At 34.7% G+C, this 121,896-nt stretch overlaps 5 protein-coding genes and 2 long non-coding RNA genes across 14 annotated transcripts; 2 read left to right on the top strand and 5 right to left on the bottom strand.

Annotated features, from left to right (window-relative positions):
- Nucleotides 1–18,606: 18,606 nt before the first annotated feature.
- Nucleotides 18,607–19,642, bottom strand: LOC120145936 (basic leucine zipper 6-like). The gene is made up of 4 exons (XM_039159635.1): nt 19,610–19,642; nt 18,905–19,290; nt 18,723–18,813; nt 18,607–18,633 (listed from the first exon to the last, which is right to left on the bottom strand). The coding sequence occupies exons 1-4, from the start codon at nt 19,640–19,642 to the stop codon at nt 18,607–18,609; spliced, it is 537 nt and encodes a 178-aa protein (XP_039015566.1).
- A 7,959-nt stretch (nt 19,643–27,601) lies between these two features.
- Nucleotides 27,602–32,582, top strand: LOC120146143 (ethylene-overproduction protein 1-like). Its single transcript, XM_039159800.1, has 4 exons — nt 27,602–30,066; nt 30,934–31,225; nt 31,338–31,647; nt 31,977–32,582. Exons 1-4 carry the CDS (start codon nt 28,070–28,072, stop codon nt 32,204–32,206), a joined length of 2,829 nt encoding a protein of 942 aa, XP_039015731.1. The 5' UTR covers nt 27,602–28,069; the 3' UTR covers nt 32,207–32,582.
- Nucleotides 32,583–36,985: 4,403 nt separating this feature from the next.
- Nucleotides 36,986–39,573, top strand: LOC120146028 (kinetochore protein SPC24 homolog). 3 transcript variants are annotated; one of them, XM_039159698.1, is made up of 6 exons: nt 36,986–37,227; nt 37,320–37,461; nt 37,567–37,668; nt 39,119–39,192; nt 39,321–39,464; nt 39,535–39,573. In XM_039159698.1, exons 1-5 carry the CDS (start codon nt 37,050–37,052, stop codon nt 39,428–39,430), a joined length of 606 nt encoding a protein of 201 aa, XP_039015629.1. In that variant the 5' UTR covers nt 36,986–37,049; the 3' UTR covers nt 39,431–39,464; nt 39,535–39,573. The 3 variants fall into 3 exon arrangements, with proteins under 3 accessions (XP_039015629.1, XP_039015630.1, XP_039015628.1); XM_039159699.1 differs by lacking the exon at nt 39,535–39,573 and having other exon boundaries at nt 39,327–39,521; XM_039159697.1 differs by lacking the exon at nt 39,535–39,573 and having other exon boundaries at nt 39,321–39,520.
- On the bottom strand, nt 39,305–54,892 carry LOC120146030. Its single transcript, XR_005518174.1, has 6 exons — nt 54,880–54,892; nt 54,082–54,085; nt 50,842–50,855; nt 49,361–49,372; nt 48,994–48,995; nt 39,305–39,492 (listed from the first exon to the last, which is right to left on the bottom strand). It is a non-coding gene; the product is annotated as an uncharacterized LOC120146030 (long non-coding RNA).
- LOC120146029 lies at nt 41,900–42,673 on the bottom strand. The gene is made up of 2 exons (XR_005518173.1): nt 42,403–42,673; nt 41,900–42,217 (listed from the first exon to the last, which is right to left on the bottom strand). It is a non-coding gene; the product is annotated as an uncharacterized LOC120146029 (long non-coding RNA).
- Nucleotides 54,893–61,791: 6,899 nt separating the features above from the next.
- LOC120146039 (CSC1-like protein RXW8) lies at nt 61,792–65,340 on the bottom strand. Of its 4 annotated transcripts, XR_005518175.1 has the most exons (6): nt 65,283–65,340; nt 64,996–65,163; nt 64,128–64,572; nt 63,820–63,966; nt 63,034–63,243; nt 61,792–62,168 (listed from the first exon to the last, which is right to left on the bottom strand). XR_005518175.1 is itself a non-coding variant. In XM_039159706.1 (5 exons), the coding sequence occupies exons 2-4, from the start codon at nt 64,403–64,405 to the stop codon at nt 63,219–63,221; spliced, it is 450 nt and encodes a 149-aa protein (XP_039015637.1). In that variant the 5' UTR covers nt 64,406–64,572; nt 64,996–65,212; the 3' UTR covers nt 61,792–62,168; nt 63,034–63,218. The 4 variants fall into 4 exon arrangements, 3 of the variants coding, with proteins under 3 accessions (XP_039015637.1, XP_039015638.1, XP_039015639.1); XM_039159706.1 differs by lacking the exon at nt 65,283–65,340 and having other exon boundaries at nt 64,996–65,212; XM_039159707.1 differs by lacking the exon at nt 65,283–65,340 and having other exon boundaries at nt 63,129–63,243; nt 64,996–65,212.
- A 30,219-nt stretch (nt 65,341–95,559) lies between these two features.
- On the bottom strand, nt 95,560–117,845 carry LOC120145844 (squalene monooxygenase SE1-like). 3 transcript variants are annotated; one of them, XM_039159573.1, is made up of 10 exons: nt 117,787–117,845; nt 99,493–99,732; nt 98,167–98,278; nt 97,876–98,050; nt 97,513–97,681; nt 97,181–97,399; nt 96,774–97,049; nt 96,380–96,658; nt 96,125–96,274; nt 95,560–95,750 (listed from the first exon to the last, which is right to left on the bottom strand). In XM_039159573.1, exons 2-9 carry the CDS (start codon nt 99,727–99,729, stop codon nt 96,167–96,169), a joined length of 1,575 nt encoding a protein of 524 aa, XP_039015504.1. In that variant the 5' UTR covers nt 99,730–99,732; nt 117,787–117,845; the 3' UTR covers nt 95,560–95,750; nt 96,125–96,166. The 3 variants fall into 3 exon arrangements, with proteins under 3 accessions (XP_039015504.1, XP_039015503.1, XP_039015502.1); XM_039159572.1 differs by lacking the exon at nt 95,560–95,750 and adding an exon at nt 95,945–96,041; XM_039159571.1 differs by lacking the exon at nt 95,560–95,750 and having other exon boundaries at nt 96,070–96,274; nt 117,787–117,844.
- Between the last annotated feature and the right edge of the window lie 4,051 nt (nt 117,846–121,896).

Below are 121,896 nucleotides of genomic sequence, written 5' to 3'. Positions count from 1 at the left end.
AAATATCATCTTCCAAGAATTGATGATCTATTCGATCAATTGAAAGGTGCAACAATGTTCTTTAAGATAGACCTAAGATTGGGATACCACCAATTAAAGATTAAAGAGGATGATATATCAAAGACAACTTGTCAGACACGGTATGGACATTATGAATTCGTGGTGATGCCATTCGGATTGACTAATGCTCCTGTAACATTTATGGACTTGATGAATCGAGTATTCCAACCTTACTTGGATCAATTTGTGGTGATATTTATAGATGATATTTTGGTGTATTCCAAGTCAAGAGAGGAACATGATGCTCATCTTCAAATGGTTCTTCAGACTCTTCGAGAGAAGAAGTTGTATGTCAAATTATCCAAGTGTGAATTCTGGTTAGCTGAGGTTGCTTTCCTTGGCCATATAGTTTCCGCAGAAGGCATAAGAGTAGATCCCAAAAAGATTCAAGCTATAGTAAATTAACAACCCTAAGGAATGTTTCGAAAGTTCAGAATTTCTTGGGGCTTGCTGGTTATTATAGGCGGTTTGTGAAGAACTTTTAAATGATAGCTTCGCCGTTAACTAATTTGTTATGGAAAGATGTGCCTTTTGTTTGGTCGGTGAAATGCCAAGAAAGTTTTGAAATGCTAAAGAGGATTGTAACAGAAGCATCAATGCTTGTATAGCCTGAGTCGCTACTGTTTGCAATCTGGAAAAAATTGATTTCACGGTACTGTTCATACAGTATTTTTAATAGTATATTATCATATTTTCTTAAAATAAGTACAAATAGTCTGTTATTTGGTAAGAATATTGTTTTAAAAAAGAAATGTGACATCTCGAACTCGTATTCGGGTCGGCTACGGGTTGGGGGTGTTATATTTAATGGCATCAGAGCTAAGGTTTAGTCGATTCTCGGCATAAACCGGAGTCTAGAGTGTTTTATAAGGTATACATGGCAACATAAAGTGAAAAAAAAATTCTGATCTGATAGTGTAAGGAGTGTATTGTTTTGTTGATAGAATTAAATTGTTATGTTAAATGTTTGAATTTGAGAGCTTCCAAAGTGAAGTGGGAGGCGATAAACCTGAAGGTAATAGCAAATCACTTGCCCTGGCCAAGCAGGATGAGGGGCGGACACCTCAGGAAATGCTTCGAAAGATCAAAGGTTGATTTCAGAAAGTTGAAATCATATTAGAATAGTGATAGGAAATTTTCATAGTTTTGAATCAGAAAAGTGATATAGATAAGTTTTGTTATTACGTGAATAAGATAGAATATGGTGAACAAATGTCACTATAAGAACGTTAAAAGATCGAATGATGCAATGAGAATTTGTAGAAGAGTTCAAAAAGAAGTGCATCAGTAACAAGCATATAAGGTATATGGAGCCAGAGCTTATGAGTTTATTGTATTTTGATCATAGTAATATGATATAATGAAGGAAGTGAGGATTCGTATGTTTGTGTAAAGCTAAGGATTTATAAGAAGAGTTTAAGAATGGGAACATCAGTAATCAGTTTATAAGACAAAGGAAGATAGAATGTTGAGTTTGAACAACGTAAATTACTTGATGTAGGAGAATGATTTGATGAAGGTTTATGCTTTAGATTGAAAGAACTGGTGCTGACTAACAGAGTTATATGATAGTAAGTGTATTGAAGTTAAAGGATTAGAAGATGATACCAAGGTAAGCTAATTAAGGATGAAGTGGACTGAGATAAGGTTATGTATTTTGATCATGGAAATGTAAGGTAGTAAAAAAGACAAGAGAATAATATTGTATATGAATAAGAGTGTGGGTTCGATAAGTGAGTAAATTACAATGGTTTGATTTCAATTGAAAGGATGTATATGATTAGTTTGATTAGGGCTTATGACTTAGGTTGAAAAGTTGTTACTGATTAGTGGTAATGGTATGGATAATAGAGTTATAAGATTTGAAGGAAAGATAAAGTTTAGTTAACCAAGTATGATATAGATATGAATATGGTTGTATATTTTAACTTCATGAATGTGATGTGGTAAAAGAGATAAGGATTTTTATGATAAAGGAAGTTAAGGATTGATAGAAAGTTTAAGGTGATGAAAAATAAAGATGTATAAGTAGTATTGACTATTAGCATTATGAAAATATAATACAAAGAGGTATTCAGAAATAAGTATAAGTGATATGAAAAGAATATAAATGTTGTGATTCAGATGTAAAGGATAAGTTTGATATATCAGTAAAGAAAAGTATGCAAAGTGATGTTAAAAGATTGTTTGATTTCATAAAGTATATGTTTAATCACATTGAAGAATATATAAAGTTGTGTTCTTGGTTATATGATGATGGAATAAGAATTTGGTTATTGTTATGAGAAATTAGAGATGGATTTATGATGTTGAGTAATAGAAATGGATGTTACTGTCTAAATGATAAGTGACATTATATGGGGAAAAAAGAAAAAAAAAGTTTCGGTATTTTCTAAGATTGATTTACGTTCTGGTTACCACCAATTGAAGATTTAAGAGAAAGATATTTCGAAGATAGCTTTTTGAACAAGATATGGACATTATGAATTCATCGTAACGCCATTCGGAGTAATGAATGCACCTGTTGCTTTCATGGACCTCATGTATAGGATATTTCAACCCTATTTGGACTAATTTGTTATTATTTTTATTGATGACATACTGGTGTACTCGAAATCCTATGAAGAGCATAGGGCACATCTGATGATCGTCTTGCAAATTCTAAGAGATAAGAAGTTGTATGCCAAATTATCCAAATGCGAGTTTTGGTTAAATGAAGTAATTTTCCTAGGCCATGTGATCCCTGCAGATGGGATTAGGGTTGACTCTCAAATGATTAAAGCTAAATGGACTAGTAAGTTCCAAAGAATGTGTCTGAAGTTCGAAGTTTTCTTGGAATTGCGGGTTATTATCGAAGATTTGTTAAGAATTTTTCAATGATAGTACTACCTTTAACAAAGCTGATGAGAAGGAACGTATTATTTGTCTGGACTTAAGAGTTCCAAGAAAGTTTTGAAGCTTTAAAGAAAATTTTAACAGAAGCCCCTGTATTGGTTCAACCTGAATCTGGCAAGAATTTTGAGGTGTACAGTGACACATCCCATAATGGATTGGGATGTGTATTAATGCAAGAAGGGAAAGTGGTAGCGTACGCATCTAGAAAGTTGAAACCACATAAAAAGAATTATCTAACTCATGATTTAGAAATGACTGTTGTAGTGTTCGCTCTCAAGATTTAACGTCACTATTTATATAGAGAACGTTGTTACTTTTATACGGATCATAAAAGCTTGAAGTATCTGATGAGTCAAAAAGAAATTAAATTGAGACAAAGGAGGTGGGTTGAGTTCTTAAAAGATTATGATGTAATAATTGACTACCATCTCGGAAAGGTTAACGTGGTAACAGATGCTTGAGCAGGAAAACTTTTGCAACTTTACGAGCTATGGACGCAAGATTATCTTTAACTGGAAACGATGGTCTATGTGCAGAATTAAAGCTTAAACCAACGTGGTTGGATCGAATTGGAGAATTACAAAGTAAAGATGAAATGTGTTTAAAAAGAATAGAGCAAGTAAAGAATATAGAGATTAAGGATTTTGAGGTTAAGTCAGATGAAAATTTGTATTATAAAGAATGAATTGTGATACCAGACGATGAGGAATTGAAGAAAATCTACTGACAGAGGCTTATTGCAGTTTATTGACAATGCACCTGGGTGGAACCAAGAGGTATATGGATTTAAAGGATCAATATTAGTGGTCAGGAATGAAAAGAAGTATCATCAAATTTATGTCTACTTGTTTGGTATATCAACAAGTTAAAGTTGAATATCAAGTTCCATCAGGATTATTACAACCATTTTCCATTCCATAATGGAAGTGAGAAAATATGAAGATGGATTTTGTTTCGGGGTTACCCTTGAATCTGAACAAAAGATATTTTGGAAATCCCTACATGGAGTGTTGAAAATTCGCCTAAACTTTCGTACGATCTTTCATCCTCAGATTCACAGACAATTAGGAATGAATATTTAAATCAGGAATAACTATCAGTCCAGTATCAAGATGGCACACTATGAGGCTTTATATGGAAGAAAATATAGTACACCATTAAACTGGTATGAGCTTAAAGACCAAAGTGTTCTTGGTCCTGATTTGATTCAATATGTGGAAGAGAAAGTTCGATAAATTCCACATAATATTAAAGTGGCATTTGATCGGCAAAAATCCTATTCTGACCTTAAAAGAAAGAAAATTGAATTTGAAGTTGGAGAAAAAGTTTTCTTGAAAGTATCTTCCTGGAAGTAAGTATTACGTTTTGGTTGGAAATAAAAGTTAAGTCCTAGATTCATTGGACTATATGAGGTTGTTAAACGGGTAAGATTAGTAACATATCATTTATCTTTGCCACCGGAAATAGAGAAAATTCATAATGTCTTCCATGTGTTCATTTTATGAAAATATAGATATGATCCCTCTCACATCGTTGCACTAGAGCAAATAGAAGTCAAACCTGATTTAACCTATGAAGAAGAACCTGTGAGAATATTGACTTATGTAGTCTTTAGTGATGCATCTCATAAAGGATTGGGATGTGTGCTTATGCAAGAAGGGAAAGTTGTGGCCTATGCCTCAAGACAGCTGAAGACTCATGAGAGAAATTATCCGACACATGACTTGGAATTGGCAGCGGTTGTGTTCGCTTTGAAGATTTGGCGTCATTATTTGTAAGGTGAATAGTGTCATATTTATATATATCACAATAGTCTAAAGTATTTTTTGACTCATAAAGAATTGCACTTGAGGCAGAGAAGATGGATCGAGCTTTTAAAAGATTATAATGTGAACATCAATTATCATCCAGGGAAGGCTATTGTGGTAGCTGATGCACTTAGCCGAAAGACTTTTGTAGCTTTACGAGCTTTGGATGCACATATATCTTTAAAGGAAGATGGGACCTTGATAGCTGAGCTTAAGTTAAATTCGATGTTCTTGGATCGGATAAGAGAGCTGCAAGGACAAGATGAAAAATGTTTGAAAAGAGTTGCACAAATAGAAAAAGATGAGGCCAAAGACTTCAAAATAAGGACTGATGGATATTTATATTATCATGAAAGACTTTGCATTCCAGATAATGAAGAATTGAAGAAATATATTCTTTCTAAGTCACATTATAGTCTTTTGACTATGCATTCAGGTAGGAATAAGATGCATTAGGATATAAAGAGTCGATATTGGTGGGCTGGCATGAAAAGAGTTATATCAAATTTCGTTGCAAGATGCCTGACATGTCAGCAAGTGAAAGTTGAGCATCAAGTGCCTTCCGGATTGCTACATCTGATATTCATTCCGGAATAGAAGTGGGAACGAGTTATAATGGATTTTGTTTTAGGACTACCTTTGAAACCTAGTAAAAAAGACTTGATATGGATAATTGTGGACAAATTGACCAAAACTACTCATTTTCTTCTAGTTCAAGTAGATTACTCGATGGATAAATATACAGAGTTGTATATAAAAGAGATAGTTCGGCTACATGGAGTACCAGTTTTGATAGTATACAACCGAGATCCCAGGTTTACTTCGAGATTCTAGAAGTCTTTGCATGAGGCATTGGGTACTCGATTGAATTTCAGCACAACTTTTCATCCACAAACAAATGGGCAGTCAGAGCAAACTATTCAGTTATTGGAAGATATGCTAAGGGCATGTGTGATTGAGTTCAAAGGATCATGGGATATGTATTTTCCTTTAACAGAATTTGCTTATAATAATAGTTACCAATCGAGTATTAAGATGGCTCCGTATGAAGCCTTGTATGGGAGAAAGTGCAGAACACCCTTAAATTAGTTTGAGGTAAAAGATCGAGACTTAGTTGGCCCGAATTTAATGAAAGAAATGGAGTAGAAGGTGAAAATTATCCAAGATAATCTTAAGATAGCTTTCGATCGACAAAAGTCTTATGCTTATATGGAAAGAAAAGAGATTGAATATCAGGTGGGTGATAAGGTATTTCTGAAAGTATCGCCATGAAAGAAAGTATTACGATTATGTTGCAAAGGAAAACTGAGTCTGAGATTCATTGGACATTATGAGATTTTAAAAATGGTCGGACCAGTAGCTTACCTGTTAGCTTAGCCCCCCGATATGGATAAGATCCACAATGTTTTTCATATGTCGATGCTCAAAAAGTACCGATCAGATCTATCGCATATCATCACACCAGAGGAAATCGAGATCCTGCCATATTTGACTTACGAGGAAGAACCAGTGCAGATCTTGGCTCAAGAAAGAAAAGAACTGTGTAATAAGAAGATTCCTCTAGTTAAAGTGCTTTGGCAAAACCACAAAGTAAAAAAAGCTACTTGGGAAAAAGATGAGGATATGAGGAAATAGTTTCCACACCTCTTCGCATCACGTACTTCCTAAAATTCGAATAAAAATTTTCTTAAAGGGAGAATTATAATACCCCAAACATTGGGTCAGTGACTAAAATGAAACGATTTAAAAATGTGGAGGATTAAATTGAATAAATGGTAAAGTACAAGAAATGACTTAGGAAATTATGTTTGATACTTATTGTTAATAATGGAAGAATGGAGGGGTAATTTGGTCCTTTAGATAGAATGAATTTAATATTCATTTAAATTGGGTTATTAAATAAAGGTGAATATGAGAATTTAAGGGGATAAATTTGAAAGTTATCCCCTCTTCTTCTTCACGTCCCGTGCTCTCCCCCATAACCAAAGGTAAGATTTCTTCAAGTTGGTTTTTCCTTTAGTTTATAGGCTAGTTTTGAAACCTTAAGTGATATAGAGACTTAGGAAAATTCAAGGATGATTAAAACTAAGTGATTAGTGAATTATTTGAGATTTAAGAAAATGGGTTTTTGAGTGATATGATGAAATATGATTTTTTATTGAGGTTTACAAGTAAATTTGACTTGTCAAAGAAGTAAATGAGAGATTAGAAGCCTTGGATGTAATTAAAAATATGTATGAAAAAGTAGTGTGATTCATGGTTTGGAGTGTTCTTTGAAGATTTTAGATGTTATAGGAAGATTTATGAAGGAAAGTTAGTTGGGTTTAGTGATGTTGAGTTTAATGGTATTGTTGGAGGTAAAAGTAAGAGAATCAAACGAAATTTGGGTAAAAATCGAAATAAAAAAGTGACAAATCTGGGTAAGGGTATCAGTACTAGAAGAACATTACCAATACTATAGGTTTAAATTTGAGGAAATATGATGAACAATATCGATACTGATGCAAGTAGTATCGATACTGTTGTGGGTATCAGTACTAAAAGGAAGGTATCGATACTATGGATTCTAGAATGCGAAAATGGTATCGATACTGAAAAGAATATCGATATCATAGTATAAAAGTTTCGATACCATAGAAATGGTACCGGTACTAAGCAACCTGAAATTTTAGGTTATGATGAGCTTAAATAGAATTTGAGAATAATAGTACTTTTGAATATTATTAATTTGTATAAATGTTAGAAAGTATACACACATTATATTGTTTGTGTGATTATGGATGCTTGTGTAGATCGTAATCAAGCTCCAGAGTCAAGCAAACAGAAAGGCAAGGATAAAGTCGCCGATTAGTCGAATTTACATTTTGGGTATAATAGCGAGGCAGACCAGATGAGTGAATTTATTATGTACTTATGTGTTATGAGAGTCATAGATGCACTTTGCTCGATGTATGTATTGCATTTATCGAATGGGCACTATGTGTGCAACTTAAGAAATTCATAATAAGTTTATGAATTTCTGTATTGGCACTGTGTGTACAACTTAAGAAATTCATAATAAGTTTGTGAATTTCCGTATTGGAACTATGTGTGCAACCCCTTGTAATTCATAATGAGTTTGTGAATTACCGTATCGACACTACGTGTGCAAAATCATAAAATTTTTAATGAGTTGTAATAGTCAAGTGGTATTTGAATTGTTATAATATACTCATGTTTAAAATTTATCTCATTATTGTTATGCATCACTAAGTGATTACTTAGTGTGTGTTAATTTTATGCTTAGATATTAGTACGAGCGGAGTAATGAGTGCTACAGACATCGCAAATCAAAGGTCTCCTCATCAGTAACAGTACGACAACTATGTCTACTTTTGATGTTGTTAGCTAGCATGTAATAGAATTATGAAAATGCTCTGAAAAATATTTGACTTATGATTATGTAAAATTTTAATATGCTTGAACTTTAATATTCGTTTATGTACTATAAGTTAATATTTGAAAACTTGGAGTAATATTGAAATATTCGAATATAAAATCTTAAAATTAATTAACACTTTATTTGTTATATCAAAATATCAAAATGTTTTCAACAATCTCTCACTTTTTGATATAACAAAACATTTTAGAAATTTTAAGATTTTCTTTTGAAAAATCATTTTTGAAAGATTACTCCCCACTCCCCCTTACTATATTCTCCCCCTTTTTGTTAAAGCAAAAAGACTTTTATTTTTAAACAAGATAGCCAAATTGATGTACATATATGTATATAGTTGCTAAGATCAAAGTCAAGAGAAATATTAGCCATTAGTCCACATAATCAATATTCATAAGCAATATGTAATTGGGATTAGTCATAATTTTCACTAAGATGTAAAGATGCATGAAATAACATAAAAATTCTATTCATTTCAAAATACCAATAATCATTCATAGACAATCAACCATTCAAAACACAAAACATCCAAGTAAGCAAATATATAAATTCATCAAAATGTTGAGACAATGTTTAGGTTCAAACTAAGATCAACTAAAATAAAACTAGCAAGATTGGTTAGTCATTCGTAGGAGGATCGGGATTAAATCGATGTCCTCTAAGAAAAGCAACATCGCGGGTTAGTGCGTCGAGTCTCTCATCTACATCATTGAATCGAATATCCATTACTTCACGTTGATCTCAAATTTTCCTTTGATTCTCTAACTGTTGAGTTCCCATAGCAGTCAAGTGGGACTCCAAGGATGCGAACCTCAAGTCCAATGTCTCCATGAAAGACCGAAAGTATGGAGGCATTGTACTCTCTTACCTAGCTGGCTCATCTTCAGGTTGATTTACGGGATCGTCGACATCCCGTAAGAGATCTTCAAGCTCTTGAACCAGAGCCGGAGTAGGAGCATCTTATGAAGAGCTAATACCGAGAGTTTTCTTTGTTGAACAAACCCATTGGTCTTTGTCTCCAGTCCATCCTGAGTTTCGTGAAGATGTGAAGTTGATTTTGGTGGTTAGAAGGATGGCTACATCAAGCTCGACCTTAAGACATTCTTTGATGAATATATTACTAAGTAGACAGCCGTAAACTAATGTTTCAACACGTTTAGAAGGAATGTTGTTTACGATTTCTACAAGTTCCCCAAAGATAATTTGAGGAATATTTATTTTCTTATTTTGTTGGATACAATGTATCCACCATAAGTCAAAAGCTCTAAATATAGAGTATTTTCCTCCGGATGGTCTGAACCACTAAGAGATCATAAGATGAAGAAAGCGTTCGTGATAATCTAAAACACTCGCACTGATGAAGAAAGCGTTCGTGATAATCTAAAACACTCGCACTAGACTTGACTTTATAAGGGGTGGGTACTAAATCACGCTCATTATCTAACCCTCGGTTATCTAGTCCAAATGCACTAGCTATAGAGTCTGAGTCTATATTAATGTATTTTCCTAAGAGATAGGAGTGAATACTTTCAGTTGCGGTTTGGGACTCGTTTTGTATGCACACCGCATTGGAGTAGAAAATACGAACTAGTTGGTGATAAACAATTGGTTCAACCTTAAAAGATTATCAAATTTCCACGATTTGAGGGTAGGGAAGTATTTGAATTTCATCTCTTCCATAGCTTGGAGAGATGGGATACGTTCTTCCCTAATATTGTAGGACTCAAAATGATTAACGAATCTAGAGTAGAGACATCTATGGTTAGGTTCATTAAAGCTACAGTTAAGAATGGTCATTTCGGGTTCATTTGGGATAGGATTTTTGAGGTGGAATATGAGGTGAATTTTGTGGTTGGGTTGATCTACTAGAAGATGACCTAGCTCGTTTAGACATGATTTAAAATCGGAATGGTAAACATACAATTAAACAACATATGTATGCAACACAATTAATCCCAAAACTCAATATGAGTCCTCAATATTCAAGGTTTTCTAACTTAGTGTCTAATGGAAATTATTGAAAACTATTTTGAAAACTAAGTTTGGAAAATCATAATATTTATAGTTTTCATGAAATTAATATAATTACATCAAAAACAACAATTAAATCAAAAACATTTATTTAATTTCGAAATTCAATTTTTTTTGAAAAATCTTGTGTTTTTGATAAAATTAGTTGTAGATTCTAGTGTAAACCCATAATCTACTAAATGCCCGATCACTAATTCGAACTAGAACTAACTAAAACTAGTCCTATGTTCAAAAATCAATAAAATAGTGTTTTATAAAAGTTTACCTTGAAAAATCAGATTGAGATGGAATGTGGTGTTGTTTGCACTAATTTAATGATACTAGCATGATTTGGAGTTGAAAAACTATTGAATTCCAACTTGAAATTGAAGGAATGAAGTAATGTGGTGATTTGAGGTTGAAAGAGAGAGGAATAGCGGGCAAGAGTGATATTTGGGGGGTTTTTGGCCAAATGAAGATTTTAGGGATTTTAAAGCCTAAACCCGACAGGGGGTATCGGTACCCATTTAGGGGTATCAATACACATTCAAGGAGTATCGGTACCATTAAGAATAATATCGATACCTAGCAAGAGAGGTATTGGTACCGGGTGACCAGTATCAATACCTAGTGCACACAATTGTCAAAAATCTGTGTTTAAACACTTAGCATGCAAAATTAATAAGCTCTAGTGGTATTGGCAACTCATATTACAAAAATTAATTATGTTCAATCAAACAAATCTATACTTAAGCATAATTCGAACATCTTTTTAATTTTCACTAAAAATCATAAACTCCCCTTAACTATTAGCATAGAAGACATTCAAAAATGTATTTTTATATGGATTTTTCCTTAATTGTTAAAAGTGCTAAAATTATTTTAAACACTAAGTCAAGGTAGGTTGGTTAAATGTAATTCTCTCCTAAGTGTCCAAAATCTTTCTTTGTCTAAAGTTTTGTAAAAATATCCGCTAATTGATGCAAAGTATCTACAAATTCTAGAACTACATCTCCCTTTGTGACATGATCTCTAATGAAATGATGTCTAATTTCAATGTGTTTAGTTCTAGAGTGTTGGATGGGATTTTTAGTGAGACAAATAACACTAGTATTGTCACACTTGATAGGTATGATACCAACTTCAATTCCATAGTCTAAAAGATGTTGTTTCACCCATAAAACTTGTGCGCAACAACTACCGGTTGAAATGTGTTCAGCTTCAGTGGTAGATAATGCAACACTATTTTGCTTCTTTGAAAACCAAGAAATCAACATATTTCCTAGGAATTGACAAGTACTAGAGGTGATCTTCCTATTTATTTTGCATCCTCTATAATCTGCATCCGAGAAGGCATGCAAGCTAAAGCTAGAGTTTCTAGGATACCAAAGTCCTATACTATGAGTGTCCTTAAGGTATATAAAGATTCTCTTAATGGCTTGTAGATGTGATTCCTTAGGGCATGATTGAAATCTAGCACATAAGCAAACACTAAACATAATGTCTGGTCTACTTGCGATTAGATAAAGCAAAGAGCCAATCATAGACCTATAAAGTTTAACATCTACACATTTACCTTCTTTATCTTTGTCAAGCTTTGTAGATGAGCTCATTAGAGTGGCTTGTGGTTTGATATTTTCCAATCTAAACTTCTTGAGCATATCTTTGACGTACTTTGCTTGATTATTGAAGATGTCATCTTTCCTTTGCTTGATTTGGAGCCCCAAGAAATATTAAAGCTCCCCCATCATGCTCATCTCAAATTCACCTTGCATTAGCTTAGAAAATTCTTGGAAAAGAGCATCATTAGTAGAACCAGATATTATATCATCAACATAAATTTGAACTACTAATAAATCTTTACCTTTTCATTTTAAAAACAATGTAGTCTCAACCTTCTTTTTTGAAAAACTTTTTCAATTAAAAAATTTAACAATATTTCATACCAAGCTCTAGGAGCTTGTTTTAAACCATATAGAGCTTTTGTCAATTTAAAAACATGATTTGGATATTTTGAATCTTCAAAACCAGAAGGTTGTTCTACATACACTTATTCTTTTATAAAACCATTTAAAAATGCACTTTTAACATCCATTTGATATAATTTCAATTCATTGAAACATGCAAATGCCAATAACATTCTAATAGCTTCCATCCTAGCTACGGGAGCGTATGTTTCATCAAAATATATTCATTCTTCTTGAGTATATCCTTGAGCAACAAGTCTAGCCTTGTTCCTCACTATGTTACCACTTTCATTAAGTTTATTCCTAAACACCCATTTAGTACTTACAATAGATTTATTACTAGTCCTTTTAACTAATGTCCATACTTTACTTCTCTCAAATTGATTTAACTCTTCTTGCATAGCCAAAATCCAATTTTCATTGGTTAATGCTTTTTTAACATTTTTAGGCTCTATACATGAGATAAATGCAACATAATTACAAATTTTCCTAAGAGAAGATCGAGTAGTTACCCTTTGGATGAAACACCTAAAATCTCACCACCCTTGACATAGTTGTACTCTCTTATGTGATTTCCCTTTCTTCAATGGTTAGATTCTTGAAGGCATCTTGAGTTTCCTCATCCTTCACTTCTTCATTTGATGATGGTTCTCTCACGTAATTTGTATTCATTATACCTACGTCATCATCAACACAAGAATCCTTCCTTAGAAGGGAATTATCATCGAAAACAACATGGATAGACTCTTCTACCACTAAAGTTCTTTTATTAAATACCCGATAAGCTTTAGAATTTAAAGAATAACCCAGAAAAATTCCTTCATCACTTTTAGCATTAAATTTGCCAAGATTGTCTTTACCGTTGTTTAAAACAAAACATTTGCATCCAAAATGATGAAAATAACTAATGATAGGTTTTTAATTTTTAAAAATTTCATATGAAGTTTTCTTTAAAATAGGTCTAATCATTACTCGATTAATTACATAACAAGCGGTATTTATGGCTTCCACCCAAAAATATTTTAGCAAATTTTTTTCACAAGCATGGTTCTAGCCATTTCCTCTAAAGTTTTGTTTTTCCTCTCAACAACTCCAATTTGTTGAGGGGTTCTAGGTGCTGAAAAATTATGGTTAATCCCATTAGAATTACAAAAATCAGTAAATCCAAGATTTTCAAATTCAGTTCCATGATCACTCCTAACACTTGAAATGGAGTAACCTTTTTCATTTTGGATTACTTTTGAAAGAGTGATAAAATTCTCTAAAGCTTCATCTTTAGTACTTAATAATAGAACCCAAGTATATCTGGAATAGTCATCTACCAATACAAAACCATATTGTTTTTCTCCCAAGCTAGTAGTTCTAATTGGCCCAAAAAGATCTACATGGATACTCTACTAGTTGATACATCATTAATGGATTTAAAGGAAACTTTCTTATGTTTTCATTTTACATATGCATCACAAATTTTATCTTTAATAAATTTTAGATTGACAGCCCTCTTACTAAATCGCCTTGAATTAGCCTTTGCAAAACACTCATGCTTGTATGTCCTAGTCTCTTATGTCATAACCAACTATCATGCTCATCCTTGGCAACTAGGCATAAATCAGTCATATTTATAGAATCTAAATGCACCATGTATATGTTTACTATTCTATGACCAATAAGCATAATCCTATTAGATGCAATGTCAACAACTTTACAACCGTTTGTTTCAAACAAGAAATTGTATCCTTTGTCACACAATTGGCTAATACTTAATAGATTATGCTTTAACTCATTCACATATAATACATTTTATATTTGTATGGAAGAGGTATTACCTATAGTACATATACCTTCAATGTAACCTTTTGAGTCATCACCAAAGGTTACAACTCCTCCATTTTTGTCGTTATGCTCAGTAAACTGGCTCTTATCTCCGGTCATGTGTCTCGAGCATCCACTATCAAGGTATCATGAATTTGAGCTTGAATTTCGTGCCTTGAAGCAATGCTCCTTTTCCTACAAACATAGATTAATTTTTTTATTTTTGGTACCCAAATTCTTTTGGGTCTATATTCATTAGTCCCTTTGGGTATCCATTTATTTAGGATATCATTATCTTTAGTAGTATTGAGTCCTTTAGGAACCCATTTACTCCTAATGATTTTACCATTAGAGGTTCTTTGGGGACCTCTATGATTGTAAGATTTAAAATTCTTTCTAATACAGTTAGATTTTGAATTTTCTCATTTTTCAAAACGTTTTGATCCAACTTTATCAAAAGAAGCTTTAAGATCATCAATTTTCTTTTAATGGTCGTCATTAACTCTTGAAAGTAAGTTTTGCAAATCAAAATTTTGTTTTTCAAAATCTTTTATTTTGATTTGCAGCTCTTCAACCTTACTTTCGAGTTCGCTATTGATCTTGGATATGAGATATTTTTTGTTTTTCAAATTTGAAAAATCTTTCTTATATTTTGTAAATAATTTCTCATAATCCAAAGTCAACCCATTATATTCCTCTAATAACTCATCAAAAGAATAATCTTCTAAATCAAATAAGTTAGAGGTTACCTGAGAATCCTCCTTAGTGGCCATCAAGCACAAGTTAACTACTTCTTGTTCCTCTTCATCTAATGTTTCATCATCGCTCCAAGTAGCTACGTGTGCCTTGTGCTTCTTCTTTGAAAGACCATTCTTCTTCAATTGTGGGCAATCATATTTCATATGCCCAGGCTTTTTGCATTCATGGCATATGATTGGGTCCTTCTCTTTTGATTCATTTTTGAAGCCTTCATTTCGTTTGAATTTTTATAACACCCCAACCCGTACCCGACCCATATATTGGTCACTAATCCTCTTTTTGGGATGTTACAATTTTCTTCCTCTATTGGGCTTAATTAATTTTCTGAATCATTTGGCAAATAATGCCATTTCTTCATCATCGTCATCATCAGAGTCACTCTCATCTTTGGTAGATTTGAGAGCAACACCAACGTTCTTCTTTTTCTCCATCTCCTTGTTTGTTCTTTCTTTTCATGATCTACCTCATCTTGAATCATCATTTTGTGAGTGAGGAGTAAACTAATGAGCTCATCAAGAGTTAAAGACTTTAGGTCTTTAGCTTCGATAATCGTAGTCTTCTTTGATTGCCAAGCTTTTGGAAGAGAATAAATTATCTTTCTCACAAGTTTTTCGTTTGGGATTATTTCTCCGAATGCCTTGATACCATTGACAATTACGGAGAATCTATCTGTCATAGCTTTGATGTCTTCATCTGGTTTCATCCTGAAATTTTCATAGCTATAAGTAAGAAGACTAATTTTGGTTTCTTTTACCTCGTCGATTCCTTCATGAATGACTTGAAGTTTGTCCCATATCTCATTGGCGGTTGAACAAGATGAAATTCTCCCGTGTTCATCTGGTCCAAGTTCACAAAATAAAATATGGATTGCCTTTGAGTTAAGCTGGAATAATCTTGTCTCTTCTTTACTCCGCTTTCTGGTTCTGTGGATGGTTCAGAGTATCCTCTCATCATGATTTTCCATTCTCCCATGTCACTAGCTTTAATGAAGAACTTCATCCTATTCTTCCAATAGGCATAGTTAGCTCCATTGAAGAAAGAAGGCTTATTGGCGGGCTGAGAATCAAGAACGAAGTCGAAGTTTGATGTAGAGGCCATTGATGACTTGAATATCGATTAAACTCTTCCCGGATCTTCTCAAGAGGTGGTAAAACCTTCAAATGAGACAAGCTCTGATACCAATTGTTGAGTAATCGATCGGATGAAATAACCAATAGGGGGTGAATTGCCAATTAAAATTTTTGTGGAAGCTTTGACAGAAAATAAAAATATTTGCGTAGCGATTTAGAGTGGTTTGACTTTCTCAACCAAAGTCTACTTCCACCACCTTAGCTATCCACACTAAGGATTTTCCACAAATTTACTAATTTGTCTTTCTTTTGAGGATAAAGATTAACCTTGCAACTCCCTCAAGAATTATACCCCAAATTCTTGAGACACTCTCTTCTCAAAGAGAAAAATACAATCTACTTCCACCACCTTAGCTATCCACACTAAGGATTTTCCACAAATTTACTAATTTGTCTTTCTTTTGAGGATAAAGATTAACCTTGCAACTCCCTCAAGAATTATACCCCAAATTCTTGAGACACTCTCTTCTCAAAGAGAAAAATACAAACTTTGCAAACTTACAGAAAAACCTCACAAGGTAAGATGTTTGCACAATTCTATAACAAAGAAATAATACTCAAAGATAAATACAATTGAACACAAAGTCTGTTCTTGAAAGCAAAATGAATATTGAAATGATTTTGGCTTGAATTGCTCAAACAATAAGTTTAAGGCTTTCTCTCTTTGAATTATTTCTCAAAACTTGTTTCTTGTTTTTCATCAATGGCTTCAAGACTTGTTTAAATACACCTCCAATGAATTCTAAACGTTGGGAATTATATTGGAGTCAATAGAACCGTTGTGGTGTGAAATCCACTTGAAAAAGCTGCTAGGAGCGTATGGGTATCGGTACTTCTTCATAGGAGTATTGATACTACCTATATAAAATTCAAATATTTTGACCATTGCAAAACTGATGGTATCGGTACCTCTCAAGGGGGTATCAATACTACTATGTAAAGAGGTATCGGTACCAGTCATGGTATCGGTACCCATTTTGCATTCTGTTATTTCTCGGAGTCAAAATCAAAGAAGGGGTATCGGTACCCATAATCAGGGTATCGGTACTACTATACAAAGGGGTATCGGTACCCAATAGGGTATCAATACCTCTTTTGCATTCGATGTTTAAGGGGCATCGATACTCGTTAAGAAGGTATCGGTACTACCCTATTTAAAACTTAATTTTGACTCGATTATGGTTCGAAATACTTTGTAAAATTTGTTCCAAAAATATTTTAAGAGTGAAACACAATTTTTCATTCAAGTAAGGAGTAAAAATTGATATTTGAAAACTTGGAGAAATATTTTAAATATTCGAATATAAAATCTTAAAATTAATTAACACTTTATTTGTTATATCGAAAGATCAAAATGTTTTCAACACCTTTGACAACCTTGGAGATGAAGAGGAAAGAAAGAAAGAAATGAAGAAGAAGACAAGTTGAAAGCCCTTCCCAACATGTGACCTCACTAAAATTAAATGGGGATTAGCCTTATTTTCAAACAATGGGCTAATTACTTCCTAGGTTCGTTCTTATTTGCTCCTAATTCAAAAATGTCATTTTTATATCACCATGGACTTAAAATCTAGTCCAATCAAGCCCTGAGCCAAATCTTCAAGAAGGCCCACTATATTCTTTCTATGCTCAAACAGGTTATCTAAAACTATTAGTCTGATATTCAAGGCGTTACCTAAATTAACACTACAAAAGGCAAGGTAGTGTACGAAAAACATTTGAGTGATCCAAAAAGACTATTCAGTGCATGATCATTGATTGCATATATGATCATACACGTGTATTTGCTTTTTTGATTTAATTATTTCCTTATTTATTAATTATGCAACTTAGATTACTCATTTTTTCCTGTAAGATTGTTGGGTCTCAATAATCATATGTTATTCCTAATGACTTAATTCTCTAGCTAATAGTTGGATAAGATTATGCTTAGAGCATCGTGAATTTTAAATTTTCTTTAAGTCTGTTAATGTTGGGCTATGTTCTAGTTTATCAAATCTTATAACAACATATCTATTGACAAACAAGCAAACTGTAATGACTCATTGAGAAATAGAATTGGGGTAAGAGGGTTTGTACAATGCATGCTTGTTTCTCAAATATGTTACCCAAAATGATTCATATATTAATCCATTTGAGATAAAATTAAGTTAAATGAATACACATACATATAGAGCATGAACCTTCATTCATTCATAGATCTGATGATCACTTAAATAGAAATTTTAATGATTCAAGAGCTTGCTTGATTAATTATTATTCGAAAACATTTTGAAATCTCAAGATACTGTGATGAAACTACTCTCTGAAAATAAAGAAGAAACTAGAAATCTCTTAATATTGATCTAACAGGTCAGGGACCTAAGAGATATTTATTTCAACCATTGGATCTTGAAATCCAAATACATAACTTTATTATTCTAAATGCCTTCTTGCATCAGGAAATAAGTTAATGCGAGCACATCTCGCTCATTTTTCAGTGCTTGATATTCAGCTGCAAACCAAAAAGTAGTCTTAGTTACTCAATTGCTAGTTTCTTTTTCTTCAAATCAATTTTTTAAGAAGAATATATATATATATATATATATTATAAAAGGATCCATTGAGCAAGAATACTTCACCATCTTTCGATGTCTTTTCCTTCTCAAGAATTTTCATCCTTTGTTTCATTGCATTGTTTTCTTTTTCCAACATCATGCGTTGTTTTTCATAGAAAGAAACTGCAGGAGCTAGGACCGCCACTTTTGCCTAAAAATCTCAAACCCAAATACAAAAAATTCTTTATATTTAGATTAAATAAGAAGAAAATATAAATAGTAAATAATGATAAAGGGAATTTAACCACCTCTTTCATAGCTATATCTTTTTTAAGATTTTCAATGTATTCTGCCTTCTTCAACCTAGATTTCTGAGCTGAAACTCTATTTGCAAGCAGTCTATAAGATAAAACAATATATTAGAAAAATCATTAAATTATATAAAACATTAAATGTGATATATTTTTTTATAAGAGAAAGGCAAATGCACCGTTTGATCTTCTTGGGGTCCATGTCAGGGCAAAAGTTCGGACCCCACTTTCCATATTGAGTTGGATAGTGAGTCTCAGCTATGGGAGATGAAGCCGATGATGAATCCCCCATTGTTCCATTTCCCTTTCCATCAGCATCACTTCCATTGATTTCCAAGCACCCTTGTACATCAATGTTGGAGCTTGTCCCTGCCCAATGAGACTTTTTCACAAAGGCAATGGAATCACTTGCTGATCTTTTGTGCAATAAGGCTCTATGAGGTTGATTGGACAATAAGGACAACGTCGAGCTTTTCTCAGTATCAGCGTTCAATAATTGGTCATTAGGAGTTGCACAAGTTTCATACTTTGAAGACATAGTTATATTCCTTGAGAAATACACAACCTGCAAGGAAAAAAGTTACATTAAACGTCTTTCATGTATCTAAAAAACGAAATAAAAAACAACAAAATATGAAACTAATAATCAAATTAAAAACCTTGAATTTCTTTTGAGACGACTTCTATAATCCTTGTTCTATAGCCTATAGGTATGAGTTTATATCGTGGTTAAATGCTCTATGATTAGTATAATATTAATAAGAAAAGCCTTTTTAAGTTAACCATTCATATATGGTAATTATGTAAAAATATATGTATATAAATATAAAAAATTGATATAAACTATGTAGTTTGGTATATTGTTAGCATCTTTATGAACTTACCTTTTGTGTAAGGATAATTGTTTTCTTACACATTTTGAATTTTTATGACACGAAAACTTTCTATAAAAATGACATATGATTTTAATTTTGTAAAATATAATTGACAAATAAATTATTACGTACAATGCATGGTACATTATAATGTTTTTTATTCTTTTTAAGAAAAATATTAGAAGAAAGTCAGGTATTCCAAGATATATGTATAAATTTGTTTCGTTTGTAGTATCATTTGTAAATTTTGCATTTATTTTATCTTATAGTTTAACAATTTAATAATATTTTCTATTAACTCTTAATTTTATTGAAGGAAGCTTGTAGGATCATTTATGTTATTTAAAATCTGCATTGTTCATTTAGTGTTTATTTCACTATGTTCACACACGCATGTTGTCCGCATTAAAGGAGAAACTAAGAAGCTAGCTTGCTAAGGCTTGTGTAACATCTAAAACTCGGGTTAGTGGTTTCAGGTAAGTCTCTTGGGTTTAGAGTGCTATGGAAGATCATTGAGAGACATTTGGATTAAGTGTGGGTTGGATTGGACGTGAAATTAAACCCACAATATGTTAAAAAAGAAGTTTTTGAATTTGAATCAAACTTAGAAGGATCAAGGGAATAATTTACCCATAGTTTGAAACAAAAGTTGGCAACCCTTAATTGTGCCTATGTCATGCGTGGGAAGAGAATAGCTCTTCCTTTTCTTCTTTCTCTTCATCATTTCCTTCTTTTCTTTGTTACAAATACATCAAAGGTGAAATCTTTACTGCTCCACATTTCTAGCACAATTTCGTGAAGGTAAGAACGATAATCTCCTTCCCTGGAAATTCAAATCTAAATTAAATAAATTGCAAATATGGATTTTAGTGATTAAATTATAAAAGGATCAAATATCAGAATCTATGAAGCTAGTTTTACCAAGACTTATATTTTTTCATCTTTCCCTCCATTTTCAACTGTAAGTTTCATTCTCCCTTTGCCTTAATTCTTAGCTAGATTCATTCTCATAATCTATTTCTAATTTCTCATTTGTAACTACTTTCTCATTTCTTTTCATTCTCTTCATCCAAATAATAAGAAAAATTCTCTCAATTTCCTCTCCCATGGCCGAATTCTCCCTTCTTCATTTCTATCCAATTGCTTGCTGGTTTTTGCTTATTCTTTCTTGATTTCCTTCATAAATTCTATTTCCTTCATTTCTTTACCATTGCCACCCATCCACTTCTCCATTTGGTGTTTACATTGCTTGTTCTTCTTCTTCATTTCATTTGTCTTCTTCATCTTTCTTTCACCATTTTCCGCAAGGTAACTTCTTAATATTTGTTCCTTTTTGTGCTTCAATGATTAAAGATCCACTTTGATGATGATCTTGAATGATCATTGCTTTTGAAAATGAGTTTTAGAAAATAAAAGTGATTTTTGGAGATAATTAATGAGCTAATTTTATTGAGGTGTTTATGAGGTTTTATTGATATAATTAAGATGTATTTGGGATGATTATAACCATACTAAATCAAATTTTCAATTGATAATGATTTAGATATAGATTTCTTTGAAACGAGCTTGATTTTGGTGGTTTTTGGAAATCCGGGAGTTGTGATGATTTTTGTTGTTTTGTGGGATTTTATTATGTTTAGGTGCTTATTAAGAGTGTTATTGATCATGTGCTGTTGAGTTAGGAGGCTAAGATCACATTAACAGTAAGGTTTTCAATCTCTTGGTTGATTTTCATTATGTTTTAAAAGCAAAATTTTTTGCTCTATTTTAAATGTTTTTATGAAATGTTGAATTGCTTTATAAGGTGCCTATGATTTGTATTATTGAGTAAAAATGGTGCATCGATTGTTGGTAGTCATTTGGTTAGCATTTTGGGTTAAATCATGTGGTTGGGCCATTGAGGTGAGTGGTTGTTCATTCACTTGTGTTGAATGTGTTCAATATTGAATGAAGGTTTAGTTATGTGAGAACTCTGAATCTTAGGTTCTAAAGTAGGTATACCTGTTTTTGGTAATTGATTATATAGATTAATGATGTGTATATAAAAGTATGTGATCAAAGTGAACATATATCTTATGACCTAATTTATGGAACATTGGAAGTGAATTATCATTATGAGCATGTGTATAAAAGTATGTTGATTATGAGTTAAGAATATATTGAAAGAATTTAATTGAGATAATCTTGTGAATAGTGATGTGTTAATTATGATTTGTGATGTATTAGAAGCAAGTGATATTTGCAAGCATGAGTATTAAAGCATGTTGAATATTAGTTAAGATGTAATGAAAGTATGTGATCATTGTTAGTGTATATATATGACATGACATGATGGTTATGAATTATGGTGCATTGGAATAATGTGGTTCATGAAATGTAAGTTGGAAATGTGCAATTAATAGGAATGTAACATGAAATGGAACTTTGACATGTGCATTGAATATGTGTTACAAGTGATGCATAGTAGTTTTGAAAGTTTATATATATGAATGTGTTAAGGATGAGTGGAACAACTTCACTACTCATGGATAGGTGAACAACTTGATGTCCATATAAGGTTGACCATGACAACTATTTTCAATAAATGTTTCAAAATGTGTTTGAATATGTATATGTCATAAGTTATGCATCATTTGATAACCACTCTTGGTGAACTTAGATTAATTGGTTATTTGTTCTTAATAGGACCTTTAGATATGAAAGGCATGCCTAGGAAAACGTACTCTATGTGTTTTATATAAGTGTATGTGATATCGAGATACGGGTTAAGGTTGTTACCCCTATCTTAAAAACTTCAAGACTAGTTTTGTAACAACCCGAAAATTTTAAAATAATATTTAATTAAAATTTGAGGTTTTAATTGTGAAAATTGGTAAATTTTGAGGACTAAATTAGAAGTTTTAAAACTTGTAGCTTATTTTAGAGTTAAAGAAAATTCAGAGACCAAGCCCTGAATTTACCCAAAAAAGTTGGTCATATTGGTTTATATATACGTGGTTTTCTGTTTTGAAAATAGAAAACCACTTCCCAAAGCTCCCTTCCCCAACCTCAACTTCCGACTACGATCCTGACGCCGTCTGAATTCCGATCGTCGTTTTAAAACCACCATCGTGTTCGTTATCGAGTGAGGAACAATTCCCTTAAATTAATTAAGGTGAAACGATGCCAAACGCCGGGAATCTCCAGTCAAAGTCTCGACGTTCGTTTTAGCTCAATCGCCGAGAAAATCTTAAATTCATCGCCGATCGTTGCTCCGTTTACGACACCTCCCGCACCATCGTGTTCCATGTGCCGTTCCGAGTCCGCCGGTGTCATCCTCGGTCTCCGTCGACGGCGGCGCATGGGGAGAAGAAGCGGTCAAAGTTTTCGATTTGATGAAATCGAGCTCTCAGCCGTTCAAAAATTTGAACCGATCTTTGTAAGTATCTCGAAATCGCTCAAAATAATTTTTAGAAATTTTTCTGTGAATTTTACGTCGTCAGAAACGATCCCACGCGCCGCCATTGTGCGTGGGGAAGCCCAAAATGACCGATTTGATCGGTTATATTCAAGGGTTGACCGGTTTGATCGGTTTTGACCCGACCCGTTGACCCAACCCTTTGACCCTACTCGACCGTTGACCGTTGACCGAGTGACATTTTGAGAATTAATTCGAAATAGGTGCTATTTTGGGAATTAATTCGAAATGGTGCTATTTTGGGAATTAATTTGAACTTGGTACTATTTTGGGAATTAATTCGAAAAGGGTGATATTTTGAGAATTTAATTCGAAAAGTGCTATTTTGGGAATTTAATTCAAAAAAGCTGCTATTTTAGGAATTTAATTCGAAAAAGTGCTATTTTGGTAATTATTTTAAAAAGGGTGCTATTTCTGTAAAATGGTTTATTGACCAGAACTTTGACAGGCCATTAAACAACCGTTAATCTTTTTTTAGAATACATATTCTGACATTTTTCGACGCTTCGAATCTGTTTTTGTGGTCGGTTTCACAAAATTCAAACCCGAAAGTCTCCGAATCGTCAGTCAAACCCGTTGACTTTGATTTCGACCAATAATTCAGAATTTTGGAAGGTCATACTTTATGTTTTTCGACGTCTTGAATCTGATTCTGAAGTCCGTTTTGTCAGATTCTGAAGTCCGTTTTGTCAAATTCTGACCCGAAATTCCTGAATCGAGCTTGTAAACCCAAAAGGCTTAATATTTCAATATTTTGATTATTTATTTGAGATTTGGTTAAGGAATTGATTCAATAAAAATATTTTATGAAGGTACTCGTGTTTCACCTGAGCAAGGATCATTTAGGTCTGGTGTTGTCCGTATATTATTTAAATAATATTTAGATTATTTATATTAGGTTTCCAATATGGATTTTTTCAATTCGTAGGATCTAGCGCTGCAGCGGAGCGTGATCGACAAAACCAGTAATAAGCTTCCCTATCTGATTTCTCAGACTGTTACAGGTGTGTTTCCTGACAGTGTTATCTTACAGTTTTAAACTATATATCTGAACTGGTTTATATTATGAGAATATAATATATTTTATGAGGAAATATCCGATATTTTGAATAATGTTTATTAAATGTCTGATTTACCGTATAATTTTTATATGGTTTATAGTTATAGTATTTTTGTACATAATTTCTAAATATGGAACATTTCCATATTTAATGGATTAATTACCGTTTTTACTCCAATGCATACATGTTTATTTTTGTCATTGGGGGTACGATTGAAGGAAGTATTATCAGGTCCCTTTTGCTGTGTGCTAAGGTAAGCCTTACAGTTTCCCAAGTCCCTTTGCTGTGTGCGAAGGTAAGCCTTACAGTTTACCAGGTCCCTTTGCTGTGTGCAAGGGTAAGCCTTACAGTTTCCCAGGTCCATTTGTTGTGTGCAAAGATAAACCTTACAGTTTTCCTAGGCTCCTCTGCTTTGTGCACAAGTTAAGCCTTACTGGTGTATAGGTGGTGTACGGTTCAGGTGAACCTATACATTTTGGTGATTGGATGGGGGTAGTGTGCATATTATTAAAATATATTTGATAAATTGTTTTATCTTATCTGAATTATTTTGTTATGTATGTGTTATACACTGTATGGGGCACACTGGGCTTTTTAGCTCATTCTATAATTTTTACCTTTTTCAGATAACAACAGACCGTAAGCTGGCAGATTTGGCATCAGGGGAGATCAACTACTTATTTTGTACGAACTTATATCTCTATATGTTTTTCAGTTATGTTTGGTGACATATATTTGCTATCGTTTTGGATATATCTGTATTAATATAATTCGTTCTGTATTATATCTAATGTATTGTAAGATATTTTAAAGAAATAAAAAAAATATATCTCTGAATGGGATATGTGACCACTTAGGTTTGGGTCTAAATTACAGACCGGGTCTAGGGGTTACAAGTTTCACTTGTCTAAGAGAATGATTACTCATTATCACTATGTAATAGTTCAAGATACGTTCACTAGTTCTTAAGAAACTAATCTAATTGTTGCTATTCTCAAAAGATTGTTTTTGAGTTTCTGAAGAATTATTTCATATTAGTGGGGGAATGTTAGTAATGTTCATTGAGTATTTAAAGTTTTCATTCTCCACTCCCTTGTTGAGTGATAAAGAATAAAAGGGGCTTCTCGTGCACCGTCGCTGTCGTCCTTCCGTCTCGTCGTGCTTGTGGTCGAGGTCGAGGTCGAGGTAATATGTGTCTTTGACATATCCACGCGGTTACTATCTTTTTAGAGAAAATTCGTAAGGAATCTTTCTTTGAAAGAACAAATGAACAAATGAAAATTCATAAGAATTGAGCTGTTAATTATGTAAATTATGAGAGTTATAGAAGTAACTGTAGCAGTTACAAATATCTGTGAGTTATATAATGTATCTGGACGCTTTGAGAGCCAAATTCATTTACACATAGTTAATTTCGGGAAAAAAGTCAGATTTATTTCTTATTTGTGTTGGATGAATTTTACCACGATACAATTTCTATTGATCAAATATTTATTTTTTCTAATAAATGTTAATGGTGTGATTTTGCAGTCAACTTTACCAACGGAGTTCTAACACAAGCAAGTTAAAAATAGAATGATCCAAAAGTTATTACAAATTCATACTCATGACTGACTTATAAACAATGTCTATATGAATACGCATGTTCTCTACAAGAATCAATATTATGTTCTGAATCGATAGTGCTGAAATTTCTTACCGACGGTATTGTTCCCTTAGAACAAATTACATATTAACCTGAAAATGGTAAACAATCGAATATTGAGTTTTACAAGCCCATTAATACACAACTATTCTATAATGATTCATATAACACAAACATAGATAAATAAGTAACATATATTTATCCAAATGCATGACATAACTAGTCATGTGAGGTGGAATGAGAATTTTTGTTGTCAGTCCATGCTCGATCTCATCATTTCATATCTTATGTTATGTTTTTAATCAATTAATATTTTTTATCATGTACACTAAATTGTCACTGGACAAAAAAATCTCAAATGTCATAAAAGTTTTCTCGAGCATCACTCATGATTGTTAATTTTGGGTGTATGTTTTATTTTCATGAGCACCACTTATGGCCTCTAGATAAATAATATTGCGTGTCTAATTTATTTTCACGAGTATCACACTTGAAAACTTAATAAAATTATCAAATTTATGAATTTAATGTCGTTCTCGTACAAATCATCTTATTTATCAATGACTACTTATAGTTTAAATCTTGTTCAAATATATTATGGATGCATGTCTTAATCATTTGGGTCTTTATTAATTTTTATTAAACATTAGAAACAATTTCTAGTCATTTAAAGATCCTAGGTTCTAAGTAGTCATTTGATCCAATGGGTATCCACACTTCCCTATAGGTATCGAAACTCACTCCTACGATACATTTACTTTATAGGAGTATCGATATAAAAAAATTTTAGTTTAAAGTATAGTCAATATTGATACCCTTCCGTGGGTATCGATATCCAACTCATGACATCAATACCCTTGGGAAGTTTCAATACTAGAAAATGTTTCAAAGTTGCTCAATATCAATGCATCACCTTTGATATCGATATCATACGAATGATATTGATAACACATGAACATGTATTGATATCCTATATCTAAATTTCTTAATTTTTTTCTTGAAATAAAAAGGATATTATTATTGTAATAATAATACTCAAATCATAGTGCAAAAATAATCTCCTAAAATCCGATAATTCACCCTAATATGGTTTTAATCATTTCCTATAGACTTAATACATTTTTAGTTGACTAAACGATATCTCAAATTGATTTTTGGTTTTTAAATAATTTTTTATTAAAAATTGGTATATAATGTTTTTTTCAATACACTTTTAGGTGCTTTCTGTTAAAAAACTATTAAGTGACACGTGTCACATTTATATTTTTTATAAAAGTAAAATATTTTTTAAAATATTTTTTTAAAAATCTGAACGTGACATATATTATTTAACTGTTTTTTTAAAGATATACACCTAAAAGTGTAACGAAGAAAACATTAAATATTTATTTTTTTTTAAATTCTTTAAGCACTAAAAATAATTTGAGGTATAATTTAGACACAAAAATATATTAAGCATTTCCTATAACTCTTGAATCATCTGCTAAGATCACTAGTACTAACTAATCATATGGACTCACAAGTCATTACATTATTGGATTATATGAACTCTACTAAGAATAGAAATGTATATGTATTGCTATTTCCGAGAAATGCGGAGGTTGGAAATAATCGATGGAGGAGCAAATAAAAAATAGGAATTTAAAAATAATGTAATGAAAGTAAGATTAGAAATTGAAGGGCAAAGATGATAATGGGATTTAGAAAGATGGCGTGAAAGACAGGTAGGGCGCAACTTTAGCTCTTCTCCTCGTCAGATTCAGACAGCACACACACAATTAGAAACAATACATTAATCCCTGTTTCGGGCATGGTTTTAACTATGGACAAACACTGAATAAACAACAATTTAGCTCTCATCCTATTTGGAGAAACAGAGAAAACCCTCAAAAAAAGAGAGGAATGGATGATCAAATATAGCCGACTGAAAGACAGAAAAAGAAAAACAGGTGGAGAAAAAGAGAAAAAGAGCGTGGCCGTTTCAACAGCCTCCTCTGCTTCTCAAACAACTTCCGGTTGGCCGCTTTCTGATTATTTCCTCCCTCGATTCTGATTGTTTCTCGAGAAAAAGTAAAAGGAAAAAAAGGAACAGAGAAGAAATCCCAGACCCCCGTTTCTTTGTTAATACCAATTGAGCCTGCTTTACCATTGTGTTGCCAGCTTCTGTATTATATGCTGTGGTGTTCTGCAGGTAAATTTGTTTTATAGATTGTTCTTATTTTTTAAAGCACCCATTCTTGGATCATCAATTTTTGTTTTGGGTGGTCTGAAACCTGGTTGAATTCTTCCCTTTGTTCTTGACAAAGATGCATCGTAAGAAATTTTCCACAATGCGTAGTTTAAAGGTTTTAGAAAAATGTAAAGGCGCGCAAGTTTATGCGCTTAACAACACCGGTGGTGGTGGTGGAGAAGCCGGTGAAAAACTGTTCCACCAGCTTCAGGATCATCTTAGTGTTAATACGGTTCGGGCTAAATCTATCCACAACGGCCAAGCTTCTAACGTGAACCTTGGTTTTGTAAATGAGACCCTGCTTCCTTATGGCCTCCCTGTCTCCGATCTCCTCGAGCCCCCGATCGAACCATGCCTAAAATTCGTTGATTTTATAGAAACTCTAGCTGATGTGTACCGTAGGATTGAGAGGTGTCCTCAAATTGAGAAATCTGGAATGTATCTCGAGCAATGTGCAATTTTTAAGGGGTTATCCGATCCAAAGCTGTTACGGAGGACTCTTCGAGCTGCCAGGCAGCATGGCGTTGATGTGCATTCGAAGATTGTGTTAGCAGCGTGGTTGAGGTATGAGAGGAGGGAGGATGAGCTTGTTGGTACAAATTCAATGAATTGTTGTGGTAGAAACATTGAGTGCCCCAAGGCCACCTTGATAGCTGGTTATAACCCAGAATTTATTTATGATCATTGTAGTTGTTCTAAGACTCCTCGAAGGAAAATTGAGGATGACTTTTCAATTTTGAATGGGGAATGTTCTACTTCTGATGATTATGGGGATATGTCATTTTTCATTGGAGATTATGAGATTAGGTGTATACGGTCCAGTATTGCTTCGTTATCAATACCTTTTAGGACATTGTTGTATGGTGCTTTCAGGGAGTCTAAAAGAGAGAAGATAAATTTTACCCATAACAATATTTCAGTAGAGTGTATGAAAGCTGCTGAATTATATAGCAGGACCAAAAGATTAGATTCTTTTGATCCACGGATTGTTTTGGAGCTTCTTTCTTTCTCAAATAGGTTTTGTTGTGACAATTTGAAGTCTTCTTGTGATTCTTATTTAGCATCTTTGGTAAGTAATATGGAACATGCACTGTCTTTAATTGAGTATGGATTGGAGGAAAATGCGTATCTTCTTGTGGCAGCTTGCTTGCAGGTCTTTTTAAGGGAGCTCCCAAATTCAATGCATAGTCCTAATGTGATGAAGTATTTTTGTGGTCCGGATGCAAAGGAAAGATTGGCTCTAGTTGGGCATGCTTCCTTTTTGTTATATTTCTTCTTGAGCCAAATTGCGATGGAGGAAGATATGAAAGCAAACACGACTGTGATGCTTCTAGAGAGGTTGGCAGAGTGCGCAATGGAAAGTTGGCAGAAACAACTTGCGTATCACCAGTTAGGTGTTGTGATGTTTGAGAGAAAAGAGTACAAAGATGCTAAAAATTGGTTTGAGACAGCTTGTGAGTCTGGTCATATATATTCAAAAGTGGGTGTAGCAAGAGCCAAATTCAAGCGGGGCCACAGGTATTCAGCTTACAAGATTATTAACTCACTCTTCTCAGAATATAAGCAGGTTGGGTGGATGCATCTAGAACGTTCTCTGTATTGTGATGGGAAGGAGAAGATGTTGGATCTAGAGATGGCTACAGAACTGGATCCAACACTTTCTTTTTCATACAAGTATCGAGCTGTTAAATTGTTGGAGAACAACAAGATTGGAGCAGCCATCTCAGAAATTAGTAAAATAATAAGCTTCAAGGTATCCCCTGACTGCCTTGAGTTACGTGCCTGGATTTCGATTGCCATGGAGGACTATGAAAGAGCTCTTAGAGATGTTCGGGCACTTTTGACTCTGGAACCAAATTACATGATGTTTTATGGGAAAATGCATGGTGACCACTTGGTGGAGCTCCTACGTCCTTATGTTCAACAGTGGAGTCAGGCTGATTGCTGGATGCAATTGTATGACCGCTGGTCTTCTGTTGATGATCTTGGTTCCCTAGCTGTTGTACACCATATGTTGGCAAATGACCCTGGAAAAAGCCTTCTATGGTTCAGGCAATCTCTCCTCCTTTTAAGGTAACGTGACAAACTCTTTCACTGGTTGAATAAAATGCCCTTTTGCTGTCTCTGTTGAATGGAAATTTCTTTATAGATTTGTTCTGATAGACTAAAATATGATTTTTAACTCGATGGAAGTACTGTATTATTGCTTTTTAGTGAAGATGAACTACTTTATGCCCTTGTATAAACGACTGTTCATTTTCCTTTTCGAACTGGATCTAAGATCAACACTATGAACTTATGATAAGCCAAGAGATGTTTTCTTCTGTATTATTTTTAGATGTAGGTATCTTGCCATCAAGGTGATACCATACAGTATGTTTTGGAAATTTATTTGGAAACGTAAAGTAAAGCAACCCCCCCCCCCAATTCCATTATTTTCATAACGTCTCTTTGCCTTTCTTAGTTATAACTTATGGGTGATTACTATTAAATAAGTTAAATTATATTTGACATGTTAACTCTACTGTATCAAATGTGTTGTACATGTTAGTTGCAATCATAGTCATAGAACTTGCAATTTCTAACGATGGCACTTGAGGTTGTTTCTCAAAGGCATTGATCTGGATAAATGATGCATGTAACTTCTTTCTACACTACTATAGATTAATTCAAACGTTGACAGAATGCAACATTCTTTTCACCTTTTTTTTATAAGAACATTCTTTTCACCTTAATATTCTATCAGTTCTAACTTCCAAGTGTTTGCTGCTACTGACTTGAGGTTGTTTCTCAATGGCATTGATCTGGATAAATGATGCATATAACTTCTTCCTACACTACTATAGATTAATTCAAACGTTGACAGAATGCAACATTCTTTTCACCTTAATATTCTATCAGTTCTAACTTCCAAGTGTTTGCTGCTACTGGATACTGTAGGTTAAATTGTCAAAAGGCTGCAATGCGTAGTCTACGGTTGGCTAGAAACCATTCTACCTCAGAACATGAAAGGCTTGTCTACGAAGGATGGATATTGTATGACACCGGCCACTGTGAAGAAGCACTAGCTAAAGCAGAGGAGTCAATCTCCATCCAGAGATCATTTGAAGCTTTCTTCCTCAAAGCGTATGCTTTAGCAGATACTAGTCTTGATCAAGAGTCCTCAGCATATGTTATCCAACTTCTTCTGGATGCTCTTAGATGCCCGTCAGATGGACTTCGGAAAGGACAAGTGAGTACACTTTTGAAGCAATTATAACTCCACTTATATAGTTCTGAGAAAACATAGCTCTATAAGTACAATGAATTGGTTTTCGGTTCTGAGTAATTCTGTGTTTCTGCAGGCACTGAATAATTTAGGTAGTGTGTATGTGGACTGTGAAAAGCTAGATCTTGCTGCTGACTGTTACATGAATGCACTGAACATTAAGCATACACGGGCACATCAGGGTCTAGCTCGTGTATTTCATCTAAAAAATCAGCGTAAAGCTGCATATGATGAGATGACTAAGCTGATAGAGAAGGCACGCAACAATGCTTCGGCTTATGAAAAGCGTTCAGAATATTCTGACAGGGACATGGCAAAGAGTGATCTTGCTATGGCTACACAATTAGATCCCTTGAGGACATATCCATACAGATACAGAGCAGCAGGTAAATTCCTTGGCCACGGCTGTGGCTACTTTTTCTCCACAACTTTTGTAAATTGCTGCATTCAACCTTGATTTTGATTAGGCATTGCAGAATTGCAATGCACTGTGACTCTTATGCTTTTATGCTACATTTGGTTACATAAGTATTTAACGCAATGAAAAACTTAATTATTACATGAGTATGATAGTTGCTATATTTAATCCATAAGAAATTCAAGTTTTGAGTATGATAGGTGCTTGTTATCTGTTCTCAATGCTAAATACCGAGGCCATATTTGCATATGGGGCTAGCTTTTTTCAGTCTCTAACACGAAATTTTGGTCTTTCTAGTTCTAATGGATGATCACAAAGAAAATGAAGCAATTGTAGAGCTCACAAAACCACTAGCTTTCAAGCCAGACCTGCAGTTACTACATCTTCGAGCTGCTTTCCATGACTCGATGGGTGATTATATTTCCTCTGTTAGAGACTGTGAAGCAGCCCTATGTCTTGATCCCAACCACGCCGAAACTCTCAACCTATATAATAAAGTTCGTGAGCAGGTTAAAGAGAAAAAGTGAAAAAGTCAGAATCCCCATAGTCATCTCCTCTCTCCTAGACCTCTGGGCAACCTGATTTTCGCCACCCTTTTTCTTTCGAGTATTTTTGTTTGATTACGAGGAAGGGGCACCGTAATTGTTGGATAGGTCCCTGGGAAATTCATAAGCACCGCCATGGAGATATGGAACTTGGGAGGAGAAGAAAAGGATAGTGCTTGGTGTGATAGGAAAGGAGAAAAGAGAACTAATGAACAAGGTAGCTTGTAAATATTTTTCTGTATTAAGGATTGAACCAGTATATATGTAAAACGTCCAGGCATACTGATGCTGCTACAGCGTGCTGCCCTTTGTATTACTCTTGAAGGTGCCTTTGCCAATGCAACATTCAAAAGAACAATGCAACATGCTATTTGTCTGTTTCTTCTGTTTGATACAAACTTGCTATATTAAATAACTGACATAATGAAAAAAATTTGAAAAAATTAACCCTGACGTTTATATAAATAATTATTTTTTCATTTATTCTATTCTTTAGAACATTTTTTAATGTTTTAATTTTTAGTTAAAATAGTACATGTTAAAAAATATTGGTTAATTAGTGATAACTTCTTGTTCAAGGGAGATTTGTATATTACTTAATTGATGATGTGATATATCACATTATTACTTAAGATGATGTGATATATATTATGTAATCATATAGAATAACATAATATATATCTCGTCATGTGTTACACAATATGATATGATATATATTGAATTATTATTTATGGTGATTTAACATATGTCATTGTTATCACTTAGATAACGAGATTGATTGTAAATTGTATATTTATGTGATCACATTATTATTTTAGCGATGTGATATATATTGTCATATCTTCCAAAACAAAAAAGTGGGATATAACATATAATTATTTTAAGTAAGATGAGACATTATATTATCAATTTGGATGACATTATACATGTCATATTATTATTTTAATGATGTGGTACGTCTCTAGTCGGAAATTAAACACAATAAATGACATGTCATCAATATATGTTGATCATTAGTTAATTAACGATTTTCATTTAACAAGAATTATTTTAACGTTAAATTAAAATGTTGAAGATTAAAATACTCGGAAAAATAAAGATTAAAGTGATCATCTATACAAAAGGTTGGGGTTAACTTTGATATTATGCCTAAATAATTTTCATTTTATGAGGAAAAAAAGAATTTTCATTCTTTAATTTTCACCCCTATAAAGAATCCATGAGCAACTAAACTAAAAAACTATCAACATCAAAGGGATCATAAAAGTAAATTTGTCTCTCTTGCCATAGCTACGAACTTGAGTAGTTTAACGTTCTGCCACATGGTTTTCGGACGATTCCAGGCTTCCAACAAAGGTTAACTTGATGCTTCACTTTATGAATTCACCATAGAAGGGCAATGGCCTTTTCTTCATCCAACCTGTGATCCTTATAAAGTTAAAATTATGGGTTTTAATACAGTGCACGAGATCCCCATAGTTTCAGTTGCTTCACAATTATTTCAGACAACCACTTCTCTTCTTTCACAAGATCATATGCATCACCTACTCCAATGAACCCTTCACTTCCAGAAACCATATTTATCTATATGGGGGAAGGAGTCAATGAAGCAATGGAAAGGAAACGCCACAGAAAGCTCAACTTAATCGCACCACTCTTATCCACAAGGCGACCTGCTGCTGCTGGGTACATTAGCGATGAAGTTTCTTGCATCAATTTGTATAACGGGATTCCAAAACCCCCCCACCAGGCAGATGGCATCCAGTACCGAAAGAGGCAACTAATGGGGATTATGGTCACAGTCATGATCACCATGACGAAGGTTGCGATGCCAATGTGGACGACTACGATCAGGGTTTCAAATCGTGGTCACGGTTGTGTTTTCGATGTTTTCGATCATTTCGGGTATACCGCAATTCCGGCCATAGTGGGCATTATTGCGGCCGTTGCGGGCACTATTAGGATGTAGCTGGTAATTCGGACGGCAGCGCTACCGCTATTTTCGTGGGCACTATCACATTTTTAAACCGTAATTTGAAACCCTGACTACGTTAACAACGTCCTATTCTCGGCCGCCGCCGAAGTCTTGTCATTGACGGAAGCAATAGACATCGTTGAGAAAACAGAAAAGTTCGACCATGGATCATCAAAGAGCTTAGAGCCTAGTGAAATGGATGGCATGAACTTAGCTATGAGTTTAAAGCAGAGTGATTGTCCATCTCCGAGTTTCATAATCGAACGCTTTCTTCCGGACGCCATAGCATTGGCTGCATCATCTGCTATAAGCATGTCCAAAACAAAGCTTCCTTACTTCTGCAATTATTCGGATCAGTCACCATGTGTTTCCCAAGCGGTGTTAAAACGATCATCACTGTCTTCTTCCCCAAAGGGTTGTGGGCTAGAAATGCTGTTGCCATGGCGGATGAAGCACAGGCTTTGTATCGTAGAAATCCAATCAAGGAAAGGCCAAACAATATTATCCAACCAAAAGCAGAATAAATTGTTGTCATCAATTGTAGCGGCTTCTGCTGAATGGAGATGTAAATAATAGAGCTTTGTTTTTGCTATGTATATACATATAGTGCGTGAAAACAAATGATTAGATGTACTTCTGGGATCTCATTTATTTTTTATGAGCAAATTTCTTAGTTTTAGAAATTATTTCAATTCAAATCTATTAATAATTTATTATTCTACTCTAAACTTAATTAAATGAATAATAATTTAAATTTTATGAAATTAATTTTCATTTTTTTTTGAAAAAAACGTACTTTATCATTGCCATAAAAGTCACTTACAATGCAGGAAACCAACAAACAAACTCATGTGTACTTATTTCAAAGGCATATTAGGAGAATCAGCCTCCAGTAAAATGAACTACAAATTGAGGAGGCTGCTCAAAGTCAATCCTTATTAGAACCGGACGCTAGTCTCTCTCTTGCAAATGCATCAGCAACAGCATTCCCCGAACGACCCACGTGCTGGAAAACACAAGACCCAAAAGATTGTGCATGAGCCTTGATACTAGATATGATCGACCTGTCATAGGAATAGTCCTCCAACGGAGATCTGACGCAGGAAATGGTGGACCTAGAATCGCCTTCCACTATAATATGCCTATAACCATAAGCCGCAGCCAATTTCAAACCCTCCAAGCAAGCCACAGACTCAACGTGAAAAGCATCCATGGCATGGAAAAGCAGCCGAGTACATGCACCCACAAACTAACCTCCAGAATCTCGGAGCACACACCTAACCCCTCCACGACCCAGTTCGAGGAGAAACGAGCCGTCAAAATTCACCTTTATCTCTCCTTGGGGAGGAGGCTTCCACAATCGAACGACAGGGAATGTCACCACGTCCCGAGGTGTGCACGAAACAAATATCTCCTGTATGACAAAACCCTGAATTTCAACGTCATAAGTCACTGTTCCCTGATGAAAATGATGGTTACGAGCCCCCCACAAAGTCCACAGTAGAACGAACAATCGTGGAATACCAGTCTGGGAAAGTTGAGCAAACATTACTAGGAGCCATTCTCTGAAATCCGGAACTGCCATGTTGAGGAGATGAGACCATTCAAATAACTCCCAAACCGAAGTCAACAGATTACAATCCCGAGATAGTGCAAAACAGTTTACAGTGACCCACCACAGCGGAAGCAAGTCGGAACCAAAGCCACATGCTTCTGATTAAGATTAGCATAGCTAGGGAGAGGTTGCGAAAAGCTCTCCAAACAAAAATCTTTATCTTCTCCGGGAGAGATTGAGAGCACAACAACTGATAAAACACCCGATCTCTGTCATCAAGGCTGGCGCGATGATGATCCAAATGAATGAGGAAGTTATAAGAACTCCGGACAGTAAACGACCATGGTTCTCGAGGCGTCACACTAATCTAGCCCTCCCACCTTCAGCTGGAAGAGGGATAGACAAAATAGGTTGAGCAATAAAATTACTATTCCTTGAATAAATAATTTTTAACGGCCCATTAATCAATCAAAATTTTTCTTTTTGTTCAAAGTTTAATCAAATAATTTATTAATAAGATGATTTAGGCTAGCAAAAGAATCATTCAAACTTATATATGTAGCTTAAGATAATATATAATTAATTTTAATTTTTTCGTCAGTTAGTTGCATCTTCATTAAAAGTCATATGCGAAAATAATTATTACGTAAAATAGTAATCAAATCATTTATCCTTAATACGGTCATGTTCCATTTTCATAAACATGGTGGCATAATTTTTTTTATTCGAGATCAAGAAAGTTAAATCGTAGAGGGGGAAAAAAGAAAGACAACAGAGCTTCTGGTATTATCATTGGACGAAGAAGGTGGTTAAAGCGACGTCAGTAGTGAATGACGATAACGTGAGCTAAGGAACGATTGAAAGAGTTATTAAAGTTGTTTGAGAGGTGAAAATTAAATAAAAATAATAATTAGGGTTAAAAGGAAATTTTAAGAAAATTTAAATTGATATTTTATATACAATTTAAGAATTAAATTAAAAATTAATCACTTTTAATATGCAACATCATATATATATATATAATTAGAGTTAACTACTTAGTGAAGAAATTGTAATTAATGATAAAATAAATTATTACAGTATATAATTAAAAGTTAAAGAGTCAAAACCAGAAGAAATCCAAACAAAATTGACCTCCTCTGTAATTTACCCAAATAATTTGAAAGATCGATGTTGACCCCATTTCAATTTCTTGTTCCAAAGGTCTTTCCTTTTTTTTCTTTTCTAAAACGCTTGCCTTAATTTGTCTCTCTGTTTGGCGCTCGAAGTTGAAGAAAAGGAAACCCTAAAAAAAAATGGGGGAATCCACGAGAATGATTGATGTGGAGAAGCTGATATCTTATAGTGAAGATCTGGTGGCGGTGTTGAAGGACAGAAAGGACATTACCAACGCAACACAGTGTTTACAGCACTTTACCGATCTCCGCTCGCATTGCGACTCTGATTCCAAAGAGGTTTATCGATTGCTTCAAGGTCTCTTTCCTTTTCTACTAATCTTCGTTCCCGCAGAAATTAAGAGGAAAAGAATGAAGATCTTTTTCTTCTTTTTATTTTTTGAAATGCAGAATATGAAGAAAAGATCGAAGCTTGCAAGAAGAAAACAGAGCAGGCAAAGTCTGAGGTCGTCGATTGTGCTGAAATGGATTATCTGCAGAAGGAATTCCAAGAGGAATTTGAAAAAGAACGTCAACTTAAGGAGGAGTTTAGATAAGTAAATGCATTTGTGGTCGTTTTTTCTATAGATGATTTGTAAGGCTTTGGTTTTATGGTGTTTGATTTATTTATCTCTTAAATCTTCTTTTATAAGAACACGTCTATTTGCAATGAGATAATGGAGCTGGAACGCCAGAGGGGTTCGATCGAAGAACAGAAGAAAAAGCTAAGGAATTGTGACCAAGACAAGCTCAAAGACCAGTAAGTTCAGGAACTCCTATTTCTGTACCAATTCATGTTTGGTTGTTCTTATACTGTTAACTGTTCTTTGCATGAATGTGTCTCTTAGAAAAATAAGAGAAAGATCTTGACTTGAATTTCTGAACATTGATTTCCATGTATATGCTTCTTGGTGGGTATAGTTAGGCCCGTAAAGGAATCAAACGTTCGTTCGTTTATCTTTAATCGAACAAATGAATGAACACGACAATAAGCGAGCACAAAATTTATTGTTCGTATTCGTTCGTTAAGGAATGTAGTTTGTTCGTGTTCGTTCTTGTTCGTTCATTTAAATGATAAACGAACACAAATGAACAAACATAAACGAACGGAAGTAAACGAACGAATGTAAACGGACATAAATGAACACAATAAACGAACATAAACGAAGCTGCACAAACATAACAAATGAACATAATCGAACACAATAAATGAACGTAAACGAATGTAAACAACAACAACAATAACCAGATAAAATTCATTACTCATTAATATAACCTATAACTTCAAAGTTAAAATTATTTGGGTTTTAAATGGGCATGGTTTATATTTTCTTTAATTGATTTTAGTTTAAAATTATTTGGGTTTTAAAATATTAATGATTGGATCTTAATATTTTAAATGGGTATGGAGATTGGGCTAAATATAAATAAACGGACAAACGAACATACACAGAGATAAATGAACAAACATACATGGACATAAATGAACGAACGGATTACCGGACGTAAATGAACAAACAAAAACTTGGTTCGTGTTCGTTCATTTAATTAAACGAACATAAAATCTCGTTTATGTTCGTTCATTTAATAAATAAACAAACATAAACGTACTTCTTACCGAACGATTCACGAATGGTTCGCAGAACGTTTTATTCGTTTACGGACTTAGGTACAATGGGTGTTTTTCCTTAAAATGATCCAGCCTGGATTGATGCAAATGGGATTGGTGATGTTTGTTTGAGGAGTGGTTTCTTTTATAGTTTGAATTATTAAAAGGTTATCTCTTTTGAATTTTATTAGATTTTTTTGTTTAATGCAGCTACCTGAACCCTATATCTTAAAGGAGCACAATATTCCCTTTTACCACTGGCTCCACTCAATGTGTTCTCTTTTCTTAATTCTTGATTATGGTTTTATTTTAATTGATTTATTTTCCTTTTAAGAATAGATTTTCTCTTTTATGAAATAGGACTGGTCCTTAATTAAAGGGACATGAAAGGGAAGCAAAGTTTATATAAAAAACCCTACTAAGATCTAAGTCTCTCCTTAACGAGTCATTAAGTTTTAGTCTCCATTTGATGAGCTGAACTATCGATCCTAATATTTTTCTCATCCCAAAAAAGTGTTGTCATGGCTACTATGCTTTCCCAAGTTGTCTTTTGTTGAGTGTCCAGAGTTCAGAAATGAATCATTGTTCTTTGATATTGCAGGAGAAAGCTTTCAATGTATGCCTCTGTAACTAATATTATTCCAGACTTGGACGACCAATCCAAAATCTCAGGCCGTATCCTTCCGATAAAATATTATTTTTTCCCTTCATCTTGTTTCATTTGCCAATTATCAGTTTTTTTCCATATTCAAAGTCGTTTTTATTTGCTTTATGAGATTCTCCTTGATTTAAATTTATCACAGATATAGTAGATAGAGATAAAAAGGTGGTCAAGAAGTTTGAATTTGACCCATCAAAAATGACTGCTTTTGATGCTTGTGATAGCCTGTGGAAGATGATAAATTCCCAATAGCCATTGCTTATACTTTTTCTCGGTTGATATATGTAACAAAATATGTAATGTTTTGTGTTTCTCTGCCTGTGCTCAAAACCTTCATATTTGAATGCTTGATATTACGTGTAATAGATGATTTTGGTTCTTCGAGTCTTGGTTGAAGTATTACATTTGATCGATTAGAGCAAATTTGGTACCAAATTAAAAACTTTTCAAAATTGCAAGCAGGCTAAACATACTAGGACTAAATGATAAACAAGTAATATTAACAAATTTCGAACCATAGTTATTATTTTCACAAACATGTACAAAATTGATAAGGCATACAAATTACAAGGTGTTCTGGAGATTTGGACCCATCAAGTTCCTTCATGCAGATCAGACTATATAGCTCGGAGCTTCAAAATGCTTCTTGAAAGGATCGAGTATGCTAGCAAAGGGAATGATAAGATCGAACCACATAGGGAGAAAGTCTCCTAGGGAAATCAAGAAACTGACAATTAAGTTGGTAAGGCAATAACAGTTTTAAAAACAAGTGTTAAGATGATGTAGAAGGCCGGCACTATATTTAACATACTTACAATAGTTAGAATTATAAACTACTGTAAATGCTGGCATAAATTCAAACAGAAGAAACCAACTTGCTCAAAATCAGAATGAGATTAGTAACATGTAACCCTTCAAAAGGGCATGCAAAGTGCTCTTTAGAATCAAATGACAGCATTGCTAGGGTGGCAAAGATCAGATCTACACTAGATCACAGTAAACTGATGATGTTTATAACACATAAAAATGGTCCAAATATATAAAAGCAAAGCTACGTTGACGACTGAGCAATCACTGAAACAAGTTAACTTTTGTAAACAAACTGTCAAAAAGGAATATAAAAATTATACACAACTACTATAACCCTTTAATCAAAATTTGTTGAAGTGTGTTTTGATATAATAATTTATGACAAAATGTTTTTGGACTTGAATTGAATTTATTCAAAGTTTTCAAAAATAATTCAAAGTCCATTTAACTTGGAATTAAACACAAAATGTTTTTCTAGACAAGAATTACCGATACTGTTCATACAGCATCGATACCTCATGAACAGTATCGATATTGTTCATATGGTACAGATACCAAAGATAAGGGAAGTATCAATACTCACTAGGTGGTATCGATATTACCAGCATTGCTCAAATTTCATAATGCAAAAATGGTACCGATATTCAAAAGGGTACCTATACTCAAAGGGGTACCGATACTACTTTACATAGTAGTATCGGTACCATAGGCTTAGTATCGATACCGTCAAGCCCAACGGCTAGTAACGGCTAGTTGTATTTAAAAATAACAAAGATAGTACCGATACTCCCTATAATTGTACCGATACCCTCTATACTGACAGTTTATTTTGCGGAGAAAACATCCCAATGACTCCAAATCACTCCCAATGGCTAAAAACGGCCACAAACTCATTCCAACATATAATTACAAGTTCAAGACACTTGAAGAAGGGTTATAACACCTATCCAAGCAATCAAACACAAGAGAAGAGTTTGTTCATTCCAATTTTACTTTATCTTATAAATATTTTTATTCTTGTGAGCTTTAATCTTGTAAACACCCTACCTTGTATAGGTTCTCTTGTTTACATTTCTTTTCTTTTGTAAAAAAAGATTGGTTCTAGTTTAGCGATTGAAAAACTAGGAAGTGTAAAGGTTATCTCTTTATCTTGTAAAAAGAAAGAACAAATTAGTGAATTTGTTAGAAAATCCTTAGTAAGGAGCTAAGGTAGTGGAGATAGACTTAATTGAAAAATCAAACCACTATAAATTCTTGTGTCAACAATTTTCTATCCCTTTAAATCTCATTACTCCTTAAAATTCATAAAAGCCAATTCAACCCCTCTTGACAATATTTTCGGTTGTCAAAATTGAGCTTCGAAAATCTCAACAAAATTATTAGATTGTACTTATTTTAGGATTTTCAACCTTATCTGTTTGACTTGGTTGCAACCCATCATTTCTGGCTTTACGCTCAACACTTTCTGCTTCAATTTTTAGCATCTTGAAGGAATGCAAAAGTCCACTACAAAGACAACATGACATAGAACTCTCTTTATTCTGCAGCTCAATGGTTTTTAGCTTTTTTGTAAATTTTCTCTACATCCTTCTGAAAAGACAACAATGTTTGAGAATTTATAAAACTTGTTACAAATTATAAAATGAGCAGAACATTGTGTGGTGCAGTGGAAATAGAATAAGAACAGGAAAGATGAAATACGAGTTTATTTTCAAATAAACAACAATCAACCAAATCAAATGAGAAATTGGAAAATTCAAGTTAAATACAATGTACTAGTGTAGACACACGTTTTCATCCGGTTTCTATTAATATGTTAATAGTTAATGTGCTATGGTTTAGGGTATATAACGTAAATATATTATATTATATATATATGCATATTGTGTTATATACTTTAATTATATTATATACACATATTAACATATTTTTCCATTTATTTACAGGGTCATGTCCTAGGCCCAAATACAAATTAAATTCACCCAAAATGGGTGACCCAATACATCAGAAATCCAAGACCCAAACAGTGGGTAACCCGGGTTCAGGACCCGCGAACCACTGGATCCCCACGACCCGATTTGAAACCCAGTGCAAATTAGGGGTTGTTCTTCTTAACCCTAGTCATTAACGCCGTTCTTGAAGACCCTTCGATCAGCCACACATCCCAATCAAACCCTGAACCATCCGACGATTTCCTCGGCAACAACCCATCACCAATAAACACAACAACTGTGTTAGTATTTCGCACGAAGTTAGATTCCTAAAAATATGACCCCCTTTTTTGCTATAAATTAGACACAAATTCACACGGGGCCAGGAAGATTACGAGCAAAATACACACAAAAGAATACAGAGTTTTTCAAAGAAATATCGAGGAGATTCATTTCGAAACAAGAAGGAGAGAGGGTACTAACCTCTCGGCCGGAGCCTTTTTCCGGCAACCGGGGAATCCATCTCTTGTCTTCTTCAACCTGAAGCATCACTTTCTCGGGAGCCTCCTCGATCCAAAAGGAGTTTTCATTTCCAGCCGAATCATCCGCGATCAAATATATTGAAAGAGGAAAGAGGAAAGAGGTTTGAGGATGATGACAAATGACAAGCCCTATGCGCATGAACCAACCACGTGGGATCTTTAAAGACTGTTTTCTCGACTCGATTGGATAAGGATGGTTTGATGGAGATTTGGAAGTTTTTGTATTCAAGTGTTCTAATGATATAGATGTTGCTTACAAAAACAAAAGATAATGCGTAGACTATGACGTGGCAAGTAGAGTTATGGAGTTCAATTGTGTTGATTGTCTCTTTCTGGAGAAAACTGTGTGTTTAAGGTATATGTCTACATGTTGGTATTTATTTCTTTATTTTATTATCATCTTCTTATCCCATATAATGTGTTAAGTATTAGATCAAGTGGAATTGGTCAAATCATGCTGGTATTATGCTTTTCAATGGACTATAATCTTCTAATAATAGACCATAATTTCATAGTTAAGTTTGAGTATTTTTTTATTTGTTTTATTTGTTTTTATTTGTTTTTATTTCTTATTTTTTATTTTTTCCTTGTGATTTATTATTTTTTTATTATTTATTATTTTCATTTTTTATGTTTTTTTAATTTATTTAATATTTTTTATCTAACACTTTCGACTCTTTTAAAAGAATTCCAACTGATCAAAGGTAAACAATTCAAATCGAATGCTTTTAAATTTAAATTTCAAATTTTCACAAATAAAACAACCGATAAATTAATTGATACCGAGAGGGTGGTTCAAGGGTGCTAATCATTCCTTTACCGTAACCAACTCTCGAACTCGACATTTCTGGTAAAACGCAGATCAGATAAGATGGTGTCCGATCAACCTAAAATTGTTTTTAAATGATCGGTGGCGACTCTAACCCAATTCACTCACGTCGAAGCCCAATTTTGAGCCCAACCGAAAGACGGTCGCGACAACTAGCCTCAGCAATCTAAACCCTATCTTATTTTCTAAAATAAAGTAAAAGTAATTGTACAGAATGTAGTGCCAAGTCATTACTGTATAGTAACACTGAATAAAACTAAGGGTCTCAAACCACTTTATATGCAATATTTTTTTTCAAACATCAATAACCAGAAGGTGTCGGGGAAATACATGATTGAAACCACATAGTGAGAAGCATTTCTATAAACAAATCAAGAAAATGATCATGCAGTTGGGAAAGAAATAACAGTTTACAGAAAACTGATCACATAACGTAGAGGCCACTACTATATCCCATATTCTTATAATAAACAATTACAGTAAATGCTGTCATGCCAGCTATCAGAACAGGAGGAAACTAGTTGCTCAAATTCAATAATGCAGCTTTCTCTTTTGCATCATAATTGTCGAAACGATTTTTTTCTCAAAAAGTGAAAAAAGGTGAGATTTTGAAAACCACATTAATTCTTAATTATCTCTTTTTAATTTAAAAACAAATGCGATTTAAAAGACCTCTCGTTTCAAAAATTTTTGGATTTCCTTTACGATCGAAAAATACGGTTCAAAGAGTCGCCACCAATATTTGATTAGGGTGTGATTGGGCACCCAAAAATGCTTTGTCATTTTAAATAAAAATTAATTTTAATTAAAACAACAAATTGAAGTCTGCGTTACCAAAATCCGAGTTCGGGAGTCGATTACGTGTGGGGAAGGATTATCACCCCACAACGCCCTAAATCGGTATCTAGTCGATTAATTAACGTTTTTGCAATGAACTTTACAAATTCAAACTTAATTTGATTTTTGATCCCATAAAACAAAGATATAAATTTAAAAACATTAAACAACACTCAAACAAATTAAATTAAAATTACCAAGTCGTTTTAGAAAGATAAAGAATGTTCGATTATTTACAAATATCGAGACCAGATCTTAAAGATATAACAACATTTTCTCGATATATTTAAATAAACGAACATTTCTTTTTCTCTCGTTCCCAAATTTTAGGTGACGAATCAATTTTTTAGTTTCACTTTCGGGATACACTTTTATTTTAAAATCATTAAAAGCGGACCTCAAATCAGTTATGACTGCCCACTTACAACAATTTTAAATTAAAAGGGTATTACCCTTAATCTAATTATGTAATATGTCGAGTTATCATGCATATTATGCAAAATAATGTCATGCAAAAATTAATTAAAAAAACATTAAAAATATCATATAACGTAGCATACAAAAAATTATATACGTATATTTTAATTACAAATTATAAACTATGCCTATTAACATACAATGTACAAATATGACTCAAAATATAAAAACAAAAACATAACATGCTAAACTAAAAATTTAAAAAGTATATACATAAATGTAGTGACTAAATTTGAAGAAATGTAAAATTTAGTATACTACACAAATTCAGACCATTTTAACATTAGTAATTAAATTATACATAATATTTACATGTTATCATGAAAATATGAAGAAACAACATAATGACCTAAATGAATAAACACATAACTCTTAAGGCTAAAGTCATAGAATAGACAAAGTTCAAGTCATAGAACACTAATAATTACATTTCATATACTAAAATCAAAATAAAATCACAAATGTATGCAGGACTAAACTGTAATCCTCAAAAGAAGCACGTCAAACAAATAAAATATCAAAGTAAGTGAATTCTAGGATTAAAATGAAACACATGCAACAACATGAGGTTCAAATGTCTAAAACAACAAAAAAAAATTAAATAAACTACTACTTGGGACTTAAATTAAATACGGGAAAAATATAGAGACACAATCAGAAACTCTAAAACCATGATTTAAGGATCAAAACGCAAGACTCTGAAAGTTCGGATGGCCCCTACAATGGATACCTACACGCAAAATGGACACTCCAACTCCACTGAACGCTGCCGTTTCATTAAGCCATTATGCATGTAATTTCAAGTTTTAAAAAAACCTTAAATTCCTTTCCTCTTTCCAGCCGTAACCCCCATATTCTCAAACAACACCTCTCACCCATCTCCTTCATTTACAACAACGTTCCTCCTCCTCTCTCTCTCGATGAACTCTAAACCAAGCCTCAAAAGAGAGAAAACAAGCTCGAAGATTGGCCAAGAACTCCGACGATGCGACCCTGACAACCAAGGTAACACTACCATTCCCTTTACATCATGTTACTTATGGAAACTCTATAAAACGAAAGGGGAAAATGAAAATCTCTTGAAATCTCTTGCTTTGCTATGATTTCTGTCTTAGAAAAGTAACAGTGAGAAAGAATGATTCTGCTCGTCACTTCTTGTTGATTCGACTGTGTGGTCGATTTTAAGAATAGCCACTTTTTTTTACAACGTTGATGGATGATTTCTTTCTTTTACTATTTTTGAAATGATGCAAACACACACAAAGAAGAACTAGAAAACGAAAAGAAAGCAAAATCAGAATACCTTAAAATTCCTTGTATTTTATTGTTTTCTCTGGTTTGGAATTGTGAGGATACACTATTGTCTCTCTTTGTATTCTTCTACAATATGGAATTGTTGATGACTAATGGAGTCTTCGGCTGGTAGTCCCTAATTGTTGTTTTCTTCGCTTCTAGTGTGAAAAATCCCCTCTGACTCTCTCAATTCTAAATTTTTCTCTGTTCGTGTTCCCTCCTTGATGAAATCCTCTCTGTTTTTTTGTTGATTCCTCTTTTTTTTCTTTGCTGTGTGATCCCTGTTTTTGTTCTCTCTCCCCCCTCTCGTGATCGTGATGAACTACTGATATATCTCTCTAGTTCTCCATGTTTTTTTTGTTTTTTTCCGTGTTGTCCCCCTGTTTCTGGTGGTTAATTGCCCATTAAAAACTGACCCTCCACTCTCTATAAACCGTTCCCCCTTTCTGCTCAAAACTGCCTATCTTATTGGCATAATTCAACTGAGCACGAGTTGGGTTAGATATCATGTTGGGCTCGATTCGAATTGTTTAATATTCTATAAGCCCGGACAAAACGAGCATCTACAGTTACCCCTCTTTGCTCATTGTTGTGCAACGATAATAAAGCAAAGATCAATAGATGGTCGAGTTTGTCCAGCCATGAGAACTTCAAAAGGTTAATCCGCTTCTCTGCTACTCCTAGATAAACGAGACTTGAAATATCTTCAAATGATGGGTCCACTCCCTATTCTTTTAGGGAGTATAAGACTCGGACAATCTTCGGCAAACGTGTTTGCTCCCTATTTATTCAGGGAGTATAAGACTCAAACAATCTTCAACAAACGTGTCTGCTCCCTATTCCTTCAGGGAGTATAAGACTCGAACAATCTTCATAAAACGGGTCCGCTCTCTATTCCTTCAGAGAGTATAGGACTCGAACAATCTTCAATAAACAGGTCCGCTCCCTATTCGTTCAGGGAGTATAGAACTCGATCAATCTTCATAAAACGTGTTCGCTCTCTACTCCTTCAGAGAGTATAGAACTCGAACAATCTTCATGAAACAGGTCCGCTCTCTATTCCTTCAGAGAGTATAGAACTCGAACAATCTTCAACGAATTTGTCCTCTCCCTATTCCTTCAGAGAGTATAGGACTCAATCTTCAACAAACGAATTTGCTTCACTACTCTTCCGTGAAGGCTTAAGATGATTTGCTTCACTACTCTTCCGTGAAGGCTTAAGTTTGAATTGCTTCACTGCTCTTTCATGAAGGCTTAAGATTGACCTGTTTTGAAGGTCCAACCTGAAAATCAAACATTATCAATCATTAATGTATGTTTGAAAATATTATATTAAAAAATTTAGAATTTGATAAAATTTTTGAAAATTCATCTCCATCGCGAAAACTTGTCTGGAAATCATTGGATACGTGAATCTGCTTTAGCTCAGTTTTCGTATAAACATCATTCTTTTCAAAATCTCCAAACCAAATATCTTCCTCTCGATGCTTCAATATCTTCAATCTTCAACTATCATTGGGAAACCTGCAAATGCTTAAGTCATCATGCAATTATGAGTGCCATGATCCTATTCATGCCTAAATGTATGCAAATATGCAATTTGATGCACTTTCTTCTTCGAAGGAACTCTATCTCCTTTGATCTCGATGGAACTCGGCTTCATCTTGGGCACAGAACGTTTGACCAGTTCACCCCAGTTGACAATCTCAATTCCATATCTCTCGCCTTAACATGACATTGGATCCTTTCTTTCTTGAAACCCGCCAGTATCCATGACCAACTTCTCGACAAACAACAATCTCTTAGGGTCATCTTTTAATGGCTGAAATTTTCTACGAACTTCAAGATTTCATTTTCCCGTAACCACACAAGCTTACATGTTAAAACCATCATCAGCTTCAAAATACCTACATTTTCCAAAACCTTTTGCACAATAATACAAAATGATCTCATGTACTTCAAGTTAAGCTATATGTTTTAACCTTTCAAAATAAGATGTTTACAAGAGGGAAACGAACAAGGAAATACATCTCTTTATTTATATAAATGTCGAGAATTTTCAGGTAACTACATGGCAAACTTTTAACTGGAAACAATAAAAGAACAAAAGAGATAATACAAAATGATCATGTACTTCAAGTTAAGCTATATGTTTTAACCTTTCAAAATAAGATGTTTACAAGAGGGAAACGAACAAGGAAATACATCTCTTTATTTATAAATGTCGAGAATTTTCAGGTAACTACATGGCAAACTTTTAACTGGAAAATAAAAGAACAAAAGAGTAGGCGTCTTCAAATATCAATAATGCAAATGCTTTTGAACTGGCACGCCGTTAGAATATCTCGAGTGTAGCTTCTGTCAAAACGATCTCCAAAATTGTGATACTTAAGAGTATGAAGCTGCTTATAAACTCCCAGATCTCTATCATTGGATGCCCTAAACCAGTATTGAATCTCATGTGCATTCAATTTCTCTTGGTTATTTCAATTGAGACTCACTAATCTTTAGTCTCATCCCTGATCACCAACTGTCATTGTTACTATCCATATCAGGAGCTCTTTCCACTTCCAAAATTGATTCAGAACCTCCACCATGTGCGAATTCTGAATTTCAAATTCAACTTAAGTCGCCCTTTGCGGGTTTTCAACTTGAGACCTCCTTTGGTTCCAAGACGCCATTTTTGGGTTTTCATCTTGAACCCTCCTTTTATTTCTCTTTTTTTCATTTTTCTCTTTTTCATTTTTCATTTTTTCTTCCCTTTTCCATTTTTTTTCTTCTTTTTTTTTCATTTTTTCAACATTTTCTTTTTCTCTCATTTTCTCATTTTCTCTTTTATTTCTTCTTCAAGCAAAATATCTCTTAACAACGTCAGAATTCACTGGATATGGTAATTCTGATCCGTCCATTTCAGTTAGGACTAGAGCTCCCCCAGAAAAGGCTTTCTTGACAACATAAGGTCATCCCCAATTGGGCATCCATTTTCCTCTGAAATCCTTCTGAATAGGCAAAATCCTTTTAAGCACCAAATTTCCTTCATGGAATTCTCGAAGGTGAACTTTCTTACCATGTGCCCGTATCATACGTTTTTGGTACATCTGACCATGACAAATAGCTTTCAATCTCTTTTCTTCAATCAAATTCAACTGGTCATACCTAGCCTGGACCCATTCTGCCTCATTGAGCTTTCCCTCTGACAAAATCTGAAGTGAAGGAATTTCCACCTCAACAGGTAAGACAACTTCCATCCCATATACCAGAGAAAATGGAGTTGCCCCAGTTGACGTTCGTACAGAAGTTCGATAGGCAAACATAGCAAATGGCAACTTCTCATGCCAATCCTTATAGGTCTCAGTCATCTTCTCTATGAGCCTTTTGATGTTCTTATTGGCCGCCTCTACTGTCCCGTTCATCTTCGGGCGATAAGTGGTGGAATTATGATGCTTTATTTTAAACTATCTACTGCTTCTACCCACTTGGTGAAATAATATATGGCTACCAGAATGAAGCGATGACCATTTGAAGCTTTGGGCGAAATTTGTCCAATAACATCCATGCCCCACATTGAGAATGGCCACGGCGCTGTCATTACATGCAATGGATGAGAAGGAGTATGTATCCTATCTCCATAAATCTGACACTTGTGACATTTTCGGGCATAATTGATACAGTCTGTTTCCATAGTTGACCAATAATACCCAAATCTCATAATCTGCCTAGCCATAGCATGCCCATTAGCATGGGTACCACATATTCCCTCATGCACTTCTTCAAGAATCAATTTGGCTTCTTTCGCGTCCACACATCTTAACAAGACATGATCCAGACTTTTCTTGTATAGAGTCTCACCATCAAGCACATATCCTGATGCCATTCTTCTAATGGTTCTCTTATCATTCTCAGTGGCCTGTTCTGGATAACTCTGATACTTATATATTGCAAGATATCATAATACCAAGGGTTTCCATCTCTTCCTCTTCGATATTAAAACAATGGCTGGATACTCATAAGCCTTCATTTCAATGGGCATCATATTGAATGCTCGTTCATCTTAAACGATGCTGCCAGTGTGGCTAAGGCATCTGCCATTTGATTCTCTTCTTTGGGGAGGTAATTGAAAGTTACTTCTTCAAATTCTTCAACAAGCTCCATAACCAACTTACGGTATTCTACAAGCTTGGGATCTTTTGTCTTCCATTCTCCTCTGAGTTGGTATATTACCAAAGCTGAATCTCCATATACTTTAAGCATTTTTACTTTGCAATCAACGACAGATCTAAGACCCAGAACACAGCTTCATACTCGGCCATTGTTTTACAATCAAAATTAGCCGACTGGTGAAAGGATAATGCTCTCCCTCTGGTGAGACCAAAATTGCCCCGATTCCATGTCCCAAGGCATTTGAAGCACCATCGAAGTTCAACTTCCAATATTTTCTAGTAGATGCAACTGCTTCTTCTACCGAAATAGCCATTAAATCTTCATCTGGGAAATCAAAGCTCAACGACTCATATTCTTCCGAAGCCCTGCTTGCAATGAATTCCGCTATAGCACTTCCTTTAATTGCAGTCTGGTTTACATACTGGATGTCAAATTCGGACAATAGGATCTGCCAACGAGCTAATCTTCCAGATAATGCAGGCACACCCATTAAATATTTCAAGGGATCAAGCTTGGATATAAGCCAAGTAGTATGATACAACATATATTGTCTAAGCCTTCGGGTAGCCCATACTAAGCGCAACACAACTTTTCAATGGGTGAGTATCTTGTCTCACATTCAGTGAACTTCTTACTGAGATAATAGATAACCCTTTCTTTCTTCTCAGTTTGGTCACGTTGCCCCAGCACACACCCCATTGAATTTTCATAAACTAACAAATAAAGAATCAAGGGTTTGCATGAGATGGGTGGCGCTAAGATTGGAGTGCTGGAGTGCTCGACAATATCTTTCACTGCTTCAAAGCTCTTTGACAATCCTCACTCCATTCCCTGAGTTATTCTTGCGAAGAAGGCAGAATATGGATCACACTTTTCCGTCAGCTGTGAACGAGCTATATAATTCAATCTCCCCAAAAATCCTCTGACTTCTTTTTGTGTTTGTGGGGCTGGCAAGTCTGAATAGCCTTTACTTTATCTGGGGTATATTTCATTCCTTTTTGGCTTACTATGAATCCCAACAACTTCCCATATGTCACCCAAAAGTAAATTTATTGGGTTGAGTTTAGCTGGCATCTTTTAGTCTTTTAAAGAGTTTTTTCAAATTCCCGATATGTTCTTCCTCTGTCTTAGCTTTGACAATCATATCGACATAAACTTCTATCTTTATGCATCATGTCATGAAATAAGTCCATGGCCCTTTGATATGTTGCCCCAGCATTCTTCAATCAAAACGGCATACTTATAACAAAACGTTCCCCACATGGTAACGAACGTTGTTTTTCCATATCTTCAGGGTTCATCTTAATTTGATTATAGCCAGAGAGAAACCATCCATAAAAGAGAACAAGAATTTCCAGCAGTATTATCCACTAGCGTGTGTATATGTGGCAAAGGAAAATTATCTTTTGGACTAGCTCGGTTGAGATCCCTGTAGTCGACACACATTCGAACTTTCCCATCCTTCTTCGGTACTGGGAAATATTCGCCACCCATTCAGGATATTAGCCACTTTAAGAAATCCAGCATCAAATTGTTTCTTCACTTCCTCTTTAATCTTGAGCAGCATCTCGGGTCTCTTCATCTCAGTTTTATTGTACCGGTTTACATTCAGGCTTATGGCAGTTTGTGAACAACCAACTCTGTATCAAACCTGGCATATCTTCGTATGACCAAGCAAACACATCCTGTATTCTTGAAGCAATTCTATCAAATCATGTCGACTCCAACTGACAGAGTGGTACCAATCTTTACTTCCCTCTTATCCTCATCTGTCCCCAAATTCAAAATCTTGTAGACTCTTTATGAGGCAGAATCTGCTTATCTTCATTCTCCACCATTTTCAGCAATTCAGAAGGTAGTTCACATCCTCATTATCATCACAATCCTCGATTTCTCCTTGACATATAGGTTCTCGAAATCATCTCCAGGTCAGAGTCATTGGCATTCATATTATGATATCTGAGCTCCTGAAAAAATAATGAAAAAGAAGATATATACATATATACATATGTGAGGATCTTTTCCCATATAATAAATAGAAAGAAATAAATACATACATATACAACAAAGAATGAATGAATGAAATGCATAGGAAAATATTTGCCATTTGGAACTAACAGAATGCATCTTTTATTGAAAGCAAGAAAAAACAAACAGCTTAACCCTTTACATAAAATCACCTATTGCCCCAGGGTATGAACAACAGGGAGAAAGTTCCAGTGCATTACTCTGTAAAAGATTTGTAAACTACAGGCAGTTCTTTCGCGGTCCAATGTTCAACACGAAGCCGGCGGTGCAGGATAAATGCCCATAGCTTCATTTCCTCAACTCACCATCAGTTATAACATTAATGCCTAAATCTCCCAAGGCATTCTCAACCATCACCTCGGTGTTCCTTGAATTCCCTTGAAACATATGTCCCCCAGATATGAAAATGCTGCTCAACGGCGGGAAGGTCATGGGTTCCCAGCTAAGGTCTTCACCAGCCAATCTGGCCTTTCTCATTTCCTGACCCTCTTAATTCCCCTCAGCTTATCCCTCGGAGTTGGCTGTACCCAAACCAATCGATCTTTTAGTAACATGGCATATTGGATTTACCGGTCCTTGCAACTGTCGACCTAACCCCTTTCCAACTTTCGCTCCTCTTCCAAGAGTCAATTTGAGCCCCATCTTGGTACAGTCTGACAATCGAGGCTTTGGTATCTTCCTACCTTCGGCCACGAACGTAGCATTGACAAACTCCAACGATCTGAAAGAACACTCGACGGCTTGCTCATCAACTTCAATATACAGAGCAGTAGTAGAAACAGAAGCAATAATGTCCTCTTCAGCATGAATACATACCAACCTTCCAACAATCACAAATTTCAGTCTCTGGTGCAATGTGGACGGAACTGCACCGGCCTGATGAATCCAAGGCCTTCCCAACAACAATTGTATGTGGTATAATGTCCATTACGAGAAATTCCACTTCATAAGTTGCTGACCAATTCAGAGGAACATCATCTTGCCCAACACTTCTCTTTTAGTCCCATCGAAAGCTCGAACCACACTTTGACAGGTTCTCATAAGTGTACTATCTAATGGAAGCTTCTTTAGAGTCACTAAGGGCATCACATTCAAAGCTGAACCATTATCAACCAAGACCCGGGACAACACATGCCCTTTACATTTAACTGTAATGTGCAAAGCCTTCTGACTACCCATCATCCCAGAAGGGATTTCATCCTCAGAAAAAGATAAAAAATTATCATCTTGTACATTGGAAACTAACCGATCCAACTTTTCAATGGGCAACTCTTTCGGAACAAAAGTCTGGTTCAAAACCTTTAACAGAGCATTCCTATGGGCCTCTGAACTCAAAAGTAATGATAAAACAGAAATACGGGCAGGCAACTTGTGTAACTGTTCCACAACACTGTACTCACTGTGTTTCAGAAATTTCAAAAATTCTACCGCTTCACTCTCGGTTACCGGTTCATTGATAACAGGCTTATCTTCTTCTATCTGCACATCCACTTTTTTCCCCTTATCAACTGCAACCTTCTTCTCAGACTCTTTAGGTGGATTAAGAGAATAACACCTACCGCTTCTAGTAAAGCGTCCCACCTCATCTACTTCCTCATTCTCTTTTGTTACATCTCCCATCTGGCAATCATATCTCCAAGGCACTTGTTTATTATCCCGATATGGGAATGGAGATGGAGGTGTAATAACCACTTTCGGGGCTACCTTCTCAGCAACTCGATTTTTGGGAGTAATAATTAGGGGACAACTGGCATTGTATACCCCTTTAGACGATCCTTCTGAAGCGCAAACTTCTGCTTCCTCTTCTTCAGCAATCTCTTTAAAGAACTCAATTTCTTTATTGTCCATCATGTCTTGTACCAAAGATAGGAAGTCAGGACATTGCTGAATATTGTGTCCTTCACTGTTATGATACAGACATACCTCTCCACTGTTAAACTGTTCACCCGTCAAACTGGGCTTCAACAATCCTACCTTGACCATCTGGCACCACACCCAACTCATGGGTGATACCACCTCACTAACATTCCTTACAATTATCTTTCCTTTCTCTTCAGTAATCGCGTTACCTCCTGCCCCTGCATGGCTTGGCAACGGATTCTGAGCTATATTTGGCTGCTCACTGTCACCAAAGTTGATGACATTCCTCGTTCTCAAAGCTTGGACAACCTTCTTAAAAGTAGTACAATTCTCAATGGAATGCCCAGGGTTCCCTGCATGGTACTCACACTGAGCACTAGCATCATACCATTTGGGAAAATGAGGTTGCATTGGTGTCACGTGATACGGCGAAACCACATGCCGATCATACAAAATCTGAAATAATTCCTTATAAGTCATCGGGATGGGGTCAAATTGAGGCCTCTCTCTCCTCTGGTCCCTTGCCCCTTGTCTATTATCATTTTGTGTTGACGACCCTGCTCCTTGAGGACTGGAAACAGTGATGTTATTAGAATCGTATTGCCTCACATTACTGACTTCGCTTTCCTTTTTCCTCGTTGGTGGCCTCTTATTAGACTCTCCTCCTTCGAGCTTTCCACTCTTAATCGCCATTTCAATCATTTCTCCTGCTGTAACCACATCAGCAAAACTTCGATAAGGATTACCGATAAGATGCGAGAAAAAAAGAGCCTTTAAGGTGTTGATAAAAAGCATATTTGTTTCCTCCTCTTCCAATGGTGGGTGGACTTGCACTGCTACATCTCTCCATCTTTGAGCATATTGTCTAAAACTCTCGTTAGACTTCTTTTCCATTCCTTACAACATCATCCTGTTGGGCCTAACATCTTTCACATGTTTGTATTGCTCAAGAAAGGACTTATCCAAGTCTTTCCACGATTTAATATTAGCTCTACTCAGCTGGTTATACCATCGGATTGCCGAGCCAGTTAAGCTTTCCTGAAAGCAGTGTATCAACAATTGATCGTCCCCTATGTATCCGGTCATCTTCCTACAAAACATCATGATATGCGCAGAGGGACACCTAGTACCATCAAACTTTTCAAAGTCAGGAACTTTAAACTTTGGAGGCAAGACCAGATCAGGAACTAGACTTAACTCTTTTGCGTCAAATCCATAGACACTGGTATCTTCCTTCATGGCTCTGACCTCTCTTTCTAACTGCTTCCATTTCTCTTCCAACAGATTGTTTTGGTCCTTCTTGGCTTCTTCATCAAGGTCCGGAACTTGATGATATTGATGTTCTTCCTGATATGAACTAGATCCAGGCTGTACGTTAACAGAAGCACCGACTGGATTAATGTGCACCTTCCCGACATGAACAGGGGTCATTTGAACGTTCTGAGATTGTTCTGGGGTTAACCCTAGATGATGAAGTGGGTCCTCAGTTACACCTTCTGGCATAGGGCTTTTCCCATGTTCTGGATTTCTTCCTTCCAACATACTCGCAAACTTAGCAAACATCTCCTTTTGGGCATTCATCATATCCTCTTGCATTTTCTTGATATTATCTTGTAACTCCAACTGAGCCTTCTCAATTTGGGCAAGTTTGTCTTCCATAACTTTCTTCTTGGTTCTGTAGATATGCTTGGGATTTTCCAGTATTACTCTGTCACAGAGTTATTTTGTTATCGCTGATATTTATTAATGAATATGAAATATATGATTATGAATAAATAAAATGCGATGCAAAAATTAAATGTATTAAAAATGCATATGCAAAATGCAGGGTGTTGATCCTGGAACGACTCCTTAGAACAACTCTTTATATTAAAACGACATTCAATTACAAAGTTGAAACATATCACAAATAAATCTGCACCATCTCTCCTATTTCTTGTACATGTGCTAGCAACTCTACAATCTTCTGATTTTCTTCAACTTCTGGATCCAGTTCTTCAGTTACATCAGCAGCTTCCTCAGATAGAATGACCAAATATTGAGCTATTCCCCGCGCGTGTTCTAGGTAACAAGCAATAAAGTCCTCTCTTTGCTTAACTCTCGCCTGAGCTCGCTCCCATCGAAAACGCCACTGTATATCCCCCTCATAAGGAACTATCGATAGCTCACTTGCTTGCCTCTGAAAATCTTGAACCATGGCTTCAAGCTTACTCACTTGTTTTTTCAAACTTTCAACCTCCCCACGGCTCGAGCTACCTTCCCCGCTTCGGTATCGTCGTAATGCAGTCTCTAAACTTGAAATTTTCCCCTTCAACTTCTCATTCTGGGCTTGACTCTCTTGTAACCGCTGCTCTAAAGAATCATTTCCTTCGATAAAATCTTAACTTGGTGCCTGCTTTGCTTGAGCTCTTCTTGACTCTCTCCGGCTACTCTTTTGAGGCTCGCCACCTCTTGCCTCAATTCGACAGACTTACTCGAGCTAGAACCTACTTGAGCTTTTACCATTCGCTGATAAGTTGATCGAAGATCGTCAAAACCCAGCCGAAGTTGCTTCTCTACTTTTTCAATTCGATCTGCTCTACTCTTCTGAATGTCAATCTCCAATCCCTTTTGATACATTTCATCTTCTAGCTTCTGTAAAGTCATTCTCCATTGTCTCCGTTCTGCTTCAAAATCGCGCTTGGCTAACTCTAATGGAGATGGCACCACTCTTAATTGTTCCTTCACCGGCTGAATATTTTCAGGATTCACTATCGGGATGTTGTTATTTACTCGACCGCTTCTCCACTGCTTGTACTCTTGAGATAACTCGAGATAATAGGTGAACAAATTCACTCGACGAGTTTGCTTCCAGGCCTCAGCAACCCCTTTAACTTTACCCTTATACTGATCTCCTTTGAATGCAAAATCCGATCCTACAAAGTCCCACGTGGATGGAATGAACTGTCTCGATCCATACTGTCTGGAAACTAGTAGCGGTGCATACCCAACAGAACCCCATATACCTGGCAAAGGAACCCAATCTCGCTCTCTACATCGGTAAAGTATATCCGAAGAGGTATTCCACGAAGCTCGCCACAAAATATCTCCATCTCTGATATCCTTGAAGATGACCATCCATTTTTCTTCGGTGAAGCCCTCAGGTCATTCTTTAGAAAGAAAATCTTTCAAAGGTGAAAACCCCTCTATAAAAACTCATCCTGGTGCCCTTTCAACATGTTTGAAATGACTCAGAATCCACTCTAGCAGCAAAGACGCACATCCTATAAAGCGTCCTTCTCCCTCGCGCCTACAAGAACTCAAAGACCGGAACATCTCAGCTAAAATGGCTGGAACAGGATCCACGTGCTTGTCTAATCTTTCAAACAGGTCAACGACTGATACGTCTACATATCCTAGCACCTTTGGAAAAATAACGAGCCCATAAATCCCTAAAGCAAACAAGTCAAGCTTCTTTCTCTTATCAGGGTGATGATCAATTACTTCTTTCAAAGTAGCCCAAGAGATGCACTCACTGTCTCCTTTCTTCTTAATGTTTCTGACTACCCAGTCTTCACTCATTCCGGTCATCAATAGTAATTTCTTCTTAAACGAAGGAGTGACTGGCAGCTTGGTATATACTCTATTCATCTGGGACCTCGAACAACGGACCAAATCTTGATACTCCTCTATTGTTGGTGTTAGATCCACTCTACCAAATGTGAAACAGCTATAAGCCGGGTTCCAGAACTGTGCCAATGCTCTAAACAGATTTCGGTCAATAGGAACATCCAGAAGATAAGGAATATCGCTGTACAACTGATACAACATCTCCTTATCGGCTACTGTACATCTTCCCCATATCTCCTTTAGCTCACTTAGATCATTCTGACGCACGTTGATGTGAGTATAACCAAATAACTCTGACACGTATCCAGGCATCACGCTGTCCCCATTGGTCAGTTGGGACTGTTCCGACCACCTCAAAACATTTGCATTGTCTTCAACCTCTTTCTGAGCCGTTCGTTCCATATTACTGGCCTTCTATATGGACATCGATCCCAAATCAACACCATGTAATGGATCGTGCAATGCAAAACAAAAAAGAAACAAGGCAAAGATAACAAAAGATCGGTTAGTAAACATAAAGCAGTTAAGTCGGGATAATAATTTATTCAAGAATCCTACCCACACATGCTGGCTACCCAATCATGCTTTATCAGATCCTACCCAACATGATATCTACCCCCATGCCTCGTTATTCACAAAAAGAAAACCTAACCGTATGATATCTAATTCGCATGCTTGTTTGAAAAATAAACCTAACCGCATGATATCTAGTTCGCATGCATTTATTCGAAAAACGAAAATAAATGACTCAAAAAAGCTTTTCCTTGTGTACCCTCTTCACGGGATTCTTAAGGTTCGGGTTTGGCTCAACCTAAGTTCAGGCTTTACGTTCACTATATGCCGGGTTAGGTTCTAAAGTAATAGGTTCTCGAATTGTCCTTGTCGGTGCCCCCTTGGGCTGCCGAACCCTCAATCCTGGCCCATCACAGGCTTTAGGGGATCGAGTTCAATTTCGAGGGAACACACCTCCTTATGTCCATGCGGAGGTGATTACCATCACGAGGACCATAAGGCGTGAGCTCCAGGAGCGATCCACTATCCCATGCGGAGGTGAAAACCACACGAGGGCATAGTCTCTCACTCCTACTTAATTAGGACGGAGCGGGGTTTTAGCTCATGTCATGAAAATGCAACTGTGCAGTGTGTGAGGAAAAGCAAAAAAACACAATAAAAACACTCAAAATTTCCTAAATTCACACAATTAATCTGAAATCATTAGCAAACAAATTAGTACAACTATTTAATTGTTAATCGAATTAAATTAAAAAAAATAAAAATACAAACAAAACCTATTAAAAACCAAACAATGGATAAAAAACCAAATTAAAACAAATTTATAACTTTCAATTGCAAATACACTTAATTAATCGACTATCGGCCTGACTCTCTAAAAAAAAGTCCCAGCAAAGTCGCCAAGCTGTCGAAACGATTTTTTTCTCAAAAAGTGAAAAAAGGTGAGATTTTGAAAACCACATTAATTCTTAATTATCTCTTTTTAATTTAAAAACAAATGCGATTTAAAAGACCTCTCGTTTCAAAAATTTTTGGATTTCCTTTACGATCGAAAAATATGGTTCAAAGAGTCGCCACCAATATTTGATTAGGGTGTGATTGGGCACCCAAAAATGCTTTGTCATTTTAAATAAAAATTAATTTTAATTAAAACAACAAATTGAAGTCTGCGTTACCAAAATCCGAGTTCGGGAGTCGATTACGTGTGGGGAAGGATTATCACCCCACAACGCCCTAAATCGGTACCTAGTCGATTAATTAACGTTTTTGCAATGAACTTTACAAATTCAAACTTAATTTGATTTTTGATCCCATAAAACAAAGATATAAATTTAAAAACATTAAACAACACTCAAACAAATTAAATTAAAATTACAAAGTCGTTTTAGAAAGATAAAGAATGTTCGATTATTTACAAATATCGAGACCAGATCTTAAAGATATAACAACCTTTTCTCGATATATTTAAATAAACGAACATTTCTTTTTCTCTCGTTCCCAAATTTTAGGTGACGAATCAATTTTTTAGTTTCACTTTCGGGATACACTTTTATTTTAAAATCATTAAAAGCGGACCTCAAATCAGTTATGACTGCCCACTTACAACAATTTTAAATTAAAAGGGTATTACCCTTAATCTAATTATGTAATATGTCGAGTTATGCAAATGATGTTATCATGCATATTATGCAAAATAATGTCATGCAAAAATTAATTAAAAAAACATTAAAAGTATCATACAACGTAGCATACAAAAAATTATATACGCATATTTTAATTACAAATTATAAACTATGCCTATTAACATACAATGTACAAATATGACTCAAATATAAAAACAAAAACATAACATGCTAAACTAAAATATTAAAAAAACTAAATTTGAAGAAATGTAAAATTCAGTATACTACACAAATTCAGACCATTTTAACATTAGTAATTAAATTATACATAATATTTACATGTTATCATGAAAATATGAAGAAACAACATAATGACCTAAATGAATAAACACATAACTCTTAAGGCTAAAGTCATAGAATAGACAAAGTTCAAGTCATAGAACACTAATAATTACATTTCATATACTAAAAATCAAAATAAAATCACAAATGTATGCAGGACTAAACTGTAATCCTCAAAAGAAGCACGTCAAACAAATAAAATATCAAAGTAAGTGAATTCTAGGATTAAAATGAAACATGCAACAACATGAGGTTCAAATGTCTAAAACAGCAAAAAAAATAAAATTAAATAAACTACTACTTGGGACTTAAATTAAATACGGGAAAAATATAGAGACACAATCAGAAACTCTAAAACCATGATTTAAGGATCAAAACGCAAGACTCTGAAAGTTCGAATGGCCCCTACAATGGATACCCACACGCAAAATGGACACTCCAACTCCACTGAACGCTGCCGTTTCATTAAGCCATTATGCATGTAATTTCAAGTTTTTTAAAAAAAAACCTTAAATTCCTTTCCTCTTTCCAGCCGTAACCCCCATATTCTCAAACAACACCTCTCACCCATCTCCTTCATTTACAACGACGTTCCTCCTCCTCTCTCTCTCGATGAACTCTAAACCAAGCCTCAAAAAAGAGAAAGCAAGCTCGAAGATTGGCCAAGAACTCCGACGATACGACCCTGACAACCAAGGTAACGCTACCATTCCCTTTACATCATGTTACTTATGGAAACTCTATAAAACGAAAGGGGAAAATGAAAATCTCTTGAAATCTCTTGCTTTGCTATGATTTCTGTCTTAGAAAAGTAACAGTGAGAAAGAATGATTCTGCTCGTCACTTCTTGTTGATTCGACTGTGTGGTCGATTTTAAGAATAACCACTTTTTTTTTTACAACGTTGATGGATGATTTCTTTCTTTTACTATTTTTGAAATGATGCAAACACACACAAAGAAGAACTAGAAAACGAAAAGAAAGCAAAATCAGAATACCTTAAAATTCCTTGTATTTTATTGTTTTCTCTGGTTTGGAATTGTGAGGATACACTATTGTCTCTCTTTGTATTCTTCTACAATGTGGAATTGTTGATGACTAATGGAGTCTTCGGCTGGTAGTCCCTAATTGTTGTTTTCTTCGCTTCTAGTGTGAAAAATCCCCTCTGACTCTCTCAATTCTAAATTTTTCTCTGTTTGTGTTCCCTCCTTGATGAAATCCTCTCTGTTTTTTTTTGTTGATTCCTCCTTTTTTTTCTTTGCTGTGTGATCCTTGTTTTTGTTCTCTCTCCCCCCTCTCGTGAACGTGATGAACTACTGATATATCTCTCTAGTTCTCCATGTTTTTTTTGTTTTTTTCCGTGTTGTCCCCCTGTTTCTGGTGGTTAATTGCCCATTAAAAACTGACCCTCCACTCTCTATAAACCGTCCCCCCTTTCTGCTCAAAACTGCCTATCTTATTGGCATAATTCAACTGAGCACGGGTTGGGTTAGATATCATGTTGGGCTCGATTCGAATTGTTTAATATTCTATAAGCCCGGACAAAACGAGCATCTACAATAATTATCTAGAAAAGGAGGTACCAGATCTAGCATTGCGCCAAAACACCCATCTCAGCAAAGGTTGAGATTACTAACATGTTAACCATCAAATCAATATGCAAATTGCATTTTAGCATCAAATAAGGGCTATTGCAAGGGTCGCAAAGATCAGATATATGTCCAGTAGGATTCTTTGATATCAGAGGAAAAACTAGATCATGGTGAACCGATATGGCAATTGCACATTAAAATAATCCAGAGGAGATACAAAAAGCAAAATGATTGATGACTGAACACTATCTGAGACAAGCTTAACTTTTGGCAAAGAACCGTTGGAAAGGAATACATAAACCATATATAATATTACTATAACCCAAAAATCAAAAACATTAGACTAGACTTTCAACCTTTTCAAGCTTTTCTCTTTAAATTGGTTGCAGCCCATCACCATAGGTTTTACTCTTAAAACTTTCTGCTTCAATGTTAACTGACGTAAAGGAATGTGTAGTTCCACCACAAAGACAAAATGGCATATAACTCTCTCTGCTCTGCAATTCAATGGTTTTTAGCATTCTGTACATCTTTTCTGCGTCCTTCTGCAAAGACAATATTGTTAGAGAATATACATAGAATTTGTTAAAGATTATAAAACAAACAGAACATTGCATGTGCATAGCAGAGTAGAATGAGCATAGTGTAGCCTGAGTAGGTGAAATACACATTTATTTTTGAAATTACTCAGTTCAACTAGAAAGAAACCCTAGTCGACACAAACAAATAAATATGAGAAATTGGAAAATTCAACTTAAATGTTATGCACCAGAATCAACATCAGGTTAGTAACTCCTATTTTGTATTCTAAAATAAGTAAGAATAATCATTTGGTAAGATGTAGCAAGTCATGTGTACAATAACACTGAAAAAAGTCGATGATGTGAAGATTTAAAATATTGTCCCAAAATCAAATTTGAGAAAATCAAGATTACCTATCCAAGGTAGTTATGCAATGGATAAATTATCTTTTCTCTCAGGTTTCATATCATGAGTTGAGTTGTGAATTCCAATAAAGAAACCACTTTTTTTGGTCCATAGAACAAAATGATAAACAAAAAGCAGAAATTTATGTGTCAACACTAATAACATCCACCTCGGATGCATTCATTGGATGTCAAGAAAGTAATGAATAACTGCACTAAAGCAAAACCAGCTAAGTCATTTTTTCCTTCCAAAAAAAAAAGATACTAATGAAAATTTAAAAATTGAAGCCTTTTCAAAAAAAAAAAAAAAACTCATATGTCGACTGAACCACAAAGTGGAAAAAGACTTGATATTAAGTTTCAGTTGACACTAGTCCTGGGTTCAATCCTTGAACCACCCCTTTCCCCCTTCCCCTAGAAAAAGATAAATAAATAAATCAAATATATTTACATCCTACTATAGTCACTCGAGATAAATTTGTACCACTAATTTGTCAACTCTACTAGCTCGATATACCATCTGGTGGGACACGTAGCTTGCTGGATAGTAAGTTGAAAAGAAGTGTTCTACCGTCTCACTGTATGACTGATCCCGAGTCCACGGGATGCCACGGACTATAACGGTGAAATGACTTGGATTCACAGGAGATCCAGTAATATGTGCTAATCTCATTTTAGTGATGCTTTTGTACTCCTATAGCAAATCAGTAATCATAAATGAATGCTAGAGGAAGTTTAAGAATGCATCAGTAAAAGTCAAATCATATATAAGTCAAATAATGCATTTCAGTATGCAAATCCTTACAAAGTAAAGGAGAACACAAGCTGAGCAGGATATGACGTATAAAGCAAGACAGTGGGTTCAAAACCCGGAATATTTTTAAAACAAAAAAAAAAACAATCAATAAATAGTTGATTTTATCCAATCTATATGGCCACAAAACCACTATGTTGGAGTTGCATCTTAATATCTCGGCCTGAAGAAGCGCAGCTAGTGGAACAAAAAAAAACTATAAAAAGTCATCGCTCTGAGTACTTGAAATCAATTCTTAATTAGATCTCTCCCAGAAATTTTATAGATGAAGATTAGATAATTAACAAAAATCTTGGATTCTTCCTTTGGATTACATGCAAAAACATTGTAAAGTAGAATTCTACAGGGCATCACAAGTCAAAATTTCACTCATGGTTCACATGGTAGCTTCCAAGTAACATTTCATAGTAAGAAGAAACTAAAGCAACTACATAATAATGGGTCCAATTATCATACCATTTTGAGCCTTCTTTTACATTTCCAATAGTAAATACATCCAGTGATTCTGCATTGATTTTTTTGTGCTGCCTTTCTTGTCCATAATAATTAACTGGAAGCACTAGAAAAACGCAAATCATAGCAGCAATGATGAATATCCGAATACTGTTAAGAACGGGAGGAAAACAGAAGTGCAGTTAGTAAACCAGAATAAGAGAAAACAGACACCAACCAACCATAATTGAAACAGGAAATTACTTCAAAAGTTTTTGGATATAATTGCAAGCATAGTCTTTTGGAGAAACTTAGTAGAAAAACTTAATCACCTGAAAACAACTATTCTCAATAAAACTAGAGCATCCACGCCACCAGCAACCAATATGTCTTCATCAGTTGCTTGCCAGGCCCTCACAATACAGCTCGCAGAGGGCACAAGTCTTTCAAGGCCGAAAGGATCAGGCTTTATTTTTTCTGAAATAAGCCTCCGCATGAAATACACACTGTCATTGCTAGGTTGTTTTCTCAGTATGGAATACAATGACAGCAGCACAACACATATAGCTATATTGATTCCGGCAGAAGTTAAAAGAGCCCCAATGTACATTTCAGTCCCTTATATCCTTTTATCCGAGCTTTAGAAATATAAATAACTAAAGCACTTAACAGAGCAAGGACATCAATATTACTTTCAATTTGCTCAAAACATAATTTTTAATTCCATGACAACTAATGCAGAAAGTAGATTGGCTCAATCTGGCACAAAATCAAGCGCTGCAAAATTGATTTGGGAATTGTCATAGTTAATAAACCAAAATTTAAAAACATTCTCACCGATCAAATCACAAAAACAATCAATTCAATTCAAGTAAGAATAACAATGCTTAAACTAAACGAACATGTGAAACATCATCAAACTTCAAAAAATTAAACAAAAAAAACCCTAATAATAGTTTTCCTTTCTAGTAATAGAGCTAACAAAAATTATAAACTACATTTTTCCTGTCTCATTAACTCTCCATAATTTTCTTTTAATTCATTTCTATATTTCCAAGAAAAAGGATTATACAGAACCTAAAGTAATAACAAATCAAATTTAAAACGAAAAGTGCTCCTAAAAATCAATCCAAGACGGAAACTCGAACGAAATTAAACCAATTGGAAAAAAGAAAAAAAATGCTAAATAAACTAAAGTACCTGGGCAAATATCAGAACCCCCATAAAGCGTAAGAACTTCGAAAAGGTTGTCAACACGAACGCAATGAGATTCCGAAGCAAAATTATTCGCTTGAAAAGTAGGAAACCAAATGCTTGGGAAATTTTGAGTTTATTACTTATACGCCAAATGCTATGCTTTTCCTTTAACTTCAAACAAAAAAAGAAATAGGAATTAAATTCGATCCAATTTGCGGGAAGAGAAAGATAATCAACAGCCCTTGTTCAGAAACAAATTAAGATGGAAAAGCAATTCAAACGGTAATTACACGCGCTAAAATGCTTTCATTGCTTATTATCACTGAGAACATTCCAGCGAATGCCACGTTTAGAAGACTGGATTTATTAGTAATTAATTATTGAATTAATGCGGGGAAATATATAAAAAGAGCAAACCACTTTCTTAACCGGGATGGCGACGGAAGCACCACGTGGCGACAAATTAGGCAGCTCTGTGAGATCCTCTGCCTCAATCTTCGATTCTGCTCGCTACAGTTCTTTTTTGTTTGTTTGTTTGGTTTAGTCGGCTACGCTTGGCACACGCTAGTTTGAGGGTTTTGTTAGTGTTTTTCGCCGCCTAATTTATCTAAAGTGGAGTCGCGGCCGGTAAAGAATCATTGTTGTGAGAATTTAATTATTTTGAGAAATCATTTTAGATTTTAAAATTTACAACAAAAAAACAAATTAACGCATTGAACGGTTTTAAGGGTAAAATAGATTTAAAGGGTAAAATAGATGAGATAATGTAAGTGAGATTTTTTAATTTTTAATATATTTTACTTCGGGAATTATTTTTTCATCTAGGTTGAATTGAACATTATCAAATTAAAGACGTCAAGTATTTCACGTGTCTTCAAGCTAAATATGAAGACTCTACTATTGCATGGCGTCTTCAGACAAATGAAAAAGACTCTACGACTGAAGGGTGTCTTTAGACAAATTTAGAAGCACTCAGGAGTGCACGGCGTCTTCAGACGAATAAGAAGCTTTAATTCAATAAATAATATAGTGGATAACTTATATAGGAAAATTATTTTTCCCACAATCCTATATGGGCGAGGAAGCTCAGTGTCGTAACTAATTTCTGCCCGGGAGCGGGGGGAAATTTAGTACGACTTGGGGTTTTCTTTGAAAAGGATTTTGGAATGTTTTGGAGTCACCATTGACCTTTTGAATTAGGTAAGTCGAATACCTAAAAAATTTCTTTTAAAAGAGTTTTTAAGAAATAATCATTTTAAAAGATTTACCAGTTTACGTATAACCAGAGATTCATTTTTTTTGAAATAAAAAATGGGTTCAGGGGTCGGTTACGTGTGGGGAAGGATGAGCACCCCCACAACGCCCAAAGTTGGTACCTATCGATTATATATTGTCTCTAATTAGTAGAAATCTGAGAATTCAAATATATACTTAAATCACGATTCTATTATTCCGAATTCAACCATACAATATTATAGAACAAAAATTCTAAGGAAAAATAGAAAATATTATCATATTTCCAATTGAAGAGAAAATACTCCCTAAAATACTTTAGGACAAATATTTCTCTTTCTAACTGAAATAAAAGGAATATAATAATTTTTCCTAAAAATTTAATATTAAAATATTTTTTATTCTATCGAAGGAAAAAAAAGTAAACCCATTAATCCTAATTATATTATTAAAAAAGATAAGGGATATTCAATTATTTAAAAATACCGAGACTTAATCCCTAATAAAATTAGATGAATTATCTCAATAAGTTTAAAATAGTGAATATTTCATTTTCTCTTTAAAATTAATTAATTTTAAATGCAATCAATTTTTTTAGGTTTTTCTAGTGGGATATTTATTTATTTATTTTAAAATATCGAAAAATGACATCTAGTTGTCTTAAGACTGTTCCTTCTTAATATTTTAAAATAAATAAATATTATCCTTAATCCAATTATGTAATTAATTAAGTTATGCACTTATCATGCAATCATGCAATTCCAGAAGACAAAGTAATTTAAACATGTTAAAATTAAAATACAAGTTTAATTACGACTAAATGAAGAAAATTTTAACAAACTAACTTAGTAATACGGTCAATTAATAATATAATTAATCTAAGGATGAAAACACAGTCAGGCGAGATTACAAGTTAAAAATAAAAGCAAGAAATTAAAAATAACCTAATATTGGACCAAAATAGCTAATTAAACAAATAAAAGCCGAAAACACAAAAAAATCTCACATTCTGAGTATTAAAATTGCAATAAACCTAAGACACTATACTAAACTAAAATGAAAACCGGGAAAATGCTATGCTAAATACGCGAAGTAATAAAAACTCAACACAACTCAGGATTAAAATGTAACACGCATAAAGATTGATGGTGAAATCAGAAACTATAAAAAGAATAAAACATGGATTAAAATGTAACAAAATAATATTACAAACCTTATAATCAAGAATAAACCTCACATACGTGGGATTAAAGTAAAATACTTCAAAAATAACATGCCCAATGCATAAACCAGTAAAAATATAAAGTAACTAAGGCCAAGGACCAAAATAGAACGTGCGTAAATTTAACAGTTACAATAAAAAACTTCAGAATTTTGATTAAGGACTAAAACGATATTCCTAGCAAATAAAATGATTACTCGCGTAGTTTACCCTTCTCTCAAACACGGGTGCCCTAACACTCCAAACGCCGCCGTTTTATCGCATGCATATATATAATTTTAGATGAAAACTTAACCTAGCCTAACTTATTTTCTTTCAGTCTCTCTCTCTCAATAGCCGCTTCTCATCTCTTCTCTCATCCCATCCAAATCAAAACGGCCACCACAGCCTCTAACGCTCAAGGCCTCCGACGACGACCTCGAACTAAACAGGTAAATGTTTAATACTCTTATTCTTATTATTCGTGTTAGGATTTTCGGAAGCTCGAATCGACAACTGGAACGGTTTGCAAAGAGGGGTCGGAACGGTTTTGTATTTAGGGAGTAAGGAGATTGAAAGATAGAGAATTGCACAACGATTTATAGTGATTCGACTTTCTCAACCAAAGTCTACGTCCACTACCTTAGCTCCTCACCAAGGATTTTCCAACATTTTCACTAATTTGTTCTTTCTTTTGAGGACAAAGAGATAACATTTACAACTCCCTAGTTTTTACGGGATAAACTAGAACCTTTCCCCTAGCTTTTCACGGGCTAAGCTAGAACCAAAACCCCTTTACAATGAAAGGAAAATATAAACAAGAAAACCTCTCAAAAGTAGGTGTTTACAAGATTGAGCTCACAAGAACAAAATATTTACAAGAGAAAGATAAAATAAGAATGAAAAACTCTTCTCTTGTGTTTGATTGCTTGGATAATTTTTCTCTTTTTTCTTCAAGTGTCCTTAGCTTGTATTTATACCTTGGAATGTGTTTGATGTCGTATATAACCGTTGGGGATGTTTTGGAGCCGTTTGGGGATGTTTTTTCTACTCAAAAAGGCTGCCCATAACATGGTGCATCAGTGCACTATCAAGGTGCATCGATACCCCTTCATTAAATTCAAATAAACTAGTTGTTTCTAGCCGTTGCAGCCTTGGTGCATGGATGCACAGCAGGATGCATCGATGCACTAATTGCATTCAAAATGGAGTGCATGGATGCACTAGTGGCAGGTGCATGGATGCACTGCATGGTGCATCGATGCACTAGTGGCAGGTGCATGGATGCACTGCAGGGGTGCATGGATGCACTGCAGGGGTGCATGGATGCACTGCAGGAGTGTATGGATGCACTTTGACACCCTTTACCATTTTTGTTCAAATATGAATTTAATGGACTTTGAATTATTTTTGAAACTTTTTTAAAACTTTGAATAAATTCAATTCAAGTCCAAAAACATTTTACCTTAAATTTGTTATATCGAAACATAATTCAACAATCTCCCCCTTTTTGATATAACAAAACATTTGAAAAATTGTTTTTGGCAAAACTCCCCCTTAATAAAATGTTTAATGAAAAAGATATCAATTGTTAACAAAATGATATCAATTGTTACCAATTGTTTGAAAATATATGAAAATGTTAAGCTCACTCTTTTTCATTAAGAAATTTAATTTTTCAAACCAAACTTCTCCCCCTTTTTGTTATATCAAAAATAATTCAATCTTTGAAGTTCAAAATAACTTTGGAGAGTAAGTACTAAATTTGACATTTTAAAACTCATTTGAAAAATCGAAGCTCCCCTCAATAAATGCATTCCAAACAAAATTTAGCTTTAAGAACTTAACACTTAAACAAAATTGAATTTCAACAAAGAATAACAAACATGTTAGTAGTACATGAAATTCAATACATCCAAGTCTAAAATACTTTATGCAATATCAATTATTAAAATTAAGTGCATATGCATAAAGTTTTATAAAAATATTATGCATTTGAAAAATTTGATATCAATTGTTAGAGAGATATCATTTTCATTTAAACCACATACATAAACATTTAAATTTAGGTAATTTTTTTTATAAAATCAAAGTATTTGAAAAGTTGATATCAATTTTTAGAGAGATATCATTTGCATTTAAAACCAATTTTGACCAAAATTTATTATGATGAACTAAAAATTATGAAAAATCATTAAAAATTTAAAATGTTCATCATAACCATCTTTTCAACATACATGAGATTAAAACAATGATGCATAATCATTTAAAACCAAAACTCATGCATGCTTAAAATCAAATGAGCAACCAAATAACCAAAATTAAAAGCATTAAGCTTAGAGGTTACCCATTCCTTTTTCATATGTGGCTAGAGCATTTTGAATATCATCATTTTCATCACCATTGATCCCATACACCTACAAGAGACATTTAAGTAGATTTTGGTATCCAAATTACTTTGGATCCTTGGACGTTAGTTTCAATGCCCCTTGTTCCTTTCGGAACCCATACTTGTCTAATTTTAAATCGTTTTCCTTTCTTTAAAGGACAAGTATGTTCCAAATGACCATGATAATGACAATGTGAGCATATTGTCATTATTGAACTAAATGAGTTATTTAAAATGATTTCTTTTTCTTTTTCTTTTGTTAAGCATTCAAGCTTAACTTTTAAATAAAAATTTTATTTTTTAAAACTTTCCATTTTTATTTTTGAAAGCTCAAAATCCTTTTTCAAAATTTCATTTTGGCTTTCAAATTATATTTTTGTTTTTAAAAGAAAATCGTTTTCGATTTTAAATTTTGAAATCATTTCCTTATATTTGGAGTTCATGGTCTCAAACTCTGAATATAACCTATATAAAGCATCTTGTAAATCATCAAACGTATATGAATTAAATTCATTTGAGTTAGAAGATATCTCGGGCTCTTCACGAGCCATTAGAGACACCACCTTTGTTGGTTCTTCTTTCTTGTTTCCATGGATTTCCTCGAGCTTATTCCAAAGCTCCTTGGCACTTGAACATGAAGAAAACCCCCTCATAGATTTTAGGACCAAATGCACAAAACAACATGTTCATGGCCTTGGCATTAAGTTGAGCTTTCTCCGTTCTTTGTCACTCATCTTCTTCTCCTTCTTCTTTGGAGAAGAGTAGCCGTTCTCCATTATCTCCCATGCATCAAGATCATTGGATTGGATGAATACCTTCATTAATTTCTTCCAATGATGATAGTTGGCTCCATTGAAGTATGGATGCTTATCGTTTGGTAGGGAGTCTTCCATGTGGAATGAGTCAGAGGTGGAAGCCATCTTCTCGGTTGTGTCAAGAATTGGTAGACCTTCTTCTAGAATCATCTCAAGGTGGTTAAACATTCTTAACCAGTTAGGCTCTGATGCCAATTGTTAAGATTTTCGGAAGCTCGAATCGACAACCGGAACAGTTTATAAAGAGGGGTCAGAACGGTTTTGTATTTAGGGAGTAAGGAGATTGAAAGATAGAGAATTGCACATCGATTTATAGTGGTTTGACTTTCTCAACCAAAGTCTACGTCCACTACCTTGGCTCCTCACCAAGGATTTTCCAACAAATTCACTAATTTGTTCTTTCTTTTGAGGACAAAGAGATAACCTTTACAACTCCCTAGTTTTTACGGGATAAACTATAACCTTTCCCCTAGCTTTTCACGGGCTAAGCTAGAACCAAAACCCCTTTATAATGAAAGGAAAATGTAAACAAGAAAACCTCTCAAAGGTAGGTGTTTACAAGATTGAGCTCACAAGAACAAAATATTTACAAGAGAAAGATGAAATAAGAATGAAAAACTCTTCTCTTGTGTTTGATTGCTTGGATAATTGTTCTCTTTTTTCTTCAAGTGTCCTTAGCTTGTATTTATACCTTATAATGTGTTTGATGTCGTATATAACCGTTGGGGATGTTTTGGAGCCGTTTGAGGATGATTTTTCTACTCAAAAAGGCTGCCCATAACATGGTGCATCGGTGCACTATCAAGGTGCATCAATACCCCTTCATTAAATTCAAATAAACTAGTCGTTACTAGCCGTTGCAGCCTTGGTGCATGGATGCACAACAGGGTGCATCGATGCACTAATTACATTCGAAATGGAGTGCATGGATGCACTGCATGGTGCATGGATGCACTGCATGGTGCATCGATGCACTAGTGGCAGGTGCATGGATGCACTGTAGGAGTGCATAGATGCACTTTGACACCCTTTATCATTTTTGCTAAAATATGAATTTAATGGACTTTGAATTATTTTTGAAACTTTTTTAAAACTTTGAATAAATTCAATTCAAGTCCAAAAATATTTTTCCTTAAATTTTTTATATCGAAACGTAATTCAACAATTTGAAACCTTGTTGCCTGTATGGGATGTTATGATTTTGAGTTGTTATCTCTTTTTTCCTGCTGGTTGTTTCTATCCTATGCCGTGAATCCACGAGGCCATCGCGACTCCGGAGAACTCCAGTGACTCTCAGGTAATGAATCACTCATTCCTCTTTTTTGTTAGATCATTAATCAAAAGAAATAGAAATAGTATGTTACTTGTAAAAAATTTGGGAAATCGAAATAAAGAAATGATGAAACCTTGTTTACTACTGCTTTCGAATAGGAGTGGGAGAATCCTCTTATTACATTGCTTGATGCCTGAATACAGGGGAAAGAACTCTTTACATCCTATTTTTCTTTTTTGAATCTAGTAGAAGAAGACCCCTAATCTATATTTCAATTGTTTTCCCTCTACTCTCTGTGTTTTTTTTCCTTCTCTTTGCTAATCGTCCCCCTCATTTTTTACATCCTAAAATTCCTTAGAAATATAGTGCTCTCATCGTTTTGCTGATGAAATTCAGTCTCTTTCTTGGTGCAGATTATGGGTATGAACGTGGGTGGCCGACAGGTGTGGGCAGCAGTGCATGGGAGCTGGTGGAGGCATGGGCACAAGTTGTGTTGAAATCATTTTGATGTTTCGATATAACAAATTAAGGATAAATGATTTTAAGAATTTATAAATGATTTTCTAAGTATATTCGATTTAATTACGCGAATATCAAATTATTACTCCAAGTCTTTCAAGATCAATTTCAAACCTTACTAAATGTGTAAAATTGTGTTTTATACTTAATATATTTTTGAAACAATTTTCACAAAGTATTTTGAACCAAAATCAAGCCTAAAATCATTTTTCAAATGAATGCACCGATGCACCAATCCATGCATCGATGCACTAATGAATAAATTGAACATTGAATGCATTGTATACATCGATGCACATATCATGCATCGATGCACTCGGGTTTCTATGAAAACATCGAATGCATTTGATGCATCGATGTACAAGACATACATCGATGCACTCAGGCTATTTTGAAACATCGAATGCACTAAGGGTCCAACGGTCAAAATATTTGAATTTTACACTTGATGCACCGATGCACCTTGTGTATGCATCAATGCACTGACGCTCCCAACTGATTTTATTAATTGTTTTCACACTTAAACGGCTATATTGACTCCACTAATCATCCTCAATGTTCAGAATCAATTTATGGAGTATTTAAACAAGCCTAGAAGCCATTGATCAACAAGAATAAACAACAAGAATCAAGAATTAAGAGAGAATCAAAGAGAAAACATCAAACCTCAAGTTTAAGCATTTCAAGTCTATTCTTCATTCAATATTCATTTTGCTTTCAAGAACACTACTTGTACTCAATTGTATTCATTTTTTAGTGTTCTTTTCTTTGTTCTAGAATTGTGCAAACAATCTACCTTGTGAGGATTTCCTTGTAAGTTTGCAAATTTGTAATATTCTCTTTGAGAAAGAGTGTTCTCAAGAATTGGGGTATATTCTTGAGGGAGTTGTAAGGTTATCTCTTTGGCCTCAAAAGAAAGAATAAATTAGTGAATTTGTTGGAAAATCCTTAGTGTGGATAGCTAAGGTAGTGGACGTAGACTTTGGTTGAGAAAGTCAAACCACTCTAAATCGCTGTGCAATTACTTTCAATTTTCTGCAAAAGCTTCCACCAAAATTTTAATTGCCAATTCACCCCTCTCTTGGCCAATTCCATCAATCGATTAACTCAACAATTGGTATCAGAGTCTCACTCATTTGAAGGTTTAATCGCCTCTTGAGTCGATTCGGGAAGAGTTACATCGATAATCAAGTCATTAATGGCCTCCACTTCAAACTTCGACTCCGGTCTCGATTCGATGCCTGTCAACAAGCCTCCTTTCTTCAATGGAGCTAACTATGCCTATTGGAAGAATAAGATGATGTATTTCATTCAAACAAGTGACATGGAAGTGTGGAATGCTGTAGAATACGGATATATCAAGCCTCTCAATCATCCAAGATTGTGGAGTGAAAGAGAGACGAGAATGTTCCAGCTCAACTCCAAAGCCATCCATATCATATTTTGTGCTCTTGGACCAGATGAATATGGAAGAGTTTCATCTTGTACAACCACCAAAGAAATATGGGATAAACTAAAAGTCACTCATGATGGAACCGACGAGGTAAAAGAATCTAAAATTAGTCTTCTAACACATAGCTATGAAAATTTCAGCATGAAACCAAATAAAGATATCAAAGCTATGACGGATAGATTTTCAACGATTGTCAATGGTCTCAAATCATATGGAGAGATCATTTCAAACGAAAAGCTTGTGAGGAAGTTAGTTTACTCATTTCCAAAATCGTGGCAATCAAAGAAAACGACAATCATCGAGGCTAAAAACCTAAAGTCTTTAACTCTTGAAGAGCTAATTGGTTCCCTCCTCACTCATGAAATGGTGCTTGAAGATGAGGTGGACCTCGATAAGATTGATGAGACACCAAAGGAGAAGAAGAAGAAGAAGAAAAACATTGGTGTTGCTCTCAAATCCACAAAAGATGAGAGTGATTCGAATGAAGATGAAGATGACGATGACGAAGAAATGTCATTGTTTGTCAAACGGTCCAGAAAAATGATGAGACCTTACAGAGGAAGAAAATTCAAACGAAATGAAGGTTTCAAAAATAAACCAAAAGAGAAGGACCCGATCATTTGCTATGAATGCAAAAATCCAGGGCATGTCAAATATAATTGCCCATAATTGAAGAGAAAGGGTCAATCAAAGAATAAACACAAGGCTCATGTGGCTACATGGAGCGATGAAGAAGGTTCCGATGAAGAGGAACAAGAAGTAGCAAACTTGTGCTTGATGGCATTCGGGGAAGATTCTAAGGTAACCTCTAACTCATTTGATTTAGATGATTTATCATATGATAAGTTATTAGAGGAATATAATGGGCTGACTTTGGATTATGAGATTTTTTTTAAAAAAATATAAAAATGATATTTCAAAATTGAAAAATGAAAATAAACTCATATCCAAAACCAACAACGATCTTGAAAGTAAAATCAAAGATTTGTAAATCAAACTAGAGTTTGAAAAGAAAAATTCGGATTTACAAAATTTACTTTCAAAGGTCAATGATGCTCATCAAAAGAAAATTGATGATCTTAAAGCTTCTTTTGATAAAGTTGGAACAAAACATTTTGAAAAATGAGAAAATTCAAAAACCAACTTTTTTAGGAAAAGTTTTAAAAACTACAATCATAGAGGTCCCCAAAGAACCTCTAATAGAAAAATAATTAGAAGTATATGGGTTCTTAAAGGACTCAGTACTACTAAAGATAAGAATATCCTACACAAATGGATACCTAAGGGGACTAGGATTTTGGAAACTAATGAATATGGACCCAAAATAATTTGGGTACCGAAAATAAAAAATTAATCTATGTTTGTAGGAAAAGGAGCATTGCTACAAGGCACGGGAAACAAATTCAAATTCATGGTACCTTGATAGTGGATGCTCGAGACACATGACCAGAGACAAAAGCAGGTTCATTGAGCTTAACGCTAAAAATGGAGGAGAAGTGACCTTTGGTGATGATTCAAAAGGTCACATTGAAGGTATAGGTACTATAGGTAATACCTCTTCCATAAAAATTAAGAATGTTTTATATGTGAATGGATTAAAGCATAATCTTTTGAGTATTATTCAATTTTGTGATAAGGGATTCAATGTCATGTTTGAAATAAATGGTTGTAAAGTTATTAACATTGCATCTAATCGGATTATGCTTGTTGGTCATAGAATAGGAAACATTTACATGGTGCATTTAGATTCTATAGATATGACTAATTTATGCCTAGTTGCTAAGAATAAGCATGATAGTTGGTTATGACATAGGAGACTAGGATATGCTAGTATGAGTGTTTTGCAAAGGCTAATTCAAGGAGATTTAGTAAGAGGGTTGCCTAAACTAAAATTTGATAATGATAAAATCTGTGATGCTTGTGCTAAAGGAAAACAAGAGCAAGTTTCTTTTAAATCCATTAATGACGTATCAACTAGTAGAGTATTACAATTGATCCATATAGATTTTTTTGGGCCAACTAGGACTACTAGCTTGGGTGAAAAACAATATGCATTTGTCTTGGTAGATGATTATTCTAGATATACTTGGGTTCTATTTTTAGTACTAAAGATGAAACATTAAAACATTTCATCACGTTTTCAAAAGTAATCCAAAACGAAAAAAGGTTACTCTATCACTAGTGTTAGGAGTGATCATGGAACTGAATTTGAAAATCTTGGATTTACTGAGTTTTGTAATTCTAATGGTATTAGCCATAATTTTTCAGCACCTAGAACCCCTCAACAAAATGGAGTTGTTGAGAGGAAAAATCAAACTTTAGAGGAAATGTCTAGAACCATGCTTTGTGAAAATAATTTGCCAAAATATTTTTGGGCGAAAGCCATAAATACCGCTTGTTATGTTGTAAATCGAGTAATGATTAGGTCAATTTTAAAGAAAACTCCATATGAAATTTTCAAAAAACAAAAAGCCTAACATTAGCTATTTTCATCCTTTTGGATGTAAATGTTTTGTTTTAAACAACGGTAAAGAAAACCTTGGCAAATTTGATGCTAAAAGTGATGAAGAAATTTTTCTGGGTTATTCCTTAAATTCTAAATCTTATCGAGTATTTAATAAAAGAACTTTAGTTGTAGAAGAGTCTATATATGTTGTTTTCGATGATAATCCCCTTCAGAGGAAGGATTCTTGTGTTGATGATGATGTAGGTATTATGCAAGCAAATAACGTTAGACATGACGTTGGAGAATCATCATCAAAAGAAGAAACAAAAGATGAGGAAACTCATGACCCTCTCGAGAATCCAACCATTGAAGAAAGGGAAGTATCTTATCCAAGAGAGTACAACTATGTCAAGGATGGTGAAATTATAGGTGATCCATCCAAAGGGGTAACTACTCGATCTTCTCTTAGAAATATTTGTAATTATGTTGCATTTATTTCATGCATAGAGCCTAAGAATATTAAAAAAAGCATTAAAAGATGAACATTGGATTATGGCTTTGCAAGAAGAGTTAAATCAATTTGAGAGAAGTAAAGTATGAACATTAGTTGAAAAACCTAGTAATAAATCTACTGTAGGTACTAGATGGGTATTTAGGAATAAGCTTGATGAAAGTGGTAATATAGTGAGAAACAAGGCTATACTTGTTACTCAAGGGTATAATAAAGAAGAAGGCATAAACTATGATGAAACATACGCTCTCGTAGCTAGGATGGAAGCAAATAGAATGTTATTAGCATTTACATGTTTTCATGAATTCAAATTATATCAAATGGATTAAAGAATAATCTTTTGAGTATTAGTCAATTTTGTGATAAGGGATTCAATGTCATGTTTGAAACAAATGGTTGTAAAGTTATTAACATTGCATCTAATCGGATTATGCTTGTTGGTCATAGAATAGGAAACATTTACATGGTGCATTTAGATTCTATAGATATGACTAATTTATGCCTAGTTGCTAAGGATGAGCATGATAGTTGGTTATGGAATAGGAGACTAGGACATGATAATATGAGTGTTTTGCAAAGGCTAATTCAAGGATATTTAGTAAGAGGGTTGCCTAAACTAAAATTTGATAATGATAAAATCTGTGATGCTTGTGCTAAAGGAAAATAAAAGCATGTTTCTTTTAAATCCATTAATTGATCCATATAGATTTTTTTGGGCCAACTAGGACTACTAGCTTGGGTGGAAAACAATATGCATTTGTCTTGGTAGATGATTATTCTAGATATACTTGGGTTCTATTTTTAAGTACTAAAGATGAAACATTAGAACATTTCATCACGTTTTCAAAAGTAATCCAAAACGAAAAAGGTTACTAAATCACTAATGTTAGGAGTGATCATGGAACTGAATTTGAAAATCTTGGATTTACTGAGTTTTGTAATTCTAATGGTATTAGCCATAATTTTTCAGCACCTAGAACCCCTCAACAAAATGGAGTTGTTGAGAGGAAAAATCAAACTTTAGAGGAAATGGCTAGAACCATGCTTTGTGAAAATAATTTGCCAAAATATTTTTGGGCGAAAGCCACAAATACCTCTTGTTATGTTGTAAATCGAGTAATGATTAGGTCAATTTTAAAGAAAACTCCATATGAAATTTTCAAAAATAAAAAGCCTAACATTAGCTATTTTCATCTTTTTGGATGTAAATGTTTTGTTTTAAACAACGGTAAAGAAAACCTTGGCAAATTTGATGCTAAAAGTGATGAAGAAATATTTCTGGATTATTCCTTAAATTCTAAAGCTTATCGAGTATTTAATAAAAGAACTTTAGTTGTAGAAGAGTCTATATATGTTGTTTTCGATTATAATCCCCTTCCGAGGAAGGATTCTTGTGTTGATGATAATGTAGGTATTATGCAAGAAAATAACGTTAGACATGACGTTGGAGAATCATCATCAAAAGAAGAAACAAAAGATGAGGAAACTCATGACCCTCTCGAGAATCCAACCATTGAATAAAGGGAAGTATCTTATCCAAGAGAGTACAACTATGTCAAGGATGGTGAAATTATAGGTGATCCATCCAAAGGGGTAACTACTCGATCTTCTCTTAGAAATATTTGTAATTATGTTGCATTTATTTCATGCATAGAGCCTAAGAATATTAAAAAAACATTAAAAGATGAACATTGGATTATGGCTATGTAATAAGAGTTAAATCAATGTGAGAGAAGTAAAGTATGGACATTAGTTGAAAGGCCTAGTAATAAATCTATTGTAGGTACTAGATGAGTATTTAGGAATAAGCTTGATGAAAGTGGTAATATAATGAGAAACAAGGCTATACTTGTTGCTCAAGGGTATACTCAAAAAAAAGGCGTAGACTATGATAAAACATACGCTCTCGTAGCTAGGATGGAAGCAAATAGAAAGTTATTAGCATTTGCATGTTTTCATGAATTCAAATTATATCAAATGGATGTTAAAAGTGCATTTTTAAATGGTTTTATAAAAGAAAAGTGTATGTGGAACAACCTCCAGGTTTTGAAGATTCAAAATTTTTGGATCATGTTCTTAAATTGACAAAAGCACTTTATGGTTTAAAACAAGCTCCTAGAGCTTGGTATGAAAAATTGTCAAATTTTTTAATCGAAAAGGGTTTTTCAAAAGGGAAGGTTGACACTACATTGTTTTTAAAGTATAAAGGTAAAGATTTATTAGTAGTTCAAATTTATGTTGATGATATAATATTTGGTTCTACTAATGATGTTCTTTGCCAAGAATTTTCTAAGCTAATGCAAAGTGAATTCGAGATAAGCATGATGGGGGAGCTCTCATTTTTCTTGGGACTCCAAATCAAGCAAAGAAAAGATGGCATCTTCATTAATCAAGCTAAGTACGTCAAATATATGCTCAAGAAGTTTGGACTAGAAAATGGGAAACCACATAACACTCCAATGAGCTCATCAACAAAGCTTGACATAGATGAATGAGGTAAATGTGTGGATTTTAAATTATATAGGTCAATGATTGGCTCTTTGCTTTATTTAATCATAAGTAGACCGGACATTATGTTTAGTGTTTGCTTATGTGCCAGATTTCAATCATGTCCTAAGGAATCACATTTACTAGCTGTTAAGAGAATCTTTCGATACCTTAAGGACACTCCTAGTTTAGGACTTTGGTATCCTAGAGACTCTAGCTTTATATTACATGCCTTCTCTGATGCGGATTATGGAGGATGCAAATTAGATAGAAAAAGCACCTCCGGTACTTGCCAATTCCTTGGAAATATGATGATTTCTTGGTTTTCAAAGAAACAAAATTGTGTGGCATTATCTACCACTGAAGCAGAATACATTTCAATCGGTAGTTGTTGTGCACAAGTTTTATGGATGAAACAACAACTTTTTGATTATGGAATTGAAGTATGTACCATTCATATCAAGTGTGATAATACTAGTGTTATTTGTCTCACTAAAAATCTCATCCAACACTCTATAACTAAGCATATTGAAATTAGACATCACTTCATTAGAGACCATGTCGCTAAGGAAGATGTAGTTCTAGAATTTGTTGATACTTTGCACCATTTAGTGGACATTTTTACAAAACCTTTAGACAAAGAAAGATTTTGGACACTTAGAAGAGAATTAGGTTTAACTGACCTATCTTCACTTAGTGTTTAAATTAATTTTTTCACTTTTAAGAATAAATGAAAAATGCTTATAATAATAATAATAATTTTTTATTGCATTTTTTGCTATTAGTTAGGGGGAGTTTATGATTCTTAGTGAAAATTAATTTTATGTTCAAATGTAGTTTAAGGATTAAATTGATTAATTGAACATGATTAATTTTCAATATATGAGTTGCCAATACCACTAGAGCTAATTAATTTAGCATTTTGAGTGTTTAAAACGGAATTTTTTTGACATTTTTGTGCTTAATGCATCTATACACTGAACAGTGCATCGATACATCCCTTTGAATGTGCATCGATACATCATGAAGATACACCGATGCACGCCTTGAATGTGCATCGATGCACAAGGTCATGCATCGATACATCCGTCGGGTTTTGATTAAAAACCCTTTTCTCTTCTTTGTCTCAAAACCCTCAAAAACACTTCTTTGCCGCCTCTCTCTCTCTCTCAATTCTCCATTTGCTCAAAATCAACGATAAATAGTCAGAATCTTCAAGATTTTCATCTCCATATCCTGCTAACATCATTAAATCGTGCAAAATAACTTCTCATTCTCATCAATCCAAAATTTTCAAGGTATTTTTCCAAAAACCTCTATTTTATCATATTTTGATTTTAGAACTAGTTTAGATTATTTCTAGGGTGAACATTATATCGGGCATTGATTGTTTGGTGATTAGAAACAAGATTTTACAACAAATTTCGTCAAAAACACACAATATTTCAAACTTTTCTTTGAAATTTGAAATAAAAAATCGAAAATCTTTTGATTTATTTAAATGTTTTTGACTCAATTATGTTATTTTTCATGAAAACTATACATATTATGATTATTTTTGAATAAGTTTTCGAAACCTTGCCCATTAGGATTTAGTTTAGAGAACCTTGAATTATTACGGACTCAATTGAGTTTTGGGATTGATTATTTTGCATACATGTGTTTCAAAATTGCAGGTTACATTTATAATTTCGTTTCCTAAATCATGTCAAACCCAAAACGCCCTAGATCTTCACCAAGTCATTCAAACCGACCTCCAATTCCTCCTCAACCTCAAAATCCAAATGACCAAAACATTATAAGTTCATGTTTTAATATGCCTGAGCGTCGTAGGGATGAACTCTACCATAAGTATATGAACTCCTTCTAATCTTATAGAATCCGGGAAGAGCGTATTCCTTTTGTTCAAGCCATGATTGATATTGACTTTGAATACCTTCTGATTCTCAAAACATGGAAGTTTGATAAACTGTTTCACCTAAAACCTATCGTCTATCATCAGTTAGTCCGCATTTTCTACTCTAATGCCGCATGTATTCAAAACGAGACTCAATGTAGGACTATAGGAATTAGATCCTATCTTTTAGGAAAATATATTCATATTGACTCCGAGTCTATTGCTAGGCAATTTGGGCTAGATGATAATGGGTTATATAATGAGAAAGAAACTGTGGAATATCCCTATGTTCCAAATGCTAGTGTTAGTACTCTACGATCTCATCACGATCGTTTTCTTCATTTGATGATCTCTTGGTGGTTTAGACCATCCGGAGGTAGGTACTCCACTCTTCGTATTAGGGATTTATGGTGGATGCACTATATCAAGAATAAGAACAAAATAAATTTGCCACACATTATAGTTAGTGAGCTAGTGGATACCATAAACATTATTCCTTCAAAACATGTCAAAACATTAGTTTATGGATGTCTACTTAGTAACCTTTTTTATCAAACTCGGTCTTAACGTCTCTCTTGACAATCCCATTCCTCTCCAAAACAAAATCAATCTAACCTCGTTGAAGAAAGCTGATTAGAAACAGGATGAGGAAACTGGTCTATGGGTCTTTAGACCCAATAAGCAAACTCTGGGAGCTAGTTCTTCACGAGCTGCTCCTAGCTCTTCTCGTGCTCCTCTTCCTCTACCGGCACCGATTGCAGATGATGATCCCGAGCTTCAAGGATTATTTCAAGACATTGACGATCCCGACAATGCACGGGCACCGCAAGAGGATCAAGTGCCTCCATATTTTCGTTCATTTTTTAAGACATTTGATCTACGGTTTGTTTCCATTGAATTCCATTTGACTGCTAACAACGAAGCGGTGAATCATCGCTTAGACACTTTGGAATCTCAATAAATGGAGTTTTAATGGCAGATGGTTGCACGTATGGATGCTCTTTCTCTTGAGATGCAAGCATGATTTCCTCCTCCTCCTGATCCCTCTATGGACGAGTAGACATTGCTTTGCTTTTGTTTTTTGATCAACTTAGAACTTTTCTTGTTAAAACATTTTGAATGCTTTTAGTATTGTTTTCCTTTGATTGTTGGATGATTGAATGTTTTGGATTTATATTTTGGTTACTTTGGATGTTAAATCTTAATGTATATATATATATATGTTTGGTTTGATTTTTGTTGTTGATATTTATACTTAATTTTGCATCATTCTACATATATGACCAATTATCCATTATATGTTTATGAATATTGATTATGAAAACTAATGGTTAATCTCTCTTCTGATTGTGATCTTAGCAGCTTAAACGTTAAAATTAATGAATCAATTGGCTAAGTTTTTCAAATTCTTGATTACAGTCGTTTTCACGTCTTTTTGATTTAACAAAAAGGGGAGAAGATGTGTTATAGTAAGGGGGAGTAATTTTTCAAAATTGATTTCAAAAAATAATTTTCAAATCTTAAAATTACCCAAATGTTTTGTTATATCAAAAAAGGGGAGATTGTTGAAAACATTTTGATGTTTCGATATAACAAATTAAGTATAAATGAATTTTAAGAATTTACAAATAATTTTCTAAGTATATTTGATTTAATTACTCGAATATCAAATTATTACTCCAAGTCTTTCAAGATCAATTTCAAACCTTACTAAATGTGTAAAATTGTGTTTTATACTTAATATATTTTTGAAATAATTTTCACAAAGTATTTTGAACCAAAATCAAGCCTAAAATCAATTTTTCAAAGGAATACACCGATGCACCAATCCATGTATCGATGCACCAATGAATAAATTGAACATCGAATGCATTGTATGCATCGATGCACATACCATACATCGATGCACTCAGGCTATTTTGAAACATCGAATGCACTTCATGCATCGATGCACTCTTAGTGCACCGATGCACTAAAGGTCCAACGGTCAAAATATTTGAATTTTACACTTGATGCACTGATGCACCTTGTGTATACATCGATGCACTGACACTCCCAACTGATTTTATTAATTGTTTTCACACTTAAACGGCTATATTGACTCCACTAATCATCTCCAACGTTCAGAATCAATTGAAGGAGTATTTAAACAAGACTAGAAGTCATTGATCAACAAGAAGAAACAATAAGAATCAAGAACCAAGAATTAAGAGAGAATCAAAGAGAAAGCATCAAACCTCAAGTTTGAGCATTTCAAGTCTATTCTTCATTCAATATTCATTTTGCTTTCAAGAACACTACTTGTACTCAATTGTATTAATTTTTTAGTGTTCTTTTCTTTTGTTCTAGAATTGTGTAAACAATCTACCTTATGAGGATTTCCTTGTAAGTTTGCAAATTTGTAATATTCTTAGTGAATTTGTTGGAAAATTCTTAGTATGGATAGTTAAGGTAGTAGACGTAGACTTTGGTTGAGAAAGTCGAACCACTCTAAATCGTTGTGCAATTACTTTCAATTTTCTGCAAAAGCTTCCACCAAAATTTTAATTGCCAATTCACCCCCTCTTGGCCGATTCCATCAATCGATTAACTCAACAAGTTGGAAAGTGCTTTACGTGGGGATTGGGTTGATGCTTGGATCTACGAGCCAGCTTGGGAATCTGGGAGTAAAAACGTGCATGTGCATAGTGATGGGGATGATTAAACAATGGTGCTCACATTTTCCCCTCTTTGCTCATTGATGTGAAATATGAATGAAGCAAAGATAAAAGAGTGCCATTTTTTTACTCAATTTCTTCTCTTCAAGTCGTGGGTTGTTTCTCATCGTGATCCTTCTTTCAAAAGTGTTGATCCCTCAAGTAAGGTGTTACTGATTCAACTCCATATGTGATGAATCGAGCTAAGGTTGAACAAGTTCTTCTCATTATGAACGTTTTCTCCCTAATCGGATGAGTTCTTCTCATTATGAACTCTCTACTAGAAATGTTGATCGGTTCTCTTTGAAGATCTTCCAACCTGCAAAATATTTTCATGTGTTAGTAATAATTTCTTTGAAGTACCCGAATGTACTGACCTGGAGGTTCTCGAATCCTTATTGAGATCAAATTTTTCAAAAATGAAAACTTGAATCGATTCTTTACTGAAATATTCTTCTTCAATATTGAAATGAAACCTCTGCTAACTTTGGAATTCCTATCAAATATTCAATATCTGGATGAAAATAAATAAGAAAAATGTTTTAAGAGAAGCTCTCTTGAGTGAGATAAATTTCTTGTTTCAAGGGAAACAGATTTAAAGATTGATGTTTCAAGGGAAACTGTCTCAAAGGAGACAAAATATGTTTCAAGAGAAACTGTCTCAAGGGAGATGAAATTTTGTTTCAAGGGAAATTGTCTCAAGGGAGACAAAACTTGTTTCAAGTAAAAATTGTCTCAAGTGAGACAAAATTTGTTTTTTTAGAAAACAATCTCAAGTGAGATTGGTTTTGTTTTAAGGAAAATCGTCTCCAACGAAACAAAATTTGTTCTTAGGAAAAATATCTCATGATATGTCTACTAGAAATGTTCGTCCCACGAGTGAGGCGTTTGATTTGAAAAGTAATGCTTTGCGCAAAAGGAAATGTTGAAAACACCCTACCCGAAGGTCTTATAGATGGCTCAAATGACTTATTATCTTGCTCGAAAGACTTATAGATGCCCGAAGGACTTACACATCATGCTCGAAAGACTTACTGATAGCCTGAAGGACTTACTTATCAAGAAACCCTTGAAAATCAAGCTTAGTTTCTTAGTTGTCAATGAACCCCTAAAAATTAGGCTTAGCTTTCTTTTTTGAAAAACTCTTTGGAAATAATCCTCAATAAACCCCTGAAAATGAGGCTTAGTTTCTAAAAACTCATTTGAAAACATCTTGCCCGAAGGTCTTATGGATGGCCAGAAGGACTTACAAATCAAGAAACCCCCGAAGGCTTAGTTTCTACAATCTCATTTGAAAACATCCTGCACTGAAGGTCTTACGGATAGCCCGAATGACTTAAAAATCAAGAAACCCCCCGAAGGCTTAGTTTCTAAAATCTCATTTGAAAACATCTTGCACTGAAGATCTTATGGATGGCCCAAAGGACTTATCATCTTGCTCGAAAGACCTGTAGATAACCCGAAGGATTTACGCATCATACTCGAAAGACTTGCTGATGGCCCGAAGGACTTACTCATCAAGAAACTCTTGAAAATCAAGCTCACTTTCTTAGTTGTCACCAAGGAACCCCTACATATCACGTTGGTCCCTCAAGTGTGTCATCAAAGAACCCCTATATATCACGATGGTCCCTCAAACTTGTCCTCAAGAAACCCCTACATATCACGATAGTCTCTCAAGCTTTTCTTTAAGGAACCCCTACATATCACGACGGTCCCTCAAACTTTTCCTCAAGAAACCCCTACATATCACGATGGTTTCTCAAGCTTGTCATCAAGAAACCCCTAAAAATCAGGCTTAGTTTCTTAATTTTCACCAAGGAACCCCTACATATCACATTGGTCCCTCAAGTTTGTCATCAAGGAACCCCTAAATATCACGATGGTCCCTCAAACTTGTCCTCAAGAACCCCCTACATATCACGATAGTCTCTCAAGTTTTTCTTCAAAGAACCCCTACATATCACGATGGTCCCTCAAACTTATCCTCAAGAAACCCCTACATATCACGATGGTTTCTCAAGCTTGTCATCAAGAAACCCCTGAAAATCAGGCTTAGTTTCTTAATTGTCACCAAGGAACCCCTACATATCACGTTGGTCCCTCATGTGTGTCATCAAGGAACCCTACATATCACAATGGTCCCTCAAACTTGTCCTCAAAAACCCCCTACATATCACGATGGTCTCTCAAGCTTTTCTTCAAGGAACCCCTACATATCACGATGGTCCCTCAAACTTGTCCTCAAGAAACCCCTACATATCATGATGGTTTCTCAAGCTTGTCATCAAGAAATGTTGAAAATCAGGTTTAGTTTCTTAATTGTTACCAAGGAACCCCTGCATACCACATTGGTTCCTCAAGTGTGTCATCAAGGAACCCCTACATATCATGATGGTCCCTTCAGTTTGTCATCAAGAAACCCCAAAAAATCAGGTTTAGTTTCTTAGAAAATCTTTTGAAAATGGTTGTTTGGGTAACGTGACCCCACATCAAAGCAATGATTCTTCTTGGATTGGTCTCCTCAATTCTTGAGGTTCTGTCAATCGAAATATAATTTCCTTCATTCAAGGCTTGAATTCTATCTTTTTCTTCTCTTCTTTTCTTGGAAAATCTGTAAAACATTATGCTTTAATGCATGAAATATGAATGCAAATGTCCCTCTCATCTTCCATTTTTTGTCTTGCTTCTTCAACATGATTCTAAAAGAAGTGTTTCCTCATTTGAATTCTTGTTGCAATCAGGTTGATGACTGGGCACCATACACATCTTTGACTCGGTTTTTCAATCAGAATTATTTCTCTAGAGTTCTTGGCTAACTGCAACATGAATGATTCATTTCTCTGGGTAAGCTCTGCTTGTGTTCATCTTTCGACCCTAACACTCCAAGCGACGGAGATCATTCACCATGTCTGTTTGGTTTGAATATTGTGATCTTAATGAAATCTGGCTTTGGTAATGCCTCAATGTGAGTTCTCATGGATCTCTTTGTGTAAGGGTTTCCTCTTGAATCTTGTAATGTTAATGAATATCTTGACTCGGTTTTTCATGATTACCATCTTGGCACTAAGAATGATCATTCTCTAACTGCTTGTTTCATCTTTGCTATCCAAGGAGGATATGTTATTGTGATCTTAATGAAATCTGGCTTTGGTAATGCCTCAATGTGAGTTCTCATGGATCTCTTTGTGTAAGGGTCTTGCTCTTGTATCACTAACTAGTAATGTTAATGAATAGCTTGAGGGTTTCTATTCATGATGCTACCATCAGATGGACACTTAAGAAGTGATCAATTCCTCTAACATGATTGTCTTTCATCTTTGCTATGAGGTAGGATATGTGTCACCTTCAACTAAGGCGATCATCTTATTATTACGATGTCACAATACAGTGTTAGAAAATCCATCCTCTAGTCCTTATGATCTCTCAGACTATCTTTTTTTAAGAAATGCTTCATTGTTCTGGCATCGTTTTCTCTTTTCTTCGTTAGAGGCAAAATGAGCCTCATCAGTTTCAAGGACCTTTTTCACTTGAGACTGTCCTGCTTGAAAATGTTTTTTTTTAAATGTGAAAAAAGCGTTGAATAAATTTCAAAAATGTTATCAATTTCTTCAGGTTCACAATCAAAACAATTGTTAAAACAAGAATTCCTTGAATATCAAATAAGTCAAATTTTCTTTTAATCCTTCAAAAATTATATACATTTGAAAAGTGTAAAGATTTAAAAAAAAGCTCAGGCTGACTTATGAAAGTAATGTGTTTCATGTTAATCTGAGGAGGTAATGTGTTTCAGGTTAGCTTATTGATTTGATGAAGCAACCGCCATGCTTCTCTTCTAGAAATGTTCACAGGTTCTTAGCCCTCGTGAGTGCCTTTGGACTGTGTGATGCTTTATTAAGAGATTTATAAGATCATCATTCTGTACAGTGGTTAACAATCTTCGTGATCGAGCTGCCTTTTCAGGTTTTCAACTCGAATCCTCCTTTGGTTTCAAGAATCATCTAAAATTATACGTCCTGAACCCTCCTTTTATTTTTTCTTATCATGCATTAAAAATTTTAGAAAACTAATTTTTGCAAATAAAATTAACCCTGAGGAGAGGAGTAAAATCTGAAGATAGTCTCTCTACTTAGAAATCCATGTATGATTAGAAGGGAATTTTTAGGCACGTGATGTAGGCTAGGGCTCATGGCTATGAAAGAAAAGGATAAATAGGCCCAAACAAGTGTTTAAGGGTTATCGAACCAATGATCAATTTATTTGAATCTTCTCGTGTGTCCTTTATTTTATTTTCTTTTGGTGTTCTCTGATCTTCTGGTGAATTGATTCTAGATCTTTGAACTGCTCGTCCTGAAGTGTTGGATCTGTCTATTTTCTTCTTTCTTCTTTTTTTTCTTCTTTTCTTTTTCTCGTTTTCTCTTTCTTTTTTTCTTTTTTTTTTTTCTTTTTTTTTGTTTTTACTTTCTTTTTGTGTGTGTTTTTTGTATATCTCTTTTTTTATCTTTGTGTTGTTAACACGATTTGATCTTCGAGCGCTTCGTACCTTGTGATATCTTGTTATTTCTTCCTATGACTTGCCTATGTAGCGAAATCCAGATTGATGATGTTCACTCATGCGAGTAGATATCCTTCATCTTTGTCCCTAGTGTGGATAGTGATCCTTGGTTAGGGTTGAATCAGAAGAAACAATATTATAGGCTCAAAACGGGATAACAAGGGGTATATATACATATAAAAGGATAAATGAAACAAAGCCGTTCATCATCTCATACACGGAAGTCTTTGTAAAAGAGGTATCCCCAGGGGGACGAGTATTCAGGATTAATCGTATTTACATGAAAACAATGTAATTAATGCATGATAGAATTATTTCAATGATTCATTTTATTTTTCTTCTTCCATTTGCTCATAGTATGCCCCAATTATTCAAATTCTCTTGCAAAAACTTGACCCGCAACACTCCTTCTTGTCTTTCTTGCATGAAAGGTCCTTGTTATGCCCCCAAGATTTATTGAGGTTGGGAAATGAATGTTGGTTCAGTGTATAAGAAGGGAAATGCATGGCTTTAAAGTCATGCTTCTGAAAAAAGTTAATGTTATGGAAAGGTTATCTTTGTCTGGGAAGGTAAAAATATAGATTTTGGTGCCTCGGAAGATGATGAGGGCATGACTTTATTGTTTCGAAGGGAAGTGATATCAAAGTTCGATCTTTTGGGAGTAAATGTGTGTTATTTCGGGTAAGGAACCTATCAATGGTTATTTCGGCTTTGGATGAGGTATGAAAGGTCTAATCTTGCCCCTTGTCAAAAATCTATAATTAATGAAGTAGTAAAATAACCTTTAATTCATTTGATATTCAAAGAACTACAAGATTAAAACTTGATTTATTGCTCATAACCTTAGAAAATGAAATAAATTCAATCAAAAAAATATCTATTGAGTATATAAAGAAAAAAACACGTTCGAATAGGACAATTCCAGTGCAATATGGTTTCACTGTGAACGAATGAACTTTTTCCTGATCGATATCACAATGTCTCATGACACGTTAAAGGTCAATACCCTTGGGTCAAACAAATTCAAGACTTTGCACTTTGGTGTCCCATTGATCTCAATGATGTGCCAGTTTGCTGATGTCTTCCAACAGACACCTTTTCTCTGTTGTCAACCAATGTAGCCAATACTCCAGTCATCTGACCCAATACTTCTTCTTGAGAGGTTAAGGTTTGACTCCTCATCCTCTATTGCAGCGTGGCCATTTGACCTTGCATTTGATTTCGTAACTCTCCTTGAGTCTGCTCTATTGCTTCTAACCTCTTATCCATCGATAGTGGAAGAGAAATATAAATGGGTGATCTTGGTATTACTATCATGTAACCTTTCAAAAATTAATCTGAAGATTTTTTTACATTAGAAATGTATGAAAAATAAAATATATGCAATGCATACAAAAGAAATTTGTCATTTCAAAGTAACCATCTTAAAACGATTTTCACTGAACACAAATGGTCTTAGTACATCAAATAGCCAAACTAAAAATAATAAATAGCTTTGGCTCCTAGCTTTTCTATCTCGTTCAGGAGCCAGGTTATCTTCCAAGCATGATCTGGTGATGAGCCATCAATCTGCTTCAAATCTCTTGCAAAGACATCTAACTTGACCAACTTATGAGTCACGTTGCTTGCTTGAGTAACCGCCTCATTCATAGCATTGTCTTTTTTCCCCACTTTACATTTCAACCTTTGAAGTTGTAGGAGATATTGGCCATTTTCTTTCTCAAAAGACTCAGAACGGTCATAAAATCTCGTGCAAAATTATTACAGTCAACTATCAACTCGGTCAATGTTTTATTTTCAGCTTTACTAGCTTCTAGCTTGGTTTCTAAGTCGAATAAAGCGGTTGTCCACAATTCATTCTTCTTTTGTCAAAGCCCCAAATTTTGCCAGCCTTCCCCACGTTCGCCTTCTACAATCTGCAGATCTCGAGAGTACTTCTTAGCTCGTCCTTCGTGCATTTTGCAATTCCTTTTCCATCGTTCAACATCTTTCTTCAATTTAGAGGCCTCTTTTGCCCATTCCTATGGGGTATTGCCCAAACCCAAATTTTTGGAAGGCTTGATTGATTCTGTAAAGATAATCTTTCATGGCTTCTAATTCTTTGTTCAGAATGTCATTTTCGTTTTGTAGCTGATGTATTTGAGCTTCGTATTTTAGCAAATGCTCTTTATTTTGGCTATTCTCACTGATGTTTTTTTCCTTGGACTCTATTGGCTTCACTTCAACCAGATGTTCGGTTATTGAACCAAGATGACCTTTCCTCTCAGGCAATAAACTCGACGTTTGAAGGCAACACAGGTGTCGATATAATTTCTTTGAGCTCCTGCGTGATATTCACAGTTGGCATTGGCATTGTACCACTCCGGATATGGAGGTTGCAAAGGCTTCACATACTGTGGGGTCACTTCTCGTGCTTCTAACAGCTTTTTGTATAAATCTCTGTATGAGATAGGAGCTAGATCAAAGTCAAGATCACTACCTTTTATCTTTCGGTCATCAATGAGGTGTGTCTCCTATTTGAAGTGATTATGTGTTTTTTCTTCCTCCATATTTCCTTGAAAATTTACAATTATCGCTGTTTCTTTTATTCCTCCTGATAACTTGTTGATGCGGGAAATGATTGTACGAGACTCCTTAAGTTTACTTGGGTCATTTTGTTCACAAGTAGCCTCTTGTATTACAGTTTTTATTTTTGTCGAGTTCTCTCTCTTTTTGCACAGAATCCTCTTTTCCTTTGGCCAGAATAATTATTCTATCCATCATCTTGGACATTTGTTCCCTCATTTGTTGCAGTTCACTTTGCTCTTCTTCGGACGCACGACGCTTTATTCTTCTCGTAACTTGTTCAGATGCCATTTCCTATTTGTATCGTGGCCTACTTGATCATGAAACCACTTGTCCATTATGAAAACCTTTTAATTGGTGACTACTCAGAATCAACACCTTTTTCCGTATGTGACTATATGGTGCTAGAAAGAAAAAAACAAGTTCGGACATATAACAACAAATTAGGTGTAAAGGTAAATGCAAATGCAAATATGCAAATGCATATGCAAATGCAAATATGCAAATGCATATGCAAAAATATTGATCTCATCGATGGATATCGTAGAACAATTTTCACCAGTGATAAAAACTTTCACATTACAAGACAGTCTACTTTACAGACATGCATTTGCTTAGATGGTTGAGTCTGAAGTTGATCACTGCTTCATCTTGGATCTTCTTCCTTGAAAATGATGCCCCTCAATGCTATGTAAACTAACTCCGTTAATGCCTCGACGGTGCTGAAGTCAGTATATCGCTCCTTGAAGGCTAGTTATGAAAATGATCATAGATAAAAATCTACTGTTGGATTACTTCTTGGATCAAAGGATCAGTTTTCCAATCTCAATTATTGCACGACCTTCGAACAAGTCTCATTCTGGTATTCTTGGACTTCTCTTATCCCTCGGCGTATGTCTATGTATGCAACTGCTTTATTGAAAATTTTTATCTCTTCTTGTGCAAAATTTCCACTTGAGTATCCCCTTGTGAATCAACACTTTTGCATTATGTTATGGTGATGCAATGCAATGCAAATGTAGATAAAAAATGACACAAACAAAAGAAATAAGTTAGTATACACAAACAAAAGAAAAGAAATTGGTTAGTACAAGTAAGATAATCAATACAGATAAAAATGTTATTCAAAGGTGAATAAAACATCTACCCAGTCATGATATCTACCCGAACATGCTTTAATTAAATAACATTCCTACCTGGAATGCTCTCTACCCACAATATTTTTCTAAAAAAATAATCCTAACCGCATGGTATCTAATTCGCATACTTTTATTCGAAAAGAAAACAAATATATTCTACAAACATAAAGCAAAAAGGTAAAGGTTCAGAAACACTCCTCCTTTGTGTACACTTAATTTGGGTACCTACTGACGAACAGAGGTTCGATATGACAATACCTACGGTGACTGTTCCGCGGTTCACTATATGTATGGTTTCAGCTCTATGAGGAAAAGGTACTCAAATTGTCCTTGATATTTGGTGCCCCTTGGGCTGACAAACCCTCGATCTTCACCCATTATAGGCTTAAGCGGATCGAGTTCAATTTGAGGGGCACATTTCCCTATGCCTGACACGGAGAATAAATCCTCACGAAGACATAGGGCATATGAACCCCGAAAGCTACTTGCTATGTCTGACACGGAGAATAAATTCTCAAGAATACATCGCTTTCACTCCCACTTAAAAGGAATAGCTCGAGTATAGAGCTTATGTTATGCACTGCAAGTGTCGTGTGTGAGGAGAAATTCTCAAACCTTTGAAAAACATCCACACAAAAAAAGGAACTAACGTGAATCCAATACTTTAATATCTGAAAATCACTCAAATGCACACATTAGTATACAAAGATATTAAATAACAATTGAAAGGAATCATAAATTAAATATAACCAAATTATCAATTTCTAACTATAGAAACAATATATAATCGATTTAAGGCTTGACCCTCTAAGTATACCCAGCGGAGTCGCCAAGCTGTCGTAATCGATTTCCGCCCGGGAGCGGGGGGAAATTTAGTACGACTTGGGGTTTTCTTTGAAAAGGATTTTGGAATGTTTTGGAGTCGCTATCGACCTTTTGAATTAGGTAAGTCAAATACCTAAAAATTTTCTTTTAAAAAAGTTTTTAAGAAAACATCATTTTAAAAGATTTACCAGTCTACGTATAACCAGAGATTCATTCTTTTTGAAATAAAAAATAGGTTGAGGGTTCGGTTACGTGTGGGGAAGGATGAGCACCCCCACAACGCCCAAAGTTGGTACCTATCGATTATATATTGTCTTTAATTAGTAGAAATATGAGAATTCAAATATATACTTAAATCACGATTCTATTATTCCGAATTCAACGATACAATATTATAGAACAAAAATTCTAAAGAAAAATAGAAAATATTTCCATATTTCCAATTGAAGAGAAAATACTCCCTAAAATACTTTAGGACAAATATTTATCTTTCCAACTGAAATAAAAGAAATATAAAAAAAAATTCTAAGAATTTAATATTAAAATATTATTTATTCTACCGAAGGAAAAAAATTAAACTCATTAATCCTAATTATATTATTAAAAAAGATAAGGGATATTCAATTATTTAAAAATACCGAGACTTAATCCCTAATAAAATTAGACAAATTATCTCGATAAGTTTAAAATAGTGAATATTTCCTTTTCTCTTCAAAATTAATTTATTTTAAATGCAATCGATTTTTTTTAGGTTTTTCTAATGGGATATTTATTTATTTTAAAATATCAGAAAAGGACATCTAATTGTCTTAAGACTGTCCCTTCTTAATATTTTAAAATAAATAAATATTGCCCTTAATCCAATTATGTAATAAATATTTTTAAAAAAACCCATTGATTATTTACATTGTTTATGTTTTAATTAATAGTATAAACAACACTATTAATCAGTGAATTTTAGGATTATTTTCACTTTTGCCATCAAACTTTAAAAGATTTCATGATAAAACTAAACTTTTCAAATTTGTTTGTTTTAGTCATGGGATCGTTAGATCTAAAACATTGAAATGACATGGCGTTTTTCTGTTGATGTGTAAAAATGATTTAGGGTTTTCAGGTAAAAGGGGATGATAAGTTGATAACAATAGATCATAACGACATTAACAACCTGGGGATTAAAAAATAAATTTGAAAAAATTGTTGCTAGAATTGAAGCTTTCCGCAATTTAGAGAACAAAACGAAATTACTGAGTGACTAATTATGAAGTTTATATTCAAACCGGGAGGAATAGCAAAAAGAGGAAGGGAACAAGAAACCAGGCTGACGCTGATGGGATGCAAAAACTGATGAGATGAATAAAAGCATGAAGCACCAAATCCACTACTTTGTTTGCTTCACACAATACGTGCCAAACTTGGAACAAAACTTCAATCTCCCACTCCCTGCTTTTATATTACTATATGACCAGTTTCAACTTTGAACTCTGCACAGTGCACACATACATAAAAGAGAAGGTAAGCTCCATTTTTTCTTTGCAATTAATTCATGGAAGTCTTCAAGGAGCCAAACACTACCACTATGACAAAAGCTCCATCATCCTTTCTATAGCCGACTGTGGGGATCACTCATCTACTTCATGCATGGTGTGAAATGAAACTACACTTTGATTCCTTGCTAGTGCCGTCTTTAATATAAAATCTTGTGTTCGTACCTAACTCTAATGACCGCACTAACAAGGAATTAAAGCGTGGTTTCATGAAGAAAAGGTTATTTTGGGAACGGTGAAAGTAAGCGCAAACGATTGGGATTTGGGACTGGTCTCAGGGCAGCGGGAGAACTAGACTTGTTTCCCACCTTGGATGAAGTAGAGGCGTGGCCCCAACAGTTGGCTATAGAAAGCATGATGGATACGGTTTATTAACAACGTAGCTTTTTTCATAGCGCTAGTGTTTGATTCTGGTTCCTCGACACTTCTATGAATTAATTGCAAAGAAAAAAAATGTAGCTTCTCTTCTCTTTTGTATATGTGAAACTCAAAATATATTATGCCCGTGATTCCTTCTTGGGACGGTCGCCGTCCGTATGCATGGCTAGAATGCCGGGTCTGATTGTTAACAAAAACATGGCGTTTATGGAACAAGTGAATTCTCTTCACTAAAACAAAAGCAAACTTTATTATGTCAGTTATCTTTGAAACTGGAAGAATAATTGCAAAGAGAAAAAATGGAGCTTCTCCTGTTTCGTGTATGTGAAACTATGCAGATGTTATAGTTTGACGTTTCAGTATGGGGTGATAGCTTTTATCTCTTAAAGTTTACTGGTCCATGGTACAACTGTTATGCCATACCTCTGCTAAAGTCAATTGGGTGGCCTCTGACCCGGACATTCTTAAATCTAATGTTGGAAAGGCTGGTTGTCATTCGTTTTTCTAAGACTATCGGATCGGAGTTATCAGTAATTAAACTTGCGTGCCTTCATCTCATCATTGAATACACTAATTTATACTCTGCTTCTCTTTTCTATAGGTTATGCAGGGATTCCTACCGGAAGATCCATTATGTGTTTTGGACAAGGAATCTATACCACCCTTTAAAAGCAGTGTCTCTCTTGTGCTTACATTAAACAAATTGAAATCATTCCCACTTCAATGTATGGATTAAAATGGTAATTTCATTTATGGATCAGCTGTTTGCCCAAACTTCAACTCCATTTAGCGGATGATCTATTCAATAAGCAGCACCAAGTTCCAAGAACTGAAATAGAGGTAAAAAGTTTTGAAGTTATATATAGATTACCTCATATTCATAAAAATAATTATTTACTTCATCTACTTGTAGCATATTCATGCTATTTTTATTTTATTATACTCTATTAATGTTTTGAATTTTTTTTTAAAAAAATGTGCGTGATTATTTCATCTTGAAAGATACAAAATCTGCTTCAACCCATAGTAGTTTAATGTATAAGCACGCATAATAAAACTACAACAAATTATAGTGGAAACCACTAATGTTTTACTCCTGCAAAGACTGATTCCACCATTCCTGGAAAACATTATTTCACTTCAATCAACCTTTTTTGAAAGGAAAAAAGTAAAACTTATGAAAAGCCTAAAGAATGAACTTACAGTTGCAAACTAGTTTATCTCGGTCATTGCTAAATTGTTGCCTCACTTAACAACATAAGGAGCTCTATAATATGCAGGAATTGTCGCCGGGAAAAACATTTGCCTAACTCCTTCCGCTTTGATAATGGGGAAGATGATTCCTGATGCTCCCTGCAAAAACACCATACATTACGTCACTCCATAGCTAAGTAAATAATCTGTAATGTCAAAAGGCGAAATTAAAGGAAATGGGAGGGTTCGGATAGGGATACACACTGAGATCAATCTAGCTCCAATCCAGATTCTCTTAGGTGAAGGGAACGGCAATAGTAAACGACCAACGCCGTATATTGCCACTGCAAAAAAATGTAGAACCAAACTCAAGGGGCGTGGGTTTAAACCAGACAGCAAGGCGATAGGTCCAGTTGAGAATACACCACCGAGGCTTAGATAATCGAAGCAAGCTTGTCGCATTTCGTTGCTTGCTTGATCAGGGGAAGCAGAGAATACCTTGTACAAGGCGCCTGCTAAGGTATTGATTGTCGATGCCACAGGCTACAAAACATGAAACTCAAATCAGTTTCACCGAGTTGAGTTTAGTTAAATTTTGAATTCAATATTTTGACAATGCGGTTATGGAATCTCAACATATCAAATATATATAGTTCACCTTCCGCAAGGTGTAAAAGGATTCAAGATATTTGCAAAGGGTAGGTGCATCATTGAGGTCACGTAGAGGCCTTAGTAGATTACGGAGGACAACAATATCGGATAAAGCAACAGTCATTCCTCCACCGGTTAATGGATGCCGCATGTTGAATGCGTCTCCCATCAATAGGGCTCCAGGTGTGGGATGAGGAGCAGCGGGCATGCTCCTGTTTGGCATTGTCCTAATATTTCCCTTATTGACAGCTGCTACAAATGGATCACAGATTTCTGGGGGAACCTGTTAGAAATGCAGCACATTGACAATCCAAGAGATCCTTAAATATGAATTTAGATATCATGACTATTCATGAGCAAAGATAACAACACTACAAGAAATTTAAACCTGCAGACCCGAGAGATTTTAAATACCTGAGGAGCCACGACAGTTTTAAGATAGTTTGCCATCTCACCATTTGCAATAGAAGGAACCCTCCGACCAGGTACATCAACCAGACAGCGAACCTCTGTGCTGCTGATTGGATAGAACAAAATGGGGGAAGGATCTGCTAGTATAACATGCCCATGATTTGAGTATGGAAGGTGACAGTTCTCAAGGACCAATCCCACAAAATAAGAAGGTACATCTACCTACAGAGTGTAATTGAGGCCATATTAGTTTCTAAAATTATTGGTTTAACTTAAAAAACAACTGGAAGAAAAAAAAAAGAAATAAGAAGAGAAATATGAATGGAACAAATCACCTTAGGGTTGCAAAGGGAGCGACGCAAGTTCGAAAAACAGCCATCACATACAATGGTTAAAGGTGCAAATGCAGTCAATATGCTACCATCTTTAGTTTTGTACTGCACTCCTCTGATTATCCCTTTCTCTTCAAGTAGAGAAGTAACTGTCCCTTGCTCTAAATGTACACTGGTAAACCAATGGGGAGAAGAAGGCATAAATACCTTAACAACGAATTACTATTTGTTACCACAATGCTACATTAGACAGTTGAATATTTTCATAATTTTGAAGTATGAACATAGCTCACTGTTTGAGAAATGAATGTGAGAAACATAACAAATAATCATCTCATTGATATCTGAAAAGGGGGAAAGATGTACTTTGGAAGGGAAGCTGATTTCTCCCGCATCCTCTGAATGAAACGTCCATTGTGAAAGCTCCTACCTGAAACATCTGAGTGGAACTTTTCTAATGGGTAAGAAAGTCGGGTATGTTTCCCATCCTTGAAAAGAGCATAACCAAATATCTGCTGAGCATCAATTTCCTCCACACAATCTGCAATTAGAAAAATACAGATGGCTCGGAGAATTAATTCCGTTATGTGTTCTATAAAAAATCTGTTGTGTTAAAGTAATCAAGGAAAATTAATAAATAAAATATCAAACATATACCGTCAAGTCCCAACTCCAATAACTTGAGATAGCCTCCTGGTTGTAGCAATTCCCCAACTATTCGGTCAGGCTCACTCAAGACCCTTTCAATCACGTGAACTCGACGTCCATCCTACATGTTGTACCACGTAATCAATTTACATTTCAAATAACTTTGGGTTAAATAATGATTTAGCTTTTATATTAAACAATAGAGCTATGTGGTTTATGTGTTTCCTTCTTCCTTCGGTTAGGTAGGATGAAATCTACAAAAATTGGACATCTGAACAAACAACTAGTCATAGAGAATATTAAATAATGATTTGGCCTGTATATTATATACTAGCACTATGCGATTAATATACTTCCTTCTTCCTTCACTTAGGGTATAATCTACAAAAAGTGGAAATCACAACAACGAACGGGCATGGAGAAAACAGATACAGTATAACTTGACTGAATGTCTTAATCTGTAAGGGGCTAATATTTTATGGCTAAATTTAACCTGACTCGATTCTTCATTATTATTAGAATAACCATGTCTAACAAATATTTAGACATGGAGATATGTCCAAGGATCCTTAAATTATATGAAAAATTTTAGAAGGAAAAAAATAATATACTCCTATCAGATACATACTATTATCCAACAAATGCATACGGATACCAAGTAACACAGATTAATCAACATCCAGTCAAGTACAGGGATGTTAAAAAAGACAACAAATACAGAGTATTAGTTTAAAACAACAACAAAAAATTGTCTTTTGTGCTAGACAATCATTCGTGACAGCTAGTGCACTAGGGTATTTTAAATCGGCAGTCAATAGTAATTATGTAGAACTTGAGGTCTACAAAACTGCTAATAGCAACAGACTGTCGTTATCTTCAATTCCATTTCGGTAAAAACTTTTGATTTATAATTGTAATTCACATAAATTAATCCCAGAATCTATGGCGGCTAAACTAGTATGCACATTTGAGAAGTCGCAACACATTCGAAATTAACAAATTTGGAAAAATAAAATAAATAGCCAAAAAAAAAACTGTACAATTATATAAAGAAAAATGAATAAAAGGAAAAAAAAAGATGTATAGCACTTTAAACAGCAGAAGATCCGAGAAAGTACGAGCATGGCATAAAGGGCGGAGAGGGAGAAATCACTTATACTTATTTTTTTATAAAGAAAAAGGAAAAAATAGAGAAATGAAGAAATCTCATAACTAGTAACTGGTTTTTATTTTTACTTTTTGTTCCAACAACTAGTTCCCGATTGGTTACTAAGAAATGCAAAGAAAGTAGAGAGGCGAGGGACATGGAAAATTGAAAAGAATAAGAAAAAATACCTTGCCGAGAGTGTGAGCCAGGGCGGAACCGGCAACGCCAGCTCCAACGATGATGACATCAGCGTGGCTGCCGTCAGTGGATCCGCATTCTCCGTTACTGGTTACGACACCGTTCACGGAATCAGACCTCGTCACGGAGATCCCCCTCCGTTTCCTTCTTTCCGATATGACACCGCATAGCGTGACCAGCGAGATCACCAAGCATAAAATCCATCCCAACACGGAGGAATCCGCCATTTCCTATGTCGTAATAGGTTTTTGTCCGGACGTGAAATATTTATTTGGCGGGAAAATTGACGTGAATAAATGGTTTTGAAAATAATTTGGGAGTCGCCATCGGCCTTTTGGGTCAGGTAGGTCGAATACCTAAAAATTATTTTCTAAAAGAGTTTTGAGAAAACATCAATTAAAAAATGAACTGATCTGCGTTTATAAACAAAAATTCATTTTTTTTAATAATAAAGAGGGATTCGTTGTTGGTTACGTTTAGGGAAGGATTAGCACCCCTACAACGCCCAAAATTAATACTTTTTAATTATAAATTGTCTCTATTATTAAAAATATTAAAAATTCAAAATATATTTAATTTATAATCCTATTATTTCAAAATTTATAAAAAATATTTAAAATATCAGAAAAAGACTTCTAGGTGCCTTAAGACAGCTCTTTTCTTTGATATTGATAAATATTAATTTAAATTAAATAATATTTTAAAAAATTAATTATTAAATTTTAAAATACCAGAATAGGACATCCAGTTGTATTAAGACTGTCATTTTCTTCGATATTGAAAAATAAATATTAAAATAATTTATTTAAAAAAATTAATTATTATTTATTATATATATTTATGACTACATAATAAAAAATATTTAAATATATAAACAAATAAAATTAAAATAAAAGTATAATTAAAGCTATATATTTAAAAGCAATAAAATAAAAAAAATTTAAAATAAATGACTAAATTATAGTAAAATTAAAATTAAAAACCTAATTCATAATTAATCAAAATTACAGGGATTAAACATGTTATTTTCTTATTTAATAATTTAGTGACTAAAATAAACTTATTTAAAATTCGAATATAAGATTAAAATAAATTAAAAGTATAAACTAGGGATTAAAATATTATTTATTAAAATTAAGGGATTAAATCTGTTATTTATCCTAAATATATTATTTTAATATAAAGGACTAAAATAAATGAAATTAAAATTAAAGATCTGAATTAAAAGGATTATAAATTTAATTTAGTGACTAAAATGTAAAGTTTACAAATTGGAATGGCTTCGGACGGGGTTTACCCTTTGTGAAATTACAGAAATACCCTCCCCAAAATGACGTCGTTCGGGAGAGGGTATTTATAACCTAAACCGGCTGGCTCTATGGGCCAGCTTCTCATTTCCTTATTTCTGTTCTCTCTCTAACAGAGAGAGAACAAATTTCTCTCTGCCCTCTCTCTAGCTTCCCTCATCGGAGGGAAGCCGGTCACCGGACGGCAACCGTGTGCCGCCGTGACTGTCACCGCCGGCCACCGCATCCGGTGGCCGGAAAATTTTATTTTTACACCATTAAATAGATCGGAACGTCCTAAGGACGTTTCCGGTGCTCTCTTTCCTTAAAAAGCTCATAATCTGAGCAAATCTACAAAAGTACCTTCGGTTTTTGTTGTATCCGGCGACAGTTGGGGTTCTCCGATGACAGTAAGTTTCTCTTCTTTCTTTTTCTTTTCTTTCTTTTCTGTTTCTTTGCTGAGTTGTTGTTGAGATCGTTGGTATATTTTTTTTTAGTATCTTGTTTCTCTGTATCTCTCTCTGTTGTTCTCCTTTTCTTGCTCGCAGATGGGGTGATGGCTTTATAGCCATCACCGGTGTTCATCTCAGACCGGTCCGAAAGGGGTTCTTCGGTGAGTCACCGGACTTCTAGTGGTGACTCACCATTTGGGAAAGACGTGTGCGGCTGGAGTGGCGGCGAGACTGAAGCAGCGCCGCGTGGTCTTCTGGAATCTACGGCGGCGCTGGGACGTGTCCCTAGGGTATTGATACCCTAGGGTTTCCTCTGGCAAACTGTGGACCGTTGGATCAAACCAGATCCAACGGCTGAAGCTTGAGCGGCGGCAGCTGGATGATACAAACCCTAAATTGGGTTTAGGGTTTACTGTAGGATTTTGGATCTGTGCCACTGTTTGTAATTGGGCTTCCATTTGTGCTTGTAATATTAAATAATATATTAATAATAATAATAATTATAATTATAATTATAATAATAATAATTATAATAATAATAATATAAATAAAATAAAAATGAAAAAAATGAATATCTTCAGCTGCCCCTCTTTGCTTATTCTTAATAAGAATAGAGCAAAGACGAAAAGATGATAAGTTTTTTTCATTTGATTTCACTTGATTAGTATGGAGAGGTTGAATAAATTCTTCTCTCTCTGTCAGGTGAGTTCTTCTCATTATGAACTTTCCGCTGGGGATGATGTTGACCTTTTTCTTTCTGTGATAGAGTCATTCAAAAGGTTGAATAAGTTCTTCTCTGGAAAAACTGACCCATCAAGTAATGGATTTGAGCAAAAAGCTGAACAAATTCTTCTCATTATGAACTTCTTCTTCCTTCTTCAGATGGGTTCTTCTCATTATGAACTCGAACTAGAAAAGATAATCTATCAAGTGATAGGTTTGAGCAGAAGGTTGAACAAATTCTTCTCATTATGAACTTCTTCATCTATTTCTTCAGATAAGTTCTTCTCATTATGAACTCGAACTGGAAAAGATAATCTATCAAGTGATAGATTTGATCAAAAGGTTGAATAAATTCTTCTCATTATGAACTTCTTCATCCTTCTTCAGATGAGTTCTTCTCATTATGAACTCGAACTGGAAAAGTTGATCCATCAAGTGATGGATTAGATCAAAAGGTTGAATAAATTCTTCTCATTATGAACTTCTTCATCCTTCTTCAGATGAGTTCTTCTCATTATGAACTCGAACTGGAAAAGATAATCTATCAAGTGATAGATTTGATCAAAAGGTTGAACAAATTCTTCTCATTATGAACTTCTTCATCCTTCTTCAGATGAGTTCTTCTCATTATGAACTCGAACTGGAAAAGTTGATCCATCAAGTGATGGATTTGATCAAAAGGTTGAACAAATTCTTCTCATTATGAACTTCTTCATCCTTATTCAGATGAGTTCTTCTCATTATGAACTCGAACTGACACTATTGATTCCTTGAATAATGAATTTAAATCTTTGTTAAAATCTTTGAAATTCCTATCAGAATTCAACATGGATGAGAATGAATGAAAATGCACCTATTTTTGCAAATGCCTAAATATGATGCATGATTGTTAAGTTATTTGATTTCATATTGGTGAACTGAGTATTTCTTCAGTTGTAGAAACCTAATAAATCTTTCTTCTTCAAATCAGAGAATCTATCATCTTTGACAAATGTAGATGTAGATATAATGTCACAAAACCTATTGAGAATAAAACTCAATAGTATAGGCTCTTGAAAAGCTTGCCTTCATGTGACATGTTGATTCTGATAACAACTCATCTGATTATGAAATGTCCTTTCAAGATGATTTCATAGATATCGATAGTTTTTTTAATACCAAGAAATCTTGAATTCTGATTCTGATGAGGAGAATAAACTGTTATACTTGACAAAAATGGGATTCTCAGAGGCTGAAACTTCAATAGCCATGGAGATATGTTGTCCAGATTCATCCATTGCAAATTTTATATGTTCTGCTCAAATGGCTAAGGCTGCTGACACATTTCTTCCGGTAAAAGATGGGAAGCCATTATGCAATGATCCCAATTACAAGCAAAGGCGAAACTTGGGATATGATTTGTGGAAAAGGAAGAAGCAGAGGAAGCTTGAAAAGAAGCTTCTTAATGAAAATGATCATGAAGTTCATCTTTTAATTCCAATGATTGGTTCTATAGTTCCTACCAAACCAGATCAGATAACTCAAAGAACACTTCCAGAAGATGCTATTGGGTCTCTTTATTTTTACTATGAGCAAATTCATCTTTTAAATCCAATGATTGGTTTTGCCAAACCAGATTAGATAACTCAAAGAACACTTCCAGAAGATGCTATGAGCACATTCATCTTTCAAATTCAATGATTGGTTCTACCAAACCAGATCAGATAACTCAAAGAACACTTCCAGAAGATGTTATGAGCACATTCATCTTTCAAATTCAATGATTAGACTGGGATGTCACAGTACTTATTAGATGTAGAGCCAGATTTTGTAGATTCGAAGCATTTTCATGCTACTATACTAAAAAAAGCTATATTCATAATTCTGCCAATTAAGAACAGATCTTCTCTTATTCTGCTTCCTCCATGTGCTGATACTTTTCCATTGACAAAGAAATGATGGCTTTCTTGGAATCTAAGAACAAAGTTGAACTGTTTACAAACATGTACAGGAAGTGCCAAATTGACAGAAAGGATCTTTAAGGTTCCTGAAGCTTATGACAAAGAGCCCCCTTCAAGTGTCTAGAAGTATGTTCTTGATGAGTGCTGAAAATGGAATCTATTATGGGTTGGAAGGAATAAAGTTGCTCCACTTGAACCTGATGAGGTGGAAATGCTTCTAGTTTTCCTTAAAAACCATACACAAGGATCCGTATAGAGACATGTTTCCCAGTGATATCAATGTCTTGTTTCTTTTTGCTGGAATCAGCGCTGCAGAGGTCACCTTCTACTGTCTTAGTATATCTTTGAAAACAAATGTGCAAGAACTGAATGGTGATCGGTTGGAGCAATTGATGAGTAGAGTTGTCGAATTCGACCTTGTTATTGGTTGTATCTCGTGTAACAATCTTGTTGTTCATGGCTTTAAGATGGTGATGATTTGCTTACTTTACATTCCATGCTTTTAAAAGGTATTAACATAAAGTGATATTCAGAAATCTTTAACTCATTTCAAAATTAGGTTAATTCAATAAAAGAATAAATTGAATTTTCGAAAATAAATTGAATCTCAAATAAATTGAACTTGAAATAAATAGAATTGTATTCAAAGTTATAGCAAGCATAAGATTGATAAAAATTCAAATGTCTCAACAAATTATTAGCATAAGTATTTCTAAATTAATCAAATTGACACAATTTAGAGAAATGATGTAAGCTTTTGTCTGGAAGATCTCAAACGTTGTCAAAATGCTTGTAGATGTGAAGTTTCTCCCAAACTATCAAAATCTTGAGAGGATTCAATTGCCAAATGCCTAATATCAACCTGCATTTGAGCCGCCTTTTCAGGTTTTCAACTCAAATCCTTCTTTTGGTTACAAGATGCCCTTTGCAAGTTTTCACCTTGTCCCCCCTTTTTCTTCTTTTTTCTCTTTTTTCTTTTTTTTCTTTTTTTTTCTTCAAGCATAATATTTCTTGACAGAATCCGAGTTTATTGGATTTCTCAGAATTTTTCCATCCATTTCTGCCAAGATCAATGCTCCTCGGGAAAAGGCCTTTTTTACAACGTATGGCCCTTCCCAATTAGGCATCCATTTCCCACAGAAATCTTTATGTATAGGCAAAATCTTTTTTAGTACTAGATCACCCTCTTGGAACTCTCTCGGATGTACTTTTTTGTCATGAGACTTCATCATCCGTTTTTGATACATCTGTCCATGGCAAATAGCTTTCAATCTTTTCTCCTCAACAAGGCTCAATTGATCAACTCTAGCTTGGATCCATTCAGATTCATCCAATTTTGTTTCTCTCAATATTCGAGGCGATGGAATCTCAACTTCAATTGGTAAAACTGCTTCCATCCCGTAGACTAAAGAAAACGGTGTTGCCCCAGTAGATGTTCGAACAGTAGTTCGGTATGCGTATAGAGCAAAAGGTAACTTCTCGTGCCAATGTTTGTAAGTTTCAGTGGTCTTTGTAATGATTCTCTTGATGTTCTTATTTGCTGCTTCAACTGCCCCATTCATCTTTGGACGATACGCCACTGAATTTGCATGTTTGATCTTAAACTGTGCACAAAGTTCGGTCATCATTTTGTTGTTCAGGTTCAGAGCATTATCTGTAATGATCCTTTCTGGTAGGCCATATCGGCAAACTATCTCTTTCTTTATGAATTTGCAGATTGTGGACCTCTTAATATTGGTATATGAAGCAGCTTCAACCCATTTGGTAAAATAATCAATTGCCACAAGGATGAAACAATGTCCATTCGATGCTTTTGGTGTGATTGCACCAATGACATCTATTCCCCACATAGAAAATGGCCAGGGTGCTGTCATTACATGTAAAGGAGATGGGGGTACATGAATCTTGTCTGCATATATCTGGCATTTATGACATTTCCTTGCATAATCAATGCAATCTGTGTGCATGGTAGCCCAATAGTATCCATATCTCATTATTTTTCTGGCCATGGAAAGACCATTTGCATGTGTTCCACATATTCCACTGTGTACTTCTTCAATAATGCTTCGAGCTTCGCTAGTATTTAAACATCTCAATAGCATTTGATCATTGCTTCTTCTATACATAATCTCTCCATCAAGAAAATATCCAGCGGCCATTCTTCTCAAGGTTCTTTTATCAATTTCAGATGCATTTGGTGGATAACTTTGATTTTTGATATATTGCAGGATATCATGATACCATGGTTTACCATCTACCTCTTCTTCCACGCTATAACAATGTGCATGAATTTCATATACTTGCATTTTGATTGGCATCATATCAACTTTCTTAGTTGCTTGAAACATAGCAGCTAATGTAGCCAAAGCATCTGCCATTTGATTTTCTTCTCGAGGGAGATAATTGAAGGTAACTCTCTCAAATTCTTTCACTAATTCGAGGGTAAAATTTCGGTATTCCAATAATTTGGGGTCTTTTGTTTCCCATTCTCCTCGCAATTGATACACCACTAACGATGAATCTCCATATATTTTGAGACATTTGATTTTTCTTTCTATAGCTGCTTTTAATCCCATGACACAAGCTTCATATTCCGCCATGTTATTGGTGCAAAAGAACTCCAGTCTACTTGTAAAGGGATAATAAATATTTTCTGGAGAAATTAACATTGCCCCGATTCCTCGTCCCAAAGCATTGGATGCTCCGTCAAAGTAAAGCTTCCAAGTTGCAAATGCATCATTTGTTCTGACTTCTTCATTCACGGATATGCACAACAAATCTTCATCGGGAAAATTGAAACTCAAAGGCTGATAATCATTTGATACATGACTGGCCAGAAAATCAGCTGTTACACTTCCTTTTATTGCTTTTTGGTTGACATATACAATATCAAACTCAGATAATAACATCTGCCATCTAGCCATTCTGCCTGTCAAAGCTGGTGATTCCATTAAGAATTTCAAAGGATCAAATTTGGATATCAACCAAGTAGTATGGTATAACATATATTGTATGAGTCTTCGAGTAGCCCACACCAAGGCACAACATAATTTTTGTATTGGTGGATATCGAATTTCACAATTAGTAAATTTCTTACTCAGATAATAAATAGCTTTTTCTTTTCTTCCAGATTCATCATGCTGTCCCAGTACACATCCCATCGAATTTTCAAAGACCGTCAAGTAGAGAATTAATGGTCTATCAGGCATTGGTGATACTAAAATTGGGGCATTGGATAAATATTTCTTAATAATATCCAAAGTTTCTTGACATTCTTCATTCCAGACTTCAGGATTGTTCTTTCGAAGTAATTTGAACACTGGATCACATTTTTCAGTTAATTGAGAAATGAACCGAGATATATAATTTAATCTTCCCAAAAAGCCTCGAACTTCTTTTTTTGTATTAGGTGGTGGGAGATCTTGAATTGCTTTTACTTTATCTGGATCTATCTCGATTCCTTTTTTGCTGACCACAAATCCCAAAAGTTTCCCGGAAGTTACCCCAAAAGTGCATTTTGCGGGGTTGAGCTTTGATTGATACTTCCTTAATCTCTGGAAAAGTTTTCTCAGATTTTGAATATGTTCTTTTTCAGTTCGGGATTTGGCAATCATGTCATCCACGTATACTTCAATCTCTTTGTGCATCATGTCATGAAACAAAGTTACCATGGCTCTTTGATACGTTGCCCCTGCATTTTTCAATCCAAATGGCATCACTTTATAACAGAATGTGCCCCACATGGTTATAAATGTTGTTTTTTCCATGTCTTCAAGATTCATTTTTATCTGATTATATCCTGAAAAGCCATCCATAAATGAAAACCATGCGTGTCCTGCAGTATTGTCTACCAATGTGTCTATGTGGGGTAATGGAAAGCTATCTTTCGGACTAGCTTTGTTAAGATCTCTGTAATCCACACACATTCGAACTTTCCTATTTTTCTTTGGTACGGGAACAATGTTGGCTACCCATTCTGGGTATTTAGATGCCTGTAGGAAACCTGCATTGATCTGTTTCATCACTTCTTCTTTGATCTGCAACAACATTTCTGGCCTCATTCGTCTGAGCTTTTGTTGGACCGGTTTATATTCTGGATTGATTGGAAGCTTGTGTATCACTATATCTGTGCTTAAACCAGGCATATCTTGATAAGATCAGGCAAAGATATCTTTGAACTCTTGAAGGAGATTTATCAATTCTTGTTTTATCTGGATTGTCAGAGTAGTACCAATTTTCACCTCTTTTATTTCTTCCTCTGTTCCCAAATTCACAGTCTCAATCTCTTCTTTGTGGGGTAGAATTTGTTTGTCTTCTTTTTCTATCAATCTTAATAGTTCAGTAGGAACATCACATTCCGGTTCATCCTCACACCCATTGATTTCTTCCAGACATATAGGCTGCTCTAAATTTATCTCTTGATTAAATTTAGGAATAAACATGCTATTAACATGGTGACACCTGCAAATTTAAGTCGGACATATTTCCGAAAGAATATAGTAAATTTATGAAATAAATAAATGTAAAAAATGTAAGAAAATGTAAAGAATGATTGCCATCTGAAAATTTTAAAGAAAATTTCTTATATTTAACATAATTTCTTTTACAAGATAACAAAAAGTTTTCATATTTTTGAGCTAAACATAAAGATTAGTTCTGAATATTACTCTGCGTTAATATTAAAAACTATATGAAGATCTTCAGTGGTCCAATTGTTAAGTGTTTCTCCAGGAAAACATGGGTGAATCCTATCCAAGTATTTTCCAGTCTTGTTGTCATTCATGATCATGTTGATAAATAATCCATTCATAGCTTCTTCAACTATGTCTTGATCTTTCGTCAACTTTTCTTCTTTAAAGGCTTCAACAAGCTGCTGTTCTATATTAATTGTTCCCCCTGATCTGAATGTGGTCTTCAACTGTGGGAATGACATGTGTTCCCAAAGGATTTCTTTCCCTTTTAATTTTGCCTTTCTGTCTTCACATCTTCTTTTCATCTCTTTGTTCTTTTGCTGAAAATTGGGCTTAAATCCAAGCCCAAAACGATCTTTCTTCATCTTTATACTGACAGGAACTGAAATCCCTTGAAGATTCTTTCCTAACCCTTTCCCAGCTTTAGCTCCGATGCCTAAGGTTTGTCGTACCGTCATCTTGGTGCAATCAGACAATCTGGGATATGGAAATTTGCTTCCTTCTGCAATAAAGGTTGCATTTACAAATTCAAGAGCTCGAAAAGAGCATTCAAGAGCATCATCATTGGTGTCGATATATGGAACATCACTTGTTACTGACGCAATGATTTCTTCTTCAGCTCCTACGCATATTAGTTGTCCATCAACAACAAATTTCAATTTCTGATGTAATGAAGAAGGAACGGCTCCTGCTGAATGAATCCATGGCCTCCCTAATAGACAATTATATGTAGGGTGGATGTCCATCACCACAAAGTCAATACTGTACACGACTGGTCCAATTAACAACGGTATTTCCATTTTCCCAAGCACTTCTTTTTTAGTACCATCAAATGCTCGCACTACATTCTGATAACTCTTCATGTGTGATTGATCCACAGGCATTCTTTGAAGTGTGACTAGAGGCATCAAGTTGAGAGCGGACCCATTGTCAATCAATACTCCTGGCAACACATGACCATGACAATGTGTCATGATGTTCAAGGCTTTTACTGACCCCATTCCGCCTTTCGGTATTTCATCATCCGTAAACGTTATGTAATTGTCAGCGGCTATATGTCCCACAATTCTGTCAAGTTTATTGAGGGATATATCTTCAGGGATGAATGTTTGATTGAGAATTTTCATCAAAGCATTTCTATGTGCTTCTGAATTCATCAATAGATCAAGAATAGAAATTCTAGCTTGTTGTTTGTGTAGTTGTTCAACCACACTATACTCACTATGTTTCAAGAATTTCAAAAATTCTTGAGCTTGTTTTTCTGTCACAGGCTCATTGAATACTGGAAGGGATTCATCCTCAAATACCTTCTGAGGTATTACCATGGCTTTTCCTTTTGTTTTCACTTGTTCTGAAGCATTGGATGTTTCGGGAGAGTAACATCTCCCACTTCTTGTAAAGAACCCGACTTCGCTCACTGCTTCAGACGTCGATGTTGTACCCAAACTCTGTATTCTCTCTTCTGTTTTTTTCTAGAGAAACAGATCCTCCTACCATTGAAACATTGGTAGTATAATTCCAAGGTACCCTGCGAGTATCTTTGTATGGAAATGGTAGAGGAGTGGTGATAACTACTTTCGGCTTTATTGGTGCAGGAATTGCCGTAGATGATTTCACTTTAATGATCACAGGATCATTTATTCTTTGATTAGGTTTAGAATCCTCTGATGAGCAAACATCATTCTCTTTTTTCCCTGGTTTTTCTTCAAAGAATTCTATTTCTCTGTTGTTCATCAATTTTTGCACCAAATCCCTAAACTCAGGACATAGTTGAATTTTATGCCCCTTCTCTTGATGATATTCACAATAATTCTTGCCTTCATTCTGCTTTGGCCCGAATTGTCGTGGAATTATACCAGCTAAAGAGAGTTGTTGGAATATCCAAACAAAAGGAGATTTAATTTCAGAAATGTCAGTTTTTGCTTTCTTTCTGTTCTCTTCCTGAATTGCATTCACGTTTTTATCTCCATGATTTGGCAATGGATGACTTGATGCAGATGGTGTATTGAATTCCAACTTTCCAGTGTTGATCAAATTTTGAACTACCCTTTTGAATGCCAAACAGTTTTCAATAGAATGACCCGTAATTCCTTCATGGTAAACACAGTGTGCCTTTGTATCATACCAAGGAGGGAATGGTGGTTGCATGGGAACCAAAGGATAGGGCCGTATGACATCTGCTTTTAACAGCGAATCATAGATCTCCGCATATGGTACTGGTAAAGGTGTAAAAGACAACCTTTCATTTTCCTTTCGAGATCCTCTGGACTCTGCTCGATTAGTGTTTGTTTCCTCTTTCTTAACCCTTGGCTGGGTTATTGTAACACTTTTCGATGAATCCTTGTTGTAAGAATTTGCATTGTTGACTTCATTCTCTTTTTTCCGATACATAGGTCTTTTGGAACTAGACCCCTCATTTGATTCAATTTTGCCACTTTTCAATACATTTTCTATGAGTTCTCCAGAAATGACCAAATCTGCAAAATTTCTGGTTGCATTCCCCATTAGATGATTTAAATAAGGAGCCTTCAATGTATGGACAAATATTACTGTGGCCTCTTTTTCTGACAAAGGTGGTTGAACTTGGGCTGCCGTGTCACGCCATCTCTGGGCATACTGTCTGAATGTTTCATTATTCTTTTTCTCCAAATTTTGGAGAGTCCATCTATCAGGAACCATGTCTGTTACATGGCGGTACTGCTCTAAGAATGCTTTAGCCAAATCTTTCCAGGATCTAATGTTGGCTTTGGTCAATTGAGTATACCATTTTAAAGCCGGTCCTGTCAAACTATCCTGAAAGCAGTGAATTAACAATTTCTCGTCCTTCACATATCCTGCCATTCTTCGACAAAACATAGTAATGTGGGATGAAGGGCATGTAGTACCGTCATATTTATCAAATTCAGGAGCTTTGAACTTGATGGGGAGGATTAAGTCTGGAACCAAACTCAACTCACTAGCGTCAAACCCATAGAATGATTCAGTTATTTCCACGGATTTCATTCGTTCTTCTAAGCTTTTGATCTGTCTGGTCAATTCTTCATTTACTTTTTCTTTCTCATTCAGCTCATTCAAATCTGGGATTAAATGCTCAGTATTAAGATCCCCTATTTTCACATCTGATATAAGCGGATTTTTGCTTGAAGATGCAGGATCCACTTGTTGATTTTCATGTGGTTTGGCTTCTTGTAATGCAGATGTACGAGCATTTATTTGTATAGGTGTAGTACCAGAATGATAAATTGGTTCTGGTGGAAAACCTAGAGGATACATAGGTTCTTGGTCGAAAGATACAGGATTTTCATGCATTTTTCCAATGATAGCCTGCCTTTTAAACATGTCTTCTATTTTCTGCATCATTCTGTCTTGTGAATTTGCAATACTGTTTTCAATTTTCTCCAGCTTCATTCTCATTTCTGCTTGTTCTTTATTATGCTGTTCCTCAATACGTTGTATTTTATCCTCCATAATTCTCTTAGTAGCTTGTCTAGTACCGTAGTGATGTTGTATTTCTCTTTTGGCCAGAATAACTGCGATTGAAAAATCTTTTGATATTATTTTTTCCAAATTTTAATTAATGAATTTTATCTTAATAATAAAAATTATACATAAAGAAAATCATGAAATGAATAATGAATGTATGCAAAATGCATGTATGCAAAAAGGTATTGATCCCAAAAAGTTAACTGTCATAGAACAACTTTCATCGGCATACAAAAGTTTCTTTATAATAATTCATAACTACAGATAAGGCGTAGCTTTCCTATTAAGCTCTATAATTTCTTTCATTAACCATGACACCTTCTTTCCGCACTTAGAAACTGGATCAACGTGATGCTCAATTATTTTGGCTTCAACAGCTAATTCCCCAACATATCTAGCAACTTCACTCATTTGTACCATGGCCTCGAACACCATATTACTTCTTTCTTCACTTCTTTCAACATAGAAATCAGTTGACTTTTGCCATTGTTCATTCGTTCCTTCAAGAGTTTGCTCTAACTCAGTGATTCTGACTTGACAATTGTGCAGAATTTTTTCAAGATCTCTAATGCGTCTTCGCAGTGAAGCACTTTCCTCATTACTTTCTTTGAGATCATTAGGTCCTAGACGAACCTTTTCTTGAAACAGCGATTCTTCAAGTTGCAAAATGTAAGCATTAAACTCTAAGTTTTTGTTTCTAGACTGATCTAGATCTTCTTCAAGTTTTGTCCGTTCTTCTTGCGTTCTTTGATTAAGCTTCTGGATTTGAACATTCTTGTTTCTGCATCTTTGCATCCAATTGCTAGCTACTTCATGCTCTACCTCAAGTCTGGTGTTGAAATTTTTCCTTTCTAGCTCCCATTTTTCTTTTTCAATATTGTATTCTTCCATCTTTTGGCCTCTGACTTCAAGTTCAGCAATCAGCTGGTTCATTTCAGATTCAAATCCCTTGAACATGATATTTTTCTCACCTTCAAATTTATCAACGATGTCATTCTTCATTTCTTCTAAATCTTTGGCCCGATCCCTTTCTCTTTGCATTTCATTCATGATCTCGCGGTGTTCAGCCTTGTGTTTTATAATTCGCTCTCTTCTGTCGACCTCAAAATCTTCCATTTTTTGCTTTCCTTTCTCAAGGCTTTTGAGTAGATGGCTATTCTTCCCTTTTAGATGTTCAACTCGACTTTTCTCGATGTTCAATTCTCTGGTCATTTGTATTGTTTCCTGGCTTGATCCTGATGCTTTCCGGGATTTATATAACTCTTGATAATTTTTCTGTAATGCTCTGAATTCATCTTCAACTTTTTCTTTATCTTTTCTCAACATTGCACATTGTGATGAATGAAAGTCAATGTCAACACCCAACATAGCTTTATCTTGTCTCATTTGCTCTAATTCTTTCGACCAGCCTTCTCTTTCTGCTTCAAACTCAGCTCTCAGGATTTCAATCTCTGATGGAACCACCTTAATGCGATCTTCCATAGAGATATCCTCATTTTGATCTGGTAGAGGAATATTTTCATTTTTCCTGACATATCTCCATTCTTCATAATCAGGAGTTAACATTTCTTTTGCTGCTTTAGCTCGGATACAAAAAGTTGTTTTCCAAGCTGTAACGGCTTCCATGATATTTCTTTTATAATTTTTGCTGTGGAATGGGAATTCAGACGACTGTAATCCAGCAGTGACAGGTACAAATTGACGACCCTCATACTGTCTTATGACCAGAAGTGGTGCATATCCAATTCCTCCCCATAATCTGAGCAACATTATCCAATTGTAATCTCCACATTTGTAAAAGAATTCCCTTTGGATTTGCCACGGGGCTCGCCAAACAATATCATTGCTTTGCAGATTTCGAAAAGCATTAATCCACATATCTTTCTTAATTTCTTTCGGCCATTCCTGCTCCAGAAATTCTTTTAATGGTGAATAATCCGTATTAAAGCGTCGGTATGAAACTTTTTCTGTCCTCCAGAAATGACTACGGATCCAAACATATAACAACTGGGTACACCCTGAGAATCGTCCACCTCCTAGCTTTCTACAAGCATTTAACGATCTGAAGGTCTCTGCTAGGATTGCAGAAGCTGGATTAATCTTTTTCTGTAGCTGTTCAAACAAATCTACCACTGCAGCTTCAACATATCCCAATACTTTTGGGAAGATGACCATACCATACATACCCAGAGCAAATAAATCGAATCGTACTTTAATATCTGGATGACTCTGAATAAGTTCTTTAATGTTGGTCCAAGCAATGCCTTCGCTTTCGCCTTTTTGTTTTGTACGGGATGCCACCCATTCTTCTCGTACCCCGGCAATCTTTGCTAATTTAACTCGAAAGGGTTGAGTTTTAATTGATTTTGAATAAATTCGATTCTCCAAAACCCCTTCGATATGTAACAAAGTTGTGTACTCTTCAATAGTAGGGACCAAGTCTTCTTTATTGAGAGTAAAGCAATTGTACCCTGGATTCCAGAATTGAATTAGGGCTCTGAGTAATTCATCATCACATTCAACATAGAGCAAATATGGGATGTCTCCGTAAGTCTGATAAAACTGCAATTTTTTGTTTGAATCCCAACTTTCCCAAATACTTCGCAAATCTTGCATATCATTTCTTTTTAGCGAAACTGAAGCATAACTGGCTAAGTCAGATACATAATCATCCTGCAGACTGTCTCCTTCTTGTCTTTGTAAATCCTCAGCCCACTGTCTTACTTCTGAGTTTAGAATTACTTGGTTTGAACACTTTTTATCCATGGATGAAGGCTTTCCAATGAGACAATTAACATAAGGATCAATGCCTTTTATCCTGTATGATGCTATGCAAACAGAAAAAAAATAAAGAACACACAAAAAGAAATGAATTAGTTTACATAATAAAGAAATTTAATAATAACATTTACCTAAATATTTTTATTTAAACATGCTTTTCTAAATTTAAATAATTTAAATATACATGTAATTTAATCAGTAAAGAAAATAAATAAACAAGAAAGTTAGAATTCATTTCTCCTGTGTGTACACCTATTTTGGACAAAATTTTGGCATGACTTCAGATCGGAAGAGTTTCTAGGGTTTATTATATGCAGGCTTCAGATCTAAGAATAAAGGTACCCGAATTGTCCTTGTTAGTGCCCCTTTGGGTTGCTAACCCTCAACCCTAGTCCATTACAGACTAAAGTGGATCGAGTTCAATTTGAGGGGATACATTTCTCTATGCCTGACACGGAGAATAAATTCTCACGAAGACATAGAGCATATGAACCCCGAAAGTTACTTGCTAGGTCTGACACGGAGAATAAATTCTCACGAAGACGTCGCTTTCACTCCCACTTAAAAGGGACAACTCAATTATAGAGCTTTATGTTATGCAATGAAAGTGTTGTGTGTGAGGAGAAATGTTCAAACCTTTGACAGAAAAATAAATAATGAAATAAAATACTTGCAAATAAAATAAAACATATAAATATTATGAAAATAATAAGTAAATATAAAAATTTTGAAAAGAAAGAATTAAAAATTAAATATATGAACTTTTAATTTTTAATTAATAGAGACAATTTATAATTGATTTTAAAGTTTGACCGGTCCCCAGCGGAGTCGCCAAGCTGTCGTAACCGGTTTTTGTCCGGGCATGAAATATTTATTTGGCGGGAAAATTGATGTGAATAAATGGTTTTGAAAATAATTTGGGAGTCGCCATCGGCCTTTTGGGTCAGGTAGGTCGAATACCTAAAAATTATTTTCTAAAAGAGTTTTGAGAAAACATCAATTAAAAAATGAACTGATCTGCGTTTATAACCAAAAATTCATTTTTTTAATAATAAAGAGGGATTCGTGGTCGGTTACGTTTAGGGAAGGATTAGCACCCCTACAACGCCCAAAATTGGTACTTTTTAATTATAAATTGTCTCTATTATTAAAAATATTAAAAATTCAAAATATATTTAATTTATAATCCTATTATTTCAAAATTTATAAAAAATATTTAAAATATCAGAAAAGGACTTCTAGGTGCCTTAAGACAGCTCTTTTCTTTGATATTGATAAATATTAATTTAAATTAAATAATATTTTAAAAAATTAATTATTAAATTTTAAAATACCAGAATAGGACATCCAGTTGTATTAAGACTGTCCTTTTCTTCGATATTGAAAAATAAATATTAAAATAATTTATTTAAAAAAATTAATTATTATTTATTATATATATTTATGACTACATAATAAAAAATATTTAAATATATAAACAAATAAAATTAAAATAAAAGTACAATTAAAGCTATATATTTAAAAGCAATAAAATAATAATAAAAAAATTTAAAATAAATGACTAAATTATAGTAAAATTAAAATTAAAAACCTAATTCATAATTAATCAAAATTACAGGGATTAAACATGTTATTTTCTTATTTAATAATTTAGTGACTAAAATAAACTTATTTAAAATTCGAATATAAGATTAAAATAAATTAAAAGTATAAACTAGGGACTAAAATATTATTTATTAAAATTAAGGGATTAAATCTGTTATTTATCCTAAATATATTACTTTAATATAAAGGACTAAAATAAATGAAATTAAAATTAAAGATCTGAATTAAAAGGATTATAAATTCAATTTAGTGACTAAAATGTAAAGTTTACAAATTGGAATGGCTTCGGACGGGGTTTACCCTTTGTGAAATTACAGAAATACCCTCCCCAAAACGACGTCGTTCGGGAGAGGGTATTTATAACCTAAACCGGCTGGCCCTACGGGCCAGCTTCTCATTTCCTTATTTCTGTTCTCTCTCTAACAGAGAGAGAACAAATTTCTCTCTGCCCTCTCTCTAGCTTCCCTCATCGGAGGGAAGCCGGTCACCGGACGGCAACCGTGTGCCGCCGTGACTGTCACCGCCGGCCACCGCATCCGGTGGCCGGAAAATTTTATTTTTACACCGTTAAATAGATCGGAACGTCCTAAGGATGTTTTCGGTGCTCTCTTTCCTTAAAAAGCTCATAATCGGAGCAAATCTACAAAAGTACCTTCGGTTTTTGTTGTATCCGGCGACGGTTGGGGTTCTCCGACGACAATAAGTTTCTCTTCTTTCTTTTTCTTTTCTTTCTTTTCTGTTTCTTTGCTGAGTTGTTGTTGAGATCGTTGGTATATTTTTTTTTAGTATCTTGTTTCTCTGTATCTCTCTCTGTTGTTCTCCTTTTCTTGCTCGCAGATGGGGTGATGGCTTTATAGCCATCACCGGTGTTCGTCTCAGACCGGTCTGAAAGGGGTTCTTCGGTGAGTCACCGGACTTCCAGTGGTGACTCACCATTTGGGAAAGACGTGTGCGGCTGGAGTGTCGGCGAGACTGAAGCAGCGCCGCGTGGTCTTCTGGAATCTACGGCGGCGCTGGGACGTGTCCCTAGGGTATTGATACCCTAGGGTTTCCTCTGGCAAACTGTGACCGTTGGATCAAACCAGATCCAACGGTTGAAGCTTGAGCGGCGGTAGCTGGATGATACAAACCCTAAATTGGGTTTAGGGTTTACTGTAGGATTTTGGATCTGGGCCACTGTTTGTAATTGGGCTTCCATTTGGGCTTGTAATATTAAATAATATATTAATAATAATAATAATTATAATTATAATTATAATAATAATAATTATAATAATAATAATATAAATAAAATAAAAATGAAAAAAAATGAATATCTTCATCCTCCACCGCCAAGAAGCTAGATCAGAGAAAAGAAACAAATGCTAAGCGTAGCCAAGGATTTCCAGAGAAAGTCGAAAATTGTTGTTATTTTCTTTGTTTGTTTATGGTTTTTGTTTTATAAATTGATTTCAACTAGCCTTCTTGGGCTTAGCTGGCAGTAGTTAATTGTGTTCTTTTGGAAGCATTAGAACACGGGTGCATAGTATAAGAATATAGGAGAAACGGTGGGCCTTTTTATACTCCACACATTGTTTACAAGTCACTCACCACTAGGCCGCCTTACATATATATATATATATATATATATAACCCCTTTTAAGTTATGCCCAAATTTAAGTGATTACATATCGTATTTAGAAATTATTTTCATATTTAAAATAATTTTAAAATTCATATGATAATATAATATAAAATTTTCATAAGAAATGTTTATACGATAAATATAAATATATATATATATATATATATATATATCATAAAACCATATAAAACACATATATATACATATATCAGAAAACCATATAAAACAAAATACTGGTAATACATATATATCGAGATGGTAGCAAAAACATATGGCACCAAAGTATAATAAAAAGACATATAGAGATATACAGTGATACAAAATAGGAGCAGTCAGTCCTCTTGATGACAAGTTTGCTAGCATACGGTCTGCTACTATATGAAAAAGTTAAAATTATAGAATGACATAAAAAACACAATGTGTTCCTTAAGGTGTATACAAATATACACATAAAATACTTCAGTAAAATTAGTTCATCAGACAAGTTTTAAAAATATGAATACTACCCCATCTGATCACAAGAATGTGTAGGTTCCCCATAACCATACACCCACTTGTACACCTGGAAGGACCTTATACATATAGCATAAGAACATGCAGTAAGGACTTACCCTGTGCATAAAGCAGAGGAGTCTGCGGTAAAATCTTATTGGTCATAGACTAAGCCTAAGATACTTCCTCTAATAATACCCTTAATGACAGTAATAAACATATATGTATTCGAGTGAAAACGGTAGTTTAATCCATTAAAACATGAAAATATTTCAGACTTAGAAATCAAATAAAAAAGTACAGTAATCATAGATCATATCAGAAATATACAGTAAATCATATATCAGATAAATAATATTAAAAAATCAGGTATCGTGTTGTAAAAATATTCAATATCATCAAAAATCTAAAGCATTTCAGATGAATAGTTTAAAACAGTAATGTAACACCATCAGGAAACACACATGTGTCAGTCTGAGTAGTCTGATAGGAAATCCTACTACTGAGTCTGCAGATCACAATCAGCGCCAGCGCCAAATCCTACAAATCAAAAAATCAATATCGGAATCCTAATATGAATAATAATAACTTATATTTAAACAATTTACAAAAACCTACGAGTAACTCTCAAAGAAGGCGAACCGAGCGGATCTGATGAACAGGAAGCACCAGATCTAACCGACCCTCCGTCGGGTGAAACACGAGTACCTTTATAAAAATAATTTCTCAAATCAATTCCATAACCAAATCTCAAATAAATAAGCAAAAATGATAAAAATACTAAGCATTTTCGGATTAACGGACTCAGTTAAGGGTTTTGGGGTCAGAATTTGGCAAAACAAATCACAAAATCGAACTCAGGATGTTGAAAATGACAAGCTAGAGGTTTTTAAAAAAGTTAACGTTGATTAACTATCAACAGTCAACGGTAACGGCTGGCCGATTCGGTTCGGGTTGGATCGGGTCGGGTCGAGCCGTTTCTAGAAACCCACCAGGTGGTGGGACTTCCCCACTCATAGTGGTAGAGCATGGGGGCGAGTGTGAGGCCATCCGGGGTTGGAAGAATAGCAGAAAAATTCACATATGGTTTTTAAGGGATTTTAAGACGCTTACCAAGCTCAGTTCACAGCGGTAAACGACAGAGAGCTTGATTTGATAATGTCAGAAATTTGCTTTCACTCACCCCTCCACACGTTGACGACAACAACGAGGCAACCACCGTTGAAATCAAGACGATTTAAGGAACACCATGGTACGGACGGTGTCGATCACAGAGCAACGGTCGAAAGTCAAACGACAATCAAAGTTTCTTGGCTAAAAATGGAAGGTTTGAAAAGAGAGAAAATGAGTTTCCAAAAATGGAAATAGATAAATTTTGGGGTTTTAAACCCAATCAAAAAGGAAAATAAGTAAATTACACTATAGGTCTTCATGCTTTGGTTACTTTCTGATTTTGGTATAATTTAATGAAAACGTCATTTTAATCCTCGAATTTAATTAAATTTTCAATTTAGTTCTCCAAAAAAATTAGACTCTAATTTGGGGTATGACAATTCTCCCTCTTAAAAAAATTTTGTCCTCAAACTTTACCTGATGTAAATAGATACGGAAACTGAGCCTCCATCGACCTAACTCTATGGACTGACCTTCATGACTCTAAACTATCACTGAACTCTAGTATTCTCAACCGGGATATTAAGACCCTCATAAATGAAATGTGACACATAGTAATGGGTATAACCATTATCAAATAATGCAAAGTAGGGAACTGAATGAATAGTAACAGTACATGCAATCACATCAGGCTCATTGCGATCCTGTTGACGTCTAGCAGCGTAAACAAACGAAAGTTGTCTAGCCTCAGATTTGGCTGGACCCCTACTCTGAGAAGCTCAGCCTTTACTAGCTGATCCTGATGCTCTCTCCTGACTATGATCTCCTACTGGAGTCTGAACTTACTTTAAGTACGAGCAGAAGTATGAGTTGGTATCTGAACTGTAGAAGCTAGCTTTGGACAATCCCTTAGGAGATGGTCACCAAAACCACATCTAAAATAGGTACCCAACTTCTTTCTGCATTCACCAAAATGATGTCTCCCACAGTGCTCACATGACGACAAAGGCTGTGATCTAGAAGAACCACCCTAAATAGAAGGCGTCACAACTGACGAACTTGACGCCACAAGCCTGACACTCGCACCGCCTCTCTGAAAAGACTCACCCCTGCCTCCCTTGTTGTGGCGTGCAGAAGAGTCAACAGAACTAGAAAGTCTCCTGAATTGATCTCGGTCTTGATTTATATCTCTCATGTGTTTCATACCTACTCGCTCTATCTCCTCAGTGGTCTTGGCTATCTCAACTAAGGTATCAAAGTTCCTCTCCCGGTGGGTAGGAACACGACTCTTGATCTCTTACATGAGTCCATTCTCAAACCTTAAGCACCGATCTAATTCAATGTCAATAAGTTTAGTAGCATAGCAACTCAACTTGATAAATTCAATCTCATAATCCATAACAGACATATTACACTGCTCTAAATTCTTAAACTCTTGGCGTCGCTCTTGCAAGTATCTATAACACCCCTAACCCGTACCCGACCTGGATACGAGTCCGAGGTGTCACAGTAACTTGTTAAATCCTTGATTCTTAAAAAAAATAGTGGAAAATTTAAACTTTTATTTGTATTAAAATGGTGGAACCCTTACTCTTTTCAATTTTCACTTGCTTCATTCTTTTCAAATATTTATCATCTTTACCTTGTAAATATTCAATTCGATCAAGTAACGTTGGCTTAAGTTTTAACTCCGCAAGTAAGGTACCATCACCACTTAAAGACAATCTCGCATATAAAGCTCGCAAAGCTGAAAACATCTTCTTACTCAGAGCATCAGCTACCACATTTGCTTTTCCAGGGTGAAAATCGATTACTACATCATAATCCTTGAGAAACTCAATCCATCTTCACTGTCTCATATTTAGCTCTTTCTGATTCATCAGATACTTCAAACTCTTATAGTTCGTGTAGATGTAGCAAGACTCACCATATAAGTAGTGACACCATATCTTCATAGCAAACACTACAACAGCTAACTCCAAGCCATACGTCGGATAAATTTTCTCATGCAGTTTCAATTGCCTCGATTCGTATGCCACCACTTTACCTTCTTGCATCAATACTAATCCCAAACCACTATGGGATGTGTCACTAAAAACCACATAATCTTTGCCAGATTCTAGTTTGACCAATATCGGAGCTTCCGTCAAAAATAATAATTCAATTTAAATTCAATTTAAAATAACCTCAAATTAACCTAATCT

Source organism: Hibiscus syriacus, unplaced genomic scaffold, assembly GCF_006381635.1.
Source record: "Hibiscus syriacus cultivar Baekdansim isolate YM2019G1 unplaced genomic scaffold, ASM638163v2 tig00110895_pilon, whole genome shotgun sequence".
Taxonomy (NCBI): Eukaryota; Viridiplantae; Streptophyta; class Magnoliopsida; order Malvales; family Malvaceae; genus Hibiscus; species Hibiscus syriacus.
Note: the sequence above shows the minus strand (reverse complement) of the source record. Positions and strands in the feature narration are given on the sequence as shown.

Bases quoted from the DNA above. Each gene is read 5' to 3' on its own strand.
- LOC120145936 (XM_039159635.1), bottom strand. From the start codon at position 19,642: ATGTGTAAGAAAACAATTATCCTTACACAAAAG. The intron at 19,291-19,609 runs GTAAGTTCATAA...TTTTCCTTGCAG, and splicing joins CAATTATCCTTACACAAAAG to GTTGTGTATTTCTCAAGGAA. The intron at 18,814-18,904 runs GTGCATTTGCCT...TTTATCTTATAG, and splicing joins GACCCCAAGAAGATCAAACG to ACTGCTTGCAAATAGAGTTT.
- LOC120146143 (XM_039159800.1), top strand. From the start codon at position 28,070: ATGCATCGTAAGAAATTTTCCACAATGCGTAGTTTAAAGGTTTTAGAA. The intron at 30,067-30,933 runs GTAACGTGACAA...TGGATACTGTAG, and splicing joins CAATCTCTCCTCCTTTTAAG to GTTAAATTGTCAAAAGGCTG. The intron at 31,648-31,976 runs GTAAATTCCTTG...TGGTCTTTCTAG, and splicing joins ATACAGATACAGAGCAGCAG to TTCTAATGGATGATCACAAA.
- LOC120146028 (XM_039159698.1), top strand. From the start codon at position 37,050: ATGGGGGAATCCACGAGAATGATTGATGTGGAGAAGCTGATATCTTAT. The intron at 37,228-37,319 runs GTCTCTTTCCTT...TTTGAAATGCAG, and splicing joins GGTTTATCGATTGCTTCAAG to AATATGAAGAAAAGATCGAA. The intron at 37,669-39,118 runs GTAAGTTCAGGA...TTGATATTGCAG, and splicing joins CAAGACAAGCTCAAAGACCA to GAGAAAGCTTTCAATGTATG.
- LOC120146039 (XM_039159706.1), bottom strand. From the start codon at position 64,405: ATGTACATTGGGGCTCTTTTAACTTCTGCCGGAATCAATATAGCTATA. The intron at 63,967-64,127 runs GTGATTAAGTTT...CGTTCTTAACAG, and splicing joins TTGAGAATAGTTGTTTTCAG to TATTCGGATATTCATCATTG. The intron at 63,244-63,819 runs GTATGATAATTG...GATTTGCTATAG, and splicing joins GTAAAAGAAGGCTCAAAATG to GAGTACAAAAGCATCACTAA.
- LOC120145844 (XM_039159573.1), bottom strand. From the start codon at position 99,729: ATGGCGGATTCCTCCGTGTTGGGATGGATTTTATGCTTGGTGATCTCG. The intron at 98,051-98,166 runs GTATATGTTTGA...TTCTAATTGCAG, and splicing joins ATTGGAGTTGGGACTTGACG to ATTGTGTGGAGGAAATTGAT. The intron at 97,400-97,512 runs GTGATTTGTTCC...TACACTCTGTAG, and splicing joins GCTCCCTTTGCAACCCTAAG to GTAGATGTACCTTCTTATTT.